The 144,179-nt window shown below is 38.0% G+C and overlaps 4 protein-coding genes across 5 annotated transcripts; all 4 read right to left on the bottom strand.

Moving 5' to 3' along the window:
- Positions 1-15,686: 15,686 nt before the first annotated feature.
- Positions 15,687-22,824, bottom strand: LOC134793870 (very long chain fatty acid elongase AAEL008004-like). Its single transcript, XM_063765584.1, has 6 exons — positions 22,748-22,824; positions 21,112-21,302; positions 17,939-18,019; positions 17,461-17,612; positions 16,619-16,769; positions 15,687-15,926 (listed from the first exon to the last, which is right to left on the bottom strand). Exons 1-6 carry the CDS (start codon positions 22,809-22,811, stop codon positions 15,687-15,689), a joined length of 879 nt encoding a protein of 292 aa, XP_063621654.1. The 5' UTR covers positions 22,812-22,824.
- A 5,091-nt stretch (positions 22,825-27,915) lies between these two features.
- Positions 27,916-47,284, bottom strand: LOC134793381 (very long chain fatty acid elongase 7-like). Of its 2 annotated transcripts, none has more exons than XM_063764952.1 (8): positions 47,181-47,284; positions 44,604-44,700; positions 33,129-33,197; positions 31,834-32,021; positions 31,145-31,222; positions 30,558-30,647; positions 29,390-29,599; positions 27,916-28,880 (listed from the first exon to the last, which is right to left on the bottom strand). In XM_063764952.1, exons 2-8 carry the CDS (start codon positions 44,641-44,643, stop codon positions 28,461-28,463), a joined length of 1,095 nt encoding a protein of 364 aa, XP_063621022.1. In that variant the 5' UTR covers positions 44,644-44,700; positions 47,181-47,284; the 3' UTR covers positions 27,916-28,460. The 2 variants fall into 2 exon arrangements, with proteins under 2 accessions (XP_063621022.1, XP_063621023.1); XM_063764953.1 differs by having other exon boundaries at positions 47,177-47,272.
- A 14,899-nt stretch (positions 47,285-62,183) lies between these two features.
- LOC134793869 (uncharacterized) lies at positions 62,184-130,006 on the bottom strand. Its single transcript, XM_063765583.1, has 14 exons — positions 129,869-130,006; positions 105,663-105,731; positions 85,901-86,091; positions 85,123-85,203; positions 84,152-84,314; positions 83,177-83,313; positions 82,276-82,565; positions 77,963-77,975; positions 72,481-72,577; positions 67,688-67,878; positions 65,743-65,880; positions 64,857-64,962; positions 64,159-64,295; positions 62,184-62,462 (listed from the first exon to the last, which is right to left on the bottom strand). Exons 1-14 carry the CDS (start codon positions 129,873-129,875, stop codon positions 62,199-62,201), a joined length of 1,884 nt encoding a protein of 627 aa, XP_063621653.1. The 5' UTR covers positions 129,876-130,006; the 3' UTR covers positions 62,184-62,198.
- A 10,762-nt stretch (positions 130,007-140,768) lies between these two features.
- On the bottom strand, positions 140,769-143,127 carry LOC134793964 (cytochrome P450 6B6-like). The gene is made up of 2 exons (XM_063765676.1): positions 141,759-143,127; positions 140,769-140,941 (listed from the first exon to the last, which is right to left on the bottom strand). The coding sequence occupies exons 1-2, from the start codon at positions 143,125-143,127 to the stop codon at positions 140,769-140,771; spliced, it is 1,542 nt and encodes a 513-aa protein (XP_063621746.1).
- Positions 143,128-144,179: the final 1,052 nt, after the last annotated feature.

The raw sequence follows: 144,179 nt of genomic DNA, 5'->3' as shown, positions 1-144,179 counted from the left end.
TTTGTTTGTAATAGGTATTAAAATAATGGTCAACAATAATCTGTCATAAAATGTTGTAAAATAATACAGTTTCAAACTGATTAGTTTATGTTAGTTTCTTTGTAATATTTCTATTGACATAAACATTGGAAACACTCAAATGCATATTTTTTTCTAATAGCTCACTTCAATTAGCAGTCCTTTACCTAAAAAAATTGTATCGTACTTGAATAGGTTTGCTTAAATAGGTACTTAATATTTGTAAAGCTCCAAGTAATTATAAGTTAATGCGGTTTTTTACTTTATTAAATTGAAGAATCATGCAAAACTACGTTTACGTAATCTGCCATGTAATTCTCTAAGCAATGTCGTTCGTGAAATCCATACTTGCATTGATATTAAACCTACAATTTGTTGTCAATGATGTTGATAGGAGAATGTCATGGCTGGACAGGTGCGATAATGGCTCAGGATCAGTAAATAAAATGTCATCCTACGTATGTTGATAAGTTGGCCAGGTACCGTACCGTATAATATTTATTGTACTATTATCGTGTATCCTAATAGGTCTACATAGTAGCTTTGTATAATTATAATGGTATAGGGAGTATTACTGCAATGTTCTGCCGCCAGAGTGCAGCACTAGCACAAACTGTAAACCATATAAGAGTAGCTTATAATATACTATGCCGTAAACAGTTTTTAGACCAGTTTTCACAAATTATTTGTTACGAACAAATATGACATTGATGCATCGAGGAGGTTTGTTTACTGTTTGTTCTAGTGGCGCCCCCCACGCAGTTTTGCGTAATATTGCCTATTATACTTAATACTTACACTAGATAATATTTATGCTGGTCAGTTGTCGTACTGATTTGGGTTCTAGCCTCCCGAGTCCCGCTTGTCATTTTTGCAGTTTTGAATTTGGAACCTTGTAGGTACCTATTTTATTTTAATCTAAAATTCGATTTGGATTAAAGCCTTTATAAAGGCCTCAGGGACTCAGGAGGCTAGAGTCTGATGAGCGAAAAAAAATGAGTTTTGACATGACGATAGTATCAACCTTCAAGTTAGTTCCTTTACCTACCACGACTCATGTTTTTTCGCACAAACTTAATAATTGTGTTTTACGTATGTACATACACTGTGACAGGTACTGTACTTGCTCAGGCAAAGTATATAACGGTGCGGCCTATGTATGTATGTATCGACAGGTACCGTAATTGCTCAGGCAAAGTATATAATGGTGCGGCCTACGTATACTTAAACGTATGCCTGACAGGTAACTTACTGGCTCAGATCCAGTGTATAATAGAACATCCTACGTACGTAACGTAGATATGCCGGTGAGGTACCGTACTGATTCTTGTCCAGTATATAATGGAATATCCCACGTATGTAGTACAGTCGTCATCAGATATATCTGAGCGGCCAGCGAGCTAACAAATATCTGAACATGCCTTTATTGTCAAGGTGTTACAGTGCGTGTTCAGACATTTTTGACCACCTCGTCCGCCCCGATATATCTGATGGCGACTGTACTACGTACGTGGGATATTCCATTACATACTGGACCAGAATCAGTACGGTACCTCACCGGCATATCATCGTACGTAGGATGTTCTATTACACACTGGATCTGAGCCAGTAAGTTACCTGTCCGGCATACGTATATACGTAGACCGCACCATTATATACTTTACCTGATCAAGTACGGTACCTGTCCGGCATACGTACATATGTAGGCCGCACCATTATATACTTTACCTGAACAAGTACGGTACCTGTCCGGCATACGTACATACGTAGACCGCACCATTATATACTTTACCTGATCAAGTACGGTACCTCTCCGGCATACGTACATATGTAGGCCGCACCATTATATAGTTTACCTGAACAAGTACGGTACCTGTCCGGCATACGTACATACGTAGACCGCACCATTATATACTTTACTTGATCAAGTACGATACCTGTCCGGCATACGTACATATGTAGACCGCACCATTATATACTTTACCTGATCAAGTACGATACCTGTCCGGCATACGTACATATGTAGGCCGCACAATTATATACTTTACCTGAACAAGTACGGTACCTGTCCGGCACACGTACATACGTAGGCCGCACCGTTATATACTTTACCTGAGCAAGTACAGTACCTGTCCGGCATACGTACATACGTAGGCCGCACCATTATATACTTTACCTGATCAAGTACGGTACCTGTCCGGCATACGTAAATACGTAGGCTGCACCATTATATACTTTACCTGAACAAGTACGTTACCTGTCCGGCATACGTACATACATAGGCCGCACCGTTATATACATTACCTGAGCAAGTACAGTACCTGTCCGGCATACGTACATACGTAGGCCGCACCATTATATACTTTACCTGATCAAGTACGGTACCTGACTGGCATACGTAAATACGTAGGCTGCACCATTATATACGTTACCTGAACAAGTACGTTACCTGTCCGGCATACGTACATACATAGGCCGCACCGTTATATACTTTACCTGCGCAAGTATAGTACCTGTCCGGCATACGTACATACGTGGGCCGCACCATTATGTACTTTACCTGAGCAATTACAGTACCTGTCCGGCATACGTACATACGTAGGCCGCACCATTATATACTTCACCTGAGCAAGTACATTACCTGTCCGGCATACGTACATACGTAGGCCGCACCATTATGTACTTTACCTGAGCAACTACAGTACCTGTCCGGCATACGTATATACGTAGGCCGCACCATTATATACTTTACCTGATCAAGTACGGTACCTGTCCGCCATACGTAAATACGTAGGCTGCACCATTATATACTTTGCCTGAACAAGTACGTTACCTGTCCGGCATACGTACATACGTAGGCCGCACCATTATGTACTTTACCTGAGCAACTACAGTACCTGTCCTGCATACGTATATATGTAGGCCGCACCATTATATACTTTACCTGATCAAGTACGGTACCTGTCCGGCATACGTAAATACGTAGGCTGCACCATTATATACTTTACCTGAGCAAGTACATTACCTGTCCGGCATACGTACATACGTAGGCCGCACCATTATGTACTTTACCTGAGCAAGTACAGTACCTGTCCGGCATACGTATATACGTAGGCCGCACCATTATGTACTTTACCTGAGCAACTACAGTACCTGTCCGGCATACGTACATACGTAGACCACACCATTATAAACTTTACCTGATCAAGTACGTTACCTGTCCGGCATACGTACATACGTAGGCCGCACCATTATATACTTTACCTAAGCAACTACAGTACCTGTCCGGCATACGTACATACGTAGACCACACCATTATAAACTTTACCTGATCAAGTAGGTTACCTGTCGCCATACGTACATACGTAGGCCGCACCATTATATACTTTACCTAAGCAACTACAGTACCTGTCCGGCATACGTAAATACGTAGGCAATACAATTATTTACTGCACCTGACCCTAACCAAACCTACACATACGTAATATACACCGTGCTTTCATGGATAATTTTGGGCGTATCGACAGCTACTTATTGTAAGTAGCTAACACCCTACCTACTTATTGTACGTAGGAAAACGTGCCAGTGGTAAATTACGTAGCCGTACCAATTACTTTTATCAGTAGCGCGGCTACTTACGCTTAACTACGTACGCAACATTGTGCCGGCTACAAACGTCATGCTGTATCATTTTTCCATGTATTTTCCGTATGCGGGCTACTTAAAATTTTCTCCGTGTGTGTTACTGACCGTGGGGCTTTAAATCCAGGGCTCGATTCTAACTCGCTAAACTGAGCTACTTTTACTATGGCACCAACTCCGAAATCCCGAAAAACTCCGTCGACGTTTTCTATGGGAAAGCCAAAAAAAATTCCCCGATTTTAGGGTTGGTCCCATAGTAAAAGTAGCTCAGTTTAGCGAGTAAAATCAAGCCCTGGATTTAAAGCCCCATGGTCAGACACACCATATATAGCAAGTGTATAAAGTACAAACGCATTTATTTTTATGGTAGACGGTACAATACTTAAGTGTTTATTAATTAGCCCGGTATACAAGGAAATTACTTACTTATTACCTTTCGTATCCTACTAAAAACACTCAAATACCTAACCACATAATTCACACACGATTTCAGCAACTTTTAGTTGCTTTCGCGTTTGCGTTAAGTCACATTTTGTATGGGATTTTATAAACTCAAAGTCCCATACAAAATGACAGTGCAGTCGTTGCTCCGAGAAGATCCTCGATTTAATTCGTTCGAAATAATCTCATGTTTATTCGAGTCCTTTATCCTTTAGGCGAGTGCCTAAAGGATGACTCGTGTTAGACCGGGCCGTGTCCGGGCCGGAGCTTCCGGCGCATCGTTTTCTATGGAAATGATCACGTGATTACCTGTCATGTTATAGAAAAGTAAGCGCCAGAAGCTCCGGCCCGGACACGGCCCGGTCTAACACGAGTCACCCGTTTAAAATAATGTTAATAATTAATATGTCAGATCCCTGCGCGCGAGATAGTGTCATTACAGTTACTAAACAATTTAGTTTATTTACCATTTATGCTTTTAGTATTGATTTTCCCTATACTAAATAATCCATTTAACTGGTTGTTGTTATCTGATAACAACAAGGTTTTTGCATGACAAATTAGCTACCTATCTCGGTAATGGTCTACACAATGAATAATTTTAACTAATTTAATAATGTAAGTACAGAGTTCATTTGCTATCAAATATATAGGAGCGGACAAGGCACTCACAAATATCTGAACACGCCTTTATTATCAAAGCGATAGAGTGCGTGTTCAGATATTTTGACCACCTCGCCCGCTCCGATATATCTGATGGCGATTGTACAGGTAGCATCATAAAATTAATAAACATGATAAAATAGTAATAAAATTAATAAACATGCATTAGGTAATAGAGGATTATTCAGCAGGCTATTGAAGTGATTTTGATTTTATTGAAGTTGAAACTCTAGGTCCAATGGGTTCCAGCGCGCACAAGTTGTTCGCAGAAATCGCGAAGCGTCTAGTTGACGTAACTGGGGACCGAAGAGCTGGCGGCTACCTCGCACAACGCATTCAGCATTGCGATACAGCGAGGAAATGCCGCCAGCATCCTCGGTACAATGCCTCAAGGGCCTATTTTAAATCTAAGCTAGTTTTTAATTTCGTTTAGTAATACCACTGTATATATCTGGTTTGAACTAAAGAAATAAATCATTTTATTTATATTCAAAAAATATTCGCAAGTGTGAAAAAAAGTGAAAGTTTTACTCTGTGTATTTCGGAAAGTTTGTTTTAAGGGTGACTAACGTCTCACGTGAGACCGGGCCGTGTCCGGGCCGGAGCATCCGGCGCATCGTTTACTATGGAAAGCATCACGTGATCGTAGTGATCCAAAAGACTCGAGCCTTTGGAGCTCTTTTTTTAGGGCTCGCCTCATCTCTTGACGGCGAAAAGGCTATAAGCCTATTTAGCTCTTTAGCCCCCGAGCCTAGTTCTATTTAAGATCCTAAACTCTTGGGGCTAATAACCTTATTAAGCCCCAAGAGTCTAGGCTCTTAAATAGAATTAGGCTCGGGGGCTAAAGAGCTAAATAGGCTTTTAGCCTTTTAGGCGTCAAGAGATGAGCCTTTGGAGCTCTTTTTTTAGGGCTCGCCTCATCTCTTGCCCTAAAAAAAGAGCTAAAAGGCTCGAGTCCTTTGGATCACTGGATCACTACGTGATCGACTGTCAGGTCATAGAAAAGTAAGCGCCGGAAGCTCTGGCCCGGACACGGCCCGGTCTAACGTGAGTCATCCTTTAGTCATTATTTATTTAGACAATAGCCTGTGTTCGATGCCATATTATCGTGCTTTGCCATACGCTTAAATATATGACAACTCAAAATCAATATTTTTTAGGGTTCCGTACCCAAAGGGTAAAACGGGGCCCTATTACTAAGACTTCGCTGTCCGTCCGTCTGTCACCAGGCCGTATCTCACGAACCGTGATAGCTAGACAGTTGAAATTTTCACAGATGATGTATTTCTGTTGCCGCTATAACAACAAATACTAAAAACAGAATAAAATAAAGATTTAAGTGGGGCTCCCATACAACAAACGTGATTTTTGACCGAAGTTAAGCAACGTCGGGCGGGGTCAGTACTTGGATGGGTGACCGTTTTTTTTGCCGTTTTTTGCATTATGGTACGGAACCCTTCGTGCGCGAGTCCGACTCGCACTTGCCCGGTTTTTATTCTTATCTTTTATGGATGGGTACTGATTGATTCTAAGTTCAAATGTCAACGTGATCGTGAACATTCAAATGCGGATGCCGGTGTAATGTGGGTTTTTGTTTATTTCATGCTCAGGTGTTAAGGATGACTCACGCTAGACCGGACCGGACCCGGTCCGAGGCGTCCGACACTTCATTTTCTATGACAGCTGATCGGTGATCACGTGGTGCTTGCCATAGAAAACGAAGCGCCGGAAGTTCCGGCCTGGCCCCGGCCCGGTCTAGCGTGAGTCATCCTTTACTTGTATTTATTTGAAATTAAGGAGTTACTTGATGGAATGTATCACTTAATATTGATTTTCGCGTGTGCCGGCCGATTGAAAAAATTAATAAGTAGTCAAAGAGGAAAATCCAAACGTACATTTTGTTATAGCCCGTGCGTCTCGCTGGCGTGACACGTGTAAAAACAAGTATGCGAAATGCACGAGCAGATCATGACAAAATGACATCATTTTAATGTCATTTAAATATCAAAATGTAAGTTTAAAAAATAGGCATCAAGATCGTAAACGAACGGATGTGCCTTAAAACGAAATTACGGTCATCCGAAATGTGGATAATCATTAATTGGCGCCTAGCAGGTGCAAATTAAGTACCTACGTGACATTAATATTATAATAATGTCTAACTTAGTCACTAAAGTGTGCGTAATGTGCACCGGTCGTTCGGCCATTATTAATCAAGTAACCATTTATTATAAAAGTGATGCCGCTAATTCAGAGTATTAATTAGTGCTATTGCTTAATGGTTACATTATTGAGTGTATAACATTCACTGGATAAAAAAATCGTTTTAGAAAACACCAAGCTGCGCTCCAAAACTCAAATAAAAAATCTAGCTCGAAAAGTGGCCAAGTTAAAGTGGGACTGGGCTGGTCATGTCTGCCGCATGCCGAATGCCTTGTGGGCCAAGATAAACACGGAGTAGGTGCCCTATCAGTCGAACCGGGGATCAGGCAGACCTCGTCGGCGATGGCGGGATAACTTTGAATCCTTTTTGAGAGAATGGCCAGATATAGCTCAAAACCGGGAGGAGTGGAATAAGAGGGGAGAGGCCCGTTAGTGGGACACAATATCTCCATACCAAAATAAATATTTGGCATCATGGCTACGGCCGGCCCCAGTACAGAATAAAATAAAAATAATATATTCGCAGTGTGCTTAAATTAATAATTGAAAAGATAGACATCAAAATTAATGATGTATCGTATCAATAGCGGTGTCAATTAAATAGATCAGATTAACCCGTATTTTTTGATTTAAAAAAAGTTGCTAATTTGAACTGATTGATAGTCTGGGCCTCTTGTCGGCGCGTGTTATCGTTTGTCACCGTGACCGTCTCTCTCTGACAGGTTTGTAAGTGTGAGTGGCGAATGACACGGTGAAAAATGAGTCATAGTTATGGATTTGTTTAATTTAACTCGGAATTGAAACGTAGTGTGACGGTACTCTTAGTGCCACTTTTTTTTCTTATAAATATTATAGGACATTTTTACACGAATTGACTAAGCCCTACGGTAAGCTCATGAAGGCTTGTGTTGTTTGTATTCAGACAACGACATATACAAACAATATAATTATAAATACTTAAATACATAGAAAACAACTATGACTCAGGAAGAAATATCTGTGTTATCACACAAAAAATTGCCCGTACTGGGATTCGAACCCGGGACCATCGGCTTCATAGGCAGGGTCACTAGTGTCACTACCCACTATGCCAGACCGGTCGTCACCATTGCACTTGCACCATTGCTCCCACTAACCCGGGGTTGACCGGTTAAACCTGGGGTTACCATGATTACGATAATTGGATACTGGGTTAACGGTTTAACCGCTTAACCCCTGGCTAGTGGGATGGTGCAAGTGCGGCTTAGTGTGGGTACATATTGTGACAAACTTCGCCCATAACCGAGAGAAAATTTTCTTTTGAGAAAATAAAATATTGTAAGCATTTCTGACTTGCCCTCGGAGAGTTTCCGATATTGCGAAATTGGAATTTCACAAACTTATCGTATTATCGTAGAAGAAGAAGATGAAGAAGAAGACATACACATCATACACATATTTAAGCATTTGTACAAACAGTAACACTCATAACTGTACATCGTTAACAACAAACAGTTAACATTGTGGGTGATGGTATCACCATCTTGACTTTTGGGCACAAAAAAGCCTAATGAGTGAATTGCAAAAAACCGGGCAAGTGCGAGTCGGACTTGCGCACGTAGGGTTCCGTACCATAATGCAAAAAACGGCAACAAAAAAACGGTCACCCATCCAAGTACTGACCCCGCCCGACGTTGCTTAACTTCGGTCAAAAATCACGTTTGTTGTATGGGAGCCCCAATTAAATCTTTATTTTATTCTGTTTTTAGTATTTGTTGTTATAGCGGCAACAGAAATACATCATCTGTGAAAAGTTCAACTGTCTACCTATCACGGTTCGTGAGATACAGCCTGGTGACAGACGGATGGACGGACGGACGGACGGACAGCGGAGTCTTAGTAATAGGGTCCCGTTTTACCCTTTGGGTACGGAACCCTAAAAATGTGTACATAGTTAAGCACCTGTAGGTAATTAGTCTAAAGTTTATTAATGCCATTGTGTTACGACAGTTAAGCCATTTTTATTTAAGTTAGATGCATGAAAGTGTGTTAGCGTATGCTATAGACTTATATGTGTACAATACAATACAATTTACATAGTTAACTTTCGTAACACAAATGAATCAATTAAGTTAAGACTAATCACAGCTTCTTAATTGCGCTTACGTACAATTTTTTTTGCAATTTACTCAAATGAGAATATCAAATGTACGTATGACCTAGTCTAAACAGGATTAATTTGAAATTTTTAACAGTTATATCGACACTGAGAGTAAATCTCGTTCTCGATTACATTTGAGTTATACGTTTATAACGGTCGTCAAGTAGAATAGAAACAATATAACAAATATACTTTCACCTCTTGACCCACTTTGGAATGTAGCAAGTTTTTAGATAGATTCAAAGACTAGAAGGCATTTCTTCTTCTTCCTCGCGTTGTCCCAGCATTTTGCCACGGCTCATGGGGTCCGCTTGGCAACTAATCCCAAGAATTAGTATAGGCACTAGTTTTTACGAAAGCGACTGCCATCTGACCTTCCAACCCAGAGGGTAAACTGGGCCTTATTGGGATTAGTCCGGTTTCCTGACGATGTTTTCCTTCACCGAAAAGCGACTGGTAAATATCAAATGATATTTAGTACATAAGTTCCGAAAAACTCATTGGTACGGAGTTTGAACCCGCGACCTCCGGATTGAAAGTCGCAACCGCAAGGCTACCAGTGCTTTTTTTTTTGATAAAGACTAGAAGGCATTTGATCTTTAATAAATTTCTTGATTTGTATATGTAGTAGAACAGCTACCTTCTAGGGTCTAAAATTTAAAATCTTTACACCTAATAAAACAAAGTCCCCCGCCGCGTCTGTCTGTATGTGTATGTAACTATGTATGTTCGCGATAAACTCAAAAACTACGGAACGGATTTTCGTGCGGTTTTCACCTATCAATAGAGTGATTCTTGAGGAAGGTTTAAGTGTATGATTTGTTAAGGTTTTGTGTAACCCGTGCGAATCCAGAGCGGGTCGCTAGTATATTATATTTTGACCTACTTAACATACTAAAAATCAGCTTCATGCAGCCAATCCACAGCAGATCATATTTAATAGCTTCTTATCGCTCAGTTAGGCTGCCTTACCACCGAGGCGGAGATGGGCGGGGATGAGAAGATACATATTAGTACCCATAGCAGTAAAAACTTGATACTGTTGGACGAGGTTGGTTTACGTATGTAAGATTGTTTTATAATATATTTTAAATTATTTATTAAGCGTACAGTCACCTGCAATAATATGTCTTCGAAGGCCGCAAAAATATGTGACACGCTCGTATAGCTCTACAAATAAGATCGTGTCAGATATTTTTGAGGTCTTCGTTGTGTAATATGTTATTGCAGGTGACTGTATTGATATGTTCGTTAAACCTGTCTAAACTGAAAATCGTAATTAGATTCCAAAAAAATAAGACAATGTTGCCACAGCAATAATTTGTTTGTAATATAGTAAATTCCTTTTTATATATAAACACGCTAAGATAATTTATTTATTGGTAATTTTACTCCTACGATTTAAAAAGTACTTTTATTTACTTATTTTTACATAAATGCAAGACGCGCTTGTAAAAACTGGCAACATTGTCTTACTTTTTTTGAAATCTAATTACGATTTTCAGTTTAGTCGATTTGTCTGCACTAATATGCGAGTACGAGGGAGATGTGTATAGAAAGTAGGTAAGTCACGATTTACGTTTACGCGTTTACGTTTAAAATATCAGTGCCAAACGGCCCCAATATCACCACGGTGACAGGTGCGACAATTGTAAAACATCACTGTTGCTGACGTCACAGGCATCCATGGGCTACGGTTACCGCTTACCATCGGGCGGGCCGTATTCCTGCTTGCCACCATCATTGTATTATTAAAAAAAACTGTATTAGGTACCGTAAAACGGGGTGAAAAGACACGATTTTCAACTTCAAGGGCGATTTTCGCTAATAATCCAAATGATAAAAGTAAAAATATTGATATCATTTTTTGAGTCTTGGTTAGCTCTTCAATTTTGCATTTGTGAAATAAATTATTACCTACCCAATTCAGAGAAAATCAAAGAAAACTACCTGTTTTCTCCATATCCCTAAAACGGGGTCGATAGACACAAGAAAGGGGTGAATATAAATATTAAGTTTTAGTTGTCATAGGCATCGAATTTGGTCATTATTATGCTGATACTCTATTGGCAAATGGTATATATATCTGTTAAACAGCTATTTCACACAAAAATATTCTTTCGTGTCTTTTAGCCCCTAAGGCGTGTCTTTTAACCCCTAAGGCGTGTCTTTACACCCCTTTGTTGTATCTAATCACCCCCTATGGCGTAACTATTCACCCCATATGCGTGTCCATTGACCCCGTTATCACGTAAAATTGCTTGTTATTAGTTTTTTGCAAAAAAAATGCTTCTTTATAGAGAAAATTAGTGATTTTATTTATTATTTAGGTACTACAGATACTATATTACCAGGTTAGCTAACTTTTACTTAGTTAATGTCAAAACGTTTACCGCTAGAACAAAGTTCAGACAGGCTTCATTTCTTACCTCGGCGAGACCTTACTTTATAGTAAAAAAAATCTAACTTTTAGGCGGTTTGATTAAGTTCTTTTGGTATCAATATAGAGAATAAATAGTCTACTATATACCGATTCCAAAAAATATAATTTTAGAGATGTACGTTTTTAAATATAACAACTTGAAAGAAAAAGTTTAAAATTTCTCTATTCACCCCGCGATTTCTGTTGACCCCGTTTTATGGTATATCGGGAAAAAACAGATATTTCTCTTGCTAAGTTTATGACAATTGTCACAGCAAACACGACAATTGTCAGGAAATTCCGACATATAACTCATTTCCTGTCAAGATTCACCGACAATTCTACAAATATGTCGACCAGAAAAAATAATACTTGTTTCTCAACATAATTGTAATTGTAGCAAAATGCCTGTCATGGTTGTAAGTATTTCTATAGAAAATATTTTATAAAATTGTAATATGTCACCTGTCGCTTGACAATTGTCGCTCGACATATGTCACTGACAATTGTAGCCGTGGTGAAATTGGGGCCGGTGGTATTATAGCCACATAAGGTGGTAGTACTGGTGCTCGACGCGGTCCCAGTACATGTCACCTTGAAACTTAAATCATTGTCAATAGAGGTGACAGCACGACCACCTTAGGTTTCATTCAAAATTCCGGCTATCGGTCACGCGTAATGCAAATGATACAAGTACACCTTAATGTCATTACAGGATGGAAAGTTTGAACTACTTAAATAACAAGTTGATGCTAATTTGAGCGGCATTCCGAATAGCTTCTTATTAATTATGTCGTGGAGTTCACGGTCATCAATTACAAACAGGATACTTTTTTTTTGAGCAAAAACTGTAAAATAATTGTTTTTAAGGGCTCGTAAAAAACAAACGAGACAATTTTACCCATACTTACATTAAGAAATCTTAGCCGTTGGTATGTTAAATAATAGTTATTTACGATACAAGTCCGGAAAAGAGCAAATTAGAAACGAGTGGCGACACGAGTTGCGAATTAATTATTCGCCTGTGTGTCATATAACCTTTTACAGTACATATGGCCTTTAAATCACACAATCATTTGTAACACTTCTTCTTCTTCCTCGCGTTATCCCGGCATTTTGCCACGGCTCATGGGAGCCTGGGGTCCGCTTGACAACTAATCCCATGATTTGAGGTAGGCACTAGTTTTTACGAAAGCGACTGCCATCTGACCTTCCAACCCAGAGGGGAAACTAGGCCTTTTTGGGATTAGTCCGGTTTCCTCACGATGTTTTCCTTCAACGAAAAGCGACTGGCAAATATCAAATGACATTTCGTACATAAGTTCCGAAAAACTCATTGGTACGAGCCGGGGTTCGAACCCGCGACCTCCGGATTGAAAGTCGCACGCTCTTACCGCTAGGCCACCAGCGCTTTTTTTCACTCAATCATTTGTAACACAACTTATTTATATAGGAGTGTCCCACTGCTGGGCAAAGGCCTTCCCTCTTTCCCGCCATTTGGTCCTATCCGATGCACACTCCCGCCACTCTTTACAAAATGCACACAACACAACTTATAATCAAAATAAATCTGACCATAGTAATCCAGCGTGCAAATGCTGCTAGCATCATGGGCACCATCGCACCAGGAACGGCAAGGAGCTTTATGTTTATAATAAATAGATATAATTTAATTAAATGAAACTTACTTGCCAGTCCCAGTTTATTTAACACAAAAAAAAAAACAAATTAATATCTGTTTTATTCGTATGCAGACTTCCTATTTATTTTTGTTGATTATACGTGACACTAGTTTCACTAAACACGTCAGTTCTATAAAACAAGTCACTCGATCTAAGGTATGACGAAATCCTCTATCGTTTAAATCTGTTTCGTTTGACCATCAATCCCGGCCTTGGACAAAACAATTAGCGACCTATGTCACCCTGTATGCACTGGCGAGCATTGTTAAAACACTGTTAACGGACAATTCCAAACCTTATTGCCAAGGATTAAGGTCCATCGATGGTGAGATAGTTTTGATAATTTGAATAGCCCTTGCCCCCCAACTTCCTCCGTGTTATCAGTGCGTCTCTAAAGTACATAACGTTAATGTTTCTAAAAAGTTTGTATATTTTTGGGAATAATCACTCAAAAATAATTCAAATAAATACATTTTTTATTCCATTATGATCGAAAGTCCTCGGATCGAAGGTGTCAATAAACAGAACCCTAAATAGAACTCATTCAAAATTTTCCAAATCGAACTCATCATAAAGAATGGAAGGTAAATTTTTCAAAAGTGGTGCTGGTTTCATTAATTTCGTGTGTTAAATTTTTTGTGGTAATGATGGCTACTAAGTACCTATGGGATGGACGATTTGAGAGCTTATTGTCTTTTTTCTATAAATAATTAAAAAAAAATCTTTATTAACCAAAAAAAATTGCATGTCATAAAGTCCACAGCGCAGACTTCGTCATATTACAGAATGCTCATCCACCTTAGGTTTCGTCTACTGCAACACGCATCGTCAAAATTCTTTAGAATACCGTAAAACGGGGTGAGTAGGTTTCGCGGGGAAAGTTGGGTTATGAATAGGGAGAGAAGGGTTGAGAGGGGGGTGAGAAGGGATTTTAAGGCTACTGCTACAAAAATAATGTATTCCAATTAAAATGGAGCTATAGTAATACGCATAATAAAACAAAATCGATCCAACAATCTTCCAAAATCACATTTGTATGAAAACCCCTCTCACCCCAAATACGAGGCACTACGGGGTGAGGTGGGTTTTCCTCTTTATCGTCAAAGTTATGAAATGGAACTACCCAAAATAAAATAAAAACTAAAATACAAACGTTCGGAACACTTATTATATACACCATTCAGTTTTCATATGTAAAAATAAAATGTTATCGAGGTTTGAATTTCAGTGTTGACCCTACTCACCCCATTTTACGGTACCTACACGTAGAGCCTGTGCGGAAAGATAAAGGTCGTGGAATGTATGCGGCCCAATACATTTCACAACTCTTCTCTTTCCGAACAGCCTCTAATAGTACTGTAGCTTTGTCTATGGGCCCGATTCGGATTTTGAAATAGACATCTTTTAGACATCACCAAAATACGATAACGATATGTTTAAGATCTAACCTGTCAAATTTGACATTTGCGCGATTCTGGAGATACTGTTGAACGATTTCCACATGATATGACCTATAGATCCAATTCACATCACATCTTACTCTATCTGACGTAAAAGTGACATTGGTTGCCTGAATTGCGCTGCAAAAGAGAACTAGTTGATGTCTAAACTATAACGTATCTAGAATGGATCTAGTACGTGTCGTCTCTTGTGAATATCTTGAAGTTCGAATACGGCAGTAAGACTTGGGGAGTTTCAGATGGAGTTTACAAACTTCTAACTACGTAGACTGAGTTGAGGAAAAACCCGACTAACAATAAGTACCTACATCAAAATATATTCATAATCATAATGATGGAAAACAATATGGACAATGCTCAATTAATTTCATGACGTAAACTTTTAATTGCTTTAAAATTGAAAGAATTTACCCGCTTTGGTTTTGGTTTGGTTTAACCCTGTATTACGGAATTATGCTCTATTGACAAACTGATTATTTGGATTTTTTGGGGTTTTACAAAGTAATAATTTTCATTTTGATGTCATGATTAGGTGCATTAAAAAAAACTATTACGTATAGGCTACCTCATGGCTACCTAATACTTCATAATAGTTTTAAAAATATGCAAAAAGGGTGGGATTTTCAAAAATACCTCGTACTTATTTTGTACTTTATGTAAAATAATGTTCCAAATTATAAACTGAAATAGATATCATACACTAATTAAAGAAAAAAGTGACCAAGTCCACCGGTGGCCAAGGCGGGAATCGAACCCGCTTCTTCAATCTAGTTGAATAACGTCCCAAAATCATAGATGTTCATGAATTGAATCATGGATTGTTTAAAAACCATACGACTATAAGTACGCTTGTTGGGCGATTCAATTGAACGACAGGGATTGGTGGGGTACATGCAAATAAAATAAAAACAAATTAGCGACTTTATTACATCTACTTACATTACAATAACTCACATAATAGTAAATATCTAATAAAAAAATGTATTTAATAAAATTAAATACTTATACAATTATTTTATCTTTCATATTTATTTCCTACCCTCCTTTGAATCCCGTTAGCAACATTTCCTACTTTCCTCATATTCTTCTCTTATTCTTTGTAATTTGACGCCATTTTCTTTAACATTTTTCACAGCGTCAACTTTAGGCTTCTTGTAGGCTTTATGATAGAAGTCGTAGAAGAGATAGTAGAAGAAGATGGAATTAGGAAGAGTGAAGACGACCGTCCAGCGAGGGTAGCCGCAGTCGTAGAAGAGCAGTTGCGAGGAGTGGAGGAACGTTAAGCAGAACTGGACCTGAAAAAGAAAGAGGATATTTTTAATTTACACTTACAATAAAGCATTTACACGAAGCTCGACAAGGCCAAGTACCAAGACAATGCACTAAATTTAATTTAAAATTTGCTTCGTCTAAATTAACAATTCTATTTATTAAGCCAGTCCATTGTTTTTCCAGCACGATCAAGGTTTGAAAGCCCGATTTTAGGAACTAATAAGTATGAAAGTTCAAGTATACGAGTTTACAGCTTATTATCTCTCATTAAGAGGTGAAACCCCTTAGTTGACTTGTTGATACAATTCGCTACTTCATATTTGAATCAATCGTGTATTTTGGTCGTTGATTTTCTACATTTTCCTTTTAAGTTAAGAATTGTTGCTGTGCATAAAAAGATTTTTAAAGGACCACGTCAAAAACGCATCTCAAGCGGGAATGCTTATTAACCGTGATAAAATTTACCTATATATACATATAAAAGTTTCAGGGACCAATGGTATATTATTCGAGAAATCGTATTATAAGCTGGTTCGCTTGAAAAACATAACTCATTTCCAGCTTATTATCTCGCATTCCGAGGTAAAACCCTTCATTGAACCGGGTTATAAGTAGATTTTTAAAGGACCACATCTAAAACGCATTTCAATCGGGAAAGCGTGTTGATCGTGATAATATGAAAGTAGAAAATCCCCCTATAAGAAAAACACCTTACCATTTGAAGTGTAGTAATCTGCCGCTTCCACCAGGTCAGTTTCCTCTGGTACTCAGGACCTAGGGCAGCTAGCATGTAATACGCATACATGAAGATGTGAACGAAGGAGTTCACGAGGCCGATGAACGTGCCATGCCCGCCGGGAAAGTATCTGAAATTAGGTAAGTTTTTTTATGATATAGGTAAACGAGCAGACAGATCGCGTGTTGGCAAGTCATTAATGTCGCCCATGGATACCCGCTACACCAGACTTTCTTGAAGGACGTATCGGTCCGGAAATACCATTGTCAGTTCATTCCACAATTTAGCTGTGTGAAGCAGGAAGTTTCTGGAGAAACGCACAGTTCTTTGAGGATTGCCAACCATCTAAGTGGTGAAGATGGAAATGTTGTCGCGTAGAGTGATGGCGGAAAGAAGCGGTAGGGATTAATCCGAACATTTTCTCGGAGCACTCCCCGTTGGAAGAATTTGAACTTTATCTTCGATACATTACATAAGGCATGGTGCGACGCTGCTATTATCGGTAATAATAGAAAATCGAAGGTGGTAAGGTCAGTAAAGTTAACAGGCAGCATCAACAGGTAGTAGTGGATATGATATATCCTCTATTATAGACGTTGATTTTATGCATACTTGTAGTTTTTAGTTATACTTTTGTATGTAATTTTAGTTTTAAGTTTATCACGAATAAAATACTTGATTTTTGGTTTAACGATAATAAGTCATTGTATGTTTGTGTCGTCCTTTTTTGTCACAGATCAGGATCAGCATCTAAAATACTTGAGACTAGCCAATTTGTACCAAGTGCTTGGTCAGACCGCCAAAAAGTAGAAGATCATTACTTAGTCGCTCCCCAGGATATCATAGGCATGGCAGCGTGATGGTACAAATGGAGGAATGTGATCTGGCGGTCCTTCTTGCGGAGCACGAAGAACACCGTGTCCAGGAGCTCTGTCATCTTCGCCAGGAAGTATATGTATACGCATCGGGTAGCCTGAAATCGGAACAGAAATCATTTGTTGACTCAAAATTTTGGGAGAAAGAGGTTCTCAATCAATGAGGATCGGATTTTTTATGTTCTTCGATTTATCGAAGACAACTGAACTGATTTGGATATTTTGTTAGAAACATTTTTGGCTGGCGCCATCTATAAAAACGTTTTCAACCGACTTCAAACAAGATTTCAAAGGAGTTTTCCAATTCGCCAGGATTTTTTTTCTTTGTGTTTGTTAGTTACCCAATTTCTCTAAGACGGCTGGGCCATTTAAAAAAAGTTTTTTTTTAATGAATATAAATCTTTAATTAAATCATTAAACTCACTCTCATCCCCTCGGGGCTGTTAGAGTAGTCCACTGGTTGGCACCTCAAACTATAGTGCCGAAGCCAAGCCGCATCCAGACCCTAGAATAGAAAAAATACTGGTCGATAAACAACCCGCATCTGCTTGTCAAGTGGAAAGAGCCGTTGAGTCCATACACTGAGAGCCTACCACAAACCACGTCCGACGTATTGCCTCTCTGTCGCACTTGTAAATTCGTACGTAACTGTGACAGGGAGGCAACACGTCGAACGTGGTTCGCAGTAGGCCCTCAGACTCTGGTCCGTTCCGTACCATACTCGACATTAAATCGTCGAAGCATTTCATGCTATCGAGAACCGGAATAGGTACCAGAACATTGTATGAGTACAGGAAAAACTTGTGTCCTGATCTATGGTCCTGATAGGTCATTAAACATTATAATACTTAATGCATGCTGTGATTGCCTTTAAGTGGGGGATCAATAAAAAATGTATGCCCTCTTAGTATGTTACTTATACTTAGTATGTAAATTGTATCTTCTGTTGGCGATCCTAATAAACAAATAAACAAACCCTGCAGGGCCCTCCGTTGAGGCTGCATCGCTATTGGTTGACGCTTGTAGAGCATTTACATCTCCAAATATTATTAGTAGGTACCTAAATATTAGTATCTTCTGTGACTTTGGAGAGATTTATTGTATTATTTACCGTATAGATTTATACGCCTCATAGTTACTTATTTTTAAATTATTATAATATAATGTTTACGCAGGTATTCTATTGGATATTGTATTTATAAATGTTGCCACGTATTTTTCATGTCACTTAGGCCCACTTGCACCATCCCACTAAGGGGTCATCCATTAATTACGTCACACGAATTTCTAGGTTTTTTTACCCCTCCCCCCCCTCCTTGTCACACTTGGTCACATTTGGCAAACCCCTCCCCCCTGGTGTGACGTCACATTTCTTCAACGAAATCGGCAAATAGGTATTTATTTAATATTTTATCAAAATATTTTTGACAAAAGAAATATTAGTAATTTTATAATCCAAAACTGATTATAAAATATAACTGATTATAAGAAATAAAATGAAACGAACAAAAACGATTATCGTTTCAAAACCTTGTTATTTAAATGATAATTAGCGTATATAATAATTTAAATACATTTTCGGTTACTGATGAAGTTAAAGTGACGTCACAAAGTTTATGACTCCCCCCTCCCCCTTGTCACAACATGTCACATTTTCTTGACCCCCTCCCTCCCCCTAAACGGTTTAACCGTCAACCCAGTGTCAAATTGTACTGGTAACCATGGTAACTCCAGGTTTAACCGGTTAACCCCGGGTTAGTGGAATGGTGCAAGTGGGCCTTAGCGTCACTTGCACCATCCCACTAACCCGGGGTTAACCGGTTAAACCGTTAACCCAGTGTCAAATTGTACTGGTAACCATGGTAAGTCCAGGTTTAACCGGTTGACCCCGGGTTGGTGGATGGTGCAAGTGACCCTAAATGATGTAACTGTAAATGTTAATATTGCATTGAATTGAAAAAGAGCTCTTGCAGTTTTTTTTACTTTCGAATTTGAATTATTGAATAGAATCAAGGGAGAGGGGTTTACCCTTGAATTGCCGACTGACATTTCATCGAATGTTATTTCGAAGACAACGTTTCCAGTATTTTCATTTCATCGACAAGTTATTGCGTCGAAGAATCGATACTAGTAAATTTAAATCGGGGACTTTTAATTGGTACTTGAGTTATTTTGTATATAGTTTATATCGTGGTATTTCTTTACGGGTTTTCTTATTTCATTTTGGATTGTATTTAATAAAATTTATTACGCGTAAAATTATTTCAATTTGTAACATTTCGTTATCGAAACTAAACGCAGTCACGTCAGTCGGTTCACTCTGCGCGATTATAGCTATGTGCTCTAATTTTGAAGATATAATTTTACAAGGCTGCCATTTTCATTTTGGGCAAATTATAAATAGGTTGGTAACAATAATTTTACTTACTAAGCCGTTCATTTCTGTGTTTGATCGCAGTTCTAACCTAACCTAAACCTACTTTGAAAGCCCATTGTTTCTGTGTGGGGTCGCAGTTCTAACCTAACCTAAACCTACTTTGAAAGCCGTTCGTTTCTGTGTGAGGTCGCAATTCTAACCTAACCTAAACCTACTTTAAAAGCCGTTCGTTTTTTGTGTGGGGTCGCAGTTCTAACTTAACCTAAACCTACTTTGAAAGCCGTTCGTTTCTGTGTGATGTCGCAATTCTAACCTAACCTAAACCTACTTTAAAAGCCGTTCGTTTCTGTGTGGGGTCACAGTTCTAACCTAACCTAAACCTACTTTGAAAGCCGTTCGTTTGTGTGGGGTCGCAGTTCTAACCTAAACCGACTTTGATAGCCGTTCGTTTCTGTGTGGGGTCGCAGTTCTAACCTAACCTAAATCTAAAATTCTTACATCAGAAAAATGTATAAATGTGTAGTACGACATATAAAAAATGTATTAAAGTATTACGTCGAACAAATGAATTGCAATGTTTAGTAGTTGTGCCAATTAAAATAATTTGAAACGAATTAGCGATCAAGTAATATTCGTTGAATAGTATTTCTACGCAGTAAGAAACATTGAAATAAATAGTATATGAAACAAAATAACGCCAAACAATATTACTAGTACTAACGTTTCGATGAATCGTTGTCGATGAAATAATATTCGATGAAAAGTTTGTCGGCAAAACAAGGGTACACCAGGGAGAGGACATACACTGCTGAATTACACAAGATCCGCAGAGATAGTTCGAAAAGTGTATGTTTATGTATTTTATGATACTGACTATGTATTAACAGTATAAGTGTCTTGGTATCCTGCAGCTGTAAACTTATACCTAGTGTTTGTCTGAATAAAGAATAAAGAATGGGCCCACAAATATTCAAGATAACATAAGATACTGCTTAATGTAAGTAAATTCATTCTCGTTGCGCTATAACACTTAATACTGGGGGATTCTTGAAATCAGAAGAAATGTGGCTTTCCATCAGATAATGGTCTTTAGCTTCATGAGGATAAGAACCTTTCCATCACATGGAGCATAAGGACCCTTTTCTGATGAAAATATCTTTATGCATATGAAGCATAAAGATCTGGAAAGCCACATATAATAAAGAAATACCTCTAATCACCTCATATACTATCCAGCAGCTGACGCAAACTTGCAGAAAGTTGTACACCACCAGGGTCCTCTGAAGTTGGAAGGGCGGCTTGTTGGCCATATAGCGTGGGCCCCATTTGTTCACGAACTGTAGGTACAGGAAGATGATGATCAGCCCTGGGATGGGGCTGGAGATGAGGAACCAGTCGTTGGTGCGTGGATCTGGAAATACAGGTTGAATTTCAACTGTGGACATTTCTTACTGCATTTGCTGTTAATTATAAGACCTAATAAGTAATTATAAAATGTGAGTTTTACAATTTGGTTCAATACAATACAGAACAATAACAATAAAATATCAATACCAAATATATATATGTCGGGAATCGTGGGCGTATCATACTATCGGATGCACATCAGAACCTTCAATCGTGGATGAGGATGCTTTCAATGAAATACGATATTCAACTCACGGCCTTTACTGGACAAACTATAGCACACGTTACACTTTTTATGCAAAGCAAACCAGTGGATTTGACCCAAGAACCGCCACAGACGTCATCTTCTCCCGTTCGTTCTCTCCTGAAGATCGATTGACAGCATAAGTTCAATTGTTCTGGATTTAGTTTGTTTTGACAGCGCACTCTATGACGCCTTGGCAGAACTGGGCCGAACGCCACTCAGGTGTACTGTAACACCCTAGTTTGCTTTATTTATTAAAAGTTGCGTGATAAAATGCATCTTAAATGCGATAGATGGCACAAGTCGATCCCCGACATATATATATATATATATATATATATATATATATATATATATATATATATATATATATTGGTGGTAAAATATGCTCGTAAAGGCTGTTCATCATCTCTTCATTCATCAAAAACTGTTGAGAATTTGGCATGTTATCCACAAGTATGGCAATTAGATGCAAATTTTGAGCTGTTTCCTCCTGTTTGCTGGTGGTAGGTATTGACTTTTAAGTGATGATTTTGAATAATAAATATTCATTAGCGTACATTTGGATTAAATTACTAATGTTTTACACTTACAGTACACAGGTTTATTTATGTAAAGTATTAGGTAGCAGTGAGCGGTGGTGGCCGAGTGGATCTGACGTCCGACTTTCAATCCGGAGGTCGCTGGCTCAAATCCTGGCTTTTTTCGGAACTTACGTACAGAATATCATTTGTTATGTACCACTAACTTAAGTAAGGAGCTTGCATACATCCGCGTATAAATTCAAAGGTGTATGTGAAGTCCCCCGACCCTCATTGGGCCAGCTGGGGACTACAGCCCAAGCCCTCTCGCGCATGAAAGGAGGCCTGTGCCCAGCAGTGGGACGTAAGTATACAGGGTGGCTAAAAAAATAACTGCATATTTATGCGTTGCCAGGGAGGTTTTGGGATTAGGCTGAGCAGCTTTTACTATGGCACCAACCCCGAAATCGCGAAAAAAATTTTGTCTGTTTCATACATTTTGGCTGGTCTATTTTATATAGGAGAGTACATCTTTTTCGCGATTTAGGGGTTGGTCCCGTAGTAAAAGTTGCTCAGTATAATCCTAAAACCTCCCTGGCAACGGGAATGCAGTTATTTTTTAGCCACCGTGTATACATAGACAGATTTATTAACAGTTAAGTAGTGAAGTTTAATAGTACATACCCGCTAGTTCTCCAAATACATATTTGTAGTAATGAATAATAGAACTGGTTCGTATGCGCAGCATGTTTCTTTTGCTCGCTATAGTATCTTCGTTATTCTAATATTTGCGCTGTAGCCTGTAGATAAAGAAAAATTTGAATAACAGTAAAGAAAGGAAAACTAACATTTCAACCAACATAATTTGTGATATCTAATTCAAGCCCGCACAGGCCATCATTGGTAGCAAGTATAAAAGGCACGTAGGTAATTGAAGAATAAGTATGTAGAGTATCCTTATGAATAAAGTACAGCTATGTAATATAATGTAATTCACTGGCTCAGTGACCCAAAAAGTATCTTGGCCTCTGACACAAGAGGCGCACTCTGCCCTATTCTGCGCCCCTTCACGCCAGTTGGGTATTTTGAGGGTGGATAGGTCTTTTAGGGTAGGGTCTTCGTCACTCCAGCGGTATCTGGGACGCCCCGTCGGACGTTTTCCGTCCGGGTTATCTTATGATATGAAACAGCGGGATCTTCTGTCACAGGTACCTACTCTCTACTTATTACACGTAAATTTTGAAAAATTTCTAATTTTTCCACTACTGTTGTCAAAATAATAGTTCTTAAAACTTACTTCACGCTGTTGTTTAAAAATAGTCCAGAGTATTTAAAAAAAACATGTAACTAAACTAATTTCACTTTAACTATGTAAAATACTCATAAAAAGAGTTGTAAAACCGTTAATATTGTGTAAAATCTGTGCACATTTTAGTTACAAAAAAATAGCATTTAAAAAAACTTATAAACGTCAATGTTTCCCGAATTTATATCGGAATCTAAAACCGTTTAGGTAATTCGTAAAGAGTTATTTGCGTCAAAATGGTAATGATTCTGTGGATGACCTTTTGCACCCTAGTCGGCGGACAATTTAAATCAAAGAACAAAACAGAAAGTATAGGGTTACAAGAAAACATTCGGTTTCGGCAGGCGTGGCTCACTCCGCGATTTTGTCGCTTCGCAACAAGTAGCTACAAGTACATCCGTCCCACACCAATTTTGGTGGCTAGCCATAGGCCGCGCGTGGCGCTTGCGCCACCTAGCTGTCATATCTGTCCTAATCGTAACAGACGCATTTTGTTAGAGAGTAAATCTTCTGTACCTAGTACTAATTATTTATTCTGTGGTTTCGGTAAACAATCAGATTTCGGTCGGACACAAGATGTCACTGTCGAACTATCATAATTTTCGCCATAATACTTTTGGTCTGACTTTAAATATCATAACGTCGGTAATGACATCGCCACCAAGTGACACGGAGTCGAATCGGAACCCTAAGTTTTTTGTCCAAAATTTCATTTTAGATACAAGCTTATTCTTATTGCTGACTGTCCTTTTCTTCCAACAGGCAACTAATACTCATCGAGACTATTCTAACAAATCCAAACACAAATTAGGTTGGGGGCTGTTCATAAATTACGTCATCTATTTTTGACGAATTTTGACCCCCCCCCACCCTAAAATCATACAAAAATCATGCTTCGAATGACCCCGTTTCCTCCTACGTCATGCTACCATCATCCGATGTCCAGAAGCCCCTTGCGTTGTCTTGTCACAAAGTTCCTAGGGCATCCTCCTGTCTCCATCATCAGATCAGCTCAATGGTATCAGTCAATTGTAAAAATATACATGCACTAAGCACTAATCACACCCGTAGCTATTTTTGAGTAAGTTTTCTAGGTCTACACCCATATGTTTACACTTGACTGAACCATAATATCACATTGTCATTGTCACCCGACTCACATATATGCAGGTGAAGTTTCAGCTCAATCCTAAAATGAAAAGTGGGTCTAAATTAGCTTGCAAGATTTGACCCAAACATACATATTTACAAACATTGCAAGTTAAATAAAAGCTTGTAATAAAACGAATAAAGGATGACCCGATATAAGACTACCATTACAAGTATGTCACCTGTAATAATATGTTACACAACGAAGGCCGCAAAAATATGTGACACGATCTTATTTGTATTAGAGCCATAAGAGCGTGTCACATATTTCTGCGGCCTTCGAAGAGTAACATATTATTGCAGGTGACTGTACACTAATTAGTAGGTAGATATTTAATTCTTATTTATTTAAAACCTAAAGACCCAGACGGTCAATGTCCTATTTTAATTTAATTGAATGAACAGTCTTGTAAAAATTAAACGAATACTTTAAGTGAGCACTAAACAGCTGTCTATACATTTCCTAAACACCTACAGACCCTACAGTTGCTATTTATATTCCTACAGTTGCCAAGTAAAAATCTTGATATATTACTGGCCACCAGCTAATAACCTGGCCACCTTAAACCAAAAATGAATTCTATTCACCTATTTAAACAGAATTCATTTTAATATAAGGTTTCAATAACTGGCCACCCTTCAATAACTAGCCACCTTATACAAAAATGAATTCTATTAATAGGTGGATACAAAATCATTTTTAGTAGATATAAGGTGGCCAGTGACTAAATAGCGGGCAGTAATTGACGAATAAGCGTATATATTGTTTGTGTCAATGAAAACTCTCATCATTTATTAACATTTTATTTCATCTTATTATGTAATATTATTTTGTACTATATTAAACAACTTAAGTAATTAATTAAACAAGGCCACATTAAACTGAGTGATTCATTAACTACACATAAGTTATGTTAAAATATATATTATTATACATAACATTATATTTTATAATGTGTTCATAAGAACTTAGCGCCACTTGCACCATCCCACTGACCAGGGGTTAACCGGTTAAACCGGTAACCTAGTGTCAAATTGTACTGGTAACCATGGTAACTCCAGGTTTAACCGGTTAACCCTGGTTACTGAATGGTGCAAGTGGCCCTTAAGAACTTAATTGCTTCCAAAAGAAATAAATAGGTATATCCTCTTTTTTACAACATGATATATGTATATGGAATCAAGGATGGGAATGCATTATTGTATGAGATGAGGGCCTACGGGTAAACACGAAAATCTAAATTTCGTTATTTTCGTTATCTGCCTCTCTATCGTTCTAATATGCATGAGTTGCTAGGTAATACGATTTTACGCATCTTACTAAATCAATGTACCTTTGGTAATACCAAAGACATAATATATGTAACTTCGTATAAGATGAATAAAGTCTAAGGAAAAAACGTGCCTCGGAAATCAAGAAAAAATCATTCTCGGATAGATGGCGCACACACCTTTAGCCTATGCTCGGCTAGATGGCGTGACGACACCGTTTCATATTTAACAATTTTAACACATAGATATCAGGGAATGAACATGTGTCAAAATTATACAAAAATAATAAAATTATTTATCCATATATTATACATTTTTTTGATAATTTTATACGTTTTCATTTTGAGTTTTAGTCGTGTGTCGATAGATGGCAGTAAATTTACTGTGACCCCTCTATACTATCTATTCTCTTTGGTAATACATACCAACCCCGGAGTGTATACCATCGTTATGTACAGTCGCCATCAAATACATCGGAGCGGCTAATGTGCTCAAGAATATCTGGACATGCACTTCTTAACAATAAAGGCTTCGTTCAGATATTTGTGACCTTTTACTTAACTCGATCAGTTAACCTTTTAAAGATTAAAGGGTCACTTGTACCATCCCGCTAACCCGACCGGGGGTTAACCGGTTAAACCTGGAGTGACCATAGTTGCCAGTACAATTTGACACCGGATTAACGGTTTAACCGGTTAACCCCGGGTTAGATTGGTGCAAGTGGCGCTAAGTTAATCAATTATACAAAATCGTTAAAATTGTGGTAGTAAAAAACATATTAATTTGGCAGTAAATACTTTGTTTACAACCCGCAAAGCTCGTGAAAAATGACGTCATTTCGATGTCACTAAATTATTCATGAAAAATCGGACGGTGTGCTTAAATTTCAGTGAAAAAGTGGAAATGGCGAGAATAAGAAAAAAAAAGTAAATTTAACACATTTTTTGAAATTACATTAAAAGGAGCCCACTTTAAAATCCAAGGACAGTAATGTTAGCTATACGACATTCCATTACCAGGAGTCCTCTTTACTCATCGCGCCCAAAATGTGATGCTTAGACTCTATTATGATAAACTTTTTGCGTACTTTTTGATTTTTTTTTTCCGGACTTCCACCACACACGGCTTTTCCGAATGGCCACTGTCCAAAATCAATTATGCATGAAAAATTGCCAACATACAATAAATTCTTAAATCCTTACTTAGAAATATTGTTTACAAATAAACAGGAAAATTACAAAATTTGTACAGAGCATTTATTTTGGCAGGAAATTAAAAGTACATGCCACAGTGGCAAGATACTTAAACAAATTAAATCTTGGTCATAATAACTAACCTATCTTAAGTACAGTATTGCGCTAACCGGTTTACCGGATCCGGTGAACCGCATAGTTTAATACCCCTATTAATTTTTAATTGAGTCGCTTAACTTCAAACGCGGGTAAATTCATGTGTCAGATTATGCGATTTTGGTACCTATGTATGAAGAAAAGGTAATAGGGTAGATATTTGCTGAGAGGGTCAAATGGATTTATCCGAGTTTGAAGTTAAGCGTGTGAGTCACTTTTTAAGAACTAATTAAGTTAATTTTGGAGTTACAGTTCAAATACTTTTCGAACCGTACTTTTCACGTTTTAATAAACGTTACAAACATAAGTTTGTAAATTTATCAATTATTGCTATTTAACATAAAAATGCTTTTATTCCGCTTTATTTTCATGCTTCTTTAAACTATTTATAGTTAGTTTAGTTTCACACGATACAGAAACATTGACTGTCTTCTTCTACAGGGGTCAAACATAATTATTATAGAAAAAGTTCCCTTCTGTGAACAAAACGAAGTTAATATCACGTATCACGTTTTCTTATTTCCCGCCGAGTTTTTTGTGCCGGTATCTTCTCAGGGCTGTGATGTAGGGTTATAACCTGTGATAGTTTTTAACATTCATAAGTGCATTGTAATATGCCTAAATTGAAGAACAAATACTTTCACTTTGGGTCTCAAGTACTTAAAAAATGTAGGTATCCCGTCTAAGGGTGCCGCGTAATTAGCTTTCGATTCTCTTCGCGACAATAAAATGTGTAAGGACATGATTGTGGGGTAAGAGTAACATAGTATATTTTACTCGGGGCAAGAGTAACACTATGAGAATTCCCTGCAAGTGTTACTCTTCCCCCAGTGTTCGTCTTACCCCATCTGACCATATGACCCATAGTAAATTTGCAATGTAAACCTGAAATGCTATTTGCTGAACAATAACAGCGTATGGCTATAATTTAAACAATAAAATTCTTAGCATCTACATTATTTAAAATTGTGCGGTTGGCATTTTAATATTAATGTAATTTAAATCTTAAAGCGTATCGTCTCACTGGTACGTTCAATATTTCAACAGCATTAAAAATGTTCTGCACTTTAACTACGATATGCTGAAACATCTTTTCATCAATAAAATTTATTAGCACAATCAACATATTTTCAGTGACAGAATTGACACTAATTCAATTAAAAATAAAGTCAACTTTAAGCTCTATTTCATACGTCCTTAATACTAAAACAATTTCTCCTATTTACTTATCAATCGCTCCTAAATTATTTCGTTTATCATCGCCATCACAAAATTCAGTCTCAAAAAACCCGGAACTAACCATATTGTTCGACCATAAGAATCATTTCTTTACTATACTTTCGTAATCTAGTTCTTCACACGCTTTGGCTGTGCGTCTAGTGAGGAACACCTTTCCTTTCTTAATGTAGTCTCCACAAGCTTTGTCAACTGCACAAGGACAATCTTCTACATTGGAAATATCCTTACAATCATTTGTGCACACCCCTTTGTTCTTTCCCGCTGTGATTCCATTCGCCTCAACGCCATTTTGTTTGGTCCCGTTTCTTTGTTTTTCGAATTCGTTCTGTATCTCCTTTTCTCCGCTTTTCTTCTTCTTGTAGCTTTTGGAATAGAAATTGAGAAAGAGACAGAGGAAAATGGTCACGTTGGCCGATATGAAGTAGGTGAAGCCGACCGCGTACTGACATCTTGGTGAGAAGTGAGTCCATATGCAGTAGGCGAGCATAATCACGAATTGTACCTGGAAGAAAACAAACAATTATCAGAAGAACGTTAAGAGGCGAGGGAATCTAACAATGGTAAGAATATCTATGAAATGCAAAGAAATTTTTTTGAGCCGCTTCAGTATCTTGCAGTGTTAAGTAACTGTCAAAATCTTACCAGCTGCAACGTAGTGACGTATTTCTTCCATCATACTTTGGAAGGGGCTGGCCCCGACAGAGGGCAGTATGAGAACATGATGACGTGGACGGCAGAGTTGAGCAGCGCGAGGATAGTTCCTTGACCAGTTCCTTCCCTGGTCCCTCAAAATTCAGTCAAAATGTATCTTACCAGCTGCCAAGTAGTGACGTAATTACACCTCCACAAATACTTTTGGAACTGAGGCCCAGAGAGAATATGACAACGTGGAAGGCAAAGTCAAGACCGCCAGCCCCTTCCTTAATCCATTAAGTTCCTTGGTCCCTTGATCAAAGTCAGGCTAGCCCCAGTATGTAGTAGTATTTATAACCTAAACTCTCAAAATCTTACCAGCTGCAAAGTAGTAACGTATTTCTTCCACCACAAATACTTTTGGAACTGAGGCCCCAGTCCGGAGAGAAGGTAGTAGGAGTACATGACGATATGGACGGCAGAGTTTAGGAGGGCGAGAATGGTCCCTTGGCCGCCGGCGGCGAACTTGAGGTAGCTCCAGGAGTAGAGAGCCATGATGCCGTGGTGGTATACGTGGAGGAATGTCACCTGAGAAGAAAATAATGGCTTGTATATGCTTTAGTTTACAATGCAAACGATTAGAATATGTCTTTGTGTAGGCCAACATCAAGTGGTATTTTTCCTGTCTATATCTGTATCTTTAGGTATTTAAAAAAGAGTTAACAAAATCTACCCTCAAATGGCTTTTTAAGCCAGTTGAGGGTAGATAAAAACATTACATAATCAAATAATGCAGGTTAAAGTCAGGTGGTTCAGTGGCAGATGCAAGTGGTTTTGTTGTTTGTTGGTTAAACAATAAATGTTATAACTACCCGAAAATTTACAAATTATTTGTTTACTTTTATTTAAGTAAGTAACTAAAAATACAGAGTTATAGGCTCCGGGCACACTCTGAAATAGCCCGAAGGGAAACTTAATGCTTATATGAGAATCCTGTGAAAACTATTAATTTGCTAAATATTTCTACAGCGTCACTGCTTACTACCACTACCATTGTGTAATGTTTACGAATGCCAGTGTTATTTTTAATGTCCTTATTCATCACTTAGCAAATCTCAGTTAAACTTTGTCTCATTCTAACAAACACAAATGTCAAAATGACGGATAAGGACAAAAGATTATCAAAAGTTTGTTAGACTTGACTTATGAATAACGCTATAAGTGTCTGAGGTTTATTAAATTGACCTTTCTTTGCTTTCTATTCTGCCAAATAGATTTACCACGGAATTGAGCTAAGCTAAGTAACGTCTTCTTATTCAATTAAAGCCTTACCAGTAGGTATTTAATATATGATCATTGTCAAGAGGGCGCTGTTATTCTCATGTATAGAGTGACAGTTCAGTATAGTATGAAAAAAAATGTTCCAGTGAAATTCCGCAACATGGCGCGTGATCATATTCCTGGACAGGGTTTAATAATGTTTTTCTTTTCAGAAGGACTAAAGCATTCAAAAACAACTGGTTGAATACTCGTTCGACTGACTTACCTGTTTGTTCTTTTTTCGAAGCACGAAGAAAACAGTGTCGAGGAGTTCAGTGAACTTGGCGAAGAAGTACCACCATCCTAGCTCCAAAAGCTGCAAAAACAATCATAAAGTCAACAAAATAAAGGGATACTACCATAAGTACAACATTTACGCATTCCTAAATAGAATAGGGTATTTTCCTACTAGTCAACTCAGTTACTTTTTTAGAACTGTCAAAACTATTTGCTAATATGGAATTTATATGAAACATTACATCGTAACGTCACGGTCAACTCACCTACTTTTTTATATTTCTATCCGATTTATTAAATAGAACTTGTGTTTAAAAATAACTCCTGTCTGTGTTTTAATAATTATGTGGTGCTTTATTTCATGCATGGTGTAAAATAATTTATTTTAAATACAGTATAATTACCCTATTCATTCATTCATTATACTTACATTGTATTCATTTACTAAAATCTGCATAGCTTTTCTAAGCCCACTTACGCCTTGCAAAATAAATTAGCAATTGCGCTTTTATGATAAATTTAGCTTGCTTATTTCCTGTGGCAACTGTGGAAAAAAAGAATTTGTAAGGAATTTACCTGTTTGTTTTGAGTATTTGATGGATATCTGCACCCCGCGTAGAGCACACCGTCTCGAAATATGTTTAAATTTAGAGCCTGAAAAGAAACAGAATACATAATTAACTAATTTTCACGCAAGTTGCGTAGGAATTTATGTAGAACGAACTAATAGTTCGTGGTGTACGGATCGAAATTATGTCCAAATAAATTCTACAAAAAAAACTCACATATAATATTTTTACAGTATATATACATAATTTAATATAATATTTAAACTTATATTCCCTTTAACTAAGACTTATTTGGATTACTATCGTGTAGAAGTAGTAGGTAAATTATGTCAAGATTTTTTAATATACAAGGTGCTTTGAGAGAACTTGAAGGATATTAACGGTGTATATTTATCATAATAAGTTCACTGGATTGGATCTAGTTTCAAAGTATGTGATGTATTTTATAATTAATGTAATTTTGGTGTAATGTTTTAATTTGTAATACTTATCTTTGATTAAATATATATTTTAACTATTTCAAAGTTAACTTCTATGAATAGTACTGGAAAGTACCTTATAAACCATAGTCACAAAGAGCAACACCCGCGTGGCGTTGTATTACGTGATGAGTTTCGTGATCCTGAGAGGCCCATTCTTCATCAGACTGGGGCCTACGCGCACGTAGATTAGTTTATGAACTAGTATAGTACCTACCTTGTAAACCATCATCACAGACAGCAACACCTGCGTGGCGTTGTAATACGTGATGAGTTTCGTGATCCTGAGTGGAGGCCTATTCTTCATCAGGCTGGGGCCGACGCGCACGAAGATCAGGTACGCGATCACCACGCAGAGGATCGGGATCGGACTCGACATCATAAACCATGAGTCCACTAGGGCACCTGAAATAAATAAATGTATGGTCATCTATACTATAAAAATAGTGGTAGAGAATGCCTTCTGGCATTAAGTACGCCTTTTGTACGATTTTACTATGCAATAACGTTTATATAAAAAAAATACAACTTAACCTCTAACTCAGAGGTCTAAAGAAAGTCCCAACAGGTACTTGACGTTGTCCAAGGTAACAGAAAGATGTCACGAAAAAAAGTCAGATGAAGTGCATTATTTTCCATCGTATTTTCACGGAAACGTACGAACGTGTCATTGCTATTTCAGTCAGTCTCGGTACAAAAAGTATTGAGGTTGATTGAAGTAGCATGAGAAATACGAACCTTTCCGAGAAAATACGATGGAAAACACTTTTCCACTACATCTGTACTCAGTCGCGTGGTCGCTAAATTGTAAAATCAGTAATAACTAGACCTAGAACTTTTTCTAGCAAAAACAAGGGATTGAAAAATAAAATATCGACATAACCTGTTAATGATATGTAGGTAGGTACTTCAACTCTATAGAAAACATGATAGCTACCGCAAAAAATGTTGTAGCCTATCTTCATTTAAGTACCTATTTTTCTGACTTTAGGATATACTACGTACAATAGTTTTCACTTTTATGTTCACTAGGTATATACTAATATAGAGGAAATGTATACGCCGATGTGCTTAGCTCGCTTTGTTTATCGATATTTCATTTTGTCAATCCCTCGTTTTTGCTAGAAAAAATTCTAGGTCTAGTCAGGTCTAGTCATAATAACTATAGTCAATTTTTTTATTCGGTAGACTAAACCCAATGACCTTATTATTTATGTAGACGTGTGACGTTCATAGTTGACAAAACTAAAATTTGATCCAACGATTTTGACAACTTGACAGGTTGGCGTCACCCATACGACTAACTAAATATAGGTTCCGGAACCTATATTTAATGGCTCACGATCGTGCGCCTGGTACCATATCTACCTCAATTTACTTACATCTATGATTAAACCCCGAATAAAAAAATATACTTTAGGAAGACGGATAAATGGGTAAACATACAATTGTCGCTAAAAGTTCGTAATCATTCCTGCCTGTAATGTAATGGACAAATCAACTAATACTCACTTTTTCCAACTTTCAGTGAATCGAGGTACCGGTCCACTTTTTCAAGGTAACTCATTTTGATCCCTTCACCTGAAAAACACAAAGAAACTATATTTATTTTATAAATCTAGCTGTTATGCGTCAACAGATTTGACAGTTTTGTTCTAAAAATTGCGTTGACGTTAGGTGTATGTGGCCAGTTACATTTTAGGTTAAAAGGAAAAAGTTTTATTCGAGTGAAAAGCATACAGCGTGTACCTATGTTGAAATAGGGAATAATACGCAAAACTCTGCGTAGGGGGTGCCACTACCACAATCCATCACAATCTGTGGGTCTACCGCGAAACAAGAAATTTCGCTATCTAACATCTCTATCACTCTTGCATATTCGATTGATAAAGAGGCAGATAGCGAAATTTCGGATTCACGTTTCCTGGTAAGTCCTCTGTAAAGAAACCGCCTTGATGCATCAATGTCATATTTTATTATCTAAAACCTTGTCCAAAAACTGTTAAAGGCACAGTATGTATAAGTTACTTTATGGTTTGTAGGTGCTAGTGTTGCACTCTGGCGGCAGAATATTGCAGTAATACCCGTATTAATAGTATTAAGGCGCAATTAGAGTGACGAGATAGTTGCTCGAAATTTACGAACATCGTTTTTCGCGGTTATAGCCCTGTTAATTTGTATATTAAAATAATAGATAAGCTCTCTTATTTGTAGAACAATACAACATTTATTTTAGTTGTACCCTATACACGTATTCTAAAGATTTACTTAATACATTGTCATACGCCAAATTTTATTTTGGACCACTAATATTTCAATAACATGTCATACTTGGTCATATACTTGTTACTTGTTACTATTTGTCTTAACGTCACTTTCTGACAGCTAAATGTAACGTCATTTGTAATGTCAATGTGATGCCAAATTGGTTCATGTGTCATGTTTAACTTTTGTCTTCGAGACAAAAGTTGACTATGAATGGAATGTATGAGAGAAACATTTTTATGATTCGTTTCACACGTGTTTTTAACAAGCTTTTATTAGGTCGACCTGTATGTAACTAACTATATATGTAATGGAATCTAAGGTAACTAATTTAACCATCTTCCAAGGATCGTAGCGTCATGAAAATTGGCAGCTGTATGTAGTTCTGATGACAATACAATAATATGGTACTGTCGAACTGATCTGATGATGAAGACAGGAGGTGGCCATAGGAACTCTGTGATGAAACAAAGCAACCTAATTGCTTTAGGGGTTTTTAGAATTGTCTGGATGAGTATTAGTTGTCTGTCGTTACAGTCAGCGATAAAAACTTGTACCAAAAATGAAATTTTTGCCAAAAACTTATTAAAGGTTCAGCTCTCAAAAGGGTATAATTAATAATAACGTTAATGACTCAAAGAAATGCTATTCCTTGTACCTTAGCCTAATCAATCGTTTTTAAAATTATAAATTCCATATAGGGCTACGCATGCGGTAAAGGGTTAAGTAGATAAGTTTAAGTTACATATAAATAAACTACATAATACTTACATAAACTAATAGGAGCCTCGTCTGCCAACAAACCGCTCTGTGGTTTGGCAGAAGAATGTAATGTATTTAGATGTAAGTAAGCCTGTGAATAAACGCTTTACTTATTTTTTTTTTCTTTTATTTTTGATTTAAATTTATTGTATAATTGAAATTAGTGCAGTACCTACAGCAGTAGGTAACCAAACGATTTAATAGACTATGCGATTTAATAATCCTCTATCAACATACCTACATACATACATTTTGGTGTGATGTAGCATATCTATTAGAAGCTAAATTAGAACTTCTTTACGAGCGACGCGAGGGTGATGTTCAAAGTAGTTGTTCAAAATATCCATCGCGAGCACGGACTTCTGGCCGAAGGGTGTGATATTTCGGCAGTTCCGTGGGAATCTGCCGAATCCTACACCAGAGCAAGTGACGCCGCAACAGAAAACTGCGTCATGAAAATGATTGTTTAGTATATAAGTTTTTTATTATTGTATATATATATGTTAGTTTGTAAGGTATGTATCTATGGGCCTTAGTAGCCTGAAAATAAATGCTTTGATTGATTTGATTGATTGATTGAAAATACTAAATTTTGGTGTACAGTCGCCATCAGATATATAGGAGCGGCCAAGGTGTTCACAATATCTGAACACGCGCTCTAACGCCCTGACAATAGAGGCGTGTTCCGATATTTGTGAGCACCTTGGCCGCTCCGATATATCTGATGGCGACTGTACGTATGATAAGCGGGTAATAAATCACCATTAGGCAAGTTAATACAGCGCTGATCCTGAAGAAGACTGAAAGTGGCCACATGTTAGGTGATAAAAGAACGCAATATCATTAAATTTAGCTTAAATTTGTTGGAATCGTTTCGATGAGTTTAACAAAGTAGTAGAAGATGACTGTCAAAAGAAAAGTAAAGTATATTAAAAACTTTTATTAAAACTGGAACTGGTTTTTATTTTTAAATGAACTTATGATTACGACTACTACGTAATATGTTGTAATAATGTTGCTAGGCAGGCTCAGTTATTATTATGTAACAGTTCCTAGTTCCGGACTTAGGGTAACGAGATTATACCTGAACTAGACTCAACAGATTATATTTATATATCTGCGATATGTCAGTCTCTTGCGCTACGACTTACTTAAAATTTGAATATGAAGTCCCAGGTCCAACTAAGGCACTGTTAAAAAAAAACAACGGGTTGCACTCCGGGAGTGCCGACAGGAGTGGAAACTCAATGACTAGTCCAAAATGTCTGCAGCACTATGTATAATTGAGCCATCCTCCTTTCTAGCTTAGCTCGGAAAACATATTATAAAAACTCAAAAATGCGCGTTTTCCCAGAGATGAGACCTAGCTAGATCGATTTATCGCCCCCGAAAACTCCCATATAGCAAATTACATCGAAATCGTTAGAGCCGTTTCCGAGATCTCCGAAATATATATATATATATATAATATAAATATACATAAAGGTAGGTATTAGATCGTGAGTTCGTCAGGTTACTCGGACCCACTCTGTACTGTACCCCTACTGTGATCATATATAACGAGTGTAAATAATGATGAATGATTATAGCGTGACGTGACGTAGGTACTTACTTACGCGTTTGCCTTAAGTGTCATTTTGTACGGGATTTTGAGATTCCAAAACATCCCGCTTGGCGCGCTGTTCAATCCCATACAGAAATAGACATAACGCAAACGCGAACTCTCATCACGCTAGCGAATGAAATTTACGCTAATAGGAGCTCTATACCATAGTAATAACTAGCGACCCGGCGGCTTCGCACGAGTTATAGTTTGTAGCTTCCTAATAGAGCCCGACGGCTAAACCCGCTAAACCTATTGTCTATTGTTAAGTAAAACCGCATGTGCTACTTACCTGCAAAAAAGGGTCTTAATTATTCTATTTGGCACCTGAGCGCGGGCTAGTCCAACGCTCAAAAAACCAGTGTAGGTGCGCTCTCCCGATAACGCGCCTTTGTTACGCATCTCGATGACACATTTTAGACTGGCTCTGTAGCGTTCGACTCGCCGGCACTCAGTAACCGAAGTACTGAGTGCCGGCGAGTTGAACGGACCACACACATCGTAACAAAATATTTATCCATTAGTTCATTTTGAATCTTATTGCAATTTCCATAGGAGTTGTAATTCAATTACCTGGGTAAAGTGTTTTTTATGCAGGTGGTTGTGGCAGTGGCACGAACGGTTTTACTTAACAATAGACAATAGGATTAACCGTCGGGCTCTATTAGGAAGCTACAAACTATAACAAATTATACACCTAAACCTTCCTCAAGAATCACTCTATTGATAGGTGAAAACCGCATGAAAACCCGTTCAGTAGTTTTTGAGTTTATCGCGAACATACAAACAGACACGCGGGGGACTTTGTTTTATAAGGTGAGTGATCTTACAATTGTCAAGTCAGGTTTTAATGAACCATGTCTAACTGTTGATATTGCAATTTAAGTCACCTACCCACTCGTAGCGTAGCGGTTTAAGCCTATCGACCTGTACGTTTGTAGGTCAGTTTCCCTTCATCAAGTTGTTATGTTGACATTATTGTCCACTTCTCACAACATCTACACACGTTTGATTCTTATTCCCAAGGCGTAAGGTCCTAAAATGTGTATATATTACTTTCCCTAGTGTATTAGGGATTACGGTCAAGTGATGTGATTCAAAAGTGGGGAAAACTAACGGCTCAGTAGTCATTCAAACCCTTACAAATCAAGAGTGATGAAGGCGTTTGAATCAATGTTATTCTAGCGGGACATGACTAGAAATGTATACATGATGAAGTTTTGAGGTGAACATAAGTAGTGTAGAATTGACTAATCTAGCTCTGGGATAGAGTGTGGAATAGTGATGTGCCAATGAGAACATTCTCGTTTCTGAGAATTCCTATCCGAAGTAATTTCCGGAAAATTTTCAACATTCTCGAGAACTTGTTTGGGCATTTTTGTGTTGTTTTACTCCTGGTTTTTTATCAAGTAGTATTAATTTTTATATTGCCAATTACATATTTGCTTTTAAGCGTCCATGCTATTGGTTTTATCTCCTACACTAAGCGATTAAACAAAAGAATTCATCGCTTATGCGACGAAAAGGTAAAACTCTCAGAGAACATTTCCGAGAGATTTCCGAGGTTTAGATAGATTTCTCTGTTCTCGGGAAAATTTCGAGAACGGCACATTATCATTTTCTACGAATACCTACTATAGACATCTTGTCTTTGGTAAAGACTAATAACAAGTTTACTTTCCGTGATAATTTTTTCACGGCATTTGCCCTGGAATAAAACGTGAAAATTTAATATAAAAAAATACGTTAATCTCCTCTTAATAGTGTAGACCGGCGGTCGGCAACCTGCGGCCCGCGGGCCGCATGCGGCTCGTGAAACTGTCACTTGCGGCCTGCGAGCCTCTCTGGCTATGTAATATTGAGAAACGACAATGTCTGATAAAGTCATAAATATTAACAAAGTGCGGCCCGCGTCAACTTACTCATCGTTAACTACGCTACTAAAACTACGCAAAAAAAGGTTGCCGACCGCTGGTGTAGACGATGGTACCATTACTCTGTTAACTGTACATTAGTGGACCTTATGCCATTAGTAATAAGGTCCACCGATGTACAGTTAGGAGTGTTGCGGCCTGTTAATTTGTTCCCCCCTTCCACCCCTATTTTTCTACACACCCTATACAAAGTACGTCATTATGTGGTCATAATAAATTTAGTAAGCAACTATATAGGAACATGAATATAGTTCGATGACGCACCTGTACAGGTTTATTTATAGAAGTAATCACTTAGCGCTTGTCGTATTTTAAATATACAGGATGGAATCCCTTGGCCACGCTAACGCCGAAATCAACGGTGACTAAATGGGGTTGGCAACTGTCAAAGGTTTTGATAAATGGCGCTAGCGTAGATTTTAGTTGTTTGTAGTTTTGTTTTATGGGATTCTGCATAAACGACTTCCAAAAAAAACAAGAATTTGATAGTATTTGTAAAACCTATGCGCTATCTGTCAAAACCTGCAGTATGTACCATCTGACGAGCAAAATTCAAAACAGAACCTCTAGTGTGAATTTATTCGATAGCGGAACGAGTTCGCGTTTGCGTCATGTCTATTTTTGTATGGGATTTCGAAACAGCGCGCCAAGCGAGACGTTTTGGAAACTCAAAATCCCATACAAAATGACACTTAACGCAAACGCGTACGCCACGTCACGCTATCGAATGAAATTTACTAGGGGCACTGTTTTCAAAAATAACTATCGACATAGTGTATAAATTTGATGAAACATAACAAAATCCTGCAGTTTCCGTTGCTTATGCTTCAGATAATTCCTATAGATTATCCACCTCTTTAATAAAATGGACTTCTAACTTTTAGGTAGGTATTTAATTTACCTTTGGCTTACTCACCCTGTATATTTACAGCCTATTTGACTCGTCAGAATCTAAACTAATTAAAAATCAATTTCTTATTAAAGATAATTATCTCTTAAGGCCAATAACCCCCCTACAGGCTGAACTTTATTCAGGTCAAACCTATTATAGGAAGTTACTATTCCAAGTTAGTTGACATGTTAATTTACTATCATTATTAAAGCCTGTGATTAAAGTGGTATTATTAACTACGGATAAAAACAATGCTAGGGGGTGGTTTACACCCTAGGTTGACAACAACTGGTTTTAAAAATAGGTATACATATTGATTAAGGTGCAGCGGGGCAATTTCGACTGCGGGGTAAATAAATAAATATTATAGGACAATTTTAGGAAAACGACGTCGAGGATCGGGCGAAATGGAAGCGAAAGACACGAAATGCTGACCCCATCCCCTTGTGGGATATATAGCTCGGAAGAGAGAGAGAGAGATTATAGGACAATTTTACACAGATTAATCTAGTCCCACGGTAAGCTCAATAAGGCTTGTGTTGTGGGTACTAGACGACGATATGTATAATATATAATGATATATAAATACTTATATACTTACATAGAAAACATCCATAACTCAGGAACAAATATTTGTGATAAACACACAAATAAATGCCCTTACCAGGATTCGAACCCGGGACCCCCTGCTTCGTAGGCAGGGTCACTACCGACTAGGCTAGGAGGCCGTCAAAAGAGTCGCACACAACACACACAAACTATCTTTTTCGCTATCTGGACATATATGGCACTCTAGTTAATAATGTAAAACATGGAAGACATTTCGATTAGTTGAAATTAGCCCGCAGCCGCAATTGTCCCGCTGCACCTTACTGGAAATGTATCTGAAACCGACTCATATATGTTTATGTACTTTTCTTATTTATTTTATCTATACTAGGCCCGCGACTTTGTTATAATGATGATGATGATTGTTAAAAACTATTCCATTACCCGAGCTTCAAACTTGAAACTATATTACCTACATACAAAATTTCATTGAAACCGGGTCAGTTGTTCAAGCATGAAGAGGTAACAAACAGACAGGCAGAGTTATTTTTGCATTTATAATAATATACTAAACCGACGTAGAATCATTAAAACTAAAAAGGTAATAAAGAGGTACAAATTTTATAAGCAAATGAAGTATCACGCGAACCGCAGACAGCGTACTCCCATTTTAAATGCCAACAACGCACTTCCAACCCCTCCGGTGTGGCAGGTGTCCATGGGCGACGGTTATTGCTTACGATCAGGTGATTCGCCTGCTCGTTTGCCTCCATAGGGTATTTTCATACTAGTCAAATCAGTTACTTTTTTTGAACTGTCAAAACGATTTGCTAATATGGAATTTATATGAAACATTACATCGTGACGTTGATCACGGTCAACTCACCTACTTTTTAGGGTTCCGTACCCAAAGGGTAAAACGGGACCCTATTACTAAGACTCCGCTGTCCGTCCGTCCGTCCGTCTGTCACCAGGCTGTATCTCACGAACCGTGATAGCTAGACAGTTGAAATTTTCACAGATGATAACAACAAATACTAAAAAGTACGGAACCCTCGGTGGGCGAGTCCGAGTCGCACTTGTCCGGTTTTTATATTTCCATCCAATTTATGAAATAGAACTTGTGTTTAAAAATAACTCCTATCTGTGTTTTCTAATAATTATTTGGTGCTTTATTTCATGCATGGTGTAAAATAATTTATTTTAAATACAGTATAATACCCTATTATCAAAAGGCAGTCAAAGACGTTTCCACACCGTTTACGCAGTAACCGGGGAGCCGGCAGGCCTCGTCGGCGATGGCGGGATAACTTGGACTCCTTCTCTTGAGTTTTTTTTTTTTTCTTTTTTTTACATAGATATCTGAGTCGGCCGGAAAAATCCGGCCCTATTTCTCATTACCCTAATTCTTGAGAGGTTGGCCAGATATTGCACTAAATAGAGACGAGTGGAGGAAGAGGGGGGATGCCTTTGCCCAGCAGTGGGACACAGTGGGCTATGAATAATAATAATTACGCAATAAAATTATTGACAAAAATACGCATAAGACGCTGGTCTTGGTATGTCTGTAATATGCTGATGTTTGGACATTTTACATACTAGTATTATTTGCATGCTAATGCTAGCACTACCCTGGCCTGATGAGCAAGTTGGGTAATAACGGGTCACATAGCCAATAACAAACCTAAAAGTCTTAGGTCAAAACAAATCTAATCGTTCATTAAAAATGTAGGTTAAACAAGGGCTAAATTACGCCAAAAACATCTACTCAACTCCCGTTTTATTACCACCCGGTAAGGTCGAAAACTGTGTACATATATTTGACGTTAACTATACATCGCGTGACTCGAAAGAGCGATCGGTAAAACAAATGAAAAGCGATTGTTGAAAAGCATGTTTACCATATTAGCGGTAATTTGAGTCTTATATCTAAGTGAAAGTAAGGTTGAATTTTGTAACATGTTTACTTAAAAACAATTCCTTTAATTTTGTTTATGTTATACATTTCTAAATCAAGTGCGGCTATTTTCACGACGTCAGTTAAGTACCTACATTGATATATTATGTATGAAAACAGATTGTATTAAAATAGGTAGTTTTTTTTTGTCACTCATTTACATTCGAACGTACACCGGGGCCAGTTTATCAAAAGCTTGTAACTTGTAATACAAGTGGAAGTCCCTTTCTAACAAATGCTGTAAAAAAGTGACATCCGCTTTTATTACAAGTTACAAGCTTTTGAGAAATGGACCCCTGACATCAAAACGACATCTGAATGATGTCAGTTGTCATTCGCGCGTTCATTTCGCTCGAATCGATGTAGGTATTCGAATGCTCAGGCATTATAAATATGTATAGAGAAATGTGTGTCCAGACATTTGATTGTTGTGCGACTATGTAATGTCAATGTAAATGTTTTTATGAAAGTCATAAACCGGTGACTTTCTTGTCTGACCCCTTCTTGGACAGATGCCATACTTTATGAAGCGCAAACTGGAAGTCAGAATAATAAATGACCTTTTAGGGTCCTGTACAAAAAGGTAAAAAGAAACATTAATGGTACGACACTATCCATCCGTCTATCTGTCACTTCGCTAAATATTTCGAGAAATACTTACGCTATTAATTTGAAATTTGGAAAAATTACAATCACTATTTGTTTTATTATAAATGTAATACAGGATATCCCATATTTCCCATAACGAGCAGACATGTAGTAAAGGTTATTCTGGCTTGTTTTTAGGGTTCCGTACCCAAAGGGTAAAACGGGACCCTATTACTAAGACTTCGCTGTCCGTCCGTCCGTCCGTCCGTCCGTCCGTCCGTCCGTCCGTCCGTCCGTCCGTCCGTCCGTCCGTCTGTCACCAGGCTGTATCTCACGAACCGTGATAGCTAGACAGTTGAAATTTTCACAGATGATGTATTTCTGTTGCCGCTATAACAACAAATACTAAAAACAGAATAAAATAAAGATTTAAATGGGGCTCCCATACAACAAACGTGATTTTTGACCAAAGTTAAGCAACGTCCGAGTGGTCAGTACTTGGATGGGTAACCGTTTTTTTTTTTGCTTTTTTTTTTTCGTTTTTTTTTTTGCATTATGGTACGGAACCCTTCGTGCGCGAGTCCGACTCGCACTTGCCCGGTTTTTATTTTAATATATTTTTAAACGTTTTGTCGTTTACTTTTATATTTTGACTGATTTATGATTATTACAAATACAAAAACATATTTAATATGTTCTTTTTGATTAGTTATTAAAAAAACATTGAAAGTAGAACTTTGAATTTAATCTAAAGTTAAAAGCGTTATACATATTACAACATTCTTGCTTACTTAATATAGGGTAAATAGGCCGTCAAATAGATTTGTAAATACGTGTAAATAATTAAAGTACACTTTGAATAATTGAATAGAAGTACACAATGGACCGGGGTTAGCGGTTACGAAACGATATAGATGAAAACAATGATTGATTACTAGTCTAATGTGGATATTTAAGGAGAACCGCCTTGGATTCATTGATTTCAAGTTTCACAATTTTCACTCAGCCATTTAAAATTACAATACGCGCATCTATTCTCGAGGAATTCAAGATTAAAACGAGGCTCTCCACTGTTTTCATTTCACCCATTAACGCGTACTTAGTTGCATCGGCCATTTGATCAGAACAGGACCAACGGCGCAATTCGGCGCCGAATTAGATATTCACTAGATATGAAATAGTAAAGATATGTGACGTTCCACGGCAAAAGGCGCCGCAATAATATTGGAGCGTAAGCGCCAACCGCCATAAGGTACCTTTACCCGTGGGACGTCACATATCTTTACTATTTCATATCTAAGAGTGAATCTCTAATTCATTTTCCGAATCGCGCCGCAAATCATTTGGAAGATCATGATCACTGGCCATATGGCAAGGAAGCGTAGGGATATACGGGCCCGACACTATCATGAGTAATGACATGACTTGTCATGACATTCCCGCGTTTGGTCCAGTCCGGTCATGACATTCTTAGACGAATGGCCACGCGTAGGGCGAACAGAATAACGTCAGAGACAAAAGTCAAATGTGCAATCAGGTTAGAAATTCTAACCTGATTGCACATTTGGCTCTATCACTCTATCGCTCTATATAGAGCGGCTTGGAAAGCATAGGCCCAGTAGAGAAAATGCCAATCGCTATCGCTACATAGCGAACGAAACGCAACAGTCACAGTCACACTAATTTGGAAGAGTGATAGGAAGACGATGGCGAAGCGCAAGCGATCGTCACCTTGGCTAGCCTGCCTGGTCTTTCTTCTAATCGCCTCTGAATAGCTAGCCTTATTTATGCTCAAAAGCTTTGTCAACCATCTCCATGTGTCGGATGATGGACCTCAGTAGTACTTTGAATTCCTTAGATTTCAAAAAGCTTGCTCCAAAGTTTTTCATTCTCTGTCAGGCGAGGGCGTGTCTAAGTCTGTCTGTTCCGCCACCTTATTACATTTTACATGAAGCCATGGCAATTAAATCTCAAAATGACCGTGAGGTGTTACCGTAAAATGGGGTGAGTAGGGCCAAAACTGAAATTCAAACCTCGATAACATTTTATTTTTACATATGAAAACTGAATGGTGTATATAATAAAATAAGTGTTCCGGACGTTTGTATTTTAATTTTTATTTTATTTTGGGTAGTTCCATTTCATAACTTTGACGATAAAGAGGAAAACCCACCTCACCCCGTAGTGCCTCGTATTTGGGGTGAGAGGGGTTTTCATACAAAGGTGATTTTGGAAGATTGTTGGATCGATTTTTTTTTATTTTGTGTATTACTATAGCTCCATTTTAAATTGGAATACATTTGTTTTGTAGCAGTAGCCTTAAAATCCCTTCTCACCCCCCTCTCAAAAAGAGAAGTCTCCCCATTCATAACCCACCTCTCCCCGCGAAACCTACTCACCCCGTTTTACGGTACCTAGTTTATTTATATGTACTTACTTGAAGGATTGGCGAGTTGAAGCGGCAACGGGCTGGCCATGATTGCTTGGATGTCTGGAGCATGTGAGTCTTCACGAGGTTCCCAACGGAATGAGACCTGACAAAGTAAAAGACAGGTAATAGAGATGTTAACAATGTGGAGACTGTCTATCAGGTAAGACTCTTTGCACTCTTTTTGTCTCTATTTTATTTGTATACACATATTCCACTTATAGGTCTGTAAAGCGCAAGGAACGATGATCTTCCTTTCTGACTGTGACTGAGAAAATTATAAAAACACACTTTTATTTTATATTTTGAAGCGCTGGTGGCCTAGCGGTAAAAGCGTGCGACTTTCAATCATTTGGATTTGAACCCACTATACCTCCAGTTTAGCAGCTCTTCATAATCATATACATATTTGTATCGCGTGTTTATAGCAAATAACCTTGGTGTGAAAACCTAAGGATTTATCATTTGCATAATGTCGCAGAGCTAGTACAGTCACCTGCAATAATATGTTACACAACGAAGGCTGCAAAAATATCTGACAAGATCTTATTTGTAGAGCCATAACCGCGTGTCACATATTTTTGCGGCCTTCGTAGAGTAACATATCATTGCAGGTGACTGTACAAGTAGGTACTCCAATATCGTTAATATTGTCTCGAATAAGTTTCAGTCTAACCTCAAAACCGTGAAATTACATCCTTTACTTTTGAATAGCTAATACTTCTCATCATCATCATCATCACCTAGCCGATTTCAGCCACAGCGACTGCGTTCTACCGCTGAGAGCATCGCTGGTGCGCTCTCAGTTGACCGACAGCCAATTTTTGCAGCAAATGTGCGACCACATTCACTGGAGTCACTGCAGGTCAACACCCCTCCGACATAATCTACATAAATACTTGAACAAGTAGAAGCTACATATATTATATGTACAGTCGCCATCAGATATATCGGAGCGGCCAAGGTGTTCGCAATATCTGAACACGCGCTCTAACGCCCTGACAATAGAGGCGTGTTCCGATATTTGTGAGCACCTTGGCCGCTCCGATATATCTGATGGCGACTGTAAAGGTGGCCACTGACGAGCCTTCCAACAGTCCAAATAGCGTGGCTGCAATCCAAAATCGGTCCGTGAATGACAAAAACGTACAATGTTTAATATTAGGATGCCGTCCATTTGGATGAATCCATTGTAACGGCATCCATTTGGAAGGCTCGTCAATGGCCTGCTTAAAATATATATTTTGTTACCCAAAAAGGAGTTTGAGTTAAAATTTCGCATTCAAATATTTCTGTTATCAATCTATTCCTGGTAAAAATAGTACCTATTCTTTTATTTATTCATAGATAGAAAGTTTGTTATAAGCTACGACGACAACACGTTTATTTATTTTTATTTTTAGTAGATAAAATCGAGGGCATATATTATTATGTTTATATTTTATGTATATTGTCTTATTTTAAGTATTGTTTATAAACGCACTATTCGTTTCATAATTTCATTTTAAAGGGGCCCACTGATTAACAGTCCGCCGGACGGTATCGGCCTGTCAGTTGTTCGGAACTGTCAAAATTTTGTTCTAACTGACAGGCCGATACCGTCCAGCGGACTGTCAATCAGTGGGCCCCTTAAGTCAATCATTAATCGTTTGTCTTTTTGATTAATCTGTCATTGTGACTTATGTATTTGTAAAAAAGACATATGTATAACATAAATAAACTAATTGAGGCCTGTAAAGATTTAAAAATAAGGGGGTTAGACTGTAGAAAACCTGGCCGATTGAAATAGGTACTTAGGAAAGATTTAAGATTTACTTTAAATTAGGTATCCTAAAAAACGTACCTAATCACTACACCTTATAAAAAATGTATTTATGTAGGTATGTTCGCGATAAACTCGAAAACTATTGAACGGATTTTCATGCGGTTTTCACCTATCAATAGAGTGATTCTTGAGGAAGGTTTAGGTGTATAATTTGTTAAGGTTTTGTGTAACCCGTGCGAAGCCGGGGCGGGTAGTTAATGTATAAAATACAAAGTATGTATGTGTGACAATGTTCTTTTTGTGACCGTAAATTTTTTCAATATAATTTTACCTCTACTTTTACAAGCTCGCATGTCAAATCTAATTCCAATATCCATAAATATTAAGTTAAATTACCTATACTAATGTTGTTGTTTGCTTACACTAAAGCATTTAAATGAATAATTACTTTGATATTCAGGCTTCTATTGTTATTTTCCATGTGTGAACACATTTCTCACTAGTTCTTTTATAGATTAAAATTACTTACGTAAGTTTTCCTTCATGCTCAAATTGAATTAAACGTTACGTAAACATTTTCCAGCAATAATTTGGTGAACTTCAGTAGGTAACTAAATTCTAATTCTCAATAAACAACTTCCCCAATTATACCAACTCCTATAAACATACAAAGATTATTGTCAAAACGAAAAAAAGTTTAAATTGTTACAAAAATAAATAATCGAAATTTAAAAAAATCACTGTTTCACAGTCACACTTCCTTTACTATAAATACTGGCCGTTTTCAGCCATTACTTTTTACAATTAAAAAAGATACTCACCGTTCAAATTTCGAATCAGCCGGTGTTCGAAATCGTTGGTAACGGGCACCGTGCGAGCGGTGCGGTGATGTAGCCGGCACTGCGGTACTATCGACCGGGCTGCTTATAAAATAAGTGAACACGCGATAGACATAGTTCCTTCAAGAATACAGGAGTTCTAATTTTGAATTATTAATGTGTTATTTTATTCTAAAGTAACCAAAATACGGTTTTGTTTAAAGTTGTATCGTTAAAAACCGTTAAGGAATTTGCGACCAGCCACTGTTATTTTTATTACAATTACATATGTATTCGCTCTTCCAGTCATCATCTTCCACGCATTGTCCCGGCTTTTGCTTGGCTCATGGGAGCCTGGGATTCGCTTGGCAACTAATCCCGAGAATTGGCGTAGTCACTATTTTTTACTTAAGCGACTGCCATCTGGCCTTCCATTCAGAGAGTAAAATAGACCTTTTTAGGATTAGTCCGGTTATTGGGATGTATTCGCTCTTGTATAGACACATTTAAAATAAAAAAATCCCTACTGTCTGTTTGTCTGTTACCTCCTCATGCTTATACCGCTATGGAGATACGGCGCGATTCGGAAAATGAATTAGAGATTAACTAGATACGATATAGTAAAGATATGTGACGTCCCACGGGTAAAGGTACCTTATGGCGGTTGGCGATTACGCTATTATTTTAACGCCGCTCCAATATTATTGCGGCGCTAAGCGACGTAAGCGCCAGCCGCCATAAGGTACCTTTGGCCATGGAACGTCACATATCTTTACTATTTTGTATCTAGTGAATCTCTAATTCATTACCCGAATCACGGCGCCAGCCGCCATAAGGTACCCTTTGCCGTGGAACGTCACATATCTTTACTATATCGTATCTAGTTAATCTCTAATTCATTTCCCGAATCGAGCCGATAGTTTGAGGCCCGAGGAAGGACAAAGGATAGTTTTTATTAATAACCATCATCATTCCACGCAGACAAAGTCGCCGGCATTAGCTAGTTAAGTAATAAATACATAATCCATGTCCTGATGATGTGGCACTCCTTTAAAAAAACCTTAGTCTTTCAAATGACAAGCGATCTATACTAACTAAGCGATTAACACAATACAATATCTTGTCAAAAAAAGTGCAGGCCGTTTTTCGAGACATGCGTCGCTTAATGACATAGTCCGCCGGTCTCTTGCCACCATCAATGTGCCTGCTCTTCTTGAGCCGACTGGCATTATCAGAGATGATGGCAAGAGGCCCGATGGAGTGTCCTTAGTTCCTTGGAGCTTCGGACGGATGTTGGTGTGGGATGCTACCTGCGTAGACACACTGGCACCGTCCCACCTCCAACGGACTACTGTAAAAGCGGGCGGAGCGGCGGAAAGCGCCGAAATTCTAAAACGTAACAAATATAAGAGCCTCGGTAGAGAGTACCATTTTGTACCATTTGGTGTTGAAACTCTAGGTCCATGAGGTCCCAGCGCGCATAAGTTGTTCGCAGAAATCGCGAAGCGTCTGGTTGACGTAACTGGTGACCGAAGAGCTGGCGGCTACCTCGCACAACGTATCAGCATTGCGATACAGCGAGGAAATGCCGCCAGCATCCTTGGTACAATGCCTCAAGGGCCTATTTTAGATTTAAGCTAGTTATTAATTTCGTTTAGTAGTACCACTGTATATATATTGTATGTAAATAAATGATTTCGAAAATACAATTTGAAATACATATAATATATGATGTTATTCAAATACAAAAATAATTGCCAGCTGAAATGTTATTAAGGTTAATTTTAGTTCAAAATATACCACAATTTGGGGAAGATAGGTAGACTTAGACCAAGAAAAGTCTGCAGCGATTTTGATAGCCCACGCAGTGCATGCGTTATTTTAAATGTCAAACTTCTATAAAATTATGACGTATAAATAACACTTGCACTGCGTGGGCTATCAAAATCGCTGCAGACTTTTCTTGGTCTAACTCTACCTGCATTATAATAGCAGTTTATTTATACTAGAGTAAATGAATAAATAAATCTAAAAAAGGTTATAGACATGTCAGTCATGGTTAGTCGTAGGCGGCACGAGAGCCACAAGCGAGCAAACAAATTATAGTCGGTAAAAATCGACAACAAAGTCTTAGCGATGGACCATTTGTACCTACATTCTGCGAGGAAGATCATCTTAATGGAAAATTTCCATAATTATATTCTGGATGGAAACTTTCGATTGAAAATAAAGGGCACGTTACTAAATTGTAAACGAATGTATTAGGTACCTAGTTTTAATGGCTTTCCAATTTTATAAGAAATTCTTCTAGGAAGTAAGGAGGTCCAGTGTTCGAATCCCGGCTCGTATAGGGGAGACCGAGGTGAGTTGTGACAGAGGAGAGTTGTGACATTGTCGATTTTTTGGAATCTAATAACTGTTAGTGAGCTCGCAACAGTGTGCGTTTGTTAGCTCGCATCTTGAACTAACAAACGCGTGCTATTGCGACCTAGTTTTTAGTTAACTGATTCCAAAAAATCGACAATGTCACAACTCTCCTCTGTCACAACTCACCTCGGTCTCCCCTAGGTACCAAAGATCATCATCGTTCGCTTGCCCTTATCCCATTCACTTGGGGTTGGCGCAACAAATATTTTCCTTCCATACCTCTCTCTCGTCCGTCATTTCATCATTTACTTGCGTCAGTTTCATAGTTTCATATCATCTCTCGCACAGTCCATCCACCTTTTCCTAGGTTTTCCTCTCCCCTTACTTCCCTGTATGTTCATTCGTAATACCTTTCTCGCTAGTTACCAAAAATCTTGGAAATATTATTTGATAATTACCAGTTATTTCCGGTAAAGCATCAGATTGTGTGGAAACCGAACCAGGGGGCCGATTTTTGAATTTCGACCACTCGATTTCGTCACGAAATGCTAATTTTTGAAATACGAACGATAGAAATTGGGAATCGAGTGGTATCGACCACTCGTTTTCAATTATATTAGTAGAATTTAAATGCCGGGTACTGGAGATATTATTGAACAAAATACACGAAATCGAGCGGTAGAAATTCAAAAATCGGCCCCCAGTTCCAATAAGGCCCAGTTTCCCCTCTAGATTAGAAGTTCAGAAGACAATACGATGAAGAAGGTCAATGCCTGAGCCAAATTAATTGCATTATTCGGCCTGATTCGAAGATTAAGATACCTCAAACATTTGTTAACATACGATATGGATCGGATAAGTCAGTGTCAAAAGTGACGTTTTTGTTTGACACTTAATATCCAATCCATGTCGTATCTTTAGAAAATTTTTGACCTACGGCCCGATTCGAACTTTCTTTTTGTTCTTCAAACAAAAGCGTCACTTTTGACACTGAAACATTTAATCCATATCGTTTCTAGATCTATTAACTGACGTATCTTAAAGTTCGAATCGGGCCGATAGGTATTCAGAGATGCGACAGTATTTTACATACCCACCTAATAATGTAAATTGTAGACTGTCGTGGGGAAAGGTACCTAATAGGTTATTTGACTACTAGTCAAATCAGTTTCTTTTTTCGAACTGGGGGCCGATTTTTGAATTTCGACCGCTCGATTTCGTGTATACAATAATATCTCCAATACTAGTCATTTAAATTCTACTAATAGAATTGAAAACGAGTGGTCAATACCACTCGATTCCAAATTTCTATCACTCGTATTTCAAAAATTTGCATTTCGCCGTTTTCCACCGATTTTCGAGTGACGAAATCGAGCGATCGAAATTCAAAAATCGCCCCCCTGTCAAAACGATTTTGCTCCTATGGAATTTATATGAAACACTAGCATGTGACGTCACAATAAAATTACCTACTCTTAATAGTTTTATACGGGTTTAAAAATATAAATTGTGTCTAAAAATAACTGCTGTCCACGTTTTTCTATTAATCTTCTGGTGCTTATTTCATGCATGGTGTAAAATAATTTATTTTAAATACAGTCAAGTACCCTATTCGTACGGGAGCGGGTTGCGGGGGGTGGGTATCAGTTCTGTATTAAAGGATCATGCCGAATTTGGCCTATGATTCGATAAGCATGCTATATATACGATAAATTTAATAATATTTCTTACAATTTCATACATAAATTAGATTCCAACAGACACTTCTTAGTAAAGAAAATAAGTTAAAGAGTTATTAAACCGAACCAACACATCCCACGCCATTACATAGAATCAATGACATTTCATAAATGGACGTCCAGAGCCAAACAAAAAAGTATGGTAGCAAAATACTTTTCTACGAAGTTCCTGTTGATGCTAATAACGCTCACTTCAAAGAAAAACATTCATACCACTAACGACATACTGTTTTAAGCACTAAGTATCAAAATTGCAATAAGACCTGCGATACAGTAAAAACTTTTTATTCCAATGACTTTTAATTGTAACATACTGTCGGAAGCCGGTGTTGCTCGAAGTAACATACCCAAATAACTTACGTCAAAAGTGAATAGCGAACGAATATGGAACGAATAGAGTCGCTATGGATTGTGTTTTCATATTAATTATTACATATTTATTTGATAGTATTGTATGAAATCTAGAATAGCACCAATTTACAATTAGCTTTCACCGGCTGTCCCCACTGATTTAGTTTTATACTTCTTTAATATTGATTAACTTTTTTAATAAAACCTTAATTTTGATATCAGGGTATGAATATGAATAACACGAAAATAGGTTAAAACTTAAAAATACATTAAAATAAAGGGAAAATATATATCTAACTTTTTTTATCAATTACCTATATGATAAACCTACAAAATAGGAATTCTAACTTCTTTGAAATAAATTAAGTTTATTACTAAGTGCCTTTTAGGCAAACATTTGTTTTTGGAATGAGTTACTTATCGAATTCATTATAACAATCCTTTGATTGTTACTGTATTTCTTCTCTCTCTGGAATTGAAGTAAATATGTTTACTTAAGTGATTGGTTTTACATTTGATGCTATAACAATTTTTACTATAAAACAGCTCTAGTTGTTATAGTCTATTCCGGTTCGCATGCTATGTCTTATTCATTTAGGGAAGTCGTATTAAATGTATTAATTTATAAAAAAAATGTATTAACCTAATACCAACTCATTCTATTTTTGTTCCTTGACAGCCTTTAAACGCCCAATATCATCGATATGTTTACACTATTTACGGCACCTTATTTTCTTGTAATAAGGCATAATAATATTTAACATGGCCAGATACAAGGCAGAATTCCTAACCTCCAAATCGTAGAGAAATTCCGCTTTTATAATGTTCTGTGAAGTGTCCGTGAATTTCTAATAACTATCGGGACTTTCATTTCATGTTTGGAGCCTAACAATATACCACCCATGTTTAGCGAGTGTTGGGCCAAACTTGTATGGGAGCGGAACATCATCCTTTGTTCTGAATGAAATAAAATATGTACTTACAAAAGAAATATTTTTAATATGATTCTAATAATATATAACAAGTTGCCAAATGAATTACGAAAAAGTCGGGAGAAACATTTAACCGAAAGTTAACAAAAATGGTTACTGGATAAATGTTTTTATAGCATTAAGGCTTACTAAAATTATAAGGAATCGATGACATTGTGATATACCTATTTAATAGTAATATTTGATAAATTTCGGCATGTATGTAATGGACGCCTGTACGTCTACCATCAGTTTTGACATGACATATACGCTCACGTCTACGTAACTTACTTTCTATGCATCTCGCTCGTACTCGCATATGCGAGCAATAGTGCAAGCGAGATGTACAGAAAGTAAATTACGTAGACGTGAGCGTTATGTCAATGTTAAAACTGATGGTAGAGGCTCTGGTCTGGCCTAGTGGGTAGTGACCCTGCCTATGAAGCGGATGGTCCCGGGTTCGAATCCTGGTAAGGGCATTTATTTGTATGATGATACAGATATTTGTTCCTGAGTCATGGTTGTTTTCTATGTATTTAAGTATTTATATATTATTTATATCGTTGTCTGAGTACCCACAACACAAGCTTTCTTGAGCTTACCATGGGGCTTAGTCAATTTGTATAAAAATGTCCTATAATATTTATTTATAAACTTATTTATTTATTTATGTAATATATTTTTGAGGGGCAATACTCATATTCAAATTCTTTATTTGTATTGATCATAATATACATTGTCATTTAAGTAAGTATTCAATGTGGCAAGTATGATTGTATGTAAGTAAAAGTGAAAAAAATCAGTAAGTAAATATGAATATGTATGGTGAATATTTTTTATGGAATATTCCGTTGCCATTTCCATTGCTTTTCTCAGATGGCTTGTGGCAATGGAAAAAAATGGGAATGCAAAATTAAAATCCTTCACTTAAAACAATATTTTATTATTTTAATTTACAATAGTACAATAATATGTTGTCCCTGAGAGCAAAGATCCGATATCGGATGTCTAAAACAACCACAAAAAAAGTAAAAAACCTGACAAGTGCGAGTCGGACTCGCGCACCTAAGGTTCCGTACTTTTTAGTATTTGTTGTTATAGCGGCAACAGAAATACATAATCTATGACAATTTCAACTGTCTAGCTATCACGGTACATGAGTGACAGACAGACGGACAGTGGAGTCTTTAGTAATAGGGTCCCGTTTTTACCGTTTTGGTACGGAACCCTAAAAAAAAATCTTTTGTAAGGACTTGATGCCATAGGGCAGGGGTCGGCAAACTTTTGAGAAGAAGAGTCAACTGCAGAAATCACCAGTTTTAGGAAGCTCAAAGAGCCAAAAATGTTGATTTCAGTGGTATAAGAATTCTCAAGGGTTAATTTTATGGGTGACTTAAAGAGCCGCAATTGTACACCTAAAGAGCCGCATGCGGCTCACGAGCCGTGGTTTCCCGACCCCTGCCATAGGGCACTCTCCCGAGGAGTTTTTCTCCAAGGGTCATCCGATATCCGATGTCGGATCGTACAATGTGAAGACGCTCTGAGGAGAGATTTGCCCGCACATGTTAATTTTGAGCAAAATTCAGTGCCTTAAAAATTACCTATAAGAGCGGTTTCGCACTACGTCCGATCCGAATCCGATTCGAACCCGTGAAAATATGGTCCGTAGTAGTCGTAGAACTATTTCTATGGTAAGTTACGCACCGCACACGTTGAATTACGGAAAGAAATCGGATGACGGAGATCGGATCTAGTGCGTAACTTACCATAGAAATAGTTGGTTTAGGCGGAGTATGTCACTTTCTTAGGACGTCACATTCTGAGGACGTCAAATTCTGAGTTCGTCACTTTCTGAGTACGTCACTTTATGAGAACGCCACTTTCTGAGGACGTCACTTTCTGAGTTCGTCACATTCTGAGTACGTCACTTTCTGAGAACGCCACTTTCTGAGTACGTCACTTTCTGACGACGTCACTTTCTGAGTTCGTCACTTTCTGAGTACGTCACTTTCTGAGAACGCCACTTTCTGAGTACGTCACTTTCTGAGTACGTCACGTTTTTTAGCATAGGTACGATTTAACAGTATAATATACCTGCACGAAAAATGTATACTGCCAGCAACCAGATAAGCTGTTCGACATACGGTCGCTTTTATATCCTACATACCAATACCAATCTCTGTTTGCCTTACGCCTAGAGAATTCCATTTGGCAAAACGTCCTATGTTTCGTGCAATAAAGTGAAAATAAAGAAATAAATAATAAAAAAACAATCTAATTATGTTTAAATCAGATTATTTAATTCAGAATACTTAGAAACTACAAGCACCAAAACATGTTAGCCACAGATTGGAGTTAGGCCGGCAACAGCTTCGATTCAATACAAATAAATGTTTCGCACAGTAGCAACCATGATTTTATCATTCGCCGCTGTGATTAGCTGGTGAAGGTATCACGGCAAGCTCGCTGACACCAGTAGAAGGACATTCCCACGTATTTACATTTAAACGGACTGCCGCTCCTTTCGTGACAACATATTCTTCGGCATACCGCGTCTTCTGTCATGTCTCCATAAACTCACACGTCTTTTTTTCTGACGATAGTGTAAATTTTGGATATCTGCGTATAAAATCAGCTCTTGCAGTTTTGTTTCAGACAATATTTCTTCTCGCGTCACCTGTGGAGAATAGGCGTCAAAGGATTTTTTCTTCATAGCGTTGCCGAGAATTTCAGAATATGTTCAGCCATCAATCACTTCTGCGTATGGAGTAATCCATACTCTCATAGTTCTCATGTTCTGCATATATTTAATGTAATTTATTTGTTTCTTTTTTCCTATATAGGTTACACGATGAATTTTTAAATTAATATTACATTGTACTTTTAGCCTGACAATAAAAATCTATCATGTCACCGATTTGACATCGCTGATTTTTTTTCTATTTCAAATGCGAAACTACAAAAAGGTTATATAGTTTGTCAAAGGACTGTCTCATTTCAAACATAGACAGAGATAAACATACTATCCTTGTCTTACACTAGTACTAGCACCCAAAAGAAAAGGATGAGTGTAGTTTTTATTGTTCTTATTTAATGACAAATTGGTTTGACCAACTATACTTACAGTCCGTTAACACTCAGAATGAACTTCGTTTTTCGGGTAAAATCGGACGTAATCGCGTAATAGAAAATGACAGCGTCGTACTGATTTAGTTGCAATCCAACACTCAAACTAAACAGGGTGGTCTAAACCACGATGTCCAAAAATTTTTTTAGGTTCCTCAATAGGGAATATTAGGCAAAGCTTTGAGTAGGTGGCACAACTAGCACATACAGTAAACAAACATCAATGACACATCATGCGTCACTACGTCAATCACATGACCTACCGTGAAACACGACAATCGAAAGTTCGGTTTCTGCCTCTCTATCACTCTTGCATATTTGAGCGATAAAGAGGCAGATAACTAAATTTCGATATTCGCGTTTACCGGTAGGCCCTTGTTAACAAACCGCCTTGATGCATCAATGTCATATTTTATTGTCTGTGAAAACTTGTCAAAAAACAGTTTAAGGCACAGAGTATGTATAAGTTAGTCTATGAATTTACTAGAGTACTGCACTCTGGCGGCAGAACATTGCAGTAATATCCCCTATTCTGCTCCCCTATCCGTGGGCTATTAGCTGGCTATTAGAATATACCCTATGTATGTTAGCCGATTTTTCGTAGTTTTCGAGTTATGAATTTTTTAACTTTTAACGTTTGTTAAGAAATTCCGGGGTGAACCGATTAATTTATTTAAAGAAACTATTGAACTTTTTTGTTTTTTTTTTTTTTTAACATAATCCTTTACAAACGACGCAGTTGCTAAAAAAAATCAGCATCCTCACTTGGCTGCGAGTTGGAAAAAAAAGACATAAAAAAAAACATAGCCACAACCGAATACAGAACCTCCTCCTTCTATGAAATTGAAGTCGGTTAAAAAGTCAAAGTTTTACGTTCAAGCAGGTCAAGTTTAGATTTTACCTAATAAAAAAAAAGCGAGTTCAAGGACTTTTGGTTATTTTAGAAACGTTTTTTTAAAGGTAAAAAAAAGTGACAACAGTCATAATTTGACAGAGTCGCCGGTCAAAGGAATCGAGGTGGAAAGTTCCCAAATAAGTAATCTGATAGCCCAAGTAGTGAAGAAACTAAAAAGAAATTTTGGACATCGAGGTTTGTACCACCCTGTATAGAGTAGTTAATACCACCATAACTAGTAGGTAAATATTTAAATTCATATTAAAATATGTGACTTTCAAGTACCGTAAAACGGGGTGAAAAGACACGATTTTCAACTTCAAGACAAAGACGCCAATAATCCAAATAATAAAAGTAAAAATTTTGATATCATTTTTTGAGTCTTGGTTAGTTGTTCAATTTTGTATTCGTAAAATATTTTTTTACCTACCCAACTCAGAGAAAATCAAAGAAAACTACCAATTTTCTCCATATCCTTAAAACGGGGTCGATAGACACAAGAAAGGGGTGAATAGAAATATTAAGTTTTAGTTGTCATAGGCATCGAATTTGGTCATTATTATGTTGAAACTCTATTGGCAAATGGTATATATATCTGTTAAACAGCTATTTGACACAAAATTATTTTTTCGTGTCTTTTAACCCCCAAGGTTTTTTGTATCTAATCACCCCCTATGGCGTAACTATTCACCCCATATGCGTATCCACTGACCCCGTTCTCACGTAAAATTGCTTGTTATTCGTTTTTTGCAAAAAAAATGCTTAATTATAGAGAACATTTGTGAAATTATTTATTATTTAGGTACTACAAATACTATATTACCAGGTTAACTAACTTTTACTTAGTTAATGTCAAAACATTTACCGCTAGAACAAAGTTCGGACAGGCTTCATTTCTTACCTCGGCGAGACCTTACTTTAGAGTCAAAAAAATCTAACTTTTAGGCAGTTTGATTAAGTTCTTTTGGTATCAATGTAGAGAATAAATAGTCTACTATATACGCATTCCAGAAAAATCTAATTTTAGAGATGCACGTTTTTAAATATAACAACTTGAAAGAAAAAGTTCAAAATTTCTCTATTCACCCCGCGATTTCTGTTGACCCCGTTTTACGGTACTGTATATTTACAAATTAAATTTAAAATTATTGTTTTAATTTATTTTTTTATAATAAAGTAAATTTTAATTAAAACTAGAAATAAAATAAAAATCACTAACTATAAATACAGGGTGTTTGGTACATCGTTTGGCAAATTAAAACGGCAGATAGGTTGAGTCATTTGTTATCTACTCATGCCTAGAAATTAGCCATGGTTTTTTTTACTACTGCGCAAGTAAAAATTTGTAATATACGAAAAACTGGCATAGTGCTGAAAAAAAAACGTGCGCAAAATTAAAAATTTCTAGGCCTGGGAAGATAGCAAATGACTCAGCCTATCTGCCGTTTTAATTGGCACGTATTTAACCGGTCAACTAATTAATCGAATTTGGGTACCTAGTTTGTAAAAATTGAAATGGGTACTAAAATTAATTATTTGGCAACAAAAACGGAACCTTTAAATAAATCAATATGAGTTGTATTTTAATGCCGTTACAGCTTTTGATTATGTTTAGGCAGGTACCAAGTATTTATTTGGCAACTGAATTATTATATTGCAGACCATTTATGAAACACATTTTAAAAAGAAAACGGCTATCTAATCTATTAATTCACAAATGAAGTTTTTTTAAAATATTTTGTTTGGTCATTACACGGTCAACCTAACACGCTCCTCCTTGCTTTGCTCGTCGTCGCACCTATCTGTTGACTCTAGTAGAACACAGTGGTCACTATTGAAATTAGTAATTAAAAATTTAAAGATCTAATGGTATAATGGCCATTAGGCGTTTAATGATAAGAGATTTCAACTATACTGTATAGTGACCATTACGTATTGGTAAATTAATTTGAGGTGTTTTGTGTAAAAAGTGACCAATATTCATTAAATTTAACTGCTTTCTTGTTAAAGTACTACTTCGCTGAAACGACATGCTCAGTTATGACTATAGTTGATTACTTAGGTGTGAACAACTAGATGACAACTAAATTTTATGATCGCTTTACAATATTAGTTGCCAATTTATTATTTTAGTCGCCAACCTATCACTTTAAGTTCCCTATAATTTTTTTGGGTGGCTAGATTTTGCTGCCAGTTTTTTTAATAATATGATGCTTATATTTGAGGCTAATATTTTTTTGGCGCTAAAATATTAATGCACAGCCAAATAAATAATAAATAATAAATATTATAGGGACATTCTTACACAAATTGACTAAGCCCCACGGTAAGCTCAAGAAGGCTTGTGTTGTGGGTACTCAGACAACGATATATATAATATATAAATACTTAAATACATAGAGAAAACAACCATGACTCAGGAACAAATATCTGTATCATCATACAAATAAATGCCCTTACCAGGATTCGAATCCGGGACCATCGGCTTCATAGGCAGGCTCACTACCCACTAGGCCAGACCGGTCGTCAAAATTATATTATTATATGCCCAATGAAAGTTCCTGTTTAATATTTTAGTTGCCCGGTTAATAATAAGCCGTTTTAATTTAGCAAACGATGTACCAAACACCCTGTATACAATATAATATACTTACCTACAAAAAAAATATGTGTCTATTATTACCACTCTATATAATTTCAGCCAGAAGTAGTAAATGACATTGTAAATGACGGTGTTATGACGGTGTGACGTTCTGCTTTCAAATTCTGATTATATTTTATGTAGATTATGACAAAAACTCAAATCGCAATATAGTCATCAACCAAATATTAACCTATATAGGAAGAAAACAAACAAATAAATTACATTATTATATGCAGAACATGAGAACTATGAAATTCGACAACGCAAAGAAAAAATCCTTTGACGCCTATTCTCCACAGGTGACACGAGAAGAAATATTGTCTGAAACAAACTGCAAGAGCTGATTTTATACGCAGATATCCAAATTTTATACTATCATCAGAAAAAAAGACGTTTGAGTTCATGGAGACATGACAGAAGACGCGGTATGCTGAAGAATATGTTGTCACGAAAGGAGCGGCAGTCCGTTTAAATGTAAATATGTGGGAATGTCCTTCTACTGGTGTCAGCGAGCTTGCCGTGATACCTTCACCAGCTAATCACAGCGGCGAATGATAAAATCATGGTTCCTACTGTGAGAAACATTTATGTGTATTGAATCAAAGCTGTTGCCGGCCTAACCTCCAATCTGTGGCGAAATGTTTTGGTGCTTGTAGTTTCTAAGTATTCTGAATTAAATAATCTGATTTAAACATAATTAGATTGTTTTTTTATTATTTATTTCTCTATTTTCACTTTATTACACGAAACATATGACGTTCTGCTCTGCCCAATGGAATTCTCTACCAGTCAGGCGTAAGGCAAACAGAGATTGGTATTGGTATGTAGGATATAAAAACGACCGTATTGTCGAACAGCTTATCTGGTTCCTGGCAGTATACATTTTTCGTGCAGGTATATTATACTGTTAAATCGTACCTATGCTAAAAAACGTGACGTACTCAGAAAGTGACGTCCTCAGAAAGTGGCTTTCTCAGAAAGTGACGTCCTCAGAAAGTGACGTACTCAGAAAGTGGCGTTCTCAGAAAGTGACGTACTCAGAAAGTGACGAACTCAGAAAGTGACGTCCTCAGAAAGTGACGTACTCAGAAAGTGGCGTTCTCAGAAAGTGACATACTCAGAAAGTGACGAACTCAGAAAGTGACGTCCTCAGAAAGTGGCGTTCTCATAAAGTGACGTACTCAGAAAGTGACGAACTCAGAATGTGACGTCCTCAGAATGTGACGTCCTAAGAAAGTGACATACTCCGCCTGAACCAAATAGTTCTACGGCTACTACGGACCATATTTTCACGGGTTCGGATCGGATTCGGATGCGACGTAGTGCGAAACCGCTCTAACTGTTAATAAATATAATTAACTGACCACTATAAATTAAATTCAGTGATATAAAAGTATATTGTATTTCTGTCCATTGTAATAATAATTATTTACTACTTAGTACGTCGGTTCCTCACTCTGCGGCCCTGACCACCGGCAGCTTGGGCCAAGCCCCGCTGCCGGCGGCAATCTAGGTTAGGTTTTTTATAATGTGTTTATATGTTTTTTTTATGTGTTTTTGTATTTTACTTTTATATTCATGTTATAAAGAGCCTAACTTATGAAGGAAAATAAATAAAGAATTATTTACTTATAAATAACCTAACTTGAGATGAAAAATAAATAAAGAGAATAATTATTTACAATACATGTGCGAAAAACAGGAAACTAGCTGAGCACCTGGTGGCGAATTTCGAATTAGGTATTTATTCGCACAAGGTTTTACAGTAGGTACATATGACCCTTTAAATCGACTTAGTTACGTAATGTGCTTGTTATAGCACATGGTGTCGTAATGAAGCACCAGATGTACTGTAAAATATAATATTAATAATGATACAAAGGGAATTAAAACAATACTTACATCTATTAGGTACCATTGGTACCTAATTAACTGTCAAATATTGTTTAAGGTCAGGTGGGGACAAACATAGTTTATTTTTGCTCGGGGCAAGAGAAACAGTATGAGGATTCCTTATGTTTATCTTGCCCCGTTGTTTCTCTTATCCCATCTAACCTTAATACTAACAGAAAATAAAGAACACCGTATTTTCTTATTATTTGAAAGCTTAAATATAAACTAAATTGAAATAATAATGCGTTTCGTTATTTTTACTATTGATTTATTGAGGTACATAAATACTTTATATTTTTCTAATAGGCAATAATTATTGTTTTTAAATACAAATGAATCACTTGTATTTAATAACAATATTTCCTCTCTATGAGCATTCTTATACGAACTTTAACGTTTCTAGCACATACAGTATCATATCAGCAGGTCTCAAAATTGACTTATGGCCTCCACAGACATCACCAATAAATCCAATAATTGCATGCGATTTGCGTTACATTGCGGGATTTAATCGAAGTAGGTACTGAATTCGTTGCGCTTACTTAGCCAGCAATTATCTTAACCTTTTCGCCGCCACGTCAATGAAGTAATAAAGTGTCATCAGCGCCATGTCAAAAATGTACAAACCTGACCAAAACTACGACTTGATATCAAGTCGTGGCGTGTGGGGCACGAAATGTTCGGACTTCATATCAAGTCAATCGCGGCGAAAGGGTTAAAGTCGCATGCGATTTGTTGCAACGTGAGTGGTGCCTGTAACGGCATCATGAATTCGCTATTATTCAACATGAAAGTTGGTAAAGGGTAGAGCTGGACCAAGAAAAGTCTGCAATGATTTTTATAGTACACGTAGTGTAAGTGTTATTTTAAATGTCAAACTTCTATGCTCTATCTATTTGTACTGCGTGTGCTATCAAAATCGTTGCAGACTTATCTTGGTCTAACTTTAACTACGTAGCTATAACTATAATTTAAAAAAAAATACAGGAAGTAGGTGTTTAACTAAATTATTCTAAGATATAAAGTTAATAAAATCTACTCCATCTTTTTATGAACACCATTTTTCGCATTTTTAAGATGACCATTACTGTGCCGATTCTGAAGACCATTGTGACCATTTTGCAGACCGTTTAGTTTGGCCTTCTTAGGTTTTATGTAGGCTTTTATATAAAAGTCTATGAACAGTATGAGCATGAAAAGATTCTGGGGTAGAAAAACGGCTGCTATCCAGCGGGGGTAGGCACAATCAGTCTTCCAGACCAGGGTCGCCATGTGAATTACGATTATTAGGAACTGCAACTGCAAATAAAAAATATGCTGTGTTACTGAATTATACACAGACAGAAAAAAGAAGTTGCTCCTATCACCAAGGATTATGGACACTGGAGATAGGTCTTCTGATTGACACTTGGCCCAAAACTGATCTCAACGTAGTTTTCGCAAAGCAAACGAGCAAGACATTTAGTAAACTTGAACTCAACTACGGTTTTATGTCCTACTTTTTGGTCCAATTTTCGTATCGGAGGTGTCAAACTATTTATTTTTATAACATGGCTACATTATTCAATAGTTTTCAAAAAGGAGGATGAGGTTGTGGATAATAAACCCGTTGGAAGACACGACAGAAATTATTTCATGACATGCTATAGTACATTGTAGGAGAGGACGGAAAACCGCTAAAAGATGGACGAGTGCGTTTGAAGGCCGACACGTTAGTGGAGGCCCTCAAATAATACGAGTCCATCTTTAGCGTTTCCGGCCGAGGCATTACATAAGTGCTTTTCACGACTACTGCGAGGAAATAAGAAAACATTTGTATAACTATAAGTACTAATCCGCGATTTCTCTGGTAGCAAATTACTAGCCACTGCCTGTGCTGTCTCTTGAATTTCAGTAGGCGTGAGCGTAAGAATATAATTTTCTTCACTAGAAGAACTCATTTTTATAGCGAGCGTACATACGTGTTTCTTGTATTTTTTAGTCAACCACAATTTACACTATCCAATTCAGTAAGTATTTTCAGATCCCGCCTTTTTTACTTTTTTTATCACTTTTAAGAGGCGTTTTTCTGTTATTTGCTCCAAACCGATTCCAAACTTAGAAGCGTTTTTGCTAAAAAAAACACAAACAGCTACAAAAGTAAAAAACGCCTTAAGCGTGAACTGAATGGATAATTGTTAAAAAAATGAACTGAATGGTTTTGACATTTCTTTTTTTTAAACAAGAAATTGGTCCTATAAGTAACCTAATTTTATTTTTGAAGGAAAAAGTTGCGCCAAAAAAGACTTTTGATTCATTTTTATGTTTTAAATGATACTCATTGCTGTAGCGAACCGTCACCAATGACAGATGATGATAACAATGAAACATTGTAGTAGTGGTGGTTCAGGTGCTACAGCTATTGCCTACTTTCCAGCTTGGTTTTAGACCATCTATTGCCACATTTCCGAACAGTGGCGTGAAGAAATTATAATCATCGGGTAAAAACGTACCCGTTATTGTTTTTCCCAGTCAATTCTATCAACTAATCAATGTTCACTTTACAAGTGGCCACGCTCAGGAGATAGTACCTGTACAGGCGTCATCAGATATCGGAGCTGCCAAGGTGCTCATAAATTCTGAGCAAGCCTCTATTGCCAAGGCATTAGAGTGCTTGTTCAGATATTGTGAACAACTTGGCCGCTCCGATATATCTGATGGCAACTGTACATGATGACGTGTACAAATGAGTTAATCACCCCGATCAAGTACCGTGGCCTCGTAGAATCAGCGACAAATCGATCTTCGGGTACTTACAATTTGCAACTGCGTGATGTATTTCTTCCACCACATGGATTCCTTCATGCTCGGCACGACCACGGTCAACGACTGCGGTCTCTAGTACTTACCCGTACATGATCATGTGGACGAATGAGCTTATCACCCCAATGAGGGTGCTGTGGCCTCCTGAAATTAATGATTTAAAAGACTAATATGATAATATGATGATATTTACAATTTGCAACTGCGTGATGTATTTCTTCCACCACATGGATTCCTTCATGCTCGGCACGGCCACGGTCAGGAGATAGTACCCGTACATGATCACATGGACAAACGAGTTGATCACCCCAATTAAGGTTCCGTGGCCTCCTGAAATTGAAGAAGTAAAATATTTATGCATTTTGTACTTTTTCTTCTGCAATCAAATTCAATATTAAACGTGAATGTCTATAACTGTTTGAAACGTCTTTGCTCTTAGGTATATTCCCCAGAATTACCAAAAAGAGTAAAGGATGACTCACGTTAGACCGGGCCGTGTCATCGTTTTCTGTGGAAAGCATTACGTGATCGCCTGTCATGTCATATAAAAGAACGCTGCGGAAGCTCCGGCCTGGACACGACCCGCTCTAACGTGAGTCATCCTTAAGAAAACAATTGGAGAACATTGCGGTTGTTTCCTCACGATGTACCTTCACCGAAAAGCAACTACCTAACCTAACTCACATATTAAATGATTACATTACATTAATGCACAAGTCCCTTAAAATTGATTGGTATTGGTATTTGGTATGGACAATATACACTGATCTGTGCTCTTTAGCAGCTGGTAGGAGCATGCACTTAAATGTGACTTGAGACGGAAAGGCGAACAAGCTTATGCCCAGCATTTATTAAATAACAAAAAACGACTACAAAACTATTAAAAAATACCTGGGAAGTATGTAGCAGCGCCCCACGTCAACATAACCATGCCGGTGTGATGGTAGACGTGTAAGAAGGACACGTGGCTATTCTTCTTACGGAGTACGAAGAATACCTGAAAAAATACCAAACTTTAATAACCCGTGTACCCTCTAAGCGTAAATATCGCTATAGAGGCCAATTTGGCATAGCAAACGAGTCAAATCAGAAATTTTTAGCTGCGGAGCGTAATATTCCAATATCATTATCTTTCTAATAGCTACAAACGCTTGGGAGTGTGGTCTTTTCAAGAAGTTTTGAAGGTCGTATCAGTCCGGAAATAGCGCAGGCGACAAGGACAGTCGGTCCGATTCAAACTTTAAGACACGTCAAATATTACGACTAGATAAAATATGGATTAGATATGTCAGTGTCAATTGTGACGTTTTTGTATCTATTCGTAATATTTGACGTATCTTAAAGTTCGAATCGGGCCGAGAGGGTTCATTACACAGATTAGCTGTGCGAAGCAGGAACTTGCAGTTCACGTGGGGATAGGTAACTCGCGCCCATGCACGTAATCACTACACCTTATAAAACAAAGTCTCCCGCCGCGTCTGTCTGTGTGTATGTTCGCGATAAACTCGAAAACTACTGAACGGGTTTTCATGCGGTTTTCACATATCAATAGTGATTCTTGAGGAAGGTTTAGGCGTATCCTTTGTTAAGGTTTTGTGTAACCCGAGCTAAGCCGGGGCAGGTCGCTATCGCTAGTCTAGTAGTTAATAAAGACCCTTTTAAATTAGCTTTTCTGTTATCCTGTTGCCGTCGACGGCGTCTAGGAGGACATAATCATCATCATCATTTCAAAAATTAGCCGACCCCTGAGTTGTAAACCCTAAGGCTGAAAACTTACAGTGTCCGCCAGGTCGAGAATCTTGACAAGGAAGTAGTAGTACACGTATCGGGCTACACGCATCGCCTTCTCGTCTGGTGAGAAGTCCACAGGCTCACATAGCCATTTGTAGTCGAACGCCCAGGCGTAGATTAGGGACTGGAAATAATTAATTTCTTAATTAGCCTAAAATTATATCATCATCATCTTCCTCGCATTATCCCGGCTTTTTACCACGGCTTATAGGAGCCTGAGGTCCGCTTGGAAACTAATCCCGAGAATTGGCGTAGGTACTTTTCTTCTTCTTTTAGGATTAGGCTTAAATTATATATTATTTTATAGGTATTCACTTATAGTTTGGGCTACATAAAAATTGAGAGATTTTGATAGTTTTACTAAAACTTTATACAAATGTCTATTTTCGTACAATCGAAAACTAGGTTGTGAATTAGGACTCAAGAAAGTGGGCTCAAGAGACCAGAAGAGTTTTTTCGATATAGAAGAGACAATTTTTGTATTTCTGTTTTTGAACAAGCCGTATTGAACTATTGACTCAACTGGAAGAGAAGTGAACTATGTACTTTTAAGCTAAATACGTGGTATAAGGATGACTCACGCTAGACCGGGCCGGGGCCGGGCCGGAGCTTCCGGCGCTACGTTTTCTATAGAAAGCACCACGTGATCACCGATCGGCCGTCATAGAACATGACATGCCGGACGCCTCGTCCCGGGCACAGCCCGGTCTAGTGAGTCATATATCCTTTAAGGCTTACGTGTGTTCCAATGTAGCGTCAAAACTACTGAACCCATTTTGATTAGGTGCCAAGCGAATGTTCAGCAGGTAACACAAAGCTAATTTGGAAGATTAGTAATATATATTTTTTTAATTCTGAATTTCTATACGGAAATACACAAAACGGGCTACAGTTTTTAAACATAATATAGGTAGAGTTAGACCAACAAAAGCCTGCAAAGATTTTGATAGCATACGCAGTGCAAGTCTTATTTATACGTCATAATTTCATAATTTCATAGAAGTTTGACGTTTAAAATAACACTTGGACTGCGTGTGCTATCAAAATCGTTGGAAACTTATCCTAGTCTAACTCTAAGTATTACTTTTAATACTACAGATAAACATTTAATTAACTTACCTATCGCTATCGCTTCCTATCCAGCGCGGTAATGCCGCTAGTATCTTTGGCACTTTTGGGCTGGGTGGGGGTCGGAATGGGGCTGATGGCTCCTCTACACGATGGGCCAGCGCCGGCCACTCCAAGGGACGCATTTATGCGTTAGAGGGAGCAAGTGTAATTGCTATCTCATTCTACCGCATGGCTGCGTCCCTTGGAGTGGCCGGCGCTGGCCCATCGTGTAGAGGAGCCATGATAGTGTAAGTAGGATGGTATATCAGTAATGTGTTTAGATTTTAAGTTGGGACATTTATTTTAGGGTGTATGTAAATTGTTAAGTAGATTTTAAGATTGACTTTGAATGTACCTCATCATCATCATCATCATCTCAGACATAAGACGTCCACTGCTGAACATAGGCCTCCCCCTTGGACCTCCATTCGTACCGGTTGGAAGCGACCCGCATCCAGCGACTTCCGGCGGCCTTAACAAGGTCGTCTGTCCACTTGTGGGTGGACGTCCTACACTGCGCTTGCTAGTCCGTGGTCTCCACTCGAGCACTTTTCGACCCCATCGGCCATCTTCTCTGCGTGCAATATGGCATGCCCATTGCCACTTCAGCTTGCTAATCCGGTGGGCTATGTCGGTGACTTTAGTTTGTCTACGGATCTCCTCATTTCTGATTCGATCACGCAGAGACACTCCGAGCATAGCCCTCTCCATAGCTCGTTGAGCGACTTTGAGTTTTGAGATGAGGCCGATAGTGAAAGACCACGTTGAATGTACCTACCAATAATGTTTGTGGCTTTGAAAATAAAGTTTTATTAACTTACCCCTATAAATATCCGTGCACATATCAACACTTGTAATGCATTGTACACGATAAGGACCTTTTCCAGGTTATAAGCTGGCCGGTTCTTCATATAGGCCGGGCCCCATTTGAGTACGAACATGAGATACAGGCCGAGCAGTGTTAGACCCTGGTAGGGCCTGGCGCAGAGGAACCATGAGTTCGTTCTTGGGTCTGAAATTAATGAAAAAAAAATAGCAGGACTATTTTGAACATACAAATCTCTACTACACTATTAGGACTTTTTACTGTAGCAAAGGACTATGCGTCAAAATGGTCCCAAAACCAACAGAGGTATTACTCTGTACTTCATTTAGTTCTATGGGCACCAAGCGGCTGCTTAATTGCTGCAGAGTAGATGTTCGCGCACCGCCGGGCGAGCACACCGAATGATTTGCCGCGCTCGCCCGGCGGTGAACTCTATTGCCTAGGTTCTGCAATGGAATTCCGCTTGGTGCCCATAGAACAAAATGAAGTACATAGAAATACCTATCTAATGACCTTACTGTCATTTCTGTAGGCGTTGGGTTCAGGCTCCATACAAAGTTGCCCATGGTCCTTTGTCTCTCTGTCGCACTTATATGGAAGAGTGCCGTTATATTATTACCGTTGCGTTCGCTACGGTGCAAACGGCTGACATTCTGTCTAGGCCCCCAGGAATTATTTCTACACTCTTAACTGTTAACTGGCAAACTGGTAAAGGACAATTTGTAAACCTTATTTCAAAGAAATAAAATCCACCAATGGTCAGTTAAGACCTGTTAGCACCTTAGGTATTTCTCATGTTATAAGCATGATACTGCAATTATTTAGAAACTTACATGATAAGCGTATTCGCCGTTAAAAATGTATGCATTTACGTCTTTTTTTTTGTAATATACGTATGACCCCTTCGTAGGACGATTAACCTCCACGAGTGGTGTTTTAAATGTGGCTCATTATCATAGTTAATTGAATAAATGGCTACGTGTGGCTGTTGTTATATTCCAATCAGTTTACGTGCGTAGCCAGGAATGTAAAGGTTACGTTTCTAATGCGACTACAGCGTTATTAAGGTGGCATTTGGATGTCAACTACATATAAACATGTTGACAAATATACACTGTATATTTGTCAACATGGTTTTGTTATCTGTGTTTGTTTGTCATAAATAAATGGATTTATTTTTCTTCTTCTTCTTCTTAACTGCAGCTACATTACATTCCTTAATAAAATGAGTCCAAAAGATCCTGAAGAAAGGCCAGGTCAAGAGCATCCTACGGCGAGCGTGTATGAGGAATGTTGTGAAAGTGAAGCGAAAGAGGTATGTCAGGATCGTAGCAAGTTGAAATCCGTGGTCTCTGCCTACCGCTGCAGGCCTATCTATATTCCAATCAGTTTACGTGCGTAGCCAGGAATGTAAAGGTTACGTTTCTAATGCGACTACAGCGGCTGCATTGCTTTCCTTTGTAAAATGAGTGACGGAATGAACGTTATAGCATAGAGAAATATAGTAAGAATAGAGTGTCGTTTTGATATCAAAACGACTATTATTTTCGCAGTCGACTAGCATCGAGTGGCGGAATTATCAGTACCGCTACTTCATACTATAATTCTCTAGTGTCGCGACTAACGAAAATTGTTTTGAACAACGATTTGACAACTAATATTAAAAGTTCCAGCTAATCTGGTTATAATATTAGCTGAAAATTGTTAAGCATTAGACTTTTCGGTCGTCGCGACAACCGCGGAACATCTATTGTCATGTAGCAGTGCTGATAATTCCGCTACTCGATGCTAGATGTCACTCAATTTATGTTGACAGATACAGCGGCGGCAACAGCGACGCCGCTACAGTAATGTAGCTGCAGTTGACATCCGAATGTTACCTTTATGCGAACCAATTTCGTTTTTAATTATTTAGTTTTATGTTTAGTTTATGTGTTATTTTAATTATGAAATAAATTTGTATTATGAAGTAGACCTATAGGTAATTATCAAGCCTTAGATTCAGTAAGCTGACATTTTTTTGGAAAACTCTATCCTAATTAAAAAAAACGGTCAAGTGCGAGTCGGACCCGCATTCCAAGGGTTCCGTACATTACTCAATTTTTAGCAATGTATTTTTTATGTGGAACGATAGTTAAATGTCTTTGAAAATCCCCTAGGAGTCGGATCAAAAACTAAGTAATTAAGTCCGACTCACGCTTGACTGCACATTTCTAATAGGTTTTCCTGACATATATAGTAGGTATATAGTAAAGGACTATATTGTGTATTTTTTGCAATATTTTTGACCCAGTAGTTTCTGAGATAAAGAGGGGAGGGGGGTCGGACAGACAGACAGACAGACGCACGAGTGATCCTATAAGGGTTCCGTTTTTTCCTTTTGAGGTACGGAACCCTAAAAACATAGAACCCAGGCAATTGGTGATATTAGGAAAATCATTAAATCGTTTACATTTGCGTAATAAGCTGGCCGCGTAGCTAACATGCCAATCGCTTACGCTCTGTAGCGATCGAAACGCACTGTCACTGTCGCACTAATATGGAAGAGTGATAGAGAGACACAAAGCGTTTCGTTGTCGAAGCGATAGCTATTGTAACCTTGGCTAGGCCGGCAGATTTTCTAACACTTACGGTTGTTGTTGTTAAGATACTGGGCTCAAAAAAAAGACCGGACGGAAGCTGGTCAGTCCTTACGAACCGTGAAATCGAAAACCTAGTGGCTGAACCTAACATCATGGGAGAGACTAAAGCTCACAGACTCCGTTGGTTGGGCCACCTTGAGAGAATGGATGAAGATCGGAACGTGAAAAGAGCATACCTGGGCCGTCCAGCAGGAAGACGTCCTATCGGACGCCCCAGATATCGCTGGTGCGACATGGTGGAGGCGGACCTGCGCGAATTGAATCGAGTCAGCAATTGGCGAGAGGTCGCACAGGACCGAGAAAAGTGGCGCTGTCTTGTGTCGGAGGCCAAGTCTCATTTTGGGTCGCTGAGCCAACGGAGTAAGTAAGTAAGTACTAGGGAATGCAAATCGGTTATTTTTTGTATGGAAATAACCGCGGTTTCTGTTAATAACCGATAATTTCCATACAAAAAATAACCGAAAATAACCGATTTGCATTCCCTAGTAAGTACGGTTGTTTTTCAAAGTGGGGCAGCAAAACATTGCGGCGTACTCAATAAACACCGCAAATGTCAATTTACCGTTGCGATTCCTCTCATTACGGATAGTCTCACTTGTACGTGACCGCGTGCTAATGACAGTTTCTGTCTCTTTCTGGCAGTGGTAAAATAATGAGAGAGATAATAGAAAAGAGGACGACCACTTCTCCATACAAACGTAGTTCTAATTTTCCTCTCTGGATATTAACATTATCACTACCTTATAAAACAAAGTCCCAAGTAGGTTAAAATTTCTGTGGCAAATTTTGCATTTTTCATTTGTATGGCCTTAGGAGGATAAAATTATACCTCTCGCATCACATGATGATCAAAACCCGGTTTTTGGGGTGCAAAAACGTACCTTAATTAACCCGATAATAAGCAATTTCTAAATCATTTTAACAAATGTGACTCATTCTTGATTTGAAGTAAAGAACATTTATTAAAAGCGAATAATCTGCTTTCATTTATTCTTATTTAAACTGTAAATATCTTACATCTGACATCGACTCTAATCATTCTTCATAAAATTGTCTAAATTCCAAATATACTATACTTAATATCTTGGAGGATGTAACCATATAGAGACGCCTTTTGTCTGTAATTTTCTGTACAAAACATTCTGCCGATTTTTGCGGGGCAGAGGCACGTCAAATGTATACGTAACGTAAAAGTAGACATGTCAGATAAACGTCACGTCAGTCCATACAATGCGTATGACCATTGGTCATAGAGTTTCGGCAGAGGGGAACACCTGTTAATGGCTACTCCGTTTGATTATATATCCTCCTAGCCTAATATGGTGCAATATTAGCGCGATATTTGTATTTTGAATATTCATAAAAGATATTTTATTTTAGTGCCGCAATGGCGGTCGTAACATGCGGTTCTTAAACACATCATAGAGAGTATATAATATGTGCGATAAGTATATGTAACTGTACATAATTAGCCATTAAAACCCTCGCGTGATGTTTTTATAAAACTCGCTTCTAGCTCATTTCATAAAGCCACACTCGTATTTTAATGCCCTTCTTTATGTAGCACTCACATAAACTACCTACAATTAAAGATGCCGGTTAAAACGCGAGCGTAGGCTAAGATGGTTTACATATATTATCCCACATATACTAAAATTACAGTTCAATTATCCAATTTACTACCCAATCATCCTTTTGTACATACCACAGAACTGATCTACAATGTAATAGTTACTTGTTTAACAAGAGAGCAAAGATGTTGTTAAGATGTTGTTACGAGCCCCTCGTGCTAATACTTCGTGTAGGTAATTGATATCCGAGCAAGCGAAAGATTCCATTTATAACAGTTTGCAATTTTAATACTTAATTGTAATAATTTCGGTCTTAAATGGGTCAAACACATTTTAGAAAAAGGTCACTTCTGTGGACAATACAATCTAAGTTGACGACTCTGGTACATGGATATCCCGTTTTTCTTATTTGAGTCTCAAGTACTGACTGAAAAAATGTATCCCGCCTGTAAAGGTGCCGCGTAAAAAATTGCTTTAGGTTCCCTTTTTGCGATGTCTACAGGAAAGCGAACAAGTCTTCAAAAAAAATGTGTATCACCCAGATATCAACCAAGTTTAAATAGATCAAAACTTACCAGTAAGCTCCTCAAACACATATCTATATCCCTGCCAAGCCGCTTTCAATATCAGCGCCATTCTACACAACCTGCGCGTGCGTTCACCGTGAAGATTCTACTACTAACCACTAGCGGTTACCTTGCATCACGGCCCGAGCGGCTCGAAAACTATAATCACACTGAACTTACACCAAGCTTGATTGAATGGAGCAATGATTTAATTTGCATTACATTTAGTTGACAATGCGTTTTTTTAAAACGTGTAGTTTGTGTTTTAAAGAAACTTATTGTTGTGCAATAGACATTTAATACCGATATTCGATTTAAAATCGTCATAGGAGCTTTCTATGAAATTGCCTAACGATGCTTTCCATCGAAAACGAAGCTCCGGGCCGGATCTTCCTGCGCTTATTTTACTACAGCAGATGACCGGTGATCACGTGATGCTTTCCATAGACAACGAGGCGCCGGAAGCTCCGGCCCTGACCCGGCCCGGTCTAACGTGAGTCATCCTTTACCCTATATATGCAACGATTTCATTAGCATTGTACCTAGTAATGCGACAAAAGTGTTGTAATCCAATACGTGGATATAAACGTTCTTCACCTTGCTGAAACCTTCACCTTCTTTAAAGAAATTATAATAGTGATATCAAGCTAACTCGGCATTCGCAATGACACATCGCAATATAAAGGACTACCATATAAAAACTTTTTACAAAAAAAGAAAACCGACTTCAAAAATATAAAATATTATCCTTTTTTAAGTCTATGCGTTACCAACTGATATGTTTGAAGTCGGTGCCAAGCCAAATTTTGAAGCATACCATGATTTTTGGTGCGTTTCGATAAGGATGTACCTACGTTGGATTGCCTTACACGACGACAATGAACGTACTTTCTGTAGGTACAGTCGACGTTAATAGTACATTGTGTATTAAGGGCGGGAAATAAGAAATTACGAACGAGTGTCAATTTTAAGCCCGACGCGAAGCGAGGGCTTAAAATGTTCACGAGTTCGGAATTTCTTTACCGCCCGTGGCACACACAATGTTTTTCATCACACTTGTAAGGAAAAAAAGGAGAATTAATAAAAACAAACTTCTGTATAAAACACTTTTCCGCCCTAGGGCGAAAATTTCAATTTCCCGCCCGCAAGCCCTACGTGTAAATAAGTGTTTTTCATCACACTTGCTCGGAAAAGATTTTTTCCGCCCTAGGGCGAAAAATTCAATTTCCCGCCCGCAAGCCCTACGTGTAAATACATCTTTTCCGAGCAAGTGTGATGAAAAAATATGTTTACACTTTTCGCCTTATTACAAAGGAGTAAGGTCATCATCGTCAACATCATCATATTAGCCAGAGGACATCCACTGCTGGACATAGGCCTCCCCCAATGACCAGTCTTGCGCCACCCGCATCCAGCGGAAAGGAGTAAGGTGCAAAAGTGTAAACTTATCATTGACAATGACTGTATCTAAGTACACACCTCAGAACACACGATCAAACCTTCTTGGCGCAGCCCGAACCATGTTTGTCGGCACATTAGTGTAAATCCAATGCATTTTTTTGCCGTCGTATCTTTTAAAAAGCATTTCTTACTAATGCTCGAACAGTCTATAGCACGCAAGTGTGGGATTCGGACTGAGTTATTTCCCGTTCCTTATCCAGAGGACTGCATTTCAAAATATAAAACAATTCAAGGATGTTACCTTCTTGCCAAATTTCACCTAAAGCGGTTGTTTAGCCATGAAAAGGCGACAAAGAGGCAGACAGAATTACTTAGGTACACATCTATAATAGTTATTAGTACAGTTCTAATGGGATTTATAGCCATAAAGCTGATTATTTTTGACTGGTATTGTTACTATTTGGCTTGGCACCGACTTCAAACATATCAGTTGGTAACGCATAGACTTAAAAAAGGATAATATTTTATTTCATCCTTCTTGAAGTCGGTTTTCTTTTTTTTGTAAAAAGATTTTATTTTTTACATTTTTAGTTTTAACCTCGTGCCGCCCAATGTGCAATACATTGTACAGAGTGACACTCAGCATAACTGCCCAGACTTTAGAAATTAAATTCAGAGCTAAACGCGCAGTGTACAATACATTGCACATAAAAGTTTATCAGATGTCAGTTTTAAAGCCCAATTTTCATTTAAATTAACAAAAGATACGAAGGTGAAATTCAGTTTAATGTATTCATTTTTATTCACAAATATAGCCAAAAAAAAAACCTGCTTGAGTTATTTATTTAAAAAAAAATGTTTGAAGTGCGCGGGCAGTTACGTCTTCGAAATATTATGGCTATTATATTGCACACTGGGCGTTTAGCTGATCTTGCGTTTTTTTTTCTTGGGCGGCACGAGGATAACGCATTGTTAAGAGCGCGACGCATGAGTGAAAAACAAGATCATGTTTAACACTAAATTCGTGTAGCTATTACTTTAATAAATAATTAAATATGTAGTCAGGAATTTTATCTAGTCCGTCTGGGTAATTATAATTCCTGTCACTACACTAAATCCATCCTCCGCCCCGCCACTGACCCAATCACTCAACCCCCCGATCACTCAACCTCACAGCGCATCAACCCCTGATCCAGGAACCCCTCGACCCTAAACCAGCAACCCTTCAACCGCCATTCTCCGACCCCTTAATTCCTGACCCCTTAACAAGCGAGACGCATAAAAAGTAAGTTACGAAGACGTTAGCGAATATGTCAATGTCAAACTCGTGGTAAGGCTACTGATCGAGGGGAGTGACAAACTCATGGTAAGGCAACAGTTGCACTACATCCAATTGGTGGTTTTCGGAAGCAAATGCTCGAGTTACTTTAGAAAACACCGAAATTACTTTACACGTGCCTTTAAAAATTGAGGAGTTCCCTCAATGCCTCATGGATTCCATCATCAGACCAGAACCAAAAATAATACGGAAACACCTTGGAGGTAACTTCTTCCAAACAAAAAAAGAATGACTTAAATCGGATCACAGGTGCCGGAGTAATCGCTGAACATACTAGGTACATTAAAAATCATCATCATTATCATCAAAACAATCATCATCATCAGGTCTACTTCATCAAATTGGTGGTTTTCGAGAGAAAATGCTCGAGTTGCTTAAGAAAACACCCAAATCACCATGCATGTGCCTTTAAAAATTGAGGAGTTCCCTCAATTCCTCATGGATCCCATCATCAGAACAGAACCAAATTAATATGGGACCAACTTGGAGATAGCTCCTTTCAATCAAAAAAAGAATTAAGTACTCAAATCGGACTACGGATGTCGGAGTAATCGGTGAACGTACATAGAAAAAAAAAAGATAGCCACAACCGAATACAGAACCTCCTCCTTTTATGAAATTGAAGTCGGTTAAAAAACTAGGTATATTAAATTTAATATTTAAAATGTATTCTTGGAAAGGTTTTTAAATACGAAGGCACGTTTTTGAGCATTTGGTGATTACAACATTTTTATATTTATTATACTCTTTATTTATTTTTCGTCTTAAGTTAGGTATTTTTATAATATGAATATAAAAGTAAAATATAAAAACACTTACAAAACAATAAAAAATACATATAAACACATTATAAAAAACCTAACCTAGGGTGCCGCCGGCAGCGGGGCAGGGCCCAAGCTGCCGGTGGTCAGGGCCGCAGAGTGAGGAACCGACGTACTATACGCGCCGTGTCCAAAATTACCGCCTTCTGCATCTGACCCTTGATCCAACCACCCAGCGAGAGTCTCTCTAGGTGTTGGTCGAGACTCTTCGCTATATTTATTATTATTATCATATTGGGTCTGATTTGATTGACTGTAGGTACCTACATTCATTAATTCTGTTCAACGTAAAAATATATTCATATTTCATATTCATATTCATATTCATTTAATTTAATATATCTATATAATCTATATAATAATTTAATATATCTTAGCAAACGTTGTGCTTTGTTGGCGAACAGGCGGAAAGAAGTGGCAGGGATTAATCCGAACAATTCCTATACTATTTGCATTCCTATTTGCGTTATTTGACACATGTCACTCACAACAGCAATACAACGTAAAATCTCTTGCACATGGAAATTACAAAGGAAGACAATTGCACTGCGAACGTTTACGTTCTACGTCTTTTTTTTAATTTAGGGTTGGCCGGGCACCACCGTTATGAATCGGTCGTCTAAGTAAATCGATATGAAAAGGAACATGTGTTTTTATACCAAATAAGAAAAAGGTGGATAATTAAACTTGACACAGACAACAAATTTGACACAGAAGTAACATAAATAAACTTTAATCCCCAGTTAGTTTCGATTTTGACGATAGGTGTGACCTACTCGGTCGGTGTATTAAATGCATTACCTTGCGGGCAAACCATATAATTCTAGCTTTATTTAAATCTCAAATAAAAAATCATTATACGTCACAATTCGATACCTCAGTCTAGGTGCCATCCAATCGTAATCGGTTAGTTACATCTCTATAAACGTCAGTCATAATATGTCAAATAACGCAAATAGGAATACAAATAGTATAGGAGCACTCCCATAATAATATACTCCGCCTGGTACTCTCTTCCCGTCTTTTCTAGGTCACCTGACTGATACAAGCCTACGTCATCATGCGACAGCGCTATATGATAATATGCGATAGCGCTATACAAAGTGGCAATGTTATTGTGACGTAGGCTTGTGTCACTCTGGGAAGAGAAGACCATGTTTTATTAGACCAAATTAGACTATGCGATATAGCAAAAGCTATTAAAGTTGCTTTAATAGCAATTGCAATATCGCATGTATCACGGGGAGTGCTCCGAGATTCTTTCCGCCGTGGCCCTACGCGGAGGAGAAGTACGGTAGGACGGGGTGGCTTTCAAATGCAGGGGCGACTTTAAAATTCTAGTTTTTAAGCCATATTTAATATATATTTATGCGAGATTTTTTACAGTAGGTAAATATGAATATATAGTAATCTAACTAGTTACAGGAACATTTTCTGTAAATAATGAATAATGGTAATTCTATGGCCGTTTTAAATCTATCAAAGTAACCCCAAATTTTCCAAAGTCACCCCGGTCTACAGCGTGTTAGGTTGACATCGACCAAACAGCGCCAGAGCCGACTTTATGTTGGTATTTTATAATGTTAATTTAGAAAAAAAGCTTTTAATTATTGTGTCAAAACTACTCTCACCAAGGCACTTTGCAAAAACTATTAGTTTTGACAAAAAAATCCAGTTTCGCAAGTACCTCGGCGAAAACTAGGTAGTTTAAATTATAGTTCGTTTTTTTTAGCATTAGAAAGAACTTGAAAGAAGGTAAGCGATCTTAACATGTCTTTTAATTGAAAAACGCTTTTTAAAAATCAATAACTATTACTTATGAAAGCAGAAGAACATAAATGATCGTATTAGATTCATCATTGTTACATATTTGCCGTAACTTATTTTTAAAATGTGTTTTTTAATTAAAAGACACATCAAGATTGTTTACCTTATTTCTAATGCTAAAAAAAATGAACTATAGAGAAAAAGCGTGTTCATTGTGGCGATATGGAAAACTAGTTTTAACTAGGGAAAACGTGTTTCCATTAAGAACTGAATTTTACAGTAACAGCTATAGGATACTTTACGCCCGTGTAAGGTAAATAGGCAGTTTAGTACTAGAAGTTGACATAATTATAATTAATTACTTACGTATTATCTATTAATTATTCAGCAGGCATACGCCAAAATAACTTTTTTCCGAACTTTATCGATGTGTCCACATTTAATTAAAGAGAGTAATTTGAGATAAAGGGTTTTTTGGACAAGTAATTTAACTATGAATTAATATCAAAAGTTGAAATTTAAGACGTTAGTTCAAGATTCACCACGCATAAAAGCCAAAAAAAATTGGAATGGGTACCGCCGTGATGGGGTTCCTAGAAGTCCAGGGGGCCCATTTCTCGAACCATGCGCCCATTTCTCGAACGATATTAGTCTAATATTATTAGTGTGTTGTCATGGCAACTGATACGATTTGACAGTTCGTGGACTAATAATATTAGTCTAATATCGTTCGAGAAATGGGCCCATATTAGGCTAATATTAACAGTGTGTTGTCATGGAAATCCATACGATTTGACAGTTTGTGGACTAATAATATTAGTCTAATGCCGTTCGATAAATAGGTGTTACTTAAAAATACTACTAAAAATCTACTCAAAAATCACAGCACGTTAAGTTGTTAGCCAAAACATAGTTTAAATTTGAATTTACGCAATTACAGTGAACAATTGAAAGGATTTCCAGCAGACAGTCGTATTCTATAAATAGGTACCTATTGTTTTCATTATCTAAAGTTACCCTTCTACTCCTACTTGACGAAATTAGCAAATAAAATAATAAATGACTCTACAAAGCTTCGTCGATGTAAAAAGCAGAGAAATCGATGTCGATGAATATGATACGGATGACCCAAAAGCGAGGAAAAATATTGATGCTTCAGCATAGAAGAAGACCAAGTGGAAACTTAAATAGTAGCTCTTAAAACAAGTAAAACGGCGCGATTCGGGAAATGATTTAGAGATTCACTAGATATGAAATAGTAAAGATATTTGACGTTCCACGGCAAAAGGTACCTTATGACGGCTGGCGCTTACGCTATTATTAACGCCGCTTCAATATTCAGCCGGGGCAAGGGTACCTTTTGCCGTGAAACGTCACATATCTTTACTATTTCATATCTAGTGAATCTCTAAATCATTTCTCGAATCGCGCCGAAAGTTATCATAAACTCCTAGTGCAAATTTCATTCGATAGGGTTACGTGACGTAGGTAGGTCACCTACAGTTACCTGCGGGCTCAGCACGGTTCCATTTTTATCGACTATCACTATGCGCGTCCCTTTCGCACTTACATACTTGTTAGAACGTGACAGGCATGGTGACAAGGGATAAAAACGCGACCGTGCTAAGCCGCCTGCAATAATATGGTACACAAGGAAGGCCGCAAAATAAATATTTGACACGATCTTATTTGTAGAGCCATAAGAATAAGAGCGTGTCAGATATTTTCGCGGCCTTCGAAGAGCAACATATTATTGCAGGTGACAGTACACTACTTAGTAGGCAGATATTTAAGTCTTATTTATTTAAAACCTAAAGGCCCAGACGGTCAATGACCTATTAATTGAATGAACAGTCTTGTAAAAATTAAACGAATACTTTAAGTGAGCACTAAACAGCTGTCTAATATACATTGTCTATACACCTTACAGTTGCTATTTGCGGCCTTTGAAGAGTAACATATTATTGCAGGTGCCTGTACGCGTTTGCGTCGTCTCATTTTGTATGAGATTTTGAACAGCGCGCCAAGCGTGACGTTTTAAAAACTCAAAATCCCATATAAGGGTCAAACAGATCACTGTGTTATGTCTTTCCTGTAGACATACACAAGAGTTAAGGGCTGTAAAGGTTAATTTTCTTTTTTAACCCTTATCCACGTGAAAAGGTCCTCCTTTTATTTAGAGAACTATGATAAAATCATTGCTTACATGCCCACAAGCTGTTAACTATTGCCCACAGGAGAGAAAACTAGCGTGTTCGCGCAAACAGTACATTTTTCTCTCCTGTGGGCAATAGTTAACAGCTTGTGGACATGTAAGCAATGATTTTATCATAGTTCTCTAAATAAAAGGAGGACCTTTTCACGTGGATAAGGGTTAAAAAAGAAAATTAACCTTTACAGCCCTTAACTCTTGTGTATGTCTACAGGAAAGACATAACACAGTGATCTGTTTGACCCATGAAATTAGACTTAACGCAAGGGCGTACGTCACGTCACGCCACTAGTGAAATTTCCAATAGATACAGATTATCTATTGTATTCATTACGTAAGAAGCCGTTCAAAAATAAGACCACAATTAGAATATTCCATAAAGGGTGAAAAGGTCCCGATGTCGAAATGAATAAAAGTAGTAATTTATCGACCGTTGCCCGACGTTAACGGTGACAATGAAAAACACAAAAACAATTGATAATTATTTATTCACCGTTTCCTATTTTATTGGTATCGACGTACGTTTGAACAAATTACGTTTCGTTTTCTGACATTTTTAAGCATTACTGTAACCAAACGAATACAATGATACGGAATAAAGATACAAACATCGTTTGAATCAATTTGGCATCATTTATCTAAGTCCTATTAGTACTCATATAGTCGCACTTATATAAAGCCTGTGCAAAGTTATCTCGGTCCGACTCTATAAATATAAATGCGACTTATAAAAGTTATAACGTAAAACACGATGGTAGGATTGGAAAATTACAAATAGTTCTGTGTCTCCGTTAAAATGGCTTTCTTGTCATACAAAAAATACTAGTAGGTAATACGTATAATAAGTATATTTTACAAAAACTGCGCATTGTGTTTTTATAATTTGTTCAAATTCAAAATACAGGGTGATTCAGGAGACGTGAGCAGGACTAACACTGCTCATTTCGTAAATTATAAGCAACTGCTTCGTATCAGTATTAGTGAGGTTAATGTTAATTTTCTAGTAGTGTTGAAAAAAAAGTTATTAATTTATTTACGACATGCATGGTCATCCTAAAATTAGAATACTAAACTAGGTACCGATATTCTGTGTCAAATTGAATGAAATCACTGTCATCACGGTCTGGTTACTTTTGAAAACTCGTATCTCACTCAAGTTTGACAGTTTATTTTCTTCGTAATCAAAATGCTGTCATTGCGGTTAAAGAGGTTTTATGTTTATTAATTAGGTCTTGTAGGGTGATCATGACTGTAGAGAATTAAATTTGCCCTCACGAAAAAGTTAAAAATAGGAAAAAGTGTGGTTGTTTTGCCTAAACACAGTGATTGATCAATAAAATTATCAGTTACTGAGTATGCAGGATTAGTCCTGCTCACGTCTCATGAATCAGCCTGTATAATATTTCGTCTTTAATTATATTTTTTAACAAATAAGACAACACAATTTTTAAATAAATAATTTCGATGTCATATATAAATTGAGCAAATCGTTGATAGTAAAAGAAAATTAAACTAAGAATATACTTACACTTAAACTTAGCATATATTTCAAACATCACAAGATAAAATTGTCTAAAATTAAACCTCTTTACAATATAAACGGGGTATTCAAATAACTGACTGTACAATTAATTTATATTTCAACCATCGCCTTTAACTTAACTTTATTAGTCTAAGTCAGCGGTCGGCAACCTTTTAGCAGCCAAGGGCCACATAGCAGTTAACGAAGTGGACGCGGGCCGCACTTTGTTAATATTTATGACTTTATCAGACATTGTCATTTGTCAATATTACATACAAAATAGCCAGGGAGGCTCGCGGGCCGCAAGTGAGAGGTTGCTGGTTGCCGACCGCTGGTCTAAGTAATAAAACGAAGTAAGATTTACATAACATCACAAACTGTCGGCCTGATTTGAGCTTTAAGATACGTCAAAAATTTGCTAAAGATAGTGTCAAAAGTGACGTTTTTGCTTGAAGAAACGTCTCTTTTGACAATGACATATCGGACCCATGTCGTATGTTTAGAGCTAGACCAAGAAAAGTCTGCAGCGATTTTGATAGCCAACGCAGTGCAAAGTGTTATTTATACGTCATAATTTCATAGAAGTTTGACGTTTAAAATAACACTTGCACTGCGTGGGCTATCAAAATCTCTGCAGTCTTTTCTTAGTCGAACTCTAGCAAATTTTTGACGTACTTACCTATCTATATATATTTAAAACTCGAATCAGGCTTTATATCCTTACTTAAATAAGTCTATTCGCTAACAATCCTTTTTTCCTTCGGTAACATTTGTTTCTGTATCTACTTCATTTACTTTACTTGATGTAACATGCTCATTATTTACATTGCTATCTACATTTTTAACTTTTTTGACGTCTCCGTTTTGAACAGGTTTTCTGTTGACTTTAACGTAGTTATGATAATAAAAGTTTCCGAACATATACAAGAAGAGACCAGCGTTTAACGACAGCAAAAAGTTTATCCCCTTCGGGTAGTTGCAATCACCGAACATGACTGAGAAATTGTGGTAGAAAATAATGCAGAACTGGATCTGAAAAGAAAAAATAATAATAACATTATTTCTACTTTCGACGATTTCATTATTATGGTAGAAGGGGGTTGGCCGGTTGAAGTATGATTTTTTTTTAATTTTAAGGCCTGGATGTTAGCCCTTTAAGCCAAATCTCATAAGTATAACAAAACTAGAGACAGGTAAAACCTATGCTGGTACCATTTGTAAAAATTGTTCGCAGTTGCCAACCCCATTATAGTTTCAGAACGTCCCCAAGAAAACTTTACATTGCCATAGAGAAATACAAGTAAGACAAGAGTGCTCACTCCATACATCAGTTTTGGCACCAAAAATATTAGTATTTTCATAGTCGACATCTAGCATCGAGTAGCGGAATTACCAGTACGTTAAGTAGTAGTAGTACTGTCAAGTGACAATAGATGTAGCACCGACCGGAAACTCTAATTTCAACAACATAAGACATTCCTTAGCTTGGCTTAGCATTTTATTATTAAATAATAATTGAGCCTGGACGATTGAAATATTCGGCTCGTCTATCATTTGTTCTATTTTAGCTTGCTTTCAGACCCTCCAACTGTCATCGCCCCTTTTGAATAAACAAAAGTAATAGGTATAAAATAAATGCTTACCAATTGCAGTGTCGTTACATGCTTTTTCCACCACAGGTACTTCTGGTACTGCGGGCCCAGACCCGAAATCAGGTAGTAGGTGTACATGACGATATGGATGAAGGAGTTGATGACGCCTAAGAGCGTCCCGTGGCCTCCTGGAAGATTTATATTAAGGTTGTAAGATCACGGGTGTTGCTGGGTAGCCTAAGGAGGACATATAATTTTTAATAAGAAATCAGGAAGTAGATGTACTCATGTACATAACGTACATGATGGGAATAGGAGTTGATGACGCCTAAGAGCGTCCCGTGGACTCCTGGAAGATTTACATTAAGGTTGTAAGATCGGACATTGCTGAGGAGCCTTATGGTAGGTACCATTCGCATGCAGACTAATACCAATCAAAAATCTGATCACCAATCCTCGACTCTCGATGTTTCCAGTAATCCATTATCACACCCTGATATATGTCAGGGGCATATCTAATGATGTAATGACAATGGAACTAATATACAATAACTTAAAAAAAGGATTTTCAGAAACTTTCCGCATCAAAAAAAATCGGCCAAATGCGAGTCGGACTCGCGTTCCAAGGGTTCCGTACATTACCCAATTTTTAACAATGTATTTTTTATATGTGAAACGCGAGTGAATTGCCTTTAAAAAACCGTAGGGGTCGGATTAAAAACTAAGTAATTCGTCCGACTCACGCTTGACTGCATATTTCTAATAGGTTTTCCTGTCATCTATAGGTAAAGAACTATATTTATAATTTTTTTTCAAAATTTTAAATCCAGTATTTTCGGAGATAAAGGGGGGGAATGGTCTCAGTCAGTATCAGTTAATCACAGGTGAAACTATTTTAGAAGTTTTCAATCAAGGCCACGCCGCCCTGAAGGGATAACGGAGAAAAACTGACGTGGAAAGCCAAATAATCTATATGTACATTTAATTAGGGTACTATTTGGTATGTAAATTGAAAGTAATATTTACCTGGCAAGAATTTCACCCCAATCCAGGCACAAATGGGCATCATGAAATGATGGTACAGGTGCAAGAAGGAAATTTGCCGATTTTTCTTCCTCAACACGAAGAAAATGGTATCCAAAAGTTCGATGATCTTTGCCATGAAGTACCACCATACCGCTGCTGCCATCTGTGAAATAAGTAGTGAAACTTAGTGACGTAGAAAGCGAACTATCGGACGTAAGCAGTAACTTCTTGAGAGGTTTGGACATTAAGACTAGATGGCGCTGTACATCGCCTTACAATTTGCGGTCACGTCTCGCATTACAAGATCCCTATGACTCAAGTCAAGGGCTTTATTAAAAAAATTGTTGAATAAATATGTTTTACCGTATTTATATTATTTTAATGTTACATAACAAAAAAAATTATGGGCTAAACTTTCAAAAAATATTTACAAAATGAACTGTCATAGAAATCATCATTCAACGCGTAAGGTAAGATAAAGATAAAAAATAGTTTATTCAAGTAGGCATATTACAATGCGCTTATGAACGTCAAATAAACCTTAGGTAGGTAGGTATAGTATAGTTATTAGGTTCCTAATGGTACGTTTGAATTAGCAAATTCCAAACCACAAACTTGGTTTACATGTTTGTAGAGTATTAGCAAAATTAGGTACTTTTCAAAACCCATATTCATAAAAGTCCTATATTGTGGTAACCATAACCATCATTTTACACAATCCGTATCATGAGAAATGTCATCTCAATACAATTTTTCGAGATTTGACATATGTCACCGTACCCATCGCGTTTGAAAAATACTAAGGTATATTTGTTTTAAGAAGAATTATTACTCTATAGCAGCGGTCGGCGACCTTTTAGCAGCCAAGCGCCACATAGTAGTTAACGAAGTTGACGCGGGCCGCACTTTGTTAATATTTATGACTTTATCAGACACTTATGGATGCTGTAACTATATATTTTCTTTCTTACCCTTTTTGCCTTTGGCGAATCCGAGTAGTCCACTGGTTGGCAAGAGAAGTTGTAGTCATTCCACCATCCGGATACTAAACCCTGAAAAAAAAATGTCATCATTAATATTTTTGAATTAACCATTAAGTTCGTATTTCTCTGTCACTGAACGTAAGCGTGAGCAAGAAAGCGAGATGGAAGTGTGTGCCCGGAGTCGCGAGCGCGGATATCATGTTTTTAAATATTTTTTTTTATAAATAAAAAAGTAATCGATACGGACGCATCCTTCATACATAGATGGCGCCAGAATAGGCTTCCTCTATTTTTAGGATTATCTTATGGGATTTGGCTTAAAGGCCATAAAAAAAAAGAGGAATAATTTGACTTTATTCTAATGACTAATGTCACAAAAATGTACAAAAAAATAAGTAAATAGATATAGATAGATAGATAATTATAGATGGTAACATTCATAATATTAATATAATATATTATTATGTTAACTGTAAATTAAATTGTAGTTATAGTTAAAATAGTTATGTGTTTGCATGTTACTAGGTTTACATTTTAATACCACTTATGTTCTCGGTGAGATATGTTTAAGGAAACAGCATAATCTATATTGTACTAGTTACGTATATTTTGTCTATGTTGTTCTTCACTTGCATGCTTCTGTTTTATCTCCGTATAGTAAACTAAATGAAATTAAAATATTCGTAGTATTAATTTTTGACCAGCCAACCCCAATTTTTACCTTCGTTTGTGATTGTGATGTGTGCGTAAAATTGTATTTAATTACCTCATAAACCAGGAATATGGACATCAGCACTTGTGAAACATTGTACACGACTATGGTGTTCTTGAGGTCATAGGGTTTCCGGTCCCTCATGTAGCGAGGGCCCACTGACGTGCAGAAGTACACGTATGTGGCCAAGATGGTCAGTAGCGGTCCAGGCCCTGACATTAGCGTCCATTCTTCTGTCCGAGGGTCTGTAAGGACAAAAATGGTTTTTAGTAATAATTATTTTAACACATAATATTAACAATTAACAAAAAAAAAAAACAGGTTTTGTGTGATTCTCCTTATTTGTAAATAATTATATATTTTCGCCTAAATTGTATCCAAGTGTATTTATTATTTAGGTAAGTGTGATAAAAATTTTAGCGTACCGCAGCTGTAGATATTAAAATCTTAAAGTTAAGTTAACCTTTTCGACGCCGTGTCAAACAAAAAAGCTGTCACTCGGACGCCACGTCACCGTTGTGTCAAAACTGAAATTGAACTTTATGCATATGCACGTAGGTCTATGTTGCTCTGTGGTCTGTGACAGATTAATCCATTTTTGGCGTTGGACCCAAGGAGTAGAGTAACTATAATAGTTGGACCTACGGTACGGATATATCTGTCATGGCGTCGAAAAGGTTATTAACACAATAATCAATCAATAATCGTAACATTTTGAATGTAAGTATCACAAATATCTCGATTCATATATTTTCGTCTAAAAGAGAAATCTCGATTACAATATTGGACATACCTACACCTAACAATTCAGTTACCTATTTGTACAACCTATTTTCGACATAGTGAAAGCACACTTTAATAGACGACCTTGTCACGGCAAAGTTTGATGGTAATAGATAAACATAAACATTAATTAAAGTACTACAAACCGTGTAAAAGCGAAACCTAGGCAATCTTTATAATGACTATTATCTAGACATCTAATGGATTCGGTGCAATGCCACTGGATGTTTCATAATTGCAATTTGGATGATTGTTGGAAAGGAAAAGACTTTTAAAGCATTGTTGGTATTGACAGTAGAGATGCCACGAATATTCGGCAACTATTCGGTATTCGGCCTATTCGGCCACTTTGCCGAATATTCGGCATTCGGCCGAATGTTGCCTACTATTCGGCCCAATACCGAATATCTGTTGCATCTATATAAAAAGAAAAATTACTCAAAAAAATAACCAAAACCTAGGTATATTCAATATTTAAAATGTATTCTTGGAAAGTAGCTAAATACGAAGGCACGTTTTTGAGCATTTTTTGATTAAGTACAAAATATTTTATTTTTATCATGTGTCTGATTTGATTGACTCTAACTACATTAATTAATTCTGTTCAACATAAAAATATAAATCTTAGCAAACGTTGTGCTTTGTTGGCGAACAGTTTTCATAATAATGGTGATTGTGACTCAAAATATGTCATGCCGAATATTCGGTCGCCGAATATTCGGTATTCGGCCGAGAGAGGGGCCGAATATTCGGTATTCGGTATTTGGCCAAATTCACTATTCGGGGCATCTCTAATTGACAGCACTTTAAGATGGGGCGTATTTGAAGCTAGGAAATTAGAAGGGGACAATTTGCGAGGGAAGAAATGGCCAACGTGCTGGTTTTGCCATTAATCTCTGAAGATTTACTTCTGGTAAAATTTTGATCTTCAGATCCCTCGGCTGACGCATGTCGACTGATGAAAATTTTATAAGATGTATGTATGGTAACGTGATGGTAACGATATTCAATTTAAAATAATTGAAAATTTGAAATCTTTCCGTGATTTTCTTCTATCAAGCCAACTTTAACTTTTTAACGTTTTAGTTGAAGTCTGCCCTTGCAAATATAGATAGCCTAGTTTTCGTGTGAATATTTTCATGGCATTTGTCCATGATTATGTACATATAATATTTTATAATTTTTACATACCTCTAAGAGGGGGCTTAGAGGTATTCGTACCCGTACCCGTTTGGATTTACTGCTGATTGAATGACACGAAATCGAATTCCATGAATATATTTGTCATGAATGATGCGCGAAAATGTAGTGGCAATTGGAATAAAACTTTAAATTAGGTAGTTAAAGTTTAAAACATAAGCTCTTTGCGTGTAGTATTAGAGCCAATAATTTAAATATAATATACAAACAATATGTACATACATAATTATATCATTTATTATATTTCAACATATTTACATACGGTAGAATAATTGCAGCGATTAAAATAAATTGAATCAATGAATCTTCACGGTCAAGTGGGGTTAAAGTATGCTGTCATAAAATTAACAATTACCTGCACAAACATATTACTAGTAGGTCTATGAGATGAAAAGTGTAGACCTCGCGTTAACCTTTAAAAAAATACTTGAGTCGTTATCCCACTGACAATGGTCTTAAGCGCCAAAAACGCTAATGGGGCTAAAGTCCTTTATGCCAATTTCCGCATTTTGAAGAATTCCAAAAACTGGATCGACAAATAAATTTATAACCACTCGGTTGCCCAGTCAGGACAGGGAATACAGGGATCCTTTCCCTGCGCCATGCTATTCGATATTGTTACACTAAGGGCCACGTTCACCATTCACTAACCCGGGGTTAACTGATTCAACCTAGAGTAACCATGGTTACCAGTACAATTTGACACTAGGTTAATGGTTTAACCGGTTAACCCCGGGTTAGTGGTATGGTGCAAGTGGCACTAAGTTATTATAACTACGCTGTGACTATGCTCTTCGTAGAGGCAAAGATATATGTAACTCCGTATAAGATAAATAAAGTCTATATACGTCAACTATGGACTGTAATTGACTTATTTTTAGACAATTACAGTCCATAGTTGTTAGTATTAACTTACAGGCTATGTTACGTTACAGTACAACCCATACAACCATTTCCAGTCGCCGTTACGACGCGGTGTTGACACATCTTGTGTCGACACCGTCTGTTTCGGTCACAATTCCAGTCGCAGAGTCGTCGCCGTGTCGACACAGTTACCAGAAATGGGGAAGGGTCGACACATGACACAAAGTGACATAAAGTGTGGTCGCCGTGTGCACACATTGTTTCGGGTTTGCGACTACTTTATGCCAAAATCATTCGTTCATTCGTTCATTTTGTTCCTGTCAAATGGAAACTGTCAGATGGAAAAATACTTAAATAAAAATAAGTGACATTAATACGCCATCTCTAAAACGGATTACAAGACGTAATTATATATTGTTTGCATTTATATTACAATAGGACTTAAATTATTATGGGGAATTAAACTGCTCGAGTGATTTGATAAACTAAGTGTAATATAATCAACGCGCCACCACATTGTGTTAGTTTAGCCGGAAATGAAATTGTTTACTTCTCAGTGCCTGTGTTCATAACTATATTATTTGAAGCATTTTTAGTACTTCGATGCGTATACTATACTTAAATAACAGAAATAACGCTTTACATACTACGAAACTTGTTAATTATGATGTATAAATATGGTTTAAGGCTGAGAAATATTGCAGTCACAAAGTAGTTGCAATGTTTCGACTTTGTGTCGACTCTGTGTTGACACATGACACGCGCTGTCAAAAGTAATAACAAAGTTACTGGTATGTTACTGGATTTGCAAAATGGCTCCTTGTGTTGATTTGTTTTCAGATATTCTCAAAGTGTAAAAATTCCGTGGTCAGAGATGGGCATTAATCGATTAATTGTTTATTCGACTAATTAATGGAATAAAAAAAGTTAGTTCTCAAATTTTAATCGCGATTAGTTTAGTCGACCTAACATAGATTGAAATTGAATTAATCTGAATATTAATCGAATAAATTATCGATTAAATCTCGATTGAAAGTTGACAGGGGGCCATTTTTGTACGTAAAAATAATAGAAATGTCTTGCATGCAGATGGTAGCAAAACACTTTGTCATAAAAGTCGAGATGGGTGTCGATATATAGGTTTTAGGGAGTGCCGATTTCGAAAATAATGACCATTTTGGAATCCGAAATGGCGGCCATGCACTGTGTCATAAAAGTCGTCATGGATGTCGTTTTATACGTTTTAGGGGGCCCCAATTTTGAAAATGATGACCATTTTGGAATTCAAAATGGCGGCCATGCACTATGCCATAAAAGTCGTCATGGGTGTCGTTTTATAGGTTTTAGGGGGCGCAGATTTCGAAAATGATGACCATTTTGGATTCCAAGATGGCGGCCATGCACTATGTCATAAAAATCGTCATGGATGTCGTTTTATAGGTTTTAGGGGGCCCCGATTTAGAAAATGATGACCATTTTGAAATCCAAAATGGCGGCCATGCACTATGCCATAAAAGTCGTCATGGGTGTCGTTTTATAGGTTTTAGGGGGCGCAGATTTCGAAAATAATGACCATTTTGGATTCCAAGATGGCGGCCATGCACTATGTCATAAAAGTCGTCATGGATGTCGTTTTATAGGTTTTAGGGGGCGCAGATTTCGAAAATGATGACCATTTTGAAATCCAAAATGGCGGCCATGCACTATGTCATAAAAGTCGTCATGGGTGTCGTTTTATAGGTTTTGGGGGGCACAGATTTAGAAAATGATAACCATTTTGGATTCCACTTTTATGACAAAATACGTAGCCGCCATCTTGGATTATAAAATGATCATCGTTTTCGAATTCTGCACTCCCTAAAACCTATAAATCGACATCCGTGACGACGCAAGTTATCTTTATTTTCAGATCTAACAAATTGCTACAGAATACAAAGGACAAAAAAGAAGCGAGGAGGTAATGAAACAAGCAAATATACAGATGATTCCTCGACGCAATTGGGTGATTCTTAAATTGTGTCCAGATTTTTTTTGTCATAAAAGTTTTTATTTTTCACATATTACTCTCACAAGTTCCGTGACATTTCGACCTTGTAATTTTTTAAGTAAATGTTTTTGTTTATCTATGAGGATCTCACTAGAATAGTATAATCAAGGTATGTTTATATTTGATGAATGAAATAGTAACGCAAAAAAAATATATATTTGTGTCTTATATTATATTCCTGCCGAAGACTTTTATTTTACCTTTTCCTTCTACACAAGTTTGGCCAAGTAATAAGAATTTAGGGCTCTCAATTTTATTTTGACTTCTACAACAGTAAAGCTACGAGGCCATGTTTGGTATCGTTTTCGTATAAATTCGCAGTACCAAATTTAGTTAAGGTATCACATTGACACCATTCCGAAGTAAAAACATATAAACTTATTAAAATACTTTCTTTTAAACTCCTCTTCACGCTTAAACTGCTGAACAGTTTTAATTTAAATTTGGTACACATATATTTTGAGTCCCGAGACAGGATATAATAAGTTATCTCAAAAATCATCCTTTAAAGGTGTGAAATGAGGTGTAGGGGGGAATTCAGAATTGACTTCTTGAAGTTAATACTGTTTAAGTTTAGGTTTGAAGTCATGTTTTTTCATCATTTTTAACTAAATCAAAGATGTAGACCATCCCAAATTTCATATAAATCGGTTCAGCGGTTATTGATTTCCCGTACAAATTTCCACGCCACTTTTCACACCTTATAAAGATGATTTTGGTTATAAGATCTATCCTATGTCCTGTTCCGGGACGCAAACTATTTCTATACCAAATTTCAACGAAATCGGTTCAGCGGTTAAGCGTCAAGAAGAGTTTCAAAAAACCGGCCAAGTGCGAGTCGGACTCGCGTATTAAGGGTTCCGTACATTAAGTCCGACTCGCGCTTGACTGCACATTTCTAATAGGTTTCCTGTCGTCTATAGGTAAAGAACTATTTTGTGTATTCAGACGGACATACATACAGACGCACGAGTGATCCTATAAGGGTTCCGTTTTTTTCCTTTTGAGGTACGGAATAGGGCTCGCGGTCGTGTCCGGGTTTCGTGTACACGTGTTCGGTACCCGTTTCCGAACTACACGTACACGGTTTTCTGACCCGTTCTACACGTGTAGTCGTGCACACGTGTAATTAAGATCCGTGTATCCGGGTACCCGTGTATCCGTGTACACGGTGAAACGGACCTTAAATACACGCGGGCCTAACCCGTCCTTGGCGTGTAGCGGAGATTGTAGTAATGTATATATGGATGTTCAATGTGATTGATATGTGTTGTACCAATTTAATTTATTTTCACCTCAGCAGCTCGAACAAGGGTACTTTGCTAACAGTGAGCAAAATGCGATTTTGTTAAAGGAAAATATATATTCCGTTCGTAGTAGTTTCAGTCAGAGATGGGCAAAATTCATTAGAATGACGAATTACGAATGAGAATTACCAAATCATTCGCGAATGACGAATAATTTTTTCGAATGATCATTCGTGTTCAATTCATTCGCGAATAATTTATTCGGCGAATAAAATAGCCAACGAATAAATTATTTGCGAATAATATTGTCGAATAGTTAGCTTACAAAATAACTATTTAGCTGTTTTATATCCCAATAGTAAAAAGAAAATGTTTTCTATCGGTTTATCTGGTTGGTTGATTTGAGGTGTGGAAACTGGGAATACGCCTCATGTATTGGCGGTCACGTGGGGCGAGAACAACTGGAAATACACCAATAATGGGGGTATTCCCGTTTGTCCCCTTCGGGAACATGTGGGAAAAGACAAACAATCTTTCCCATTTGTCCCCACTTCATTGAAGCAGGGACAAATAGGAACACACCATTAACGGGTGTATTCTTATTGTTCCCCGCCGGGAACAGATGGGAATAGGCGCTGCATATAAAACATTTCCATTTGTCCCTCATGTATGGCGTAGGTCACGTGGATAGGGGACAAATGGGATTATATCAATAATGCACCCATTATAACCAATAATGGGTGTATGCCCATTTGTCCCCGCGGGGAACATATAGGAAAAGAAGCCGCATATAAATATTTCCCATTTGTTCCCACCTTATTTTTGTAAGGACAAAAGGGAATACACTATTTTCGGATGTATTTCCATTTGTCCCCGCCGGGTACAGAAGTGATAGGATTTGCATATAAATATTTCCCATCTGTACCCTCCTTATTGGTGTGGGGACAAATGGGAACACACCATTTTCGGAAGAATTCCTATTTGTCCACGCCGCGAGAGACATTTGGGAAAAGACGCTGCATAGAAATCTTTTGTATCGGCACCAAATGGGAACACCAATATCGGGGACAAATGGGAACACCAAAACTCATATAAAACATTCCCATTTGTCCCCGCCTCATGTATGGCGTAGGTCACGTGAATCGGGGACAAATGGGAATACACCAATAATGCACCCATCATTACCAATAATGGGTGAACTCCCATTTGTCTCCGCGGGGAACATATGTGAAGACCCTGCATAAAAATATTTTCCATTTTTCCCCACCTTATTGGGGTGGGGATAATTGGGAACACAATTTTCGGATGTATTCCCATTTGTCTACGTCGGGAACTGATGGAATAGGTGCTGCATATAAATCGTACCCATTCGTCTCCGCCTCGGGGACAAATGGGAACACCAATATCGGGGACAAATGGGAACACCAAAACTCATATACAACATGCCCATTTGTCCCCGCCTCATGTATGGTGTAGGTCACGTGAATCGGGGACAAATGGGAATACACAAATAATGCACCCATCATTACCAATAATGGTCGAATTCCCATTTGTCTCCGCGGGGAACATATGTGAAGACCCTGCATAAAAATATTTTCCATTTTTCCCCACCTTATTGGGGTGGGGATAATTGGGAACACAATTTTCGGATGTATTCCCATTTGTCTACGTCGGGAACTGATGAAATAGGTGCTGCATATAAATCGTACCCATTTGTCTCCGCCTCACGTATGGCGGCGGTCACGTAGGGCAGGAACAAATAGGAATACACCAATAAAGAGTGTATTCCCATTTGTTCCCGCGAGAAACTTATGGGGAAAGACGCTGCATAGAAATCTTTTGAGGTGGGGACAAATGGCAACGCCAATATCGGGGACAAATGGGAACACCAAAATTCATATAAACATTCCCATTTGTCCCCGCCTCGTGCATGGCGTAGGTCACGTGAATTGGAGACAAATGGGAATACACCAATAATGCACCCATTATTGGTGTATTCCCATATTACTAATAATTACCAATAATGGGTGAATTCCCATTTATCTCCGCGGGGAACATATGGGTAGACCCTACATAATAATATTTTACACAAATATCGGATGTATTCTCACTTGTCCCGGCCGGGAACAAATGGGAATAGGCGCTGCATATAAACAATTCCCATTTGTCCCCACCATGGATGGCGACGGTCAGTTGGGGCCTTTCCCAAAATTTTCCTTGGCTCTAAAATACGCTGCAGTTGCATACCTATTCAGATTTGCCATCTGAGTGTGTATTACAAAAATCCTTCGTGTAATTTATTCGAATAATTCATTTCTTATTCGAAATTCTAAACGAATGGTTTATTCGCGAATAATTTATTCGCGAATATTAATCTCACCATAATTATTTAGATTAAAAATGATTCGAATAATGCCCAACTCTGGTTTCAGTAAGCATAACTATCTACTTTTGTATTAAATAATCATTTAGGTTTATATAACACTTTAAACTCTCGCGTTTTGTACACATAATTACACAAACGGGTCTACCGCGATATAATTTCATTGTTTTTACCTTTAATTCCGACGTTTCAGCTGAGTTGCACCAGCTGTGGTCACGGAAAGACTGACGTCCCAACAAATGGTAACATGGTGGTGGTGGTATTTAGGTTTACTTTAATTATCAAAAAACTACATCAATGAAGAAACTGAAATACCAACAATGAAGTCAACGGTTACTGAGATATTGTTAATTTTAATCTTATGATTATTGAAACAAATTGTACTTACCTACCTATTATTGACATTACAAATCAATCCAGTAAAACTGCAAAGTAGGTAATCGAATCTTCCTAACCTTCCACATATTCAATCGTATGTCTTCATAGCACGAATCTCCGCTACACGAGAGTGAAGGGTCGAACCGGCGGGTAAATAAGATCCGTTATTTCGTGTATCCGTGTACCCGTGTACACGGGTACCCGTGTAAACGTTTCCGAATCCGGGCGGGTTCGTGTAGTTCGTGTTCTTAAGCCCGGCGGGCTTAAGAACACGGGTACCCGTGTCAGCGTGTAACACGTGTATCGGGAGCTCTAGTACGGAACCCTAAAAAGATTTATTTTTATTTTGTGGAATGGTGTCAATGTGATATCTTAAATGGATTCAGCACCCCAGATTTATACGAAAACGATACCAAACACGGCCTAGCACCTTCACTGATATAGATATATCAAGATAAAATTGAGAACCCTAAATAAACTTTCAAGCGCGGATATCTCAAAAACTATTCAACATATCGAAAAAATTGACTGAATAAACTTGTAACAAATTAAATTAACTTTCATTTTGTATAAGTGGCCATGTCGCTGAGATGCATAGTTTCCGAGATATAATCGAAAAACGGGAAAATGGGACCTTCAAAGCCCCCTCTCTCCCCCCCGCTCAAGGGCTACGGCCGGGGACTTTTGATATGTTCACCTCCTAACTTGTCAAACCGAGTTACGGAGTCAAAGATTGTGTTCCGAGCATTTCCCTCTACAACTTTTAGAGCATTCGTTGCCTGACCTAAGTAGCTTATTGAATTTCTTTAAAAACTTTTCTGTAAAAGGTTGACGGGTGTTGGGTGTTTATATGGTTTCGGTCGATTATTATCATTTGCATTGCCCATGATGACTTACTAGAATTACGAGCACCCGAGACACTAATAGTAGTTTGACAAACCTTGGTTTTCAAGAGGTATTTTATATTGACATTTGCTGTCACAAATTTGCTGTCAGATTTAGTCGCAAACCGCACGCAAAGTGCACACAAATGTGTCGACACCTTGTTACGGAAAAGTGTAGACACGGCGACGACACTTTGTTTCGAAACAATTCTAGACACATTGTGTGGACTCTGTTACGACACATCTGACATTTAGTTACCACTTTGTGATTCTGCGACTGGAATGGTTATATGGGAATACACTAATAATACAGTAAAATTATACATTTTGCGTTTGCGTCAAATCCGGTAGTTCTGATTTTTTGCAGACTTGTTTATGATTTTGGTCCAATGAATAATCCAAGTTTGTGACCTCGAGCGCCGAACGCAACTTTGTCAAAAATCGAATAAACCGCATTTTTTTTTAGATTTGGGCGATTATAACCCTAAAGTACTAGTTTTTGATAGTAACTTCCTAGGGCGTTTTTAAAGTTGACTAAATTTGCTACAACAAGATACTAGAATTGTCTCTGTACATCTAATATTTTCCGAGATAAAGCCTTTCAAAATGTATAATTTTTTCGAACTTGTATTCGTAGGCCAAGTAAGTGCAGTGAGTATACACGTTTGTCTCAGGCGATGCTGGTTGGCACAATTGTTTCTAAGGTCAATCAACGCTGATTTGGCCCGGTAGCCACAAGATCGTACCCCCCCCCCCAAAACAGGGTTGACAAAGTTGCGTTCGGCGCTCAAAGTCACAAACTTGGATTATTCATTGGGCCAACATCATAAACAAGTCTGCAAAAAATCAGAACTACCGAATTTGACGCAAAAGAGCCAGGTTACAAAATTCGACAAAGTTACTGGATTATAAGGCCGACTCTGATTAACAATTTGTTATTGATTTCATTATGCATATCACGCGCATAAACTACAAAAATTTAATGACTTTCGGGAACACCAATCACCGTGAGCGTTTGTCAAGGACGTATCAAAACAAAGTCAAAGACTTCACAAATTTTCAAATCACAGTCGGCCTCTCTCATATCAATACACCTTATACTTAAAACAAACGGCTCAATTCGGAAATTGAATTAGATTTCTACTAGACTTCAACAAGTTACGATACATCTGTATAATTTAAAGATATTTGTAAGATAGATATGTCAAATTTGACGTTTCCGCGATTCTGGAGGTCCTCTTGAACGATTTCGACAAGTTATGACTTAGATATCCAAGTCACATCTAGTCGATATCTAATGTAGATCTAGTTGATCTCTAAATCGTCTCAAGATCTTGTGATTATCTCGAAATCCGAATAGGCCTGAAAGTCCCCTCTTTGTGTGTTTGTTCGCGATAAACTCAAAAACTACTGAACAGATTTTCACGCGGCTTTGACCTATCAATATAGCGATTCTTGAGGAAGGTTTAGGTGTATAATTTGTTAACTCGTGCGAAGCCGGGGCGGGTCACTAGTTACATATTATATAGGCAGGCAAAGCAAAACGCGTAATGCGTAATGAATACGGCACCTGCACATCCTTGCGCAATGCGCGACCTTGACCGACGCCCGCGCATGTTCAAGCTTCGTAACGGTCGGGCGAACAAAACGCATAAACGCAACCGCGGATGCATTATACTGAAGCTTATGAGTTATTATACGTATTAGCAAATGACCTTGATAATTATGAAAGTTTGTACTGAGATTGATAAACTGTGATTGTGTAACTGCCTGATTCTAACTTTAAGATACGTCAAAAATTTGCTACAGATACGATATGGATCGGATATGTCAGTGTCAAAAGTGACGTTTTTGTTTTTTAGTCCGATCCTTATCATATTTTAGCAAATTTTGACGTAAGTCTTCTTCTTCTTGTGCACTTAACAATAATCCCATGATTTGACGTAGACACTAGTTTTTACGGAAGCGACTGCCATCGGACCTTTCAACCCAAAGGGGAAACTAGGTTTTATTGGGATTAGTCCGGTTTCCTCACGATGTTTTCCTTCACCGAAAATATGATATTTCGTACATAATTTCCGAAAAACTCATTGGTACGAGCCGTGGGTTTGAACCCGCGACCTCCGGATTGAAAGTCGCACGCTCTTACCGCTAGGCCACCAGCGCTTCAACCACCTGTCTATAATTTCGAATCAGGCCGGCCTGATGGCGTGGCCTGATTAACAGTCCGCCGGACGGTATCTTCTGTCAGTTGTTCGGAACTGTCAAAATTTTGTTCTAACTGACAGGCCGATACTGTCCGGCGGAATGTTAATCAGTGGGGGGCCAAAAGAAAAACAGAAGCGGTAAGATGAGCGTGAATATCGCATCTCGCGACCTAAACGAGTATGCGCCATGAATAGGGAATATTACGCGAAACTTACCACAAGGGGGCGCTACTACCACCATCCATCACAATCGGGGGGTCTACCGCGAAACAAGAAAATTGAAATTTCGTTATCTGACCTCTATAACACTCTTGCATATTCGAGCGATAAAGAGGCAGATAACTTAATTCCGATTTTCGCGTTTCCCGGCAGGCCCTGTTAACAAACCGCCTTGATGCATCAATGTCATATTTTATTGTCTGTGAAAACTTGTCAAAATACAGTTTGAAGCACAGTATGTATAAGTTTCTGTATGGTTTACTAGCAGCCAGCTTAGTGCTGCACTCTAGCGGCAGAACATTGCAGTAATACCTTTTCTATTTTACGCGTTTACGGCGTTTAGTCGTGTGGTACAGGTTGCGATTTATTGCGATAATTTCATTGTTTGGTAGAGTCGGACCAAGAAAAGTCTGCAGCGGATTTAATAGCCCACGCAGTGTAAGTGTTATTTATAAATCATCATTTCATAGAAATTTGACGTTTAATATAACACGTGCACTGCATGGGCTATCAAATCCGCTGCAGACTTTTCTTGGTCTGACTCTATGACTTCTCTTTAGTAATAATAACAACTCAATGAAAGTTTCATATTAAATTTGACATTTGCGTACAGTACCTTTACTTATACCCACTATTAAACTGACACTATTATTTAATGCAAGACATCGAACCAACACATACATCTTGATTGCATAATTTTATTATGTTTATCTAATAGGTGAATCAAGGAAGTTTTATTATAATAAGGATATTTATTTTATCCTCACGGTAATCAAACTCACTAGATCGTATTTCATTTTAATGTAGGTATTAGCAAAGATCGTCATGTCACGTTCAAAATATCAGAAGAAATAAATAAATGTACAAAAAAACGGACCGAGTCGGACTTGCCCACCGAGGGTTCGGTACAAATGTGACTATTTTTTTTATAAATTTATAGTTTTTAGATTTTTCCTGTACTTGTAGAGTAGTGAGACGATATTATTTGTATTTAAATTATATAGTTCTAGAGGTCAATGGGAAGAACCTTACAAATTTTGATTTCCTTGAGAGTGTTGAAATGTACTTTTTTTGCGGAATAAACAGCCGTATCTTTTTTTATGTAAACTTACGATTTTGATTGTTTTCATAGGTTTAAGGGACTGTAGACTTGAGTTAAAGTTAAAGTGAAATAGTTGAGATAAAGGGTCTTGACAGACAGACGGACGGACAACAAAATGATGCTATAAGGGTTCAGTTTTTTTCCTTTTACGGAACTGTGAAAACTTGTCAAATAACTGTTTAAGGCATAGTACGTATAAGTTACTCTATGGTTTACAATAGGTGCCAGTCAAGTGCTGCACTCTGGCGGCAGAACGTTGCAGTAATACCCCCTATTGAGGTTAACTACCTTAAACTGGTAATAAAACTCAAATCAAATGACTAAAACTTCATCATACTTTGTAATTTAGGCATTCAATTAAATTCGATTTTAAGTTTAGTTTGTACTTGACATACCTATAAATAATAGTACATTGTGCAACATGGGGCGTAAGTTAAATATTGCAAACGAGAGTATGGGCCCGATTCGGATTTTGAAATAGACAGCTATTAGATATCTTTTAGACATCACCAAGATACGATAACGATATGTTTAAGATCTAACCTGTCAAATTTGACATTTGCGCGATTCTGAAAATACACTTGAACGATTTCCACAGGATATGACTTAGAGATCCAATTCACATCTAATAGATATCTTACTCTATCTAACGTAAAAGTGACATTTGTTGCCCGAATTGCGCTGCAAAAGAGAACTAGTTGATATCTAAACTATAACGTATCTAGAATGGATCTAGTACGTGTCGTCTCTTGTGAATATCTTGAAGTTCGAATACGGCAGTATAGTTAAATCGCGACGATTTACAGACTCGAGTTTGCAATATTATTACGCCCCGAGTTACACACAATGTTTTTCATCACACTTGTGATACAAAAATTAAGTTTAAAGACAAAAAACTGTTAATTATGGCACTAGAAACTTCATAACTCCCTAGGGAAAACGCTTTTTCTATAACTCCCGCTAAACCTGCGTGCAATTCCACATTTACTGAGCGAGTGTGAATAAAAATAAACAATTATTATGGGACTCGTGTAAGCTAGATTGTACTCTTCAAACGATAAAACGTTTATTCAAAAACATTAAAAAATTATGATGTGCTTAGATTTTGTCTTTTCATACAAATTAAATATTATTTTCAAAGTACGCTATAGTTGAACCAAGAAAAGTCTGCAGCGATTCTGATAGACACACGCAGTGCAAGTGTTATTTTTAATGTCAAACTTCTATGACATTATGACGTAAAAATAACACTTCCAGTGCTTATGCTATAACAATCGTTGCAGACTTTTCTTGGTCTAACTCTATTCATCAGTGTAATTGACGTTGCTTGTCACGCTTTAAACATAACAAAATTCGCAATACATTAAGTCTTAGAATAAACTTTAAAAATTAAAACACAACTTATTTTTAAAAATCGCTGAACAAATGTTGGTCAGAATAAAGAGTACAGCCTAACATCTACTGTTAAATTGTTTGCTCCTGTTAAAGGTCCCACCCAGTATTTAAGTACATATAGGTACCTACACTTGAACTGTCAGGTCAATTCGAACGCAAACTGATATCAGGGCTATAAAGTAACCGCAAAAATCAAAGTTCGTCAATTGCGGGTTCTCTGTCACTCTAAATTACGTCTTAATGAGAGTAAAAGAGAAAGATCCCCGCAATTTGCGAATTTCGGTTTTCGCGGTAGGCCCCCAGAATGACATCTAACTGATATCATTCATTTATCGTACATTTCACTCGTACTTGTACGTACATGTATTGGCGCGGGCGAGACGCACGATAACTAAATAGAATAAATACGTATATAATTCCAATATCATTCTGATTTCAGTGTACGTTCAAATTGGCCTGTGACTGTGGTAGATCTTATTCAAATTTATAACTAGGTACGTACAAACAGCAACACTTAACTGTCCATCGGACCTTATGCCTTTTATGGGTGTCATTCTGAATTCCTAACAACGTTTGTCCTAAAGTCACTTGCCCTAACTGGTTTGTCCTAATGGGCACATGCTCTAACGATCAATTGTCATAACGATTATTTTCCATAATGTAATGGTTAACCTAAGACTCATTTGTCCTAAGCATTTGTACCATAACTATCAAGATCCCTAATGTTTTTTACCATATTCTTCGAAATCCCTAACAATGTTTGGCATAAAATAACATGCTCTAACTGTTTTGACCTAATGGCTATTGCCCTAATGATCAATTGTCATAACAGTTACTTTTCCTATTGATCAATTATCATAAAAATTACTTTCCATAATGAATGGTAACGAACTGTTGCCACAAAAATGGGTTAGGTTAGGTTAGAACTGTGACCCTCGCAAAAACGAACTGCTGCCACAAAAGTGGGTTAGATTAGGTTAGAACTGCGATCCTTGCAAAAACGAACTGTTGCCACAAAAGTGGGTTAGGTTAGGTTAGAACTGTGATCCTCGCAAAAACGAACTGCTGCCACAAAAGTGGGTTAGGTTAGGTTAGAACTGCGATCCTTGCAAAAACGAACTGTTGCCACAAAAGTGGGTTAGGTTAAGTTAGAACTGTGATCTTCGCAAAAACGAACTGCTGCCACAAAAGTGGTTAGGTTAGGTAAGAACTGCGACCATTGTAAAAATGAAACGAAATAGGGAAATCAAAATTAGGGCATACGAGTGTTAGGTCAAGCAACGATAGGCTAAGTAAAATTAGGTAACATGATGGTTAGGATATATAATTTTTAGGCCTAACAATAATTAGGCAAAAAAAGAATTATGCTACATAACATTAGGATAAATACTCAATATGGAAAGTGCCATTAGGGAAAAACATATTAGGACAAAAAAAAATCGGCCATTCGATAATAGGGAAACCAAAATTAGAGTATACAAGTGTTAGGTCAACTGATCATTATGACAAACAATACTAGGGAATGCAAAGATAGGAGAAAAGACTTTAGGGATTCAGATATAGATCCGCCTTTTATAATAAGGTTTACGAACTGTCAGTTAACAACTTAACAGTGTGGGCGTGGGTATAAATATACCTACTTATAAGATCTTGTACAAACGTTTTATTCATTACCAACATATTCAATCTAGTCACGTTTAACTAGGTGAATCACGGCATAATGCATTATGCTCAAAGTGCATAAACCTACATTTATCAGCTGGTCATATTTTGCATATTTATTCGAAAACGGAACCTTACTACATGGTAATAAGGAATAGCATGCATAATTGTGTGTACAAGTACGATTGGTTTCTAAAATTGTATAATTTTATGCCATTATTTAATACATACCTATATTATTTAATACATACGTACGTATGCATTCTAAAGCAAGCTATAAGACCTAAAATACAATGGAAGTTAAGATCTCATTAACTACAATCTGAAATAACATGAATTTTTGCATTTAAAGTAACAGTTACGAGTATAGGTATAGTTTAGCCAGCCAGGCCGCGTAGGCAAGATGCCAATCGCTCACGCTCCGTAGCGATCGAAAGGCAACAACTGTCACTGTCGCACTAATATGGAAGAGTGAGGGCCCGATTCGGATTTTGAAATAGACATCTATTAGACATCTTTTAGACATCACCAAGATACGATAACGATAGGTATGTTTAAGATCTAACCTATCAAATTTGACATTTGCGCTATTCTGGAGATACTGTTGAACGATTTCCACAGGATATGAATTAGAGATCCAATTCACATCTAATAGATATCGTACTCTATCTAACGTAAAAGTGACATTGGTTGCCCGAATTGCGCTGCAAAAGAGAACTAGTTGATATCTAAACTATAACGTATCTAGAATGGATCTAGTACGTGTCGTCTCTTGTGAATATCTTGAAGTTCGAATACGGCAGTGATAGAAAGACATAAAGCTTTTCGTTGTCGAAGCGATAGCGATTGTAACCTTGGCTAGGCCGGGGTGCCCGGGGTTTACTTAAAACTCTAGTGTCATAAAAAACAACAAATTACTTAAGGTGCTGTGAGTTCAGCCAGCAGATTTTAGAAAAATCACCTTGGCTAGGCTGCCTGAACTCACGGTGCCTTAAGCTAAGATCTTTTGTATTTACGTCACGTACATAGCTTATGGGTATTATTGGTATTACCCAATTTTATCGATTCGCAGACGGCCGCCATTTTGCTAACGACTCTTTAATGATCGTGGCAATTTATCACATAACGGCGTCTAATTTAATTTCGAGGACTATTGTAATTATGTCATTATGTTTTTAAGTGATTAGACCTGATAGCCATTGATGACAACCGCAAAATGCAGGTGCGAAAATGAGTCGGGTTTTTGTCAATTGGGAATTTTAACGAGTAGAGTAGATAGATCAGTGCGCCAAACGCGTTAGTTCCGCGTAGCATTATTCCCGATCGCATTTTTCCCCACTCGCGTTAGTTCCGCGTAGCATTATTTCCGGTCGCATTTTTCCCCACTAGGGTTTGTTTTTCAAAAAACATTTAGTTCACAACTTATGTAGCTAGACGGAGCCCCGCTTCGCGGGGCTCCTATTTCTGGGCGGTTTGCCCTTCGGGCATCTGAAGCTACCTAACGAACCTAACCTACCTAACCAATTCATTTAGTGTGACGTCCATGAAAACATTACACTTTGGGGAAAAACGTGTAGGTAGGTTAGGTTCGTTAGGTATGTAGCTTCAGATGCCCGAAGGGCAAAGCGCCCAGAAATAGGAGCCCCGCGAAGCTAAAGCTAGCGCGCTACGCGGAACTAACGCGAGTGGGGAAAAATGCGACTGGGAATAATGCTACGCGGACCTAACGCGAGTGGGGAAAGATGCGATCGGGAATAATGCTACGCGGAACTAACGCGTTTGGGGCACTGATCTAGCTACTCATTTTAACGCATGTACAGTCACCACACGGGATTGTTATGCCATTTAGGGTTCTTGCTAAATTGGAAATTATATAGCGTAAGTATTGAATAACCAAGTTAGCTAGGACCCTGAATGACGCAACAATCGCGGAGCGTGATGGTATTTGTAAACTGAAATAGATGTCACATACGAAAGAAAATGTGACCAAGGCCTGTTTTATGTGGGCAAGGATGTGTTCTTAGGGCTGGAATTGAACCAGCGTCCGTTCTATTCGCGGCAGATGCCTAGACCACTCGGCCACCCTGGCCATGGCAGAATGAGTCTAATTTAGTATATGAAATCTCCTAAGCATGCATGTATTTTGGTCTAAGGCATTTTTGTTACTCCTTGTATAATCCACGCTTCCCGCTTTGAAATAGCATATTAATGAAATGATAAAACGATTAACATACTGAGTAAAAGGATTATGACTTATGACCTCATCTAAGCAAATATACGTACTCTAATATGTACCTAAGTACATGCAAATATTACGTACACGATGAGGTATTACATTACAAGTTATAGGTACGCAAATCACACACCCGGATTTAAAGGACCCCGCAGCAAACATAGGGAAAAAGTGGTTTCAGTTAAATCTCACGAAATTTTAGTATGATGTTAATTTGGCTCTCCTAATTATTTTTTTTGTATGGGCACAACTCTCTCAAAAGTATACTTTCAGAAATATTGATTATTATATAATTGTATATAATTATGTATATAATTTTCTATATACGCGACATGTTTTCTAAAATCGATATATTGTTATGACACGCACTGACAGTTACTGACGTTATAAGTTGCAGCCACCAACTGTCATGAGGAGGAATTACGTAAAAATGGTTAACAAACACATATTTTGTATAAAACAATTACATTGATTATTTCTGAAAGTATACTTCTGAGAGAGTTGTGCCCATACAAAAAAATAATCAGGAGAGCCAAATTACCATCATACTAAAATTTCGTGAGATTTAACTGAAACCACTTTTTCCCTATGTTTGCTGCGGGGTCCTTTCCTTGCGATTCATTCTGACAGAAGAATTATAGATTATCATTATGGTTTTTTGAAGAATTTACTAGTAAGTAAGTACTCTAATCTAATTGATAGAAGACAAAAAACCGGCCAATTTTGAGTCGGGCTCGCCCACCGAGGGTTCCGTACTTTTTAGTATTTGTTGTTATAAAATTTGGCTTGGCACCGACTTCAAACATATCAGTTGGTAACGCATAGACATAAAAAAGGATAATATTTTATTTCATCCTTTTTGAAGTCGGTTTATTTTTTTTTGTAAAAAGTTTTTATTGAATTTACACTCCCAGTGAGTCCCCGAGGGACCTACGAAAAAAAAATCCAAGAACTGATTATTCACAGGTCAAAATCTATAATGACTGAACTAGGTGACAGACAAACGGACAGTGGAGTCTTAGTAATAGAGTCCCGTTTTTACCCTTTGGGTACGGAACCGTAAAAGCACATGGTAAGGCAGCGCAATGTTTTGATTAAGTATTAGGTACTTTTTGTAAGAAACATGACGATATATGGTAAAAACCTTTAAATTGAGGATTTATTTTATTAGGATTGGATAAAAACTAAAATAATATTTAGTGAATAACTTACCGCTGTTCCGCTCCATAAATCGCTTGTAGGAGTCTATTATAGACATGTTGAATGGAGGATTGGCCACCCCTGAAACAAAAAAGCTTCTGAAACCATCCGTTTTTTAATTATTATTTATTTATTATTATTTCAAATAACAAATTGCACCTTACAGCTAATGCCCAAGCGGCACAAATGGAACACATTAACAAGAAAAAATATTAACATTATAAAGCAATAACACAATATACAGCTAAAACACAGGTACTCATTATGGTATGGTACTCTCAGGGATCTCTCTTTCTAAGAAGTACTCTCTTGCACTCCATTGTCACTCGCCCCATCGCATTTATTGGGTTTAAGGTCTGTGCACACCGGCTGCGTGTGCGTGACGTGCACGTGCGGCATTGTAGTATACAGATCCTTACGAGAGACAGCACACCGCTTGCGTGAAGTGTGCGTGTGCGGCTCCAACATTTTAGCGCACGCGCACGTGCACGTCACGCACACGCAAGCCGGTATGCACACACGAATAATTTCACAGCGCTCGCTGTACCCTTACTAGCAACACTTACTATGGCAAAAACGGACTTCACCAACACCATTTTTAAACACACAAGCGTATTATGATTTTAATTACAGGTTCCAGGCTTAGATCTGGATTAGTTATGGTTTTGATCTGTCAGTGCCAAAAGTGACATTTTTTCAACCGAAAACAGACCAGATCCATAACTAATCCAGATCGATTTCAAAACGATCCGTCAGATTATGACACTGGTGACAGATCAGATCCATAACTAACCAGATGGATTTCATAACCTATTATTAAACTCAGAATACGTCTGAAAGTCTAAATCATAATGACCCATTCGATCAGCGGACACAGTAGCCTACGGACGCTAAAGTTACTAAGTACCTCGTAATTCAAATATGGTGGGTTCGATTGATGGTTATAGTCTCTCAGGAGACAGGAAGGTCATTGACGAATAAGTCTGGCTGTGGGGTAAGTGTAGATGGCCTTTTAATTAGGGCCTGTTTAAACATTGTTTATGGTTTATTGCGAGTTCATTTATTTATGTACCACCAAACGGAAGTAGCAAGTAGTAAATTATACAAACTAAGGTAGACGTCTACTGGGCCGCATCGCACGCATAAGACGCATCGCACGCATAAGACGCATCGCACGCATATGACGCATCGCACGCATAAGATGCATCGCACGCAACGGATTTTAGTATTCTTTGTATAAATAAATAAATAAATAAATATTATAGGGACATTCTTACACAAATTGACTAAGCCCCACGGTAAGCTCAAGAAGGCTTGTGTTGTGGGTACTCAGACAACGATATATATAATATATAAATACTTAAATACATAGAAAACAACCATGACTCAGGAACAAATATCTGTATCATCATACAAATAAATGCCCTTACCAGGATTCGAACCCGGGACCATCGGCTTCATAGGCAGGGTCACTACCCACTAGGCCAGACCGGTCGTCAAATAAAAAGTCACACAAGTTCGTCCACTGATCCGTTGCGTGCAATGTGTCAGATGCGTGCGATGCGGCCATGTGGACGTCATCAATGTGTAAACAGGTCCCAAAAGTGAAGACCAGCCACACTAACCCGTATACCACACTTAAGGATGACTCACGTTAGACCGGGCCATGTCCGGGCCGGAGCTTCCGGCGCATCGTTTTCTATGGAAAGCATCACGTGATCGCCTGTCATAGAAAACATGCACCGGAAGCTCCGGCCCGCACACGGCCCGGTCTAATGTCAGTCATCCTTTACCGTACTGTCCTATTTAGACAGACAGATATTTTTATTATACCCTAATTTTGGTTTCCCTATTATCGAATGGCCGATTTTTTTCGGCAGTTCGTTTTTGCGAGGATCACAGTTCTAATCTAACCTAACCCACTTTTGTGGCAACAGTTCGTTTTGGCAAGGATCGCAGTTCTAACCTAACCTAGCCCACTTTTGTGGCAGCAGTTCGTTTTTGCGAGGGTCACAGTTCTAACCTAACCTAGCCCACTTTTGTGGCAGCAGTTCGTTTTTGCGAGGATCACAGTTCTAACCTAGCCTAACCCACTTTTGTGGCAGCAGTTCGTTTTTGCGAGGGTCACAGTTCTACCCTAACCTAACCCAAGGCAACAGTTCGTTACCATTCATTATGGAAAGTAATTGTTATGATAATTGATCAATAGGAAAAGTAACTGTTATGACAATTGATCATTATGGCAATAGCCATTAGGTCAAAACAGTTAGAGCATGTTATTTTATGCCAAACATTGTTAGGGATTTCGAAGAATATGGTAAAAAACATTAGGGATCTTGATAGTTATGGTACAAATGCTTAGGACAAATGAGTCTTAGGCTAACCATTACATTATGGAAAATAATCGTTATGACAATTGATCGTTAGGGCGTGTGCCCATTAGGACAAACCAGTTAGGGTAAGTGACTTTTTAGGACAAACGTTGTTAGGGATTCAGAAGGACACCCCACCTGAGGCATAGTCCCCGGGACACTGGCCGCAAAATAAATTAGTCAATTATTGTAAAAATCTATGAATATCTTTCTAGTCTGGGCCGAAACCTCAAAAACTAAATTACATTCTAAGCAATTATTTTCGCGTTGTAAAATGAATTGCAATAAGTATTGCGTGCTCAATGCCAGACATGTATTTCACATTGATCTGATTGAACATGCAATTTTGGAGAAAGGTCATTTGATCTAACTATTCGTTATGGTTTGATAACTCGCGAAAGATTATCTCCATACCAACTTCATACATTTTGTCTCAAGGTTCTTTATTTAATTAGAGGAGCTTTAATAGCAACACTCTTAGGGCCACTTGCACCATTCACTAACCCGGGGTTAACCGGTTAAACCTGGAGCTACCAGGGTTACCAGTACAATATGACACTGGGTTAACGGTTTAACCCGTTAACCCCGAATTAGTGGGATGGTGCAAGTGGCGCTTAAGAGCGGGCTAACGACAAATTGTAGTTTTTATATTGGATTACACGACCTGTCTGACCCGGTGGTTAATGCATGACCCTGCCAATGAAGCCGATGGTCCCAGGTTCAAGTCCAGTAAGGCATTTATTAGCGTGATGAGATGCATGGAATTCAGTACTTACAATATACAAGAAGATATAATCACTTTAGTCACTTCACCAGTCTAATTTCACTACAGATTAATTTCTAACTTTAACTAGAGGTCAGACCCCGCCTGCATCCAAATTTGCAATGACCGCGATTGACATTAGAGATGCCAGGCAACTCTAATTACACTATACGTGACTTGCGAAGCATTTTAAATATAATTAAGAATTAGATCATTAACTGCAATTAATAATAATGATACTAATTTCTCCTGAATGATGAGTAATCTAAGGAATCGCATTTTGTTCTAGATAAAAAAATAATTATCAAAATCGAACACCTCTGTAAAAAGTTATGCGTGGTCATACATAAAAAAAAAAAAAAAAAAAAAAAAAAAAAATATACGCGTCGACTTGAGAACCTCCTCCGTTTTTTTTTTTCGTCGGTTGAAAATGGAGCACAGGCATATTTTTAACCGACTTCCAAATCTCAAAGAAGGAGGTTATCAACTCGGTTGTATGTTTTTTTTTTATTTTATTTTTTTATGTTTGTTACTCCATATCTCCGTCATTACTGGACCGATTTTGAAAATTCTTTTCTAGAATATATTCTACACTTGACAAGCTGACTATCGTTCCTACCCGACCGCAGAAAACTATGAAATTTTCCAAACAATAAACGCCATAATCAGATTTCTATAATAAATCGGCTATTATATTAAATGGACACTAGATTTTTTGTAAGCACTTAGAAATACTATAAGTATCTATGTTAATGTCAAACTGAATGGTAGCCATACAGTGTGGTTACCACCAGTTTGGCACTGACAACGCTAGCGTGAACGTAACATACTTTCTATGCATCTCGCTCTCACTGGCATATTAGTGCGATATAATGTCAATTGTGTCGCTTAACTTCAAACTCGGGTAAATCCATTCGACCCTCACAGCAAATATCTACCCTATTACCTTTTCTTAATACCAAAATCGCATAATCTGACAGATGGATTTACCCGAGTTCGAAGTTAAGCGACTCAATTGTCAGTGTTGACACTGTCAGTGACTCGTGGTACGGGTACAGGTCATGCATGTTAAAAGTCACTTAAGTTTTTCTCCGCGAAACATTCCCAGCGTTACACCACTACGGAAAATGCTAACAAATGAATAGATAATTAGCTTATATTTTGATTAGTAACCATATCAAACAATACGCCATTTCCCACGAGCGAAAAACTGAGAATTACCTCTCGAATTAGCAAAGGAAAATGAACCCTTTGCTCCAGTGAAAGGGTTTATTTTCCTTGTAAAATCCCGGTGAGATATTGTTCCAATATTGATGTAGAAAGATTACTGGAAATGTCTCATTAGTTTTTGCCGCAGTTTTAATTAGGGTTGCATTGGAGCGATTGGTAATTAATGTAGCAGTTTTGCATTCCGGACCACTGTGACATTTTGGAAGAATGGAAGGAAATGGAATTTTCTTTTGGACCTGTTACGTAACGTCATGAAACTCATGAATTTGCAGCCAATCTGTGGAAGATAATCGTATATAAATGTAGTTGCTTTTTAGATTATGAACGCTTTTAAAATGTCTTTACTACTTTTTACAAAATTTCGTCGAAAACTGAACCAGATAGGTTGATGAAATAGGCAGATCTGCACGGTGACAATAGTAACAGGTCCCTTACTACTTTCATTTTTTTGATTGTCACTGCGACAAGGTCCGAAATGGTACGGAAATTAAATTATTTGACCGTACATTACGAATATCACAAAAAGTCAATTTCGGAAAACAATATAAAAGCTACATTTTACACTACCTATGACGGCAGGATTGTCCCCCCTTATTTCAGTAGTAGATTCCACGTTTTGGAACATTCTTCTTCCTCGCGTCGTCCCGGCATTTTGCCACGGCTCATGGGAGCCTGGGGTCCGCTTGACAACTAATCCCATGATTTGACGTAGGTTCTAGTTTTTATAGTTTTTACGAAAGCGACTGCCATCTGACCTTCCAACCCAGAAGGGAAACTAGGCCTTATTGGGATTAGTCCGGTTTCCTCACGATGTTTTCCTTCACCGAAAATCAACTGGTGAATATCAAATGATATTTCGTACATAAGTTCCGAAAAACTCATTGGTACGATGCGGGGTTTAAACCCACATCCTCCGGATTGAAAGTCGCACGCTCTTACAGCTAGGCCACCAGCGCTTTTAAAATGTATGTGAAAAGGCGTCACTTGCGGACACTTTTATTTTTGATGCTGATGATGATTCTGAGTAGAAATGTCCCAAAAGTAGACGGATTAAAAAAAGTGAATGGTACACTTTTTTCTGAATATACTCACATAGGCGTACATAACCGATGTAGTGCATACTTGTTTTCCTTTGCATTTTCTCGGAAACGTTCGTATTTGTCATGCTACTTCAGTGAACCTCAGTACTTTTGTACCGAGACTGGCTGAAATAGCAAGGTACTTTTCCGTGAAAATACGAAGGAAAATAATTGTGGACTATCTGTTGATTACCAGTTCGCCGGACGATATCAGCCTGTCAGTGGTTCGGAGCTGTCAAATTTTGCGTTTAACTGACAGGCCGATATCGTCCGGCGGACTGGTAATCAGTGGGCCCCTTTAAAACGAAACAGCTGATGATCGTGGCCTTGATAACCGTATTGAGGCCAAGTCCGTTAGGCGTGAAAGACATTACTCGCCATTTTTGGAGTGGGTTATCACCGGTGTGTCACTGACACGTAGTATTTCAAATACTTTGTAGTTGTTGTGATGGTTATTAAGGTGGCACTCGCTCAGATTTTTACAACGAGTAGTGGTGATTTACTGGTTTCCCGGATACGGTTGGCCGTATCCGGGAATAAAAACTCGGACAGAAAAACCATTCCTAAATGATTCAGATTAAAAATAACACACCCAATTAATTTAATGATACATCTACTCAGTAGTAATTAGTATTTAACGACTTAAAATAGTTAAATGATTGTGATACTAGTATGCGGTGGGAAAAGATATGCCGACGACTTAAAAATCAATTTATCAGTGGCGACGCGTCAAAAATATTCGTTAGCAGGCATGCTTGAGCTAATTTTGCTCGTGTATAAAAAGTGCTTAACTATACTTGAAAATCAGGCAAGGTGATGGGAATCGAGTAAATAGAACTAGGGGGCGATTTTTCAATTTCTGTTGCTCGATTTCGTCACAAGAAATTCGGTGAAAAACGGCGAAATGCAATTTTTTTAAATACGAGCGATAGAAATTGGGAATCTAGTGGTATTGACCACTCGTTTTCAATTCTATTCATTTTCAAATATTAGCGAGAGCGGTCAAATTTCAAAAACATATTGTGCTGTATTTTCTTAATTAAAATAATTAACTTATAATACCTACGTGTTTGCATTATGTCATCTCATTATACAGTCAAGTACAGTCGCCATCAGATATATCGGAGCGGCCAAGGTGCTCACAAATATCGGAACACGCCTCTATTGTCAGGGCGTTAGAGCGCGTGTTCAGATATTGTGAACACCTTGGCCGCTCCGATATATCTGATGGCGGTACTTAGTCTCTGATCTACAATATTATACTCCTTTCGTTAAGACAATCATACAATAATATACAGAGCTTCTAGAAACCATTTCGAAATTTATTATTATAAGTACGATTAGCTGCCTAATGCTTGATTACAATTACAATGTACAGTCGACGTCAAAGATATATTTACACTTTTCGCCTTATTACAAAGGAGTAAGGTGCAAAGTGTACATATCTTTGACGTCGACTGTACCTATGTGGTACCTACCTACGATGGAAGAGTATGAGCATAACACATGTTATGTTATGAATGTCAATGCGCATAATCTGACCATTTACATACTAAACATACTTATGACGCGCGTGCATTGATCGCTTTGCGTATTTAAAAAGTAAACAAAGGCTTTTTAATCAACTTCAAGTACCCATCAGGAGGCTAATCGTCGAAATCTATTTTTTTTACCGATTAATCGAACACGGCCGAACTGTAGGCCAAGCACATGATTGGCGCGACAGTATCTCGCCGCGAGATAGACTACCCGTCTTTTTCTAACTGTATTAATTACAGAGGGACGGGTAGTCTATCTCGCGCCGAGATACTGTCGCGCCAATCATTGCTAGCCCGACTGTTTTTTTTTTAATGATAAATGAGGCAAACGAGCTGACCAAAGAGGCAAATTATTACTTCCCATGGACACCTGCAACAGTTGTAACACCAATTAAATTTACAGAATGTCTTTTTAAAATGAGAGCTTACGGCCCGATTCGAACTTTAAGATACGTCAATTAATAGATCTAGAAACGATATGGATTAGATGTGTCAGTGTCAAAAGTGACGCTTTTGTTTGAAGAAACGTCACATTTGATGATTCTAGATCTTTTTAGATTCTGCTCGTCACTGCGTTGGTGTACACACGTGCTCGGGCTCCTTAGTCAGAGAAAAGCGTTTTCGGTGGACGTGATTAGCATAATTTTTACCTGTAGTGATAGTTTGGTGGATAAGGTACTAACACACACGGAAATAGGGTAAGTAATTAGCGTAATTATGGGTAAAACCGACCCCCCTGATAGGGGGGTCACCGACGCCATCATACAAGGTGATTTGGACTCACAAAAAACAAATGAGGGTAAGAATGCAAATTCCTCCCTTCACGAGCCGACACCCATGGACTCCCAAATTACCTCGAACAAAAGGGGATCGGAAAACGATACCGTTTCAAAGGCCAAAAAAGCACACCCCCCGGGGGATTCTAATCAAACAACATATGTGGCCCCTGGCTATAACGATTCCGATCCTCCACTAAAATACTCAGAGGCAGACAAAGGACCGTTCGTAGTTCACATTAACAGAGTTGAGCCAGACCCTTCCGCGGGATTAACCTTACAAGCACTTAGAGTAGCCCAATTATTACACAAAAATAGAGTCGATGGTATTATCGAAGGATCAATTAAATCCCTTGGACGTAATAAAGTATCTGTGTCTTTCAAAACGGCCGAGTTGGCTAATAATTTCACCAAATCAGACAAGCTGTCTCAAAACAAATTAGCTGCTTCCATACCAAGGTTTCTTGTTACTCGAATGGGGGTCATCCAGGATATCCCCACAGACTGGACTCTTGATGAAATTGTTGACGCTATCAAGTTCCCCTCAAGTTTCGGTTTCCGCATCATCATGAAAGCTAGAAGACTGTCCCGTAAGGTTCACAGAGAGGGCCAGCCACCAGAGTGGGTCCCCTCCAAGACAATTGTTATAACCTTTCACTCTCAAGACCTTCCGGAAAAAATATATCTCTTCGATATGGCCATGCCGGTAAAAGTATACGACCTCCCCATAATCCAATGCAGGTCATGCTGTAAATTTGGTCACATTGCTGCTAAATGCAGATCAAAACCCACATGTTACTGTTGTGCTCAAAATCACACGGGTGAATCATGCAATGTTACCGGTGATAAGATTACCTGCATTAACTGTTCAGGTCGCCACAAGGCGACTGACCCAATCTGTCCAGAGCATAAAAGACAGAAATCCATCAAAATACTAATGGCTGAAGAAAATCTAGGTTACCTGGAGGCCTCCAAACGCTTCCCCCCAATACGTATGAGCTATGCAGAAATGTCCCAGAAGATGTTTGAACCCCCCCCTAGATTCACTGGAATGGCACCAGCGGTACATTATGCTCCAATACCTAACTACATAGAAGAACCCGCAGGTCCTTCTCAAAATCTTCATAGGTCCTACACCAAAACAATATATAAAGCCCCTAAACCCCGCCAACCTCTCGCCCCATCTTACAACATGCGGGCACATAGGGACATTGTCAGAGACCCACAGACGGCTATGCCTAATGGGTGTGCCCTCAACAATAATGATAACAAAGGAGATGCCTCCCAAAATGAATACCTTCTGGAGACCCTCACAGCAGCCTTAGTCAATTTAGTTAACTTAATACTGAAAAGTGGGTCCACACTACCGAACAATGTTATACATCAACTACAGCCTATACTCCCCCTTATCACAAAATATGGACCCCAGGATCCTTCAATGGAATTCACAGAGTGCTAACAATAAAAAAACCGAAATAATTCACCTAATTAACAAATTCAAACCTGTCCTTTTTGCCATATCTGAAACATGGTTCAAGCCTGGCTCTCGTTTCAGGATCCCAGGGTATGCCTGTTTTAGAGATGACAGAAAGGATGGAAGAAATGGTGCAGGGTGCGCCCTGCTCATCAACAGAAATTACACATACACAGCCTTCCCCCTTATAAATCACAGTTCAGAACTCTTTATTACTGCTGCTAAAGTACTCAACATTACATTTATATCAGTTTACATTCCTAAACCAAATAGAAACTTAATAGAAGAACTTCAAACATTAATATCCAGCGTTCCTGGACCATATATAATACTAGGAGATTTTAACTGTAAAAACACGCTCTGGGGCTCCCCTATGTGCGATTCTAATTCGTATTTCCTATTAAACATGGTTGATGAATTAAATTTATGTGTACTGAACGATGGATCAAATACTAGGAGGGCATCTCCGCTGCAAAACCCTAGTGCTTTGGATCTCACTCTAGCTTCCGCAAACCTGGCCTCCTTAACCTCTTGGAAAGTATTAAACAATACATATGGCAGTGATCACTTCCCTATATTATCCACCATCCTCAGACCCTGCCCCCCGGCTCACATACCCCAACCACTTCTAAAATACAAAACGGCCCAGGCGGACTGGAATAAATACTCCTCTAACTTAGAAAATAGAATAAAGGCAATGCCTGAAATTAACCACAATAATTTTACAGAATTATACACTAATTTTATAGAGCACATCTGTCAGTCTGCGGATGAATCTATTCCTATGAAAAACACAAAATCCCGTAAGATTCCTTCTCCCCCCTGGTGGGACTTGGAGTGTACAAATATAATAAAAGACCGTAAAAAAACAGAGAAAATCTACTCTGAAAATCTCACTATGGAAAACTTCCTAAACCTACAAAAAACGAAGGCTAGATCCAAGAGGCTGCTTGCAAAAAAAAAGGCTGAAGGGTGGTCCAGTTTCTGTAAGTCCCTATCTCCAAGGTCGCCATCTTCACTAGTATGGAAAAAAATAAAGGCATTCCGGAGGAATCAAACTTTTAATGACTCTTTATGCAATGATACTAATACCTGGCTACCAGCATTTATAGATAAATTATCTCCTCCCTTTGTTTCAAATGAAGACCTCTTCCCGCAATCCATACCAGTGGACCAGACCACAGATAAAATGAATGACCCTTTCTCCTACCCAGAATTATTATGTGCTATGGACCACCTAAAGGACTCCTCTCCTGGCATCGATGGGATACCGTTCTCATTTATAACCCAATCCTCTAAAACCACCAAAGAGTACTTACTGAAAATAATAAACCATGTTCTCATCACCGGTACTGTTCCCGAACCCTGGAAAACTCAAATCATCATTCCTTTACTAAAACCCGGCAAAGACCCAAAAGAAGCCTCGTCATATCGCCCAATAGCACTTTCCTCAGTTGTGGTTAAAATAATGGAACATGCAATCAAAAATCGTATAGAATGGATTCTTGAAAACCGTAACATACTGGCTAACTCGCAATTCGGATTTCGCAGGGGTAGGGGCACTGTTGACAGTCTCAGCATTCTAACCACAGATATTCGGCTGGCCTTTAGCAATAATGAGCAAACTATAGCGGTTTTCCTGGACATTGCAGCAGCATATGATAATGTCAACCTCTCACTACTTAAACAAAAAATGGAACGGTTAAATATCCCTTCAAGATTGACAAATGTAATTAGCAATTTGTTTATGGCCAGATACATATGTGTCCGTTCAAATGGCAATGTTCTTCCGCCCAGGCCAGTATGGCAGGGTCTCCCCCAAGGGTCCGTCCTCAGCCCCATTCTATATAGTCTCTACACTTATGATCTGGAACCCACGGTAGACTCCTTCTGCAATATTTTGCAATATGCGGACGATATAGTCCTATACAAAAACTCCTCATCGTTTGCAGACTGCTCGTCCCGATTGGCCTCTGCCCTGTTCTACCTAAGAGAATACCTTGAAGCTCATGGACTCTCCCTATCCGTCCCCAAATGTAAAGCTGTAGTATTCACTCGTAAAAAAAATATCCCACCTATAGAACTCTCCTTGGAGAGTCAAGAAATTGAAATTGTTAACTCGGTAAAATTTCTGGGAGTTCTGCTCGATTCTAAAATGACTGGTAAACCCCATTTGGACTATATTGCAAAAAAATGCGAAATAAGTATTAATGCTATGCGCTCACTGTCTGGCGTACGATGGGGGGCTCATCCGTACACCCAGAAAATTCTATATAATGCTATAGTTCGAAGCCACTTTGACTATGCTAGCTTCATTTTGGAACCCTGTAATATGACAGCACTGGGCAAACTGGATAGAATCCAGGCTAAGTGCCTGCGAATTGTGACTGGTGCCATGAGGTCATCTCCAATAAATGCTCTGCAAGTGGAATGTCTAGACCCCCCTCTTATAATGCGTAGACAGTACTTGGCCGATAGATTTCTTATGAATATAATACAATATGAGAATCACCCACTGCTAGCAAAATGTAAAGCCCTAATGGATATATCTCCTGACTCTAATTACTGGAAAAATAAAGAACTCCCCCCATTAATTAAATCTTACAAAAAATACTGCAATATAAATTCCTACCAATTTGATAAGAATCAAATATTCTGCTTTAATTACGACACATTAGTCTTTCAACCCACAGTCGTCTTAGACTTGGGAATTTCTAAAAAAACTCCCAATGCAAACACAGTATTTAACCAAATTATGGACAGACAATTTAAGGGATGGCTACAGGTTTACACAGATGCCTCTAAAATAAACCCAACAGAATCTGTAGGATCAGCGGTATGGATCCCAAAATATAAAATAGTACTTAATAATAAAAGCCCCCCACAAGCCTCAATATTTACCGGCGAAGCAGTCGCTCTATATGAAGCTATCACCTATATTAAATCGCATAATCAAGACAAAAGTATAATCTTGACTGATTCTCTGAGCTGCCTACAGGACCTGAATAGACTACCATTTCACTCCAAGGATAACTTCTACCTTACCTTAAAAATAAAAGATAAACTTAGAGAATGCCATGATGCCAATTTGCAAGTAGTCTTGGCATGGATCCCTAGCCACTCAGGCATAACTGGTAACGAGGTCGTGGACCAATGTGCAAAATCTGCCATACACCAGAGTTTCGCTTCTGACCAAAAATGCTTTTCTCGAGACATAAGATCTTCGATAAGATGTCTTCTTTTTGAAAATTGGAATAAATCATGGCAGCTCTCACGTAGAGCCAAGGGTCAACACTACGGTAACTTGCAACCAAATATCCCTCCTAAACCCTGGTTTTTCAAGCACAAAGGCTATTCTAAGGTAACAACTTCGAATATTATCAGATTACGACTTGGTCACATTTGTTCGCCAGTGCGCCTGGCCAAGATGCGAATAAGGGACAGCTCGATCTGTGAGTGTGGACTGGACGAAGGTACTACTAGCCATATACTTTTGGAATGCCCCTTAATACGTCATCCAATATATGATTTTCTCCCACGTGAGATAAGCCGTCCAATAAATATTAACTTCCTCCTAACCCTAGTTTATTCCACATTTGGTGATATTTTGAATAAATTCCTAACTAAGAATGAGTTCAAACTGTGAAGTATGGTATACTGACAGGTGATGGATCTAGTAAATGTTATAATAACCTTAATAATATATACATACATATATCTATATACATACACAACAAACGTTGTCTGGTTTATGACGTCTTTAACTATTGGAACTGGTCGTGTTGTCCGTAGGTTGAATGGCTTGTGTTTGTTTGTAGGGTGGATGGATACTCAACCGAACACCGTATATACATCACCGACGATCTATATCATACTGGCCGTGTGTTATCCAACCTCGACACTGGCGGAATCATCAAGCCCTGATGGAGCCATAATACACAAAAATTGATTGATTGATTGATCTATTACTTAACTGACGTTATCTTAAAGTTCGAATCGGGCGTTAACTTCGATTGTATGGCGGCGGCTAGGTGTGCTTATTGCTACACTGCATCAAGACTGAATCGCAACTGTATTTATACATAGGTTTTACATATCGCAAGCACCAAGAGCTAAGACCACTCATCTTCTTTGCGTTATCCCGGCTTTTTGCCACGGCTCCTGAGAGCCTGGGGTCCGCTTGGCAATTAATCCCAAGAATTGGAGTAGGCACTAGTTTTTACGAAAGCGACTGCCATCTGACCTTCCAACCCAGATGGTAAACTAGCCATTTACGGGGTAAGTCCGGTTTCCGAGTTAAGACCACTACTTATCATCAAAAATATGTTTGTTTTTTTTATCAAACGTCAGCAAGTAGCATCTCTAATAATCCATTGAGGACATCCAACAATGAAGAACTGCCTTGGCATTAAGCAAATTGCTTAATAGCTGTTTGGCCAAGTCTGATTACTAGGTACTACGGCACAAGATTGAGTATCAAAGGCACTATAATTTCCTATTTTGAAGTCTATTGAGCCTATTGTTTTGTAATGTACTTTTGAAAGAAACAATGCGGGTTTTCCATATGGAATTTTCTAGACGGTTTAGGGTTAGGTAATTAAAAGGGAAAATTATTGTTTGTGTTTATTTGAGTGTGTGGAAAAATGTATAGTTTTCCGGCCCAAACCTGAGATTATGTTTATGTTATGGGTACTTACTTAATTTATGAAGTGAAGAGCCCTTACGAAAACAAAGGAATTTCAAAGCTAATAAAGCCGTCTTCGAGAAATCGAAAAACGCATATAAAAATAAAAACAATGTAGTAAACATGCCTTTTTAACACGTTAAAATTTTTAGAGATTGTTAGTAACTTCTCAATGCCATGCCATCTCAGAAGCTATGCCAATTTAACAGTCGCTAACTCCTACTTTAGTACAGTACGGCTACCACCAGTTTTGACATTGACATATTCACTCGCGTTACGTAAATTTCTTTCTATACATCTCGCTTGCACTAATATGCCAGTACGAGCGAGATGCATAGAAATATACGCAGGTGACAAGAGTCAGTTCAATGTTTTAAAATTTTGACATTCACAATATTGCTCATTTCTTTGATCTCTCTCGTCGAACGAACGTCATAATTGCAGTAGTAATGCGGCGGCGAACGTCACTCATTTTATCAAGGAAATTTAAGAGGCCCACAGATTACCAGTTCGTCGGACGATATCAGCCTGTCAGTTGTTCGGAACTGTCACCTTTTGCGTTTAACTGACAGGCTGATATCGTCCGGCGGCCTGGTAATCTGTGGGCCCCTTTACATAATATACAGCGGCGGCAACAACGACGCCGCAACCGTAATGCAACTGCTGTTGACATCTGTATGTCACCTTAAGGTCGACGTACGACTGTTTGTCACTATGCCGTACCTACATCATCTTTAAACATACGTCATTAGCAACAGAGGTGACAACTAGGTGTCATATATTGACCATTAGCAAAGCATGGACTAGGACGTTTACCTCACGCTGCGTCTTACGTATAAGCGAACAACTCGCGAACGCGACGCGGCGCGGCGCGGCGGGCCCAAGGCGTTCGCGTTCGCAACGAGATCGCCCACGTAGGACACTTCTATAGGTATCAAAGGATTGATTCACCCCGCACCGCATCGCTTCGCTTCGCGTTCGCGTGTTGTTCGCCTACGTAGTACGCTGCGTTATGGCAGGCCTCCGTCACACGCTCAAGGCCACGCGCTATATGCCTACCGCTCGTCGTATCGTCGACGATACAACCGACAGAGGGCCGCCGAACGCCCGCCTGAACGCTCGCACCGCACGTTTCCCGCGCTTACGCTTCGAAATGCCGAAACCACGTAATTATTGTGCAGTAAATGGGTGTAAAAGTCAAAAAACAAAGGAAAAAGCCTATAATAAAGATTCATCTTTTTATGGCGGGCTAAAGGTCCCACCTGAAACGTTTAATAATTATATTGAAGGGTTAGAAAAAGTATTTTTAAATAATTTAGACGACGTAATAATCAACCGGCCTGGTAGCACCGTATTACAAATTTTAAAAACCGTTGATTTTCCGTTGCTTTGCTCCTGAGTATTTATTAAAATTATTTACGCGATTTAGGATATTTACAACTATAAAATTTAATAACAGAGAATTCCGAGAAGGGAAAAAATTATAAATCATTATATAAAACTAAAACATATTTGATTGACTAATAAAAAATATGGTTGATCCGCAACATTCGTTTTATTACAATAATCATCATAGGTCTACAACCCTAGCGCATTCTTACGATGACGCGTTAGCACGTGACTCGCACGGCGGGCAACACAGTCTCGACTCTTTGTGCGCGTACTTATGGTACATTTCTTCTTGTCCTGAGCAGCAGGTATTATTATTAAGGTTTTGTAGGCTATTATAGCGTAGGTATTTTTGCTTTTCTTTGGGAATGAAGTATCTGTTACGTAGTAACTATTTATTAATCTGTGGTTATGGCTCTACACGATGGGCCAGCACCGGCCACTCCAAGGGACGCAGCCATGCGCTAGAATGAGATAGCAATATCACTTGCTCCCTTTAACGCATAAATGCATCCCTTGGAATGGCCGGCGCTGGCCCATCGTGTAGAGGAGCCATAGATTATTTTTTAAGAGTCATTCGAACCCGCCGCCAAATGTCGCTCTCATACAATTGAAGTTACGCTCTCATTTTAGAACGACATGTTTAAATTATATTAAACTTGGTATGAACATTTACGTAACATATGTCTATGTCTGTTGCTAGTTTTCAATGTTACAAATTGTAGGTAAATAGGTACTCAGCAGCAGAAGTTGCTAAGCGGGCGAGGTGTTCAAAATTATTTTGACGCGACTTTATTGTTACTATGCCAGGATCGCACGTACCGAGTAAAGTGGCGAGACAGTAAAACGAAGGGCTCGGTTATACGTACCGAGTAGAGTGGCGAGACAGTAAAACGAAGTATGAAATTGTTACTCGGCCGAGTAAAAATTCCCTTCGTTTTACTGTCTCGCCACTCTACTCGGTACGTGTACCGAGCCCATAAGGGTCACTTGCACCATTCACATTTTTAACCATTGTATGGGAGTTAATTGTGCTTCATAAAAGATAATTTGCTAACACAATAAAAGTTGGTGTCTGATAAGTTGATTGTATTTACAGGTAGATACGTTAACTACAGGATTTTGGATAAGCCATGCTCAACCTATTCATATGTGTGTGGTGTAAAATCGTGGGTTCAATCCCGGATGTGCAGTAACAGAAAAAATATGGTTGTCTGTAAAGTCGGTTTACGGACGATAATTTTGCGTGATAACGTCATAAGAAAACGTGGCCGTAACGTTACCATGGAGATCTGTTCACAACGTTACCATGGAGATCTGTCCACAACGTTACCATGGAGATCTGTCCACAACGTACCATGGATATCTGTCCACAACGTGACACTTTTTCGTGCATGCTACCGGTGTTCATCGACTTATAAGACGTTATCACGTCAAAAGCAAAGCAAGTTGAAGTGGGACTGGGCTAGTCATGTCTGCCGAATGCCGGAAGTTGTGAGCCAAGATAACCACAGAGTGAGCCCCACGAGTCGAACCGAGGAGCCGACAGACCTCGGGATAACTTGGACTCCTTTTTGGGAGACTAGCCAAAATTAGCACCAAACTGAGACACGGCGTGCAAAAAGAGGGGGAGGCCTTTGCCTAGCAGTGGGATACAGTGGGATAAATAAATAAAATGGGAACAACTGGCCTAGTCAAATATTAAATTTATATGCTACATAGTATTTTATTTAAGGTAAGTATATCTTGTTTATTTATTTTTTATTTGTTTAATTATTTTCTTAATTTGGTGATTGTTTACAAATAAAATATTTAGGAGGATTTCCTCCGAGTGTGTGCGTAAAACCTGATTACCTTGCATTTACCGCAACGGAATAACTAGGTACTAAAGATACCAAGTGTTTGTATGTTTTATTATAAAAGGCGGAATCGTATTTAAAAAAAAACAAGTGAGTCACTGTCACTGCTTAAGGCTAAGGGCCAACACATCATTACACGATGCGACGTCGTCTCACGATGCCACGTCGTGTCACGTTGCGACGTCGTGCCGTGGCACGACGTCGTATCGTGCCATGGCACGACTTCGCAACGTTATATATGTCGGCGGCCGATCGTAAGATCAGGCATATCGTGAAACGTGAAAATCTTTGACTCCTTCCCTGAGTCGACAAGCCCCGCTACGCGGGGCTCCTATTTCTGGGTAGTTTGCCCTTCAGGCATCTGAAGCAACCTAACGAACCTATCCTACCTATCTATTGAGTTAATGTGACTATCGTCAAAACATTACACAGGAACATTACGATATGCCTGATCTTACGATCGGCCGCCGACATATATACGACATCGTATCGTGTAATTGTGTGTAAGCCCTAAGCAATAGTACCTACAGGTCAATTCGAAACTATAACCGCCTGGCCACGACATTGCGCGACTGGCTTCGGCTAAGGCGACAACCGTTAGCGAGACACAGCGATCGGACCTTTCGTTCCCACCTGTGGTCTTCGACTTAGCCGAAGCCAGTCGCGCAATGTCGTGGTCAGGCCGTAAATTTTAATCTTATATATGATGCCCACATGAAATGACTCGCAGTGAAAAACAGAGGGCCTCCCTGTCACACTTACGTACGGATTTGCAAGTGCGACAGAAAGGCAACACGTCGAACGTAGCGGTAGACCCTCAGGGTTACATTTACATTAATATCAGAATACCGAAAACTTATTTACCTAATGTTGAATCACCTATGCTTGATTCACCTATTTTTAAATGACCTATCGATCATTTTACCTAAACATTGACTGACCTAAGTTTATAATACCTAAGCTCAAATAACCTAATGGACGAAACACCTAATGCACGATATACCTAAAGCACGTTTTACCTACTGCACGTTTCACCTAAAGCTATTATACCTAATGCACGAAACACCTATAGCTGATATACCTAATGGACGATACACCTAAAGCTAATATACCTAATGAACGATGTACCTAAACTTGATTTACCTAATGGACGAAATACCTAAAACTGTTAAACCTATCGCACGAAATACCTAAAGTTGATATACATCCTGAACGAATTACCTAATGTCGATATGCCTAATGCACGAAATACCTAAAGTCTATATACCTAGCACAAAATTCATATCATTTTGCCGAATGAGTAAGTGGCAACTCCACCAAATAAATCGTATGATTTCCCAACCTTACAGTAGAAACTATTTGTTTGGATAACAACTTAAAAATACACTTTTTGAAACGCTACTTTTTAGGTAGTAGAATGATTTCGTAAGTCTAATACAAAATTAGTTATTTTTTCTTATCTTATCAAAAACTTAATTTTTGTAAGTTAACATCATGACGATGAAATAAAAGTCGGTTTTGGCACTGTTTGGTCGCAGTTAACCTAACACGCTCCTCCTCGCTTTGCTCGTCGTCGCACCTATCTCGACTCTCATATGACTAGACCTTATATTATAATAAAAAATAGTAAGCCAATTGAATGATTTGGCTAAAAAAATTATACCAAATGTTGTATGTCCTAATAATATTCTACTAAACAATAATTATATTTTTGATTTTAGGTATTTCGTTCATTAAGTTCATCGACTTCAGGTATTTCGTGCATTAGGTGTATCGAATTTAGGTATTTCGTTCATTAGGTATGTTAACTTTAGGTAATTCGATCATTAGGTATACCGACTTTAGGTAATTCGTGCAATAGGTGTGTTAACTTTAGGTAATTCGATCATTAGGTATACCGAGTTTAGGTATTTCGTGCATTAGGTATATCAACATTAGGTGTTTCGTGTATTAGGTATATTAGCTTTAGGTATTTCGAGTATTAGGTGTTTCAACTTTAGGTAAATCGACCATAGGTATTCTGAGCTTAGGTAAACCAGTTGTAGGTGAAACGTGCAATAGGTAATTCGTTCATTAGGTGTTATGAGCTTAGGTTAATTGATCATTAGGTATTTTAAAAAATAGGTGAAACGAGCATAGGTGATTCAACATTAGGTAAATCGATTTTCGGTATTCTGATATGTAACCACCCTCAGCCACTTATCTATGTTCCGGTATCTAATGATTTTGGTTGTTAACCGACGATATTATGTTTGATATGCTAATGTTTAGATAACTCAAGTTATATCACATAATACGATTGTGGTGAAGTGACGCACACACATTAATTCAAGCATGCTCCATGTTGTTTATCCTCTATAACTTTGTTTACATAGTTTGACCAGTTGAAAATAAACTTTATTATCTATGTCATAAATTTGTATGTTGAATATAGTTTTCATTCATTATTTACATTGTTGAATCGTTTAACCTAATCTGTGCAATATCATGTGCTTATGTAATTAAAGGTATTTTTATGTAATTTACTGCATCATAGAAAATAACTAGTCTTTCTTGGTTGCATCCTAAACTCGGGGGTTCATTGTGGCAACCTACTCCCAAGGATGGTGCTGGCACTAGTTTTTACGAGAAAGACACTGCGATACTGCTGTCTGACTTTCCAAACCAGACGGAAAATATTGTATTGTTTTCCTTTACCGAAAAGTGACTGGTAAATTTATAAATTACTGTTTTGTCCTTACATCCGAAAAAAAATCAGTACGAGTCGGGGTTCGAACCCACAACCTTTAAATTGAAAGACCGACGCTTTCAATTTAGAAAATAACAAAAAATAATATACATTCTTTTGTTACAGAAAATGGGAATTGATTGGAAATATTAGAATTTATTAGAAAACACAAAACATACAATTTTTATTCAAAATGAAAGCATTCTATTTACAAAATAAAATATTCAGGAAATTTGACGTTTATAAATAGCTCCAGATTATTTTAGGACTTGTTTTGACGTAAGCAGCGCAACGCATAATTATAATTTGCTTTACAAATAAACATTATGAACAAGGTAGCAAATAAAAAATATATAGACAGTGGAAGAAAACTGAGGGCCGTGTTGCGTCTCTGTCGCACTTGTAAATTCGTACCTACCTACTTAAGCGCCACTTGCATCATTCCACTAACCCGGCGTTAACCGGTTATACCAGGAGTTACCATGGTTACCAGTACAATTTGACACTGGGTTAACGGTCTAACCGGTTAACCCCGGGTTATTGGGATGGTGTAAGTGGCGCAAAGTGTGACAGTGAGGCAATACGTCGACGTGGTTCGCGGTAAGCCCTCTGTATTTTTAGAATAATTGTTCTAGAATTGTTGACGTATTTATATTATAACAGTTATGTGACACAATTCAAGGACATTAAGCGCCACTTGCACCATAACCGGAGTTAACCGGTTAAACCTGGAGTTACCATGGTTACCAGTACAATTAGACACTGAGTTAAAGGTTTAACCGCTTAACCCCGGGTTAGTGAAATGGTGCAAGTGCGCCTAAGCGTGTGTATATGTATGTATAAAAATAACTATTGATCGAAGGCACTTTCTACTTCTTCAAGGCCAAATACCTAAATAATTTCATGAGTTCTGACAGTAATAGCGAATACGACATACAGCGAAATAATACGTGCAAACAAACTGTGTACCTACATTACATTAACAAAAGGAAATTGAATGTAACTGTAATGACCGAACTGCAACCCGACTGCAACTTGTATGGGCACTGCACGCCGACGGTGCAGTTAGCGTGCAGTTCCCATACAATTTGCTTAATAGAAGTTTGAGTGGAGTTAAAAAATTACAGCACGTGTATTGAGTAACGTCAAATATTGTAATGCCGCTCAATCAATACTTTTGTTGACCAATCACAACTTTTTTAAATAACGGGAAATGGTGTATTGGATGATATTCAAAGTTTCGGGCGGGGTAAGTATATGGAGAAGGGGTAAGTTTCAGTAACATGTATCCGATAAATGTCAGTCATATGGACAGTTTTTGAAGTCAAAAATGTAGCGAGAGCTTCGTTTATATACATTCCCTCGCTGGGTGCAGGTAGGTACTTATAGTACAGGTAGGTTTAGTTATGTAACTAAGTAACTAACTAACAATAAGTAGGTAATATACCTAACTTATCTTATGGCATACCTGGGTGTGTAAACTCTTCTCATTGGCTGCTATGTCACCGTTTATGTTTTCCATTAATTAAACAGCAATTAAGTATTCAATTATTAATACTTGTCGCCGGTTGACGATGTATATAGGTAATGTTCTAGAAAGACCTACAAGATTTGTGTCGCTTAACTTCAAACTCGGGTAAATCCATTCGACCCTCAAAGCAAATATCTACCCTATTACCTTTTCTTAATACCAAAATCGCATGATCTGTCAGATGGATTTACCCGGGTTTGAAGTTAAGCGACTCATTTATTCTTCAACCAAAAACGTCATAAAACTTATGACCAGTGTCATGTCGATTTGGATTTTTGGATTTTGAGTTTGATTAGTGTCAGTGTCTGTCAGTTCAGTCCAGATCGGTATATGCAGTGATCTCTTAGGAGCATTGTTCGAATAGGGCCGCTACTTACTTACAAATCAAGACGCGATCTTCGAAAGGTACTTAATCGTAACGATATGACAATGCAGTTATTATCAACCAAGGCCGGTATTTTAATTTGATAATGGGTTTTCTTGTAAACTGTACGGTCTGACGAACATATATACTGTACCATAGAAAATATTGGGTTATTTTGTCAAAAGCTAGGCAATTATGTCATATTATTTTCATCTTAAAAATTATGTATGATGAAATTAGTTTAATCTGTTTAATAATCTTATTTTTATTATTTCTTGCATTTAATTGTGTTTAATGTGTTTCAACTAGAGATGCACCGGATATTCGGTTACTATCCAGTATCCGGCCTATCCGGCCATTAATTTACTATCCGGCCGGATACCGGATAGTGACCTACTATCAGGCCGGATACCGGATAGTAACATTGCTTGATTTTGGAGTAAACAAATTTGATTTAAGAAACAGACGCGGTCATAGTCGTAGGTACTTGTTTATTATTTTTAAACAATTTAAACATTCCACTGACTTGCACGCGCACTCATTTCGAACCTAGAAATGTATCCGCGCGAACTTTCACTAGGAAACAGGTCAAACCTGCAGAATGCGCACCTGAAAAACCGAAATGTAGGTACTTATAGTTCCGTTGGCCGAATATTCGGCGGCCGGATACCGGATATTCGGCCGATGGTCAGGCCGAATATCCGGTATCCGGTATCCGGCCAAACAACTATCCGTTGCATCTCTAGTTTCAACCTATCATAAATGTGCCTACTGTAACTCCGTTTTTAAGCGATTTGGTGCACCTGTTACAATTTATATTAGAATTTATAAATAAAATAAAATTACTAATCATATTTGTTTTACTTTTCTAGGTTTCCGTATTTTTTTGTATCGGTCAATGCAGTTTTCATATTGAAACTATAGGTATGAGAAGGTGTAGTGTTATGTTCCTTAATCATTGATGATTCCGGTACCCGCATCTATGCCTCCATACTCCATACACATAATAAAACAGGTATAACTAGGCATGCATTGAAGTCAATGCACTAAAGTAAAATAAAAATAGGTCTCATTCCTCCAGTAATCCAGTTTGCGTCCGGTAACACAACTGCCATTTTTATTACAATGAAAATTACGTATTCAACAAAATAATCGGTTGAATTATCGACTTTACCATTCACTCCTTAAAGTTCAAATTGTTTAAGTAAATTACGCGGTACAAATGTTTGCAACAGTAAAAAAAAGTTTGCTACGAGTCCTTGTAAAGTACCTCAGGTATGTGAGTACATTTACGTACCTTTTACCATCAGATTGGGTCATTTTTTTTCCTTTTATTAGACCTTTTGCTAAAAAAAATATACAAAATATTAATAGCAACATTAAAGAAAATAATTTGTATATACAAATGGACATTAGGTAATACAAAAAGCGTGAAAAGAAAAAAAAATGCACAGTACCTATGTATATAACGGTTGGTAACTTATTGAGCATTGAGCTACTTATTTACGGTTATTTGCAGTAGGTAAGTTACATGTTTACCAAAATTATCTTTAGTGATACATCTTTAGGGATATCTCTCTTAGTTTTTATCAATTAGCAAATTTAAGCGAGAGCCAAGTAATTGCATTAAAACTATTTAAGGCGGAGGTGTGTCAGATTTTACGATTAATAATTGTGTCGCTTAACTTCAAACTCGGGTAAATCCATTCGACCCTCTCAGCAAATATCTACCCTATTACCCTAATACCATAATCGCATAATCTGACAGATGGATTTACCCGAGTTCGAAGTTAAGCGACTCAATTATAAAGTTGGTGATCTTTCTTTTGTTTATAGTAAACTTACGTGTCCATGTATCACAAAAAATATGGTTGTCTGTAAAGTCGGTTTACGGACGATAATTTTGCGTGATAAACGTCATAAGAAAACATTCCTGATTACATTACGTAACGTTACCACGGAGATTTGTCCACAACTTTACCATGGAGATTTGTCCACAACGTGACACTTTTTCGTGCATGCTACCGGTGTTCATCGATTTATTAGACGTTATCACGTCATAAAATTTTGATGAGATGCTTTTGTGAATCAAGTGGGTACAATACAAATGGGAATCGTATTTTGGTCGAGAACATACTTTTTTTTAAATGCATGTCAACCTGTTAAAGTCGCATCAATTTTTTATCTCATTATTCTTGTTATGATTAATTTTGATAATGTTTCTACAGTAGTATTTAATTGAAAATAAGAACAGAAGTTTTTTCATAATAAACGCGCTACTACCCTACGAAGATTTGCAACTACCCGCGCTTTTTGCAAAAACATTTTTTTATCATAAAAAGGTACCTACTAGCTACTACTACTACTACTAATAGGTAGGTATAACCTAATATTAGTGCCTGTTCGTAGATATAAAATAAAATAAACTTACCATTCATTTTTGAAAATTGGTCACAACACACTCCAATAAAATTTCACTCACTCACACAACACAGTCACTGGCCGAAAAACCAAAATACGAAAACAAATAAAAAAAAATCAGCCAGAAGCGAGCGATCAACGCACGGGATTCAATCACAATGCTGCGACCTCGCTTAGTGCCTGTTTTAATAAACTCAGGCGCAGGGAATATTAATATCGCTTAGGTACATAGCACGAGCGAAGCCTAATATGACCAGTGTAAGCGCGCTCTGTGACTATGCTCAACTATAATGATGTAAAGATCATATTATAATGGTTTTGCCGAGACAATTATTTGTTCGCCGCTTGCGCACCGATGGAAATATGTACCTAACTAAGCGCCATTCATATTTTGGCGAAGTAGGATCAAAGGAGTCCTATGAGAAAGTATTTTGGACTTCCCTATCAATTTTTTTTTGTTCGAAGAAAACGATGCAAGTACGTAGGTATATTTTTTTATGTTAGGCACTTTAGTCCGTGGTCTTCACTTAATTATACGGCAAATGATGATGATGATGGAATTTCCTTCTGCAGAGTTGCTCCATTTGTCTCTCAGATTGATTTAAGAAGGGGAGCCAATCGAATTTTTGATGCAAAATTTTGACTTAAGGAGGGGTGCCCCCCAAAATTTGTAAAAAAAAAAATTTTGCCTTGTGGTCAAGTTGGGTATCATTTTCGTGTAATTTAAGGATGCTGAATTCATTTCCGAAATTTAATTTATACGTTTTCATATAAAAAAAACTTAAACAAAAAGAAAAAAATTAAATTCGACGTTGTGATTATTTTCAAATAAAAGCCAATATTTTTTTAATTTTAATATGTAGACAAAAACAATAATTTTACGAAAAAGCCCTATTATTCCTTATTATAAGAAGTATACACATAGTATATGTATTTTAATAAAATGTGGGCATAATAAAATAAAATGTTGAGTTACTTTCGACAAAAATTCCATTGAATAGGAAACAACGATGTGGTTTAAACTATGTCATTGTGTATGTATGGACTTAAGAACAGATAATACGAAGTAAATTGACACTAGAATGAATATATATACATATAAAAAAACAGTTTTACTACAATGAACAATTGGTAACTATATAATATACAGTGTGTTTTTTTTAAGTGGGACAGTATGGGGAAATCCTAAAGTATAAGAGATACAGGGAAACTGTCTTAGGAAACATTAGGTACTTTTTTGTGAAAAAAAAATTGGTATAGTCAAAATTTTGGTCAAGTGTGAGTTGTCCCTAAAAATGATTAATTTTGATGAAATTTTTTTTTGACGCACATCTACTCAGTTTCATGAGGGGATCATTTTATTGTATGGGAAGAAAAAAATCGGGACAGCAGAAGTTAGGTAAATTTAATAAAATAATTTTACATTAAAGTAAATGTTCAAAGTGGCCTCCCTCTTGTCGAATGCAGGCACGAGCGCGTTTCAGAACACCTCTGGTAGCTTTAGACAAGGCGTTGTGATGTATGTTGTTCAAATGATAATGCACTGCGTCTTTTAACTCTTGTACCGAGTTGTAAGTATCTGCATAAATTCGACCTTTAAGGTACCCCCAAATGAAAAAATCCAACGGTGTTAAATCGGGTGAACGTGGTGGCCATTTAATAGGGCCATTTGTGCCCATCCAGCGATCAAGAAAATGTTCATTTAAAAACTGTTTCGTAGCGATACTATTGTGGGCAGGGGCGCCGTCTTGTTGGTAGATGATATTATTCAAATTATTTAATGGAATTGCCATATCTACTAAATCCACAGCCATGTTTAATATTTCCTGATATTTTTGACTATTCAATGTTCCATGGTAAATTTTAATGGCAAAGATTTTATTATCTAATATTGCACACCAACAATTAAAGGAAAAGCGGACCTGGTTATGGGTTGCCGTAGTTCGGAAGGGGTTTGTACATGCCCAAAAATGATTATTTTTTCTATTGTACATGCCATTGTTTGAAAAATTGCATTCATCTGTCCAAATAATCCGGCTTGGAAAAGACGGGTTTCTAATCGAGCATGCTACAAACCACTGGCAAAATGCTAATCTCCGGTCAGTGTCTCCTGGAAGCAATGCTTGTACAAGATGACCTTCTATGTAACACTTGTACTTGTAAGCCTTCAATACCTTTCGTACTGTAGATTTATGCACACCGATAGTGTTAGCAGCTTCCCTCAATGAGGCTTTTGGGTAGGCTTCAAAATATCCTAAGATTGCGATAGTTGTAAATTCATTTATTACTGTGGCTCGTCTCTTCCGTTTTAATTTAAAACAGCCTCCCTTTCTTAAATTTTTCACCAGTTTGTCAAAAATTTTGCGGTCCGGTTGATCGCGGTCCGGATAACGTTCCCGATACCACTGTAACGCATTCACAGAGCTACGATAATTTACAAAATACGCTTCAATTAAATCTACTTTATGCGAGTTTGGTAATTCCATGACGAAAACTTAACATAATGTTAACTTTAAACAATGAAATATCAAGTAAAATACTGTTTGTTTCAAGAAGTTCCAAATTTAAAATTTGTTTTTTTTTTATTAGATTTGTAAGGTAAGGCTCGCGTAAGAATATCTTAAAGTATTTTAATCCTTTTTAAACCAAATAAAGTGTTCCAAATTCAAATGTAAAACTGGAATAGGCAATATTTTTTAAATAAAAACCTTGCAGTGGGCAGTGGTTTTCAATTTACACGGGTTGTAAAAATGAAAACGATTTTCTTAAATTTGACTAACTTCTGCTGTCCCGATTTTTTTCTTCCCATACAATAAAATGATCCCCTCATGAAACTGAGTAGATGTGCGTCAAAAAAAAATTTCATCAAAATTAATCATTTTTAGGGACAACTCACACTTGACCAAAATTTTGACTATACCATTTTTTTTTTCACAAAAAAGTACCTAATGTTTCCTAAGACAGTTTCCCTGTATCTCTTATACTTTGGGATTTCCCCATACTGTCCCACTTAAAAAAAACACACTGTATACTTAATATTGACTATCATCTTCTATATCATCTATGACTGTTCCGTTGTGTATTACACTGCAACAAATGAAATTAAAATGAGTGTTAAAAGTAATACACTCAAGAGCAATGAAAATAGGTTACATCATCATCATCATAATTCTTAAGAACCTGGCTCTTGTCGGTGGAGTAATCGCCATTCCGTTCTTCTCTCTGCCACTGTTTTGAGCTCCTGATACGTCACTACGTTGATTTTCTCTTTGGCCTGGTCCAAATACGCACGTTTCGGTCTTCCTCTGCCTCTCTGTTTTTGTTTTCTGCCTTCAATTATAGATTTTATGTAAGTATCGTGACGTATCAGGTGCCACAACATGTTTCCCCTTCTGTTTTCAACTGTTCTCAGCAGAGATCTCTATTCACCTACCAAATTTAATACTTCCGTGTTAGTTTTCCTCTCTTTCCAGCTTATACCTTCCATTCTTCAAATGGGTTACATTGTATATTATTTCCTAAAAAGATTTTGAGAAGCTATGTGAACAAAACATTACCTGGAATTGTCGCAGGTACCTCTACAGTTGCATAAAAGTGTGCATGGCAGGCCTTGTTTTATGCAGGAACATTGACCTTTACAGGCTTTCTTGCAGCCACATCTTGTTATTTGGCTGATGGATTACCAGATATAGAGCTGGGTGGTCCACCCAGGCTTCCAGACTTCTCCGGTATCTGTCCAGCCCCAGTCCGCCGTCCATAATTTACGATTTTATGGGACAAATCACCCCCTCACCCTACCCCACCGCACCAAAAATCAAGATGGCTCACCTTCCTAAAATGGCCTAAGGATCTTAAAGACTCAATATGCAAAAGGAGATCTCATCATCATTAAACGCCATGAATTGCATAGCTCACATCTTTGTATCCTATTTAGTGAGCTTGTGTTCGAAAGTAGGTCTAAATATATATTTTTTTCATCCAGAGTTATCAAATTAACATATTCATGTTTATAATTTTTTAATGAGGAATAATAGGGCTTTTTCGTTACATTATTGTTTTTTGTCTACATATTAAAATTTAAAAAAAATCGACACGTCGAATTAATTTTTTTTTTTTAGTTTTTTATATGAAAATGTATAAATTTAATATCAGAAATGAATTCAGCATCCTTAAACTATACGAAAATAATACCAAACGACCACAAAGCAAAAGTTTTTTTTTACAAATTTTGGGGGGCACTCCTCCTTAAGTCAAAATTTTGCATCAAAAATTCGATTGGCGCCCCTTCCTAAATCAATCTATAAGTCAAAAGGAGCGACTGTGTAAAAGAAAATTCCATCATCATCATTTGCCATATATCGCACTTTTTTGTCGTGAGCGCCACGGACTACTTGAAAATCAGATGTTGGAAACCTAGATGTAAGTAAGAGGTATCGAAAGTTGCTGATGACTTATATCAAATAGCAATGACTCAGCATATTTTTTTTACTAAAAATCTATGCTATTTATTATTTCTCCATGTCTCATATTTATTTGTAAATCTTATATAGGTTAAAACAAACGATGATTAAATTTTTCTTGATTGACAAAAGTATTACTTTCGAAACAAAAGATCTGTGTTTAGTATTCAAGTTTAATACCTAATACACATGGAGGTGGGTTCTGATTGTAATAATAAGTTATGAATTTGATCTGGATTTGTAATAAATTACACCTTAATGTTTTAGTGCCATTACAGAATCCCTAGTGTAAATTTCATTCGAAAGCGTGACGAACGTTCGCGTTTGCGTTGTATGTCTATTTTTGTATGGGATTTTGGAATGCGCAAAAAATCCCATTTAAAATGACAGTCACGTCACGTTATCGAATGAAATTTACACTAGCGTACAGAGTAAATTGTACACTTGAATCGAACTTAGAAGGGCCGGATTGCAAAACTTTTAAGTGCAACGAAAACTCACGGTCTATTATATCTTATATGGTCAAGGGCAAAATAAGCAACAATACTCGTAAACAACAAGAGTCGTGTCCAATGCGCGCTGCGACATAGACGCATTGATGATCAATTAATTTAATTAATTGCGAAATTAGCGCGGCTCGGCCGCAGCTAGCGAAGTGACGCGATGAGTGCCTCCGGACAGAGTGCACCGATCGTGAACGAGCTCCTCGCCTTTCTGCAACAGAAGCTGCTGCTGGAAGGAGTGATGGACACGGTGTCTGCTGTCCAGATCTGTTCGTCGAGTTTTTCCGTCGAAGATATCTGTGCAGCAAAGAAGGTGCCGGGAAGAAGGCCCTCGAGAACATCATAAACGTTCTAAGGGAGAATGAAGACCGGATTCCGGAGTTTGCGACGACGGGTGCCTCCAGCCTGTCATATACTCCGGATCATGTCGACGTTAACTGCTTGTTGAAGGAAATCGTGGCCCTAAAAACAAGTCTAGCAGATGTCATTTCGAAGTTTGAGCGGCCTGTTTTCTGCGGTCCAGGTCACTATAACCGAGTTACGCAACGAAGTCATCAGTTTGCGAAACAGTGCCCTTACTCGGTCGGCGGCGTCGTACTTCAAGTGCGATGACCGGCAAGCCACGAGCGCCGAGTCGGTCAGTTTGCGAGTTGCTGACACTGTAAAATGTGTCGCATCAGCTGTGTTGCCGCCCGAGAGCCTCCCGCGTGCGCGCTCTCCCCCCGCCTCCTCCAAATCACGTCATCGTGTTTACGCGGATGTCGTCGCCGGTCCGAAAGTCGCATCGAACCGGGTTAGTGTACCTGTAAAGGGTACTGAAGATCGAGCGGCTCCCAAGGAGAGGCTCCCTGTTGCCAATGTGGATGAGGAGGATTTCACATTAGTATCAAGAAAGAAGAAGACGCGCACGGCGCCTCATAAGACTCAGTGTGGTACCGCCGAACCGGCTAATTCTGGCTTGCGGATTGCTACACCGAGTAAGGCGCTGTACGTATCGCGCCTGCATTATACCGCCACGGTTGCTGAAGTGGTGGAGTATGTACACCAGAAGACCGGCTACACGCTGAGGGTGTTCTAGCTTCGATCGCGCCACTACGTGCACTTCAACTCTTTTGTGGTGCGCGTGCCGCGACCGCTGCAGGGGACCATCGAGTGCGCCGACTGTTTCGGAGGTGTTTCGGAGCGTCCGGGGCAAACTGCCGAATCCGACACAAGAGCAGCCGATGCAACGGAGCCACGCCGTTTTGTCGACTAAATAGTGTTTAGTTTTAAGGTTATAAAATACATATATTATGTATGTTAGTCTGTAAGGTATATACCTATTTGTAATATGGGCCTTCATGCCTGGATTAAAATTAAAAAAAAAAAAATACTCTCCGTAGTCTCCATAGTGTCAACGGAATGCTATTACATATTTAAGGCTCCGTGGGTTCAGGTTCTTTCACTCTCAGCAGTCTCAGCGTAAGTGTAAGCGAAATGGGGTTGTGCGTGCCCGGGATCAAGGGTATCATGTTTTTGAATTTTATTGTGAGTTCAACAAAATTATTCGATGAGTTCGATCAAAAATAAAATTGCGCATTTTTAGAAGTAATATTCATATTTTTAGCTTTTGTGCCATAATTATTACAATTTTTTAAGGTGCACTTTAGACCTATGTTCGTGATATTTTTCTATCGAGCGAATCGCTGAAGTCCCTAAATAAAAGCCTCAATATTGCTAAATATACCTGATGTGTATAGAGATCTAAAAATGCGCTACGACTTTTCAAAAACTCAGTTTTCTGAGCCTTAAACTAATCCCAAGAATTGGCGTAGGTTCTAGTTTTTCACGATGTTTTCATTCACCAAAAACGACTGGTAAATATCAAATGATGATATATCGTACATAAGTTCCGAAAAACTCATTGGTGCGAGCCGGGGTTTGAACTAGACGTGCGCGCCGCGCCGGCGCCGCCGCGTCGCGCCGCCGCCGCCGCCTCGTCCACTCGGCGCGCCGTTGCACGGGCAACTGAGCGTTTAAGCCCGATTCGGGTGGATAAAATCATTTTTATTCACAACAATTATGCAACATATAAAGAAAATTGCATGTTATTAATAAACAATCTGTTTATTTTGTTGTTTTTCTCTCCTTATTTTAACCACGTAAAGTAAACTATTGAACAACACACTTACGCAATAAGTCTAAACTATGTATGTACAAGAACAGCGTGTGCGTGAGTATAATGCAAGTGAAAAACTATAAATAGTTATTTTTTGCAGTTTTTAGTAGGTAATACCTAAATGAAAAAAAAATTGCTACACGCCGGCCCTGCCGCGCCGCGCCGACCTAAAATGCCGGCGCGCCGCCGCCGGCATTTTAGGTCGGCGCGCACGTCTAGTTTGATCCCGCAACGTCCGCCGGATTGAAAGTCACACGCTATTAGAGCCACGGGAGCACAGTACAAGAACAGTAGGGAATCTTCATAGAAATGTGCCGCTGCCGGCTTGAATGTGTCCGTGCGCGCCGGGCGCCGTGTACGCACGCGCTGCCACGCACACATTAGCATAATATACGGGGGAATACGGTGGCGGCAGTGTGGGCCGTACCGCAACTGTGATCGCGCGCATTCGAGTACGCTGCACGCCCGCTCGCATTTTTTTTATCATAATGAAAATATGTATGTTGATTACCATAAACACTGTGAATTTTGAAAAGTTTACGTCGATGTTAATCAACGTTCTTGCAATTTATAGGTGCAGAAACTAGGTACATTAATTACAGGAATTATGGCACAGATCGAAATTTCCTCAGTATTCATTTATTTCTTGCTTCCATGGTACATTTTTGGGTGGTATATACATTTCTTATGGTATCACATGGACCCGGAATAGGGTGTAGCAAACACACGTACCACCCACCCACCCGATAAAGGATGGATGGAGCAGGTGTATCGCAAAGCGTTTGAAAAGGACCACATCAACATTAAAATCGGAACGTCAATTTACGAAAAATTAAAAGACAGAATTTACGATGCCCTGCCCATGCTTCCCTAAAACCTTTTTACTAAAGTTATACGTAAGGATGAGAATTTACTTTACTTTAACCGCTAACAATAAAGCGTTCCGAACATGCAGAAACCGGAGGAATTTTTTTTCTGTATCAAATTTATATTTTTTAATAAATGCCATTTCCTAATGTAAATATTTAAAAAGAGTTTTATTTATACCTCATTTAGGGATTGATAGAATATTTCATTATATTATATAAATAGAAACATAGTGCTACTCATAATACGCAAATAATATTTAACTAAAAATAAAAGTGACAACCCTAAGCGCCAACGCAAGAGTAGGCAAATAACTTGCCGAGCGGCCTTAGATTCACTACTGTTCTTAGTGTACTGTGACGGGAGCCACCCCACCTGCGTCTCCCGAGAGTCGGCGTCTAGTCAACTCTATGGCTGCTGCTCGACGCAACGTTGGCGCAACTGCGCAGCGACGCCATTTTCCATAGCGCTGACTAGACGCCGACGCTCAAATAACGCTAGTGTGTGTTGGCCTTTACCGCTAGGCTACCAGCGCTCCTTCATTTCATTCTTTGTGGAACGAAAATTCAAAATCATGTCGGTCACATTTGGTCAACAACAATGCCTCCAACATGTCGGCCGCGAACCGTTGTCTCATACTATCGCTCCATCTCACTTTATTGGGCCGATATAGCGCAAACGTTTGTGAGGCCTTTACTAAGTGTTCTGCAAGTCATTTCACGTTTACTACTCACTCTTATAATTAAAAGTTGTAAGTGAATCCGTTTCCTTTTTAGTTTGTAACGTTTTTATGGAGTTCAAATGGTCAGTGACCCTGAATGAGGTACGCATCTTAGCCTTGCACTTTAAAATTACAAACTCACAAGTGCGGTTAGTAAACATGTTTTTTTTAATACTACGTCCATGGGAAACAAGTATACGGCCCGCCTGATGGTAAGCGGTCTCCGAAGCATATGGACGCCTGCAACTCCAGAGGTGTTGCATGCGCGTTGCCGACCCTTAACACTCCGCATGTTTGTTAAACTATGGCAACCTTTCTCACCGGCAGGAACACAACATTACGAGTAGGGTCTATAGTGTACTCGAGAAACTGAAAACGGTGAAATAAAGAGTATCCTAAAAATACGTGTGATACCTCAGTAGATTCGTCATGATGCCTAGAAAAATGTATTTGAAGCGTGTTAATTAGCACACAAAAAATATCAAAAGTTATTATGTTATTAACAATAAAAGGGGGGAAAAAGTAGATATTGTTTATTTCCCCAATATCTCAAAATTATTAATATTTCATAAACCAAAATTAATATTATAAAACAGGAGAATATTTCCAATAAAACATTCCATACTTGCAGAACCGTATCTCTATTATTTATACTTTTTATTCAACGCTGAACACAGCCCTCCGCGCCTCATTTCCGGGAAACGCGCGCGGTGCGAAAAAGCGAGTACGTAACATTAAATATAATTTTAAAGGTATTAAATATTCATTTAAAATTTAAAAAAAAATATTGTGTATTTTAAACATGTCAACAAATGTACTACTTGTAGAAATTTATCTTAAAGTTAGTTTTTCAACAAGTTAGGCAATTTTTAATTAACAAAATTTTCTCGAACTACCTTCTTTATTGAAAACGATAAAAAATGTATAAATAGCTATCGTAAAATTTTGTCGCTATATAAATAGTGCCCTTCTCATATACATGCTTCATAAGATCAAATTATAAAAGTTTCAATAAGGTTAATACTTTGCTTAAAATAAGTTTTAGAATAACATATAAAATTATCAAAAAACGAAAAATCAAGATATAATTGTAGAATATAAAACAATATTATAACCAAACTTTTATAACGTGATCTTATTAAGCATGCATATGAGAAGAGCTCTAGAAAGCGGACAAAATTTTACGATAGTTATTTATACATTTTTTATCGTTCTCAATAAAGAAGGTAATTCGGGAAAATTTTGTTAATTAAAAATTGCCTAACTTGTTGAAAAAATAACTTTAAGATAAATTTCTGCAAGTAGTACATTTGTTGACATGTTTTAAATACATCATAGTTTTTTTATATTTTTACAATGAATATTTGATACCTTTAAAATTATATTTAATGTTACGTACTGGCTTTATCACGCCGCGCGCGTTTCCCGAAAATGAGGCGCGGAGGGCTGTGTTCAGCGTTGAATAAAAAGTATAAATAATGGAGATACGGTTCTGCAAATACGAAATGTTTTATTGGAAATATCCTCCTCTCTTATAATATTAATTTTGGTTCCTTAAATATTAATACTTTTTGAGATATTGGGGAAATAAAATATATCTACTTTTTCCCCCCTTTTTTGTTTATAGCTTTTGATATTTTTTGTGTGCTAATACAAGCTTCGAATTCATTTGTCTAGGCATCATGACGAATCTAATGAGGTATCACACGTATTTTTAGTAGTAGTATCTCTATTTTTCACCGTTTTCAGTTTCTCGAGTACACTACTAGTGTTATTTGGCTGCAGTTTTCTGCAGTGTGTTAAATAAAGGTATGTTGGGATAAGTGCGGATTGTTTTTTGACATGTTGGTACTTAAAAGCCTTCACAGGTTTGTTTAATTATTCTTTAAGGATTTTCCAAAAAGTTAATGTTTATTGTTATTTATACCTAAATATGAAGTGTAAGTACTTTGCATACCTACGTTTTTTCCGTTGCATGATACCTACAAGATGCCAGATGCCGTTTTTATTTTGGCAAAGAACGGACGTTCCCGGGATAAATGGGGTCTATGCACGGACTATGTTTCAAAATGTAACGCTTACTTTATACTTTAGACTTATGATGTAGGTAAGTAGGTATAAAGGAACCTGCCCATGATAATTTTTAATTGAATAACAAATAAAAATATGTTTTGCAAGTTTTTACACTCTTCATATTGGACTCATTGGCTCCTAACAGTAAGCTGGAGCGGTAGGCCTCCCCTCAAAACCTGAACGGTATTAGATCGCGAGTCCACCGACGGCGCCCGCTGTGTGGTCGACGCCGGGGCCACGCTGCACGCCTGTAGAACCGCCGCCAGCCCGGCCAGCGACTGCATCTCGCCCATTTTCGATCCTGCACACAGACCTCAATTAACTCATTTTATCTGTGTATAATTAAGATAATAGGGGACAATCGATCCTCACTTTCCTCCCTGGATATTGACATTATGGAAAATATTTTTACACAATTTGATGTATTTTAATCATAGAGCTATGATTAAAAAACATCAAATTGTGCCCAAACGTATTGCATAGTACTATGTAATCGGTCTGCCTAATAGTTGCCTAGTGTCTAGTGACTCTAATAGTTGTCGTCCCTACTATACAATTCCATTCCACTCTTAAGACGAAAGGGGACGACCGCCTCGAAACCGGTTTTCCATACAAACGTATTCCACATTATCCTCTCTGGATATTAACATTATTGAAAATATTTTTATACAATTTGATGTATTTTTATCGTAGCTATATATGCCCGACCGTTTGAATTTTCCCGATTTCCACTTTATTATGAGATTTAGGGGCTTTTTAATTTGTATGAAACCTGTTATAATAATTCAAAAATCGCAAAAATCAAACGGTCGAACATATATAGCTACGATAAATATAAAATCAAATTGTGTAAAAATATTTTCAATAATGTTAATGTCCAGAGACGAAAATAGGGAATACGTTTGTATGGAAAACCGGTTTCGAGGCGGTCGTCCCCTTTCGTCTTAAGAGTGGAATGGAATTGTATAGTAGGGACGACAACTATTAGAGTCACTAGAAACTAGGCAACTAGGCAGATCGATTACAAAGTACTAAGCAACACGTTTGTGTACATAAGCACCCGTAAGTCGTAAAGTATCAAATATCACTAACCACACATACAAGCTCCAGTGACTTACCTATGCATGCACGGGGTCCATCTCCAAAGGGCAAATACACATATTTATGTCGCTTTTTTACTTTTTCCGGACTAAATCTCTCTGGCTGAAACTGCCGCGGGTTGTCGAAGTATTTCTCATCATTCTGCAGCGCTTCCAACGGTATTACGACCCTCACTCCGGGATCCACAGTCAGGCCCAGCTCAGGGAACGTGTAAGACCGAGCGCACACGCGAGCCAACACGCCCCCCGGCGGAAACATCCTCATCGCCTCCTTGAAAGCCATGCTCAGCAGCGTCATCTCCGCCACGGCGTCGTAGCACAACTTATTATCATATTTCCGAAGCACTTCATCGATCTCCAGTTGTATTTTTAATTGTAATTCAGGGTTAAACGCGAGCTGGTGCAAAGTATAACTTGTGGCAGTCGAGGACGTCTCAAAACCCGCGGCAAAGAATATGAACACTTGGGCTGCCATCATTTTCAAATCCATTTCCATGTCCACAGTCACAGGCGTACCGTCCGGGTTCTGGTGTTCAATTGATTCTCCTACGATCTTTCCCTTGACTTCTAATTCCAGGAGCAGGTCTATAAAATCATGGCGGCCGGAGGGCTTGCATTGCCTAGCATCTCTTAAATTCTTTACGAAATCAAAAAAAGATACATCGAGTTTCCGATCAAATACATGAATGTAGGATCTTAGCGGAGGGAAAATTTCCCACATCATGAACTTTATTATGAACAGAACCGGCCTGGCAAATAAGAGCCTGCCGATCTTACTGAAATGGGAGTCTTCGTTGCGAAGGGAGTCGGTATCGACGCCGAAGCCGCAGGCGCCGATAAACTCGATGGTGAAGCGCGCCATGAGCTCGCGCACGTCGCAGGCGCCGGGACGGGCCGCGGCCGCGCGCGCCACGTCCTGCAACCGCTCCGCGCACTGCACCACCAGCGGGAACATCGCCTTCAGCCGCGCGCTGGTGAACGCCGGCGTCAGCCGCTGCCGCATTAGCTTCCACAGGTCGCCGTCTGCGTGGAACAGATTCGCCAGCAACGGCTCGACGTCCGGATTCCTGCCGGCGCCCCGTGGATGGAAATATGCGAAGTCATTGCTTAATATATTCCTCACTATATCTGGGTCTCTTATGTACAGCTCGGGAGTGGATCCTCTGTAGTAACCGACAACTTTCTCGTTAGGAAACCGGTTGTATAAGTCGTTGGCTACCTCTGTAAAGCTTTTCTGTCCGAAGAAGCCCTTGAAGTTGTTTCCGAATAGGAACACGGGCGGGTCGTGCTTGACATTCCTCTTGGCCCAATAGTCGAGGTTCCGAGTACCGAAATAGTACACAAGAATAGCCAATAATACTAGCGGCACAAAAATCATGTAAATCATGTTGACTGCTTGCAAAACAAATGATCACTGAGTAGAATTTATGGAAAATATAAGTATATAATAATTACTGCAAAAGATTATGCTATTCACGGCGAAAATGCCATAAACCTTAACATAAGGCATAAGCCTTACACATTCGATCCATTTTTATTGCGCTTGACGTTTTGTTAAAGATGAAAGAAAGTCGTATGTGTAGTAGAGATCCCGTTTTGAATCGGCTCGAACTGTTGTATTCCTATTGAATAAATAAACTATGTAGGTAATTTTATAATCTTTCGCTTGCTCTGTTTATTAGCACGATTATTATAAAAACTTCCCACGTAAAACCAATAACTATTAACCATTAGAACGTGATATCATAAAGTACTTATCATAAAATACTTAAATAAAAAAATCCTCACGACTAGGGCCTAGATAATTTTAGTATGTTTCCAACTAGTTTTCCAAATTATTAAACCTGAGCGCTATTTACTTATACGATCCCAAAAAATATCGCGGTAGATAGATCGACAATTTGTCCAAAAGACTCCTAGAAATCGATGTTGGCACAAGTTATCACCCCAACTAGCAAATCTATGTGCTATAAAAGTTGAGAGCACGTTTTTATTTTCGCTTTTTGGTGCTATAAACGGTGTAAAAACAGTCGAATAAAAGTCCTGTAAGCCTTTACTCAACGCGAAAAAGGCGCACTTATACAGACTAAAAGTGTTATAAAAATCGAGTAAGCGCTGTATAAGTAGCAAATCGATGCTGTAAGAGTTGAGTAAAAGTGGATAAAAGCGATTCTAGTGTTTTAATAGCAACGATAGTGCTTTTATTCGACTATTCGTTCTATAAACATTAACAATTTACTATTACTCAGTGAAAGTGTTCTATAAAAGCAACCGCACTGCTTATTCTCAGCAAAAATGTTTCGTAAAAGTAGCCGAATTGCTTTTACTCGGCATTTTGAATGTGTAAGAGTGCAGTAAATGCTTTTATTCAACTAATATGTGCTAAAAACGATCTCAGGTAAGCGATTATATTTCAATTATTTGATTAAGTTTGAGGCC

This window comes from Cydia splendana, chromosome 9 (assembly GCF_910591565.1).
Source record: "Cydia splendana chromosome 9, ilCydSple1.2, whole genome shotgun sequence".
Lineage (NCBI taxonomy): Eukaryota > Metazoa > Arthropoda > Insecta > Lepidoptera > Tortricidae > Cydia > Cydia splendana.
The sequence above is the reverse complement of the archived record's forward strand: the minus strand, read 5'-3'. Positions and strand labels throughout refer to the sequence as shown.

Bases quoted from the DNA above. Each gene is read 5' to 3' on its own strand.
- LOC134793870 (XM_063765584.1), bottom strand. From the start codon at position 22,811: ATGCTGCGCATACGAACCAGTTCTATTATTCATTACTACAAATATGTA. The intron at 21,303-22,747 runs GTATGTACTATT...CTGTATTTCCAG, and splicing joins TGTATTTGGAGAACTAGCGG to ATCCACGCACCAACGACTGG. The intron at 17,613-17,938 runs GTGAGTTTAATG...TTCCGATTTCAG, and splicing joins ACAGCCCCGAGGGGATGAGA to GCTACCCGATGCGTATACAT.
- LOC134793381 (XM_063764952.1), bottom strand. From the start codon at position 44,643: ATGGCCAGCCCGTTGCCGCTTCAACTCGCCAATCCTTCAA. The intron at 33,198-44,603 runs GTAAGTACATAT...TGTGTTTTTCAG, and splicing joins TCAACTCGCCAATCCTTCAA to GTGAAGGGATCAAAATGAGT. The intron at 30,648-31,144 runs GTAAATTCCTTA...TTGTTTTTGCAG, and splicing joins CAAATACTCAAAACAAACAG to CTTTTGGAGCTAGGATGGTG.
- LOC134793964 (XM_063765676.1), bottom strand. From the start codon at position 143,127: ATGATTTACATGATTTTTGTGCCGCTAGTATTATTGGCTATTCTTGTG. The intron at 140,942-141,758 runs GTAAGTCACTGG...GTCTGTGTGCAG, and splicing joins TGGACCCCGTGCATGCATAG to GATCGAAAATGGGCGAGATG.
- LOC134793869 (XM_063765583.1), bottom strand. The intron at 86,092-105,662 runs GTAAGTTATTCA...TTGTCCTTACAG, and splicing joins ATTTATGGAGCGGAACAGCG to ACCCTCGGACAGAAGAATGG. The intron at 82,566-83,176 runs GTAAGCATTTAT...TTTTCTTTTCAG, and splicing joins ATGTAACGACACTGCAATTG to ATCCAGTTCTGCATTATTTT.